This window comes from Hylobates moloch, unplaced genomic scaffold (assembly GCF_009828535.3).
Source record: "Hylobates moloch isolate HMO894 unplaced genomic scaffold, HMol_V3 SCAFFOLD_1, whole genome shotgun sequence".
In the NCBI taxonomy this organism is placed as follows: Eukaryota; Metazoa; Chordata; class Mammalia; order Primates; family Hylobatidae; genus Hylobates; species Hylobates moloch.
In genome coordinates this window covers 101,592,378-101,701,651 of record NW_026652276.1, presented here as the reverse complement: position 1 = coordinate 101,701,651, position 109,274 = coordinate 101,592,378, and the positions used below count along the sequence as shown (strand labels likewise).

Genomic DNA, 109,274 nt, shown 5'->3' with positions numbered 1-109,274 from the left:
CGCTTTTTTTTTTTTTTTTTTTTTTTTTTGAGACAGAGTCTCGCTCTGTTGCCCAGGCTGGAGTGCAGTGCAAGCTCCGCCACCCCGGGTTCACGCCATTCTCCTGCCTCAGCCTCCCGAGTAGCTGGGACTACAGGTGACCACCACCACACCCGGCTAATTTTTTTTTGTATTTTTAGTAGAGACGGGGTTTCACCGTGTTTGCCAGGATGGTCTCAATCTCCTAACCTCGTGATCCGCCCACCTCGGCCTCCCAAAGTGCTGGGATTACAGGTGTGAGCCACCGTGCCCGGCCTAATTTTTGTATTTTCAGTAGAGACAGGGCTTCACCATGTTGGCCAGGCTGGTCTCAAACTCCTGACCTCAAGTGACCTGCCTGCCTCCACCTCCCAGAGTGCTGGGATTACAAACCATGAGCCTTAGACTTTGAAAAAAAAATTTAAGGCAAATTAAACATTTCCACCTTTAAAATCAGAAGACTATCACTTTATAAAACTGTTGTGAAATTAAATGGGAAAAGTATATAAAAATGCTTCCCAAAGTGACAGTAAATGTCAAACTATATTACAATATTTCATCTAAGTGTGCAATTTAAAAAATCTCATCTTCCCGGCCGGGTGCAGTAGCTCATGCCTGTAATCCCAGCACTTTGGGAGGCCAAGGCGGGTGGATCATGAGGTCAGGAGATCGAGACCATCCTGGCTAACATGGTGAAACCCCGTCTCTACTAAATATACAAAAAATTAGCCAGGCGTGGTGGTGGGCGCCTATATTCCCAGCTACTCCGGAGGCTGAGGCAGAATGGTGTGAACCCAGGGGGCAGAGCTTGCAGTGAGCCGAGATCGCGCCACTGCACTCCAGCCTGGGCAACAGAGTGAGACTCCGTCTCAAAAAAAAAAAAAATCTCTTCTTCCCAGTAAGATTTTAGTCAATGCAGAAATTTAGAGACCAGATGTAAAAAATTCATACCAAAAAGTACGGTAAGTTTTCCATTGCGGTCCAGACGCGTTTTGCTCATCATTTATTCACACACACACACACACACACACAATTTATTAATACACACACATTTATTAATACACACACACACACACACAGCCAGATGATGAACAGAGAAAACCAAGATCAAAATGCAACAGGGTACCAAAAAATGAAAGTAAGAGGTAGTTGTAATTCACTCAGCAAGTGTTTTTGAGAATCTACATGCCACAGCTCCAAATAATGTCAGTAGAAATATATTCTATGTAAGTTTTAAAAATTTAATCTGTTAATGATAGCTTTGTAGTTCTGCCATATTGTTTTTCCTTCCTCAATAAACAGATCAAGTTCCAAAAATCTGAAGTCTTTTTCTACATGGCCAGCAAACGATGAAAAACAAAAACATGCCTGCAAGTGGATCACTTGAGGTCAGGAGTTCGAGATCAGCCTGGCTAACATGGTGAAACCTGGTCTCTATTAAAAATGCAAAAATTAACCAGGCGTGGTGGTGGGCACCTGTAATCCCAGCTACCAGGGAGGCTGAGGTAGGAGAATTGCTTGAATCCAGGAGGGGGAGGTTGAAGTGAGTTGAGATTGCACCACTGCACTCCAGCCTGGGCAACAAAACGAGACTGTCTCCAAAAAGCCATCTTCCAAATTGGTAAATAATCCCCGAGGAGGCCAGAAGAGTAAGAAAATACAGACAAATGACCGATGTGCTGAAAAATGGTGAAGCTGGGTGTACGGGGGTTACTGTACTATTTGTCTTTATTTTGTATGTTTGAAAGTTTCCATTAGTCAAAGGGAAAAAAAAGGCAATCACTCCAAAGAAGCATAAGGGAGATGGGCCCTGCCTCAAATAAGCCGGCATCGAGCCTACCCCTGCTTCAACCTCATTTTCCTTCCTAGAGGACAAAGGGCGATGGGTGCCTTTTGAATTCTGAACATGTATACGTAATACCTATTCAAACAAATCTTTCAAAACTTTCAAGAACACCCCGTACTAGTGAGGACCTTAAACATTATTCTTAGCTAGTTTTCCGGCAATTCCCCTCTTGGGTCTGTCTTAACGTACAAATTGTGCCTGAAAGATACCAGATGCTCCTCGACGTACAACTCGTTTATGGGGACATGACCCTCCTAAGCAGAGGAGCTTAATGAATGCCTACTGCTTTTGCACCATCGTAAAGTCGAAAAATCATCAGGTTAAGGTCAGGTGCAGTGGTTCATGCCTATAATCCCAGCACTTCAGGAGGCCAAGGCGGGCAGATCACCTGAGGCCAGGAGTTGGAGACCAGCCTGGCCAACATGGGGAAACCCCATTTCTACTAAAAATACAAAAATTAGCCGGGTGTGGTGGTATGTGCCTGTAATCCCAGCTACTTGGGAAGCTGAGGCAGGAGAATCGCTGGAACTCAGGAGGCAGAGGTGGTAGTAAGCTGAGATTGCGCCACTGCACTCCATCCTGAGCAACAGAGCGAGACTGTCTCAACAAAAAGAGAAAAGGAAAATCATTAAGTTAAACCATCTGAAATCAGGGACCATCTATACCCACATCAATATTATTTACAATATAAATTTGGAAACAGCCTAAATACTAAGTAAAAAAATAATTAAATTATGATATATCCACAGGATTATTCAGCTACTGAAAATAACGACAGAATATCATTGAAATGATGTCAAGTGAAAAAAGCAAGGTGCAAAAGAATATAAACTAGAAAAAGACACGATGGAAATATCCCTGCATGTGAATCATTATGGTGATTCTTCTTGTCATTTTCCCCCGAAATTTCTAGCATCCTGAAAGGCCACCAACATTTTTGTCTTCAGTAGTCAATCCCATTGTTCACGGCCTTCCAAAGACTACAGACTCCCTTAAACAGGCATGGCATTCCAAAATCCAAGCTATTCTAGAATATTCCTTCCCCACTCCCTTGTCCCCACTAGCTTTCCTCGCCTTGGAATGCTCTTTTCTGTTGTTCGTATTCTCCTCTCCTGTTTGTTCTTCTCGCCTTTCTGGGTAGGGTCATTTTTTTTCAACCTAGTAGGAAAAAACTTCCAGTCTTAACCTCTATTACACAGATACAAGACCCAACGTGAAGGTTTGAAAATAATAACTTCTATTCTCTATAGCAGGGGTCCCCAACGGGCCCATGGCCTGTCAGGAACCTGGCTGCAGAGCAGGAAGTCTGTTGCTCCCCACTGCTCGAATTACCACCTGAGCTCCGCCTCCTGTCAAATCAGCGGTGGCATTAGACTCTCAAAGGAGTGCCAACCCTACTGTGAACTGCACACGCAAGGGATGTAGGCTGCACAGTCCTTATGAGAATCTAATGCCTGATCATCTGTCACTGTCTCCCATCAACCCCAGATGGGACCATCTAATTGTAGAATAAGCTCAGGGCTCCCACTGACTCTACATTATAGTGAGTTGTATAATTATTTCATTACATACTACAATGTAGCGATACTAAAGTGCACAATAAATGCAATGTGCTTGATTCATTCCCAAACCATTCCCTTACCCCTCACCCCCACCCAGTCCATGGAAAAACTGTCTTCCATGAAACGGGTCCCTGGTGCCAAAAAGGTTGGGGACCACTGCTCTTTAGCCTACCCAGGCCAAGCAGGCCCTTACATTTAAAACATACTGCCAATGAGTATGGGGTTATCTGCATGGCTACTATGCTGCACCTCCACTGCAAAGACATGCTCACTGCTTCATGTTAGATTGCTACAAAAGCAGTCTGTATAGAAACAGTAAAAAATTCAAGCTGATTTCTACATTCTTAAAGAACCAGCACCATAGGCATTTTGTTTCCCAGATCTGGGTTTTTAAAATATGGTAACTTAAGAGTCGTATGAGTAATTCCTTTCAGACAGCTCAAGAAATGTAAATCATCTCTATGGCTTCAAAAGAAATCTGGCTTTTTAAAGCCTTCCCCTCGCTCCCTTAGCCATTCCTCACTTCCCTGCCCACGGCAGCTGCTCTTCATACTCAGCTTGCGGCAGGTTGGGGGTGGATCAGTGACTCCTCTTCAGCTACTGTCATTACATGTTCAGCTGGCCACTGCTGTCACTGTCATACTCCCAGCTCGGACACTCCTGCTCAGAGGAAAGCTGGGTACGTGGGTCCCACTCACCAAAATGGGCTTTCTCTCTCCAAAGACAGGTACCCTTCCAAAGGTTAAGAAGCCCAAGAGTTTTATTTGGAATAATTTTATCGTTTTAATGTTATGTTAAAAATCTATATTATGTAAGAACACTCTCTTTCCTATTCACAACCAAAGCTTTTTTTTTTTGGAGACAGAGTCTCGCACTGTCACCTAGACTGGAGTGCAGTGGTGTGATCTCGGCTCACTGCAACCTCTGCCTCTTGGGTTCAAGTGATTCTCCTACCTCAGCCTCTCTCTAGTAGCTGGGATTACAGGCACGCGCCATCATGCCCAGCTAATTTTTGTATTTTTAGTACAGATGGGATTTCACCATGTTGACCAGGCTGGTCTTGAACTCCTGACCTCAAGTGATCAACCCACCTCGACCTCCCAAAGTGCTGGGATTACAGGCGTGAGCCACTACACCCGGCCCATAACCAAAACTTAATGCCATGCAGCACATATTAGTAGTATTCAACTCAGGTAAAGAAAAATCTATTTCTGTAGGACACACACTTAACAAGTGAAATGCTGGGAGCGATTTAACTAAGACTTCACTAGTTCTTTAAACAGAAAGAAAAGACTTACACACATGGTCTTTTAAGATTTACAATTTTTATTTTTTCTACAAAACCATGGTAGCAAACCAATTATTTATAACTATTTACCTTAAAATCAAAGCTTTCTTTTGGGAATTTTTTTTCTTTTTTTCAAGATGGAGTCTTGCTCTGTCACCCAGGCTGGAGTGCAGTAGTGCAATCTCAACTCCCTGCAACCTCCGCCTCCCAGGTTCAAGTAATTCTCCAGCCTCAGCCTCCGAAGTGGCTGGGATTACACGTGCGGGCCACCACACCCAGCTATTTTTGTATTTTTAGTAGAGACAAGTTTCACCATGTTAGTCAGGCTGGTCTCCAACTCCTGACCTCATGATCCGCCTGCCTCGGCCTCCCAAAGTGCTGGGATTACAGGCGTGAGCCACCGTGCCCGACTCAGGGAATTTTTTAAATCAGTTTTCGTGTAACTAATTTTCTACCACTCAAATTCATAAATTCCTTTAGCAAAATATCAAAAATTTCAAGATTTCTACAAATGACAATTTTAAGTAAAATAATATGTTTTGGTAGTTAATCAAAATGATAGCTGACACCTAAAATGGAATTTGGGGAAGATACAGAAAAATAATTCTGAGAGGAGAGGCCATAAGGCAGCTGGTATTGGTAGCCTTTGTAGAAAGGCAACATTTAGCTGCATTATAATTATAGACTGGGCTGGGTGTGGTAGCTCACACCTGTAATCCCAGTACTTTGGGAGGCCAAGATGGGCAGATTGCTTGAGTCCAGGAGCTTAAGACCAGCCTGGACAACATGGCAACACCCCGTCCCTACAAAACAAAATACAAAAAATTAGCCGGGTGTGGTGGCATGCTCCTGTAGTCCCAATTACTTGGGTGGCTGAGGCTGGAAGATCGCTTTAGCCTGTGAGGTAGAGGCTGCAGTGAGCCTGGGTGACATGCTCCAGCCTGGGTGACAGAGTGAGACCTTGTCTCAAAAAAAAAAAAAAAAACAAAACCAAGCAATCAAACACACACATAATTATAGACTGGAATATCTGGTAAAACACTAAGCAGCTTTCAAAAGAAGGCAAAGAGAAGACAACGTTTTATATCATTTAAAAGTGGTATTTCCCTTTGACTACTGAACATAGAAAGTGGTCCTTGTGGCTGGGCACAGTGGCTCACGCCTGTAATCCCAGCACTTTGGGAGGCTGAGGTGGGTAGATCACCTGAGGTCAGGAGTTCGAGCCCAGCCTGGCCAACATGGTGAAACTCGTGTCTACTAAAACAACAAAAATTCACTGGGCGTGGTGGTGGGTGCCTGTAATGCCAGCTACTTGGGAGACTGAGGCAAGAGAATCACTTGAACCTGGGAGGCAGAGGTTGCGGTGAGCCGAGGTATCACACCACTGTCCACTGCACTCCAGCCTGGGTGACAGAGCAAGACTCCGTCTCAAAAAAATTAAAATAAAATACAATAAAATAAAATAAGGTTAGGACTGCTGATATTGGGAGTGGGCAAAGAAGGGAAAAGTAACTACTTTTCCCATCCAGCTCCTGACAGCCGCAACGTATTGAATGTCTTGTGCTGGCGTCCCATCAGTTGAGAGCCTCATGCTGCAGGAGCTCCCCAGTCTCAACCCCGCATCCTGCTCATTAGGAAACCACCACCACACAGGCGGCAAATCACTGATAATAAAGGCAGCCTTGGGGCTGAAAACTAGAACACCAGCAAAATTTCCATAATCCCCAAAGAGTTAACGATTTGCTCAGATTTCAAGTAAATTGTTCTTATTTATTTGGGTGAACATTATACAGTGTTCAAGTTCCATAACTTTTTAAGTGGAAATACAGTACAAACGTAGCTAAAGCTAATTCCCTTTTTTCAGTTCAGACGCTTGGAAACGAAGACAAAGGGACAGATAATTATCGCTGGCTGTGAGCTGTTGTGGGCACTCCATTATCGACACATTCCTGAATAGGTAATGGCCTGCTGAATTCCAGCCAGCTGTAGTCCAGACCAGCATCACTTTTTAAAAATAACCACTTTCTCTCTTCTTGAACATAGGTGATGGCTGCGCAACACTGAATGTACCCAATGCCACTCAACTGCACTTGAAATCTGATGTGACTATGTTAAAGTTATGTTACACAACTTTTACCTCGATAAAAACACATCGTTTCCTCCACTCTTTTCAATAATTTAGAGATTGGCTTAATAAATAAGGCTTCCCTGAGTACAAGAGATGAAATCCTACCCAAGGTTTGCGGTTAATCCAGGACTGCAATGAGGATGAACATTTAGCGCCATGTTGAATCTCGGTAGAATTCAAAAGACACATAGATTTCCAAAATAATCAGAAAAAGCACTTAATATCCGCTTCAGTTACTGTGAAGGCTAACACATGAAAGGCAAGCTGTATGATCTGTATTCTTTCCACGCCCAAGAAGAGAACAATTCAACCCACATGACTTAGAATAATGGTTGGCAGAACTCCACCTCTGAAGAGTCTACAGAGGTACCATTACTCCATTAGTGATAATAGCTATTGATCTCCTGGAAGAGCTGGGGGGAAATGGAATATTTAAGATAGAAAGAATTTGAAAGTCTATTGATCCCACTAGGAAGATTTAGAAAAATTACGATAGCCTTTTGCCACCTTTGCCCTCCCACCCCTTGAGTTAAACTGCTTAACTCAGTAACTTCAACAAAATTAGTAATCCTGAACCTTTTCTCCCCCCGAGGCAAGTACCAGTAGCCTACTTAAAATATTAACTTCTCAAGAGACTATTAAAAGTCAAAGGACAAGACAGTATTGTCTAATACGTAGGATACATCTAGGTGTTCACTCTCCTTCAATACAAGACTAAACATCTATCTTAAAAGACCTAACATTCCTCTTTCCTTCTTTTCAAAATACTGCACAATACAGTATTTCTGTCCTGGTTACCCACATAGAACTACCATTCTGCACAGATCCCAATAGTGTTAGCACTAGGATAATTTCAGTAAACTCAAATTTTAATCCCTCTATCAACAGGATGATTTCAGCCTTAAAAGAGAGCTCACGTGAGTGGTAAGACTGGTTTCTTTCTCTGCAGTTTCCAAATTCTCCATGATGACTTTTATAAACAGGAAGAACATTTCTCAGGTAGCTGCCATTGTGGAATACCTACTACATTTCTTACTGAATCCGCACAACTTTTTCAAGTATTGTCCCATTTTACAGATGAGGAAAATGAGGGACAGAGCCTATTTCCTTAAAGTCACGGGAAACAGATTTGAAAAAAAGGTTTTTATTTTACAAACTGTTCTTTCCTCTATACTGTGAAGGAGCAGAAGCACAAATCTAGTAAAAAACAAACTTCCCAAATCTCGACTTAAAAGGCTTTGGAACGGGTTTTCATTCCCTACTAGTAACTGAAAATGACTCAGTAGGAAGTCATCATTTTTTTAAGGTTTTTATTAAAACCTGCCAAATTAATTATCTGCAATAAACACAAGTATACATCCCATCTTTGCACTAGTGTCATAAACTATATTCTTGTTTAAAATTTCTACTTTTATTCCATAAATTATCGTTTAAAATTTCTACTTTTATTCCATCATTGCCCAGTATTTTAAATAAATGAGATGAATGTTTAAAAATACAAAAAAGCACCTTATAAACTTTTGTGAGAAAGCTAGCAATAGGTTGAACAAGGCCTAGCCAGAGGTCACAGATTTGCATGTCTAAGGGTAAATGATATCCTTATTTTTTGGACTAATTCTTATCTGGTGGAATATGAAGTGCTCGATTCCACCTGGCTTATCAGCTAATTTCTGCATTACCTTGGATAAATGCCATTTGCACACTCCCTACCAGCCCTTAGGTGCATTGCAGCCTCTGTGTCATTGTGTGTGACATCACTTGGTTGCTATGGATATAGGTGCGAGGTCACTCGCTTTCCTGTGGAACTAGAAATATGGAAAAATTAGAAGAGTCTAAATAACACGAACTGAAGATATTTCCAATACTGATACCTAGTAGAAGTGCAACTTACATCATTTAAGCATTAAAACCTTGTAAGACAGCGACTGTGGCCGCAGCAGTATTCCGAATTTCAGAATCAGTTCTCTTCTTTAATAAGACAAAAACCTTTCTTTGTTAATATAGCTGGTTTAAATATAAAGGTATCGGCATTGTCATCTTTTGAGAACCAGTAAAGTTATTCAAGAATTGATCTGTAATATCAATAATGCTTCATTTAAAAGATGTAACACGCAAGGTACACTCCAGTATCCACTTCACAATGGAGATGAATTTGAAAACCTTTGTTACATAAGGCAGGAAATTAAATATTAAGACAGTGGGGGCCCGAAATCATTAGATTAATTTTCTACCTTTCATTTCATAATGTTCAATACTTCCCCCTCCTCTAATATCAAACTGGTTGATAGCCCATTAGATAAATGTGGTGTTACTGACAAAATGGTGCAATACAGGGAGGAATCTGCAACCCAGACAAAATGCGACAACTGGAGATCGGTATTCTCTTTTCATCAGCATGAAGATGTACTCGCTTAAAAAAAAAAAAAGCCTCAGATGCATCTAACAACCAAAAATTTTTAAGAAGACTTTTTCCCCTTTAAAATAACTCCTCCCAGCCTCCACCCAGTCTAGGCTCTCTGCAATATGACAAATGCAGAATCTTCTGGAATGACTTGATACTGCCTCTCACCACGGCTTTGTTTGCACTATCAGATCAGACAGAATATTTTTTCCCCCAACTTATAGGAATTTCAACAGACGCGTGCCTGTATTCAAAAAAGAAACGGCATGTCACACGGATCGAACCAGTCAGCTACATTCATCACCTTTTATTTTACAGGCAATACCTACCCTTTTCAATACAAAAACATTAGGGAATAAAATGGAGATGACATGTTGAGAATGATCAATGAAAACGCTAGCGAGACAAACGTTCCCCCTTCCTAAAAGCCGGAGGACTTGCTTTGGGGGAATGGAGAAAGAAGAGCCTTTTGTTAAGAAAAACGTGAGCAAGGTGGTTTTGATTCTGCATCACGGAGCTCAGGTTTTCAAGAGACCCTATACAATGTTTCTGGGAAGATTCTCAGGGATGTGTCGGGACAGAAAGTGGGGAAGATTTGGGGGGGGCTGGAGAGGTGGAAAACCGGGAGACCCACTGAGTGAATGGGAAAGGCGCCGCCCAGACACTAGGGAAGAGAAAGAGGAACCGCATCCATGCGGTCCCCCGCCCCCACGCCCAGGCTGGGAGGAGGGGGGAAGTGGGGCACAAAGGATGCGCACGGCTCCCCGCTCGGGTCCCCTGCACCCCTAGAGCCGCGGGGGCCGGAGACGCCGCTCCCAAGTCCATCCCCGCGGGACCCCGCCCCGGCCCGCGCCCGCGCCGGCCCTGAATGGCAGTGCCGCGGGGCCACGGGGACTCCGAGAAGAGGCCGCGTCACAGCCCGGGTTCCCGTCGCCTCTCGGGACCCTCCCCAGCCCCCCTCAGTGAGCGAGACGGGGCGGTCACCCCGCCATCGCGACAGGGCGACGAAGCCCCGAGCCTTCCAAGCCAAGGACCGCGTCTTCGGAGGGGCAGGGAGCGGCGGGGGGAGGGGAGGAGACACTCACGTTCTTCATGGCCGCGGCCATGTCGTCGTAGCGCTCCGCCTGCTCGGCCAGCCGGGCTTTCTGCACCAGTTGCTCGCGGTCCACCATCTTCGCGGGGCTGGGTCTGGCCAGAGAAGGAGGAGGACACTGGGGCGGCCTGAAGGGCTTGGAGGGCGCGAGTGGAGCCCAAGTGCCGGAGAGGACCGACCCACGGAGCGAGCGGCTGAGGCGGCGGCTGCGCGGAGAAGGCGGCTGGAGCTGCGACCGCGGGACCGGGCGCGAGGCGGCTGCGACTGCTGTGCGTGCCACAGACGGACAACCCCCTGCGGCCCCGCCCACGCCGCATGACGAAGGCAGGCCCCGCCCTCCCGTCCGCAAGCCCCGCCCAGGCCCCGCCCGGGCCCGGCCGCGGCTAGAACTCCCCGCTCCCCAGCTCGGCTCACTGCGCGTGTTCCGGGCACCCAGTCCTTTCCCACTGCGCCCCCACTCTCCTCTTTTTTCACTTCACTCCCCAGTTCCCTCACCCCAGCTTCTCCAGACGCCCCCTTACCCTTCCCCCTTGAGCTTCCCGCCCCACCAGGCCTCGGACGCATGGGCCTCTGGGAGTTGTAGTGTAACCTGCGGTGGACTGAAGCGTTGAGGAGACCAAGGACAAAGGGGCGGTCAAGACTACAACTCCCAGCGGACGTAGCGCGCAGGCGCAGGAGGACGGGGGGGGGGGGGTGTTTCGAATCCCGAGGCCGCTGGGGACCCCTGGCGGGGATCAGGGCTGCATCAGTCGCTGCGAGTGCTGATTCACCGTTCCGCCCCATATTCTCCGGGAAATTACGAGAGGAGGAGGCAGGAGCCTCGGTCCTAGACCCTGTTTGCGAGATCACGTAGCAGGTCGTGGTGGGGGAAGGACAGGAGGCGCGTCCATTGTAGATCCAGACTCTCAGTGTGGTGCCTGCCCGCGGGATGGCTGAATTAAGGGGCCAGACCCTGGGGACTGTAACCTCCTCCCCCTACGAGCTTCCACTAAACCCCCCACCCCACCTTGAGGCTCTTGGGCCTGAATAGGTGAAAACATGGACGAACGACAAATACCGGCTGGCCACAGTGGTTGATTTCCAGAAAGGATGCAGCTGTCTGCTGGCTGACCCTGGAGAACCCCTTCTTCCTCTCCAGGGTGGAATGCTAAAGATTCAGTTCAGCTACCAGGAGCCTACTCCACGTCTAACTGGGCTGCGTCTAGGGCTTGGTTGTCCAGCTCTTCTCTCCCCTCCTAAGACATACATACCCACCGAGGTCACGCTGATATATTCTCGTTCATATTATTCCACATAACTTGCAGATAGCATAGGTGTTTTTGCTTTGTTTTTTTTTTTGTAGAGACGGGGGTCTAGCTTTGTTGCCCATGCTGGTCTCGAACTGCTGGGCTCAAGCGATCCTCATGCCTCGGCCTCCCAAGGTGCTGGGATTACCGACGTGAGCCACCATGCCTGCAAGCCCGATAGTTTTGACTGCACATTTTATTTACTTTATGTATTCAACAATTATCTATGAGAAGCTACTGTGTTCCAAGCCCTATTCTAAGCCACGAGGTACAGTAGTGAACAAAACAGACAAAAATCCCTGCCCAAGAAAATAGATGAGATATGTACAGTGTGCTAGAAGTCAGTAAGGAGTGAGTTTTGAGGTTGCAGTGAGCTGAGATAGCGCCACTGCACTCCAGTCTGGCGACAGAGCGAGACTCCGTTTCAAAAATAAAAAATAAAATAAAAAGTTTTTTAAAGGCTGGGCACGGTGACTCACACCTGTAATCCCAGCACTTTGGGAGACCGAGGCAGGCGGATCACAAGGTCAGGAGATCGAGACCATCCTGGCCAACATGGTGAAACCCATCTCTACAAAAAATACAAACAAACTAGCTGGGCGGTGGTGCCCACCTGTTATCCCAGCTACTCGGGAGGCTGAGGCAGGAGAATCGCTTGAACCCGGGAGTCGGAGGTTGCAGTGAGCTGAGATTGCTCTACTGCACTCCAGCATGGGTGACAGAGTGGGACTCCGTCTCGAAAAAAAAAAAGAAGTGAGTTTTGGCCCGGCACGGTGACTCACACCTGTAATCCCAACACTTTGGGAGGCCGAAGCAGGTGGATCATCTGAGGTCAGGAGGTCGAGACCAGCCTGGCTAACGTGGCGAAACCCCATCTCTACTAAAAATACAAAAATTAGCTGGGCATGGTGGCGGGCGCCTGTAATCCCAGCTACTTGGGAGGCTGAGGCAGGAGAATCACTTGAACCTGGGAGGCAGAGGTTGCAGTGAGCCGAGATTGTGTCATTGCACTTCAGCCTGGGCAACAAGAGCAAAACTTTGCAATCTCCCCATAATACCCTACTACTGGCCATGGTCTCACCTGTTCTTGACTTACTTGTGACCCCGGTGTGTCCCCCAAGGTTAGGGCTGGAAAAAAAAAAAAAAAAGAAAGAAATGACCTCTCATCTAAACTGTAAAGCCATGTTAATATATCGGAGCTGTTAGCAGACAATGTTCTAAAGACAGCAGAGAAGTTTCGTTCTCTGAGCACTGGAGAGAAAGGATTTGGTTATAAGGGTTCCTACTCTCTCTTTTTTTTCTTTTCTTTTTTTTTTTTTTTTTTTTGGAGATGGAGTCTTGCTCTGTAGCCCAGGCTGGAGTGCAGTGATGCAATCTTGGCTCACTGCAAACTCCATCTCCCGGGTTCAAGCGATTCTCCTGCCTCAGCCTCCTAAGTAGCTGGGATTACAGGCGCGCACCACCACACCTGGCTAATTTTTGTATTTTTAGTAGAGACGGTGTTTCAGCATATCGGCCAGGCTGGTCTCGAACTCCTGACCTCGTGATCCATCCGACTCAGCCTCCCAAAGTGCTGGGATTACAGGCGTGAGCCATTACGCCCAGCAAGGGTTCCTACTTTCACAGACTTATTCCAGGGATTATGTGTCAGGGTGGTAACTTCACACATCATAATGGCACTGGTGGCAAGTCCATCTATGGGGAGAAATTCGATGACGAGAACCTCATCCTGAAGCATACAGATCCTGGCATCTTGCCCATGGCAGATGCTGGACCCAACACAAATGCTTCCCAGTTTTTCATCTGCACTGCCAAGACTAAGTGGTTAGATGGCCAGCATGGTGGTCTTTGGCAAGGTGAAAGCAAGCATGAATATTGCGGAGGCCATGGAGCGCTATGGCTCCAGGAATGGCAAGACCAGCAAGAAGATCACCATTGCTATGGCCAGGCACGGTGGCTCACGCCTGTAATCCTAGCACTTTGGGAGGCCAAGGTGGGCAGATCACTTGAGGTCAGGAGTTTGAGACCAGCCTGGCCAACATGGTGAAACCCCCGTCTCTACTAAAAATACAAAAATTAGCTAGGCGTGATGGCAGGTGCCTGTAGTCCCAGCTACTCCAGAGGCTGATGCAGGAGAATCGCTGGAACCTGGGAGGCAGAGGTTGCAGTGAGCTGAGATTGCACCATTGCACTCCAGCTTGGGCAACAAGAGTGAAACTCCATCTAAAAAATAAATAAATAAATGAAATAAAATCACCATTGCTGACTGTGGGCAACTCTAATAAATTTGACTTATGTTTTATCTTAACCACCAGACCATTCCTTCAGTGGCTCAGGAGAGCACCTATCCACCCCATTTGCTCCCAGTATCCTATCATCTTTGTGCTCCTGCTACAGTTCCCTTTGAGTCCCATGATTTTCTTATTCCCTTCCATGTCTGGCTGGATTGCACAGTTAAGTTTGTGACTACGAAATAAAAACTAAATAACAACAAAAAAACAATAAGAAATGAAAAATAAAATAGGAAACATGAAGTGTGGATGAGAATCTGGAATAAAAGAGTTTCCTGGCCGGGCGCGGTGGCTCACGCTTGTAATCCCAGCACTGTGGGAGGCCGAGGCGGGCGGATCACGAGGTCAGGAGATCGAGACCACGGTGAAGCCCCGTCTCTACTAAAAATACAAAAAATTAGCCGGGCGCAGTGGCGGGCGCCTGTAGTCCCAGCTACTCGGAGAGGCTGAGGCAGGAGAATGGCGTGAACCCGGGAGGCGGAGCTTGCAGTGAGCCGAGATTGCGCCACTGCACTCCAGCCTGGGCGACAGAGCGAGACTCTGTCTAAAAAAAAAAAAAAAAAAAAAAAAAAAAGAGTTTCCATGGGGGAATATTGCAGGCTCTATGCCAGATGTTGGAGGACCCTTGTCCTCAAGGAATTCAGAGTGTGTTAAGCACTGTAAATATTTTGTTTAAAAAATAACTTCTTTCAGGCTGCATAGGAAGAGGTTCTGAAAAGCTTCTCCAGGGAGTTTGGTAACATTTCCAACCCATCCTTTAAAGGATTGTAGGATTTGAGCACAGGCAGAGGCACAGGTAGCAAGACTCAAAGGCAAGTTCCTCCCTGATTTATTTATTTATGTACTTATTTTTTAGAGGTGGGGATCTCACTACGTTGCCCAGGCTGGAGTACAGTGGCACGATCATAGCTCACTGCAGCCTCCAATTCCTGGGCTCAAGTGATCCTCCCACCTCAGCCTCCTGAGTAGTGGGGACCACAGGCATGCACCACCACACCCAGCTCCCCTGAAATATTTATTGATAGGCAAAGAATCTGATGTATCTGGTGTCTGAGTGATGGGTAAGGGGCTGGGGATAGAGTCACGGGCCAGAACATGAGGGGCACTGAATGGCAGCCCCAGGAGTTAAATTTTTATTCTGAAATTAATCGGAAGCCTGTGAAGAGATTTTAACAATGGCAGAAAATGATCAGATTTGGGTTTTGTCTTTTTCATCCTCACCTTGGCTGCTCAGTGCTCAGCAGAATACCTGGCACATGATAAGTACATAGAGAGAGAATAGGAAATAAATAAATGAATATGGCCGGGTGCACTGGCTCACGCCGGTAATCCCAGCACTTTGGGAGGCTGAGGTGGGCTCATCACCTGAGATCAGGAGTTTGAGACCAGCCCTGTCTCTACTAAAAATACAAAAATTAGCCAAGCGTGGTGGCACGTGCCTGTAGTTTCAGCTACTCGGGAGGCTGAGGCAGGAGAATCGCTCGAACCCAGGAGGTGGAGGTTGCGGTGAGTCAAGATTGTGCCACTGCACTCCAGCCTGGGTGACAGAGTGAGACTGTGTCTCAAAAAACAAAAAAAAAGGAAAAGAAAAACAAGAAATGAATGTGGCTGTAGTCCTAGCTACTCAGGAGGCCAAGGCAGGAGGATTACTTGAGGCCAAGAGTTCGAGATTAGCCTGGGCAACATAGCAAGACCTCATTTCTACAAAAAAAAATGTAAAAATTAGCTGGGCATGGTCATCACAGCTATTTGGGGGCTGAGGCGGGAAGATTGCTTGAGCCCAGGAGTTGGAGGCTGCAGTGAGCAGTGATCACACCACTGCACTCCAGCCTGGGCAACAGAGCAAGACCCTGTCTCTAAAAAAAAAAAAAGAAAGAAATGAATGAGGGAAGAAAGTGCGCTTTGGGGAGACTGTACTGGCAGGAGGTGGAGGAGATGGACTGAGTGGGGAGAGAGTCTAGAAATAGTTTTCTACCCCTCCTCCAACATAAGATCTGGCCCGGACCCTCTTCTCTTACCACACCACCCAGCAAAATGCGATCCTGCTGGTGAATAAACCCTCCCACTTCCTTCTGTCTCTTGCATGAGTGTTCGCCAAGTCATTCCTCTTCCTTTCTTTTCCTCCCTGCAGGGCAGGCCTGAGCTCCTCTGGCCCCTGCATCACTAGTCCGTGGGAATGAGCCCTGACTGCCAACCTGGGTTGCCCACATGTGGCTTAAACGGGTCCATGATTCAGGACCAGATGTGAAATCTCAGGAACTTCCTGGCCGATTTCAGGCTACCTCTCTGACCTCTCCACCTCAGTTCCTTCCCCCAACAGTCTAATGCAGAAAGGGGAAAAAAAAAAAAAACAGCTCAGGCCAAATCTGTTTGGGAAAAATAAAATAAAGCAGATGCAAAGAAAAGGATGTTTCACAGCCAAACAGAAATGACATCCGCAGCCTCCACACGAAGCCTCCCCTCCAATGGTGCAGGGGAGAGTTGGCCCTGCCTTCCTTTCCCTTCTGATTTTGCAAAGCTCTGTGCTTCCAGCTGCAGCTGCCCACAGGTCCTGGCTGTTTAGAGGGCGGCTTCAGAGGCATGACGACATCACAAAGAGCAAATGGCTTCAGATCCTGGCTTCCTCCTCCACTGCCTGGTGGTACAGAAAGAAACCTGGAGCAAGGACGTTAAGAGCTAGCATTCTGGCTTCTGCCTGGCCCCTAGCTCTGCGGGCAAGACCTGTCCCTTCTCTGGGTCTAATTTCCCCACCTTGAAAATGTGAAATTAAACTGAAGGAGCACTAAGTGCCCCACCCAGCTGTGATGAGTCATAGTTCTAGATTCAGCATGTTCTTCTTCTGAAATGGAAGTTACTGGCATTCTTTTTTTTCCTTCTTTTCTTCTTTTTTTTTCTTTTTCTTTTCTTCCTTTTTTTTTTTTTTTGAGACGGAGTTGTCTTGTTGCCCAGGCTAGAGTGCAATAGCATGATCTCGGCTTACCACAATCTCTGCCTCCCAGGTTCAAGCGATTCTCCTGCCTCAGCCTCCTGAGTAGCTGGGATTACGGGCATGCGCCATCATGCCCAGCTAATTTTTGTATTTTTAGTAGAGACGGGGTTTCTCCATGTTGGTCAGGCTGGTCTCGAACTCCTGATCTCAGGTGATCCACCTGCCTCGGCCTCCCAAAGAGCTAGAGCTGGGATTACAGGCATGAGCCACAGTGCACAGCCGGTTTTTTGTTTGTTTGTTTGTTTGTTTTTTGAGACAGAATCTTGCTCAGTTGCCCAGGCTGGAGTGCAGTGGTGCAATCTCAGGTCACTACAACCTCTGCCTCCCAGGTTCAAGCGATCTCCTGCCTCAGCCTCCTGAGTAGCTGGGATTACAGACATGTGCCACCATGCCTGGCTAATTTTTGTAGTTTTAGTAGAGATGGGGTTTCACCATGTTGGCCAGGCTGATCTCGAACTCCTGACCTCAGGTGATCCACCTGCCTCGGCCTCCCTAAGTGCTGGGATTACAGGTGTGAGCCACCGTGCTGCCCAGCCTCATTCCTGTTTTTTAAGACAAGGAAGCAGAGACACAGAGAGGCTGTGTGATCAGCCAAAAGTCACACAGCCTCTCCGTGTCTCAGCTAACAGAGCCTGAATTCAAACCCAGGCAGACCTCCTAGACTCTTAGCAGCAAAGGCACCGTTTCCTGTCCAGGATCTACCCTCCTTGGCATCTGCTCAGGAAAGGAGTGACCAACCTGACCGAAGGGCACCCTCCAGCCCCTTCTCCAGCACTGGAGGACATGACCTTTTAAATGCATCCTCTCCGGCTGGGTTGGCGGACACGCAGGCCAGCCAGGGACATGATTGTCCTGCTGTTTCTGTGCAGTCATAAATCACCGCAGCCCCATCCCCTGGCTTCTGGCTTCCTCCTGCGGCTGGAAAGCTCCCTGATTAGTGCAGAGGCAGCAGCAGCAGCATCTTCTGAAGCCAAACAGCAATGCTCCCCGCCCTGTCCTCTGGGAACACTTGCCCGTTACTGCCTTAGCAGGCTGTCCTGCAACAGAGACAAAGAATGACAGGAAATCTCTGCAGCCTGCCTCTCCTTCTGAGGCTTTCGGGCCAGTGGAGGAGGCATGAGCCCGGGAGGCAGGACCCACAGGTTGAAGCCCTGGCTTTGCCATTAATCTTCCTGGGTGACCTTGGGCAAATCACTTTGCCTCTCTGGGTCTCTGATTGTGCATCTATAAAATAGAGGAACCAGGTGGATGCTTCTTAAGATCTTCCAGTTTATAGCAACAGCTTTTCAACTGATGTCGCTGTCTCAGTGTCTTTCCATTCTCCCCAGTAAAAGATCCAAAATATCTTTTTTTTTTTTTTTCTGAGAGAGGGTCATGCTCTATCGCCCAGGCTGGACTAGCAGCCTCGACCTCCTAGGCTCAGATGATCCTCCCGTCTTAGCCTTCAGAGCAGCTGGGAATACAGGCTCACACCACCACGCCCAGTAGAAAAAAATTTTCTTTTTTTCTTTTGTAGAGATAGGGTCTATGTTTAGTTGTCCAAGCTGGTCCCAAATTCCTGGGCTTAAGCAATCCTCCTGCCTCGACCTCCCAAAATGCTGGAATTATACATATGAGTCACCACACCTGGGTAGTCTGGGCTTTTTATTTTTTTTTCTTTTCTTTCTTTTTTTTTGAGATGGAGTTTTGCTCTTGTTGCCCAGGCTGGAGTGCAATGGCACAATCTCAGCTCACCATAACCTCTGCCTCCCAGGTTCAAGTGATTCTCTTGCCTCAGTTTCCTGAGTAGAAGAGATTACAGGCATGTGCCACCACGCCCAGGTAATTTTGTATTTTTATTAGAGATGGGGTTTCTCCATGTTGGTCAGGCTGGTCTCGAACTCCCGACCTCAGGTGATCCGCCTGCCTCGGCCTCCTAAAGTTCTGGGATTATTGGTGTGAACTACTGCGCCTGGCCCAGTCCGGGCTTTTTCAAAAGCTGTTCCTTGTGCTGAAAGCTCCTTCTATGCCCACCCCCATTAGACCCAGACCTCCTCATCCTTCAGACTCAGACACTGAGTTGAACTAACCACTCTCTTCTCAGTCCCCGTGGGCTCTCCTGCCATGTTCTCTAGAGAAGAGCCCAGACCACCATATAGCACTCAGATGTATATGAGTCTGTCTTCCCTGGGGTCATATTCCTCAAAGACACAGACTCAGTCTGAGCCATCTCTGATCTCCAAGCCTAGCATGGAGCAGGTGCTCAGCGAAGTTGTGTTCAATGAAGGAGACTCTCTGCTTTAAGAAGGGAATCAGGGCAGGCACTGTGGCTCACACCTGTAACCCCATAACCCCAGCACTTTGGGAGGCTGAGGTGGGAGGATCACATGACCCCAAGAGTTGGAGGCTGCAGTGAGCTATGATGGCGCCACTGCACTCCAGCCTGGGCAACACAGTGAGACGCTATCTCAAAAAATTTAAAGAAAAAATTTTTTTAAAGGAGGCCAAGTGCAGTGCCTCATGCCTGTAATCCCAGCACTTTGGGAGGCCAAGGCGGGTGGATCACTTGAAGTCAAGCATTCAAGACCATCCTGGCTAACATGATGAAACCCTGTCTCTACTAAAAATACAAAAATTAGCCAGGCGTGGTGGTACACGTCTGTAATCCCAGCTACTTGGGGAGGCTGAGGTTGGAGAATTGCTGGAACCCGGGAGGCAAAGGTTGCAGTGAGCCGAGATCACGCCACTGTACTCCAGCCTGGGTGACAGAGCAAGACTCCTTTAAAAAATAAAATAAAATTATCCCACCAAGGGAATGTGTGTCACCATGAAAAAAATGGGCCGCTGTCTCAAAGAGACAAGTATTCTCAGGAGGGAGAAGAGCCTGGGCTGCAATCTTCTCCTGAAACCCAGCTGTGTGAACTTAGGCCAAGTACTTTACCAATCTAGAGCTTGGGTTCCCCAACTGAATCTTAAAGAGAAATCTGTACCATGCCCTTTGAATCGAACTGTGAAATGAACAGCAGTATTCTTCGACTTCGTAGAAGAATCTGGAGTGTTTTGGTACTTGGAATACCAACAGAGGACAAATGACTTGTGGGGCACCCACAGTGGTGGGGATGATGGCAGCCTGTGGTTTTTCTTTGTGTGTGGGTGGGTATGTGGGTGGGTGTGTGTGTGTGCGTGCACACGTGTGTGTGTGTGCATATGTGTGTGTATTGAGACAGGGTCTCCCTTTGTCAGTCAGACTGGAGTGCAATCGTGTGATCATGGCTCACTGCAGCCCTCAACCTCCCAAGCTCAAGCGATCCTCCCACCTCAGCCTCCCAAGTAGCTGGGACTGCAGGTGTGCACCACCACGCCCAACTAATATTTTGATTTTTTTTTTAGAGACAATGTCTCGCTGTGTTGCCTAGGCTGGTCTCAAACTCCTGGTCTCAAGCAATCCTCCCACCCCGGCCTCCCAAAGTACTAGGATTACAGGTGTGAGCCACCACTGATGGCTGTTTTTGTGTTTTTAGAGGACTCTAAGTGGCAGAGAGCCCATCAATTTCAGCTCAGTTCAAGGAAGCGATTTCTCCATAAGCTGAAGCTGTCCAGCAATGGCAGGGGAGTCAGGGGACAGAGACCACTGCTCATGGGTAATGCTGAGCAGTGGTCCTCAGCCTAGCTGTGCGTCACAGTCCCCCAACACTTTGAGGAAGCTGATCTAGAATACGGCCCCAGACTCCACCTAGACATAGTGGGTCAGAGTCTCCAGTGCTGAGAGGTCTGAGGATCTTTATGTTTTCAAATCTCTCTAGAGGGTTTGTGCACCACCAGTGGTCTGAAGGAGGCCAGCCTGGGTTGCCTGAAAAGGAAGGGAAACAGCCAGGAGGGGTCCCGGGAGCCGGCTGGAAGGGGTGCAGGAGCTGGCATTTTCTGATGTTGGCCATTCTGCCGAGTCAGCCCAGCACTAATTCTTCTAGAGTGCAAATCCCACTTGGTCATGTAATAAGAACGCCAGTGCTGACGCAGCAGGCAGACAGGAGCCCAGGCTGCACTGGGGCAGGAGGTAGGTGCAGACATTCAGCCCCAACTCCTTGCTCTGAGCCTGGGGACAGGCAGGGGCAAAAGGTACCATCTCCACCTCCAGCTTCCAGCACAGTCAAGATGACTCAGGGGCATGGACCCTGCAGTGCCTTCTAGGTTTCAGAGCCAGCCAGGTGCCCTTCCTGTCTTCCTGGAGTTTGGGATTGCTAAGTTGGAAAGGACTGCAGAGGGACTCTAGCTTGTCCGGGATGGAAATCCCTTATACAGCTCTCCATCTCCTTGTTCTCAGCCCTTCCTAGCACACCTCCAGCCACAGGCAATTTACCATTCCCCGAAGTCACCTTTCCACTGTGGGACAGCTCTCACATTCCCAGAACCTTCGGCCCGTGCTTTGTTATACTACACTCTGGGGTTAAAAGAAAAAAAATATGGGCCGGGTGCAGTGGCTCACGCCTGTAATCCTAGCAATTTGAGAGGCCAAGGCGGGAGGATTGCTTGAGCTCAGGAGTTCAAGACCAGCCTGGGAAACATGGTGAAACCCCATCTCTACCAAAAATACAAAAAATTAGCGGGGTGTGATGGTGCACGACTGTGGTCTCAGCTACTCGGGAGGCTGGGGTAGGAGGATGGCTTGAGCCTGGGGGAGGCAGAGGTTGCAGTGAGCTGAGATCATGCCACTCCACTCCAGCCTGGGTGACAGAGCGAGACTCCATTTAAAAAAAAAAAAAAAGAAAAGAAAAAGGATAACTTTCCTTCTCCCTAACAGATTTTTAAATTTAAAAAAAATTTTTTAACTTGTAGTAGAGGCGAGATCTGACTACGTTGCCCAGGCTTAAGTGCAGTGGTGGGATCATAGCTCACTGCAGCCTCCAACTCCTGGGCTCAAGTGATCTTCCTACCTCCGCCTCCTGAGTAGCTGGGACTACAGGCACCACCATGACCAGCTAACTTGTTTTGTGTAGGGATGAGGATCTCGCTATGTTGCCCAGACTGGTCTCAAACTTCTGGCCTCAAGTGATCCTCCCCACCTTGGCCTCCCAAAGTGCTGGGATTAAAGGTGTGAGCCTCCACTCCCAGCTTCCAGCAGCTTTTTTTTCTTTTTTTTTTTTGAGACAGAGTTTCACTCTGTTGCCAGGCTGGAGTGCAGTGGTGCAATCTCAGCTCACTGCAAACTCCGCCTCTCAGATTCAAGCGATTCTCCTGCCTCAGCCTCCCGAGTAGCTGGGGACTACAAGCGCACACCACCACGGCCAGGTAATTTTTGTATTTTTAGTAGAGATAGGGTTTCACCATGTTGGCCAGGATAGTCTCGATTTCCCGACCTCATGATCTGCCCGCCTCAGCCTCCCAAAGTACTGGGATTACAGGCATGAGCCACCACGCCCAGCCCAGCAGCTGTTAAAGATGACACCAAACACAAAAATTAGCCAGGTGTGGTGGCACGCACCTGTAGTCCCAGCTACTCGGGAGGCTGAGGCAGGAGAATCTCTTGAACCAGGGAGGCAAATGTTGCAGTGAGCCGAGATCGCACCACTGCACTCCAGCCTGGGCACCAGATCGAGACTCCACATCAATCAATCAATCAATAATGACACCAGAATGTGTGAAGCCCTTTTGTCCCCACATTGGACACTCTCCAGGAGTGGAGAGTAGGTTTTCACCACGTGCTTCTCTCCATCCATAATGCCTGCTGTGCAATGGAAATGGAAAGATGACCAACGACATCAATAGCCACGACACGGGGTGCTAAGCTCTCGACACCACCCCCTTTGAGAAATATGAACCCAGAGCATTACATAAGGCCAAAGAGCACCTTAGGACAAATGAAGGTTTGGCATCCAGCCCCAGGGTAGCACGATCTCGGCTTGCTGCAACCTCCACCTCCCGGGTTCAAGCAATTCTCCTGCCTCAGCCTCCTGAGTAGCTGGGATTACAGGCGCCCACCAACATGCCCGGCTAATTTTGTATTTTTAGTAGAGATGGCATTTCACCATGTTGGTCAGGCTGGTCTTGAACTCTTGACCTCAGGTCATCTGCCCGCCTTGGCCTCCCAAAGTGCTGGGATTACAGGTGTGAGCCACCGTGCTTGGCCAACAGGATTTATGTCTAACCCCGTCTATCGGAGGATGCAGAGGAAGGTAGGTAGGTGAGGGAGGGGACAGAGGGAAGAAGCGAATGACCTGCCCCCTCATGGGAATGAGAAGGAGTGTGGTCTCTGCAAGAGACAGGGTGAGTCAAAGTCAAGACCCCACTGGAGAAGTTGGAGGGAGTACAGTTGCCAGGTGGACTGCCCAAGACTGCGGCCATCCATGCTGGATTCAGGAGCCAGGACAGCAAATAGAACCCTAGAGGCCTGGTTCCAACAATGACTTGCTACATAACCTTAAAGCAATCACTTCTCTTCTGTGGATCTCTGTCTCTCCTTTGCTAAATGAGGAACCAATGATCCATCAGCTCAAAGCAAGACACTTGGGTTAATATGAAAACCTTTAAATTTTCTTGCCTTTGCCAAAGTTATCTGAACTCCAGCTATCCTGTGCAGATCAGAAGTGCTCAATGACGGTGGCTCACACCTGTAATCTCAGCACTTTGGGAGACCAAGTCAGATGGATCACTTGAGGTCAGGAGTTTGAGACCAGCCTGGCCAACATGGTGAAACCCCATCTCTACTAAAAAAAAATTAAAAAAAAAAAATACAAAAATGGGCCAGTCACTGTGGCTCACACCTGTAATCCCAGCATTTTGGGAGGCCAAGGTGGGCGGATTACCTGAGGTTGGGAGTTTGAGACCAGCCTGACTAACATGGAGAAACTCCATCTCTACTAAAAACACAAAATTAGCCAGGTATGGTGGCGCATGCCTATAATCCCAGCTACTCGGGAGGCTCAGGCAGGAGAATCACTTGAACCTGGGAGGCGGAGGTTGCGGTGGGCAGAGATGGCGCCATTGCATTCCAGCCTGGGTAACAAGAGTGAAACTCTGTCTCAGAAAAACAAACAAACAAAAATTATCCAGGCATGCATCTGTAATCCCAGCTACTCGGGAGGCTGAGGCAGGAGAATGGCTTGAACCGAGGAGGCAGAGGTTGCAGTGAGCCGAGATTGTGCCACTGCACTCCAGCCTGGGTGACAGAGCCAGACTCCTTCTCAAAAAAAAAAGTTAAGAAGTGCTCAATGAGCCACGCACGGTGGCATGTGCCTGTAGTGCCAGGTATCTGGGAAGCCGAGGTGGGAGGATCACTTGAGGTTGGGAGTTCAAGACCAGCCTGGGCAACATACTAAGACCCCATTTCATAGAAAGAGAAAATGCATACATACATAAAGAGGGCGCGATGGCATCATGGGGATTTCCTAGGTTCTGGGGCTGCGGGAGGGTAAGATAAACAAAAGGTTCTGAGAAGCAAAACCTGAAGATGAACTAGCTGTTGACCTTCATTTCTTTTTTTTTTGAGACAGAATCTTGCTCTGTCGCCCAGGCTGGAGTGCAGTGGCGCGATCTGGGCTCACTGAAACCTCTGCCTCCGTCTCAAAAAAAAAAAGATTTGGAGCCCCAGCTGGGCACAGCGGCTCACACCCATAACCCCAACGCTACAGGAGGCCAAGATGGGAAGATCTCTTGAGTCCAGGTGTTGGAGACCAGCCTGCGCAACAGAGTGAGACCCCGTGTGTATAAAATAAAAAATTCAAAAAATTAGCCGAGGGTGGTGAGCCACACTTGTAATCCCAGATGCTCAGGAGGCTAAGGCAGGGGGATTGCTTGAGCCTGGGAGTTGGAGGCTGCAGTGAGCTATGATTACACCACTGCACTCCAGCCTGGGTGACAGAGCAAGAACCAATCTCTTAAGGAAAAAAAAGGAAAAAAGATTTAGAAACAACTGTTTTGAACAGTAAATTAATGGTCAGATGAAGGAGGGAGGAGCTGATACTGCTGGTGGCTTCAGGCAATAGGAAGGCTTCATTAGGCTGGGAGATGCCTGGGACGGTTTAATTGCAGGAGCCTAGAGAGAGTGAGGCTGGAGGGTTAGGGGGTGGAGGTGGGAGGGACAGGTGGATAACTGGAAACGGGGAGGTCTGGAGCACTCGGGGAGGTTCCACTGAAGTGGAAGGCGAGTGAATGGACTTCTGAGCAGAGAGCAGACAGGTCCCTGGGAACCTGTTTCTCTGAGAAGTGTTTCTCTAAAGTCATCTGCTGAGTCATGGAGGAGGATGGGAGGAGGCTGGAGAACAGGCTGAAGGTTTCCAGGAGCCTCCGGAGAGGGTGGGGGAGGACGCTGGGGAAGGACTGGCCATTGGAGTACCAGCTGGGCCTGGAGACCAGGCCTTGAGGGCCCCCCATCTGTGGTTTTCTCCAGGGCCCTCAGCAGCCTGGGCCAGGAGCTGAGAAAGCCAAGGTCAGACCACCCACAGCAAGCAGTGGCCCACTGCGGCCATGAGATTGGGGGATGAGGAGTTCAATATACCGAAGAAGTGAGTGCTCAGATTGGCCAAGGTGGAGAAAGGAAAGAAGGAGGCAGTCAGGGGCTGGAGGCCTGGGGCACCCTGAAGAATAGGTAGAGGGGGACAATGGAGTAGAGGTGCCAGAGCATCAAGAGAGTGGAGTGGCTGGGCACGGTGATTCACGCCTATAATTCCAGCACTTTGGGAGGCCAAGGTGGGCGGATCATGAGGTCAAGAGATTGAGACCATCCTGGCCAACATGGTGAAACCCAGTCTATACTAAAAATACAAAAATTAGCTGGGCATGGTGGCACACACCTGTAGTCCCAGCTACTAGGGAGGCTGAGGCTGGGGAGTTGCTTGAACCCAGGAGGCAGAGGTTGCATTGAGCCGAGATCGTGCCACCGCACTCCAGCCTGGCAACAGAGTGAGACTCCGTTTCAAAAAAAAGGAGAGTGGAGTGTCCTGGTTCTGGGAGGTCCCCCAAGATCCACAGAAACCCCTGGGTCATGGGGGGCTGATATGGATGTGGGCTGAAGCCCAGGTTTGAGAAGGTTCACCCTGACGTGCTCTGATGGAAGATGTCGTGTGCTGTCAATGCAGGAATTCCCCAGGATGAGGCAGGGGCTGGAGAAGGAGGAAAACTACAATCAGGGACCAAAGGTTTCAGGAATCCCACCTAGGACCAGGTGGTTTGGGCAAAGGGACAGCTCACGGAGCTGCAGAACCTGAGCTTTGAGGAAAGGGGTTTGCCCAAGGTGTCTGGAAGGGGCAGCATGATGGGTGGGGTAGCCAGGGCCTTGGGCTTCCACACCTTTCCATTCTGCCTGGGACAGAGGCCCTGACATGCTCTAATTTCACTCGGTAAGCCTGATCTCTGGGCAACACATCCACCTCTGTAAGATGGGGATAGGGTGGGATTCTTGGGCTTCATAATGAGGGAAGAGGAAGCCAAAGGCTTGAACAGATTGGAGCATGACAATGGGATCCCCCTCCTTTGTAATTTTTTTTTTGTGTGTGAGACAGTCTCACTCTGTCCTCCAGCCTGGAGTGCAGCGGTACAATTTCGGCTCACTGCAACCTCCACCTCCCGGGTTCAAGCGATTCTCCTGCCTCAGCCTCCCGAGTAGCTGGGACTACAGGTGCCCACCACCATGCCTGGCTAATTTTGGCATTTTTAGTAGAGATGGGGTTTTGCCATGTTGGCCAGGCTGGTCTCAAACTCCTGGCCTCAAGTGATCCCCCCTCCTCAACCTCCCAAAGTGCTGGGATTAAAGGTGTGATCCGCCTGCCTCGACCCCACAAAGTGCTGGGATTAAAGGTGTGAGCCCCAGCGGCTGGCCTGTAATTTTTTTTTTATCCACTGGCTCTTGTAGGCAGCAGAGGAGAGGGACCAGGAAGAGCAGGGGCCACTGTGATTCCTAAGGGGCTGGAAGTCCTGAGGCCATCCCTGAGATAGGAGAAAGATCAGGGAGGAAACCTTGAGGAAGACAAAACAAATAATAATAATAGAGATGAGAAAAGGGTAATGAAAAGTAACAGACACACCGTGGTGGAAACAGCTCCAGAGAGAGATGAGGATCCGACAGAGGGACAGACAGGAAGACAGATTGCCAGAGATGGAGACAGGGAAAGAAGGCGCTGAGCGCCTGGCCAGGTGCCCGAGACTCATCCTGGAAGCTGCTGGGATGGACCCAATCCACGCAAGAGGGACGGCTGCTAGGGGAAGGTGGAGGCCACCAGGCCAGGCAGCTGGGGCGTCTCTTCCATCTGCACAAACTGCTACAGAAAGCCCAGCGGGGTGACCCCGTTTCCCCACACGCAGACTGAGGCAGGCCCCTGAAGGGCTTCCTCCGGGGGAGGATGAGGTTGTAGGATGGGGCTGTGTTGGAAGCATGGACTCCAGTTCTAGCTGTGATGTTTGGCAGCCACTGAGCTCCCTGCAGTCTTTTTCGGTTTTGTTTTTTTGGAGACAGAGTCTTGCTCTGTTGCCTAGGCTGGAGGGCATCATAGCTCACTGCAGCCTCAACCTCCTGGGCTCAAGTGATCCTCCTGCCCCGGCCTCCCTAGTAGCTAGGCCCAGTTATTTTATTTATTTGTTTGTTTATTTATTTTTACTTTCTGGGACAGGAGATGGATGAGGGGCAGGGGTCTCCCTGTGTTGCCCAGGCTGGTCTCAAACTCCTAGGCTCAAGAAATCCTCCCACCTTGGTCTCCCAAAGTACTGCAATTACAGGCATGAGCCATTGCGCCCGGCCCACATCTTGCAGTCGTTATTCTCATCTGTAAAATAGGAAAAACCGGCCGGGTGCAGTGGCTCACGCCTGTAATCCGAGCGCTCTGGGAGGCTGAGGTGGATGGATCACGAGGTCAAGAGATTGAGACCATCCTGGCCAATATGGTGAAACCCCATCTCCACTAAAAATACAAAAATTAGCTAGGCGTGGTGGCGTGCACCTGTAGTTCCAGCTAGTCAGGAGGCTGAGGCAGGAGTCTCACTTAAACCCAGGAGGCAGAGGTTGCAGTGAGCTGAGATGGCGCCACTGTACTCCCGCCTGGCGACAGAGCAAGACTCCGTCTCAAAAAAAAAAAAGAGATCAACCTCCCCAGTCCTCAGTGATTCAGATCAAGTCTTCACCTGCCCCACAGAGATGGGGACCTGGGTGAGACTGGGGTATAAGGGTATCCTTCAGGTCCAGCAAGAACTTAGAGTTAACACATGCCACCTGCACCCAGCATCCTTTGGCGATGGTTTCAAAAGTTTCAAAATCCAGCCAAGCAGTTTGAGCTAAGGGTGGTGAGTGGTGAGAATAGGTTGTGATCCCAGCTCCCAGAGCTGCATAATTTTTTTTTTTTTTTTTTTTTTATGAGACAGAGTCTCGCTCTGTTGCCCAGGCTGGAGTGCAGTGGCACGATCTAGGCTCACTGCAAGCTCCGCCTCCTGGGTTCCAGGTTCATGCCATTCTCCTGCCTCAGCCTCCTAAATACAGGGCTGCATAATTTTTAACGATCCCACCAATTAAGGGCTCCTGTCCATCACCCCCTTGTCCCCATGCCACTGCACTCCAGCCTGGGCAACAGAGCGAGACTCAGTCTCAAAAAAAAAAAAAAAAAAGTTGAGTGCCTAATACGTGCATAAAATAATGACACATTGGGCCAGGTGCGGTGGCTCACACCTATAATCCCAGCACTTTGGGAGGCCGAGGTGGGCAGATCACTTGAAGCGAAGAGTACAAGACCAGCCTGGCCAAAATGGTGAAACCTTGTCTCTACTAAAAACACAAAAATTAGCTGGGCGCAGTGGCGAGCGTCTGTAGTCCCAGCTACTCGGTAGGCTGAGGCAGGAGAATCGCTTGAACCTGGGAGGCGGAGGTTGCAGTGAGCCGAGATAACGCCACTGCAATACAGCGAGACTCCATCTCAAAAAAAAAAAAAAAAAAAAAAAGACCCACCAACGGAAAAAGCCTAGGATGCAGGATGCTGGGAGAAGATATGGAGGGAGCCCATCTCCCTTTCCCCAGCTACCCAAATCCAGGTCCTTCAACCCCAGCTAAATGCTTGCTCTTCCAGAAGGCTTCCCAGAACTTCTACTAGGCAGGACCTTTTCTTCTGCCTCTGATGCCCATAACATTTCTTCTGCAAGGTCCCCCACATGGGGTCTTACACAAGGCCTAGGAATGTATATGCATTATATCCCACTAGGCTGTCTCCTTCAGGGTGCAGAGTCCACATCCTGTTCATTTTGGCATCCCACAGCAGCAGGGGATCCGAATTTGGTGCATATGTATTTGTTGTGTGTCTTTGAACCTCAATGTAATTCAATGAGTGCATACAGTTTTCGAGCCTCAGTTTCCCCACTTGTAAAATGAGGACAGTAATTTTCACTTCCCAGTTGTGGCTGGCCAGGTGGATCAAATGAGATATTGCATGCAAAGTCCCCTGGCTCACTGGAGGCCGTTAAGCACTGCGCAGACGTGGGCTGTTACTAATAATACAGCAATCTCGAGACCGGAGCTGGACTCAGAGAGGCGGGGAGCAAGCGTCCCTCTGTCTGCAGCTTCCCCTCCTGCCTGAGAATGATGGAGGGACTCTCTGAGCATGAAACAAACCAATGTGGGCAGCCAGACTGCAGGGGGAAGAGAAGAGGGTGAGAGCCCAGATACTCAGGTTCCAAGGCTGCCTCTAGCTCAGGGTGGGTGACCTTGAACAGATTGGTCCCTTCTCTGAGCATCCAGTTTCTGCATCTGCCAAGAAAAAATAATAATCTCTGGCTGGCTGGCAGCAAGAAGATGAGGCCAGGCCCCCTAAGACAATGTCCAAATATTGTGCAGTTGTGGGGCTGCTGTGAGGTCTGCAGCAATCCCTTTGCAGACATCACCCTTTGCCTTCCAAGCCCTCAATGGATGCAGCAGCAGACCCTCTCCCTGGCAGACCGGACATAATTTCTGACCCAGAGTGGTGCTCAAATATTTGTTGAATGAATGAGAAAATAATTAGCCGGGCATGGTGATGCATGCCCGTAGTCCCAGCTGTTCAGGAGGCTGATGCAGGAGGACTGCCTGAGCCCAGGAGTTGGAGGCTGCAGTGAGCTATAATTGCGCACTTCACTCCCGCCTGGATGACAGAGCAAGACCCTGTCTCTAAAAAAAAAAAGGAAAAAAAATGAGAGGATAAATGAACAAATAATCAAACGGGGCCTCAGGGAGGGAGCTGTATTCTAATTCTCCTGGGCATGACAGCCCACTTTGGACAGGTCAACAATTCATCCTCTTCTCACTGTCTCTGCCACTCCCATCAGGGTTCAAACTAGCTTCTCTCCATGTACTATTATAGCAGTCTCCAAACTGGATTCCCTGCTCCCTACTATCTCTGGATTCCCTGTTTCCCTACTATCTCTTCTCCGTGGGATACCCAGGGTGATCTTTTAAAAATTCAAATCTGGCTGGGTGCAGTGGCTCACGCCTGTAATCTCAGCACTTTGAGAGGCTGAGGCAGGCGGATCACGAGGTCAGGAGATTGAGACCACCCTGGCTAACATGGTGAAACCCTGTCTCCACTAAAAATACAAAAAATTAGCCGAGTGTGGTGGCACACGCCTGTGGTCCCAGCTACTTGGGAGGCTGAGGCAGGAGAATCACTTGAACCCAAGAGGCAGAGGTTGCAGTGAGCCAAGACCCCGCTATTGCACTCCAGCCCGGGAGACAGAGCAAACCTTTGTCTCAAAAAAAAACCAAAAAGAATTCAAATCTGGCCGGGCAGGGTCACTTGACGCCAGGAGTTCAAGACCAGCCTGGCCAACATGGTGAAACCCCACCTCTACTAGTAATACAAAAAATTACCTGGGTGTAGTGGTGCATGGTTGTAATCCCAGCTACTTGGGAGGCTGAGGGAAAAGAATCACTTGAACCCGGGAGGCAGAGATTGCAGTGAGCCAAGATCGCACCACTACACTCCAGCCTGGGTGACAAAGTGAACTCCATATCAAAAAAAATTGAAAAATCAAAAAGCCCCAGGGCCCACTCTGGAGACCCTGCACTCTCAAGCCTTTGCTGGGGTGCCTCTAGGCAGCTGATCTTGTTAAACCCTCACTCTAGTGCACATGTCTGCAAGTGTACAGGAGCCCCTCCCTTTCCAATCCTGGTTTTATTAAAAATTGGTTTTATTATTATTATTATTTTTTGAGACAGGGTCTCACTCTGTCACCCAGGCTGAAGTGCAGTATTGTCATCATAACTTACTATAGCCTTGAGCTCCAAGGCTTAAGTGATCCTCCCACCTCAGCCTCCAGAGTGGCTGGGACTACAGGCACGTGCGACTAATTTAAGTAATTTTTATGTAGAGATTGGGCGAGGGGTGGGGGTGGGGGGGGGGTCTCACTATATTGCCCAGGTTGGTCTCGAACTCCTGGGCTCAAGTGATCCTCCCGCCTCGGCCTCCCAAAGTGCTGGGGTTACAGGCGTGACCCACTGCACCTAGCCGAGGCTTTACAATTTTCACAGGCCTCTCTGGGTTACAAGGGTAAAGGCCCCTGAAAACAAGAGTAAATACCCAGCCTAGCCTTGGTGGGAGGGGGCGGGGTTGGGGAGAGAGAAATGCTCTTTGTAAGTTGCGAGTGGCTGCATAGACTAATAAGGTCGCCTTCACGCCAGGCTTGTGGAGGCCCTTCCTGTCCCTTCCTTCCTGTCCCCGCGTAGGCCGCAGGGCTCCGTGCCCAGGGCCCAGTCAGCCCCGCCCATCCAGTGGCTGGGCCCGGGATGTCCCCAGAAGCCCTGAGGGGTGCGGCGCGATGGGCGGGTTCTAGGGGAGGAGGAGGGGGTGTGGCCTACGCCCTCGGCCCCGCCTCACCAGCACTCTGCAGCTGGCTGTGATAGGCTGTGCCAGTCGCAGGCTCTCCAATCAGGAGGCTGCCGTGGGGCCAGGGGTGCGGCTCCAGTTCCCACGCGGGGCGCACTCCCTCTCCCCGTCGTCTCCCCAGCCCCGCCCCGCGCGGCTCCCCGCGAAGGCCGTGACTCAGCAGGAAGGCGCGACCAGACTGGGCCGGCCGGCCGGAAAGGCCGAATCACTCCGCGCCCTTCCCTGTCCCCCGTGTCTATGCCATCGGGGCCGGAAGATCTGTGGGCTGGGGTGGGTGTCCCAAGACCTGACTGGTCCCTGGTCTTTGTGTGTGACCCAGAAAACCCTCCCAGGCTTCCCTGGCCTTTAGTTTCTCTTCTGTACAGAGGAGGTAACAATAAACACTTGGAGATTTGGGGATAAAACAGTAAGAGTTACAGGAATAGCATGGAGCTTTGGAATTCCGCCGTTCAGGGTGCAGATCTCAGCTGTGTGATCCCGTGCATCAGCTCATTGCAGCCTAGAACTCCTGGGCTCAAGTGATCCTCCTGTCTCAGCCGCCGCAGTATTTTGGATTATAGGCATGCGCCACCACATCCTTTTTTTTTTTTTTTTTATTTTGTAGTGATGGGGTCTCTTATGTTGCCCAAACTGGTCTCAAACTCCTGGCCTCAAGCCATCCTCCCTCCTCGGCCTCCCAAAGAGTTGGGATTAGTTGGGCGAGGTGGCTCACGCCTGTAATTCCAGCCCTGTGGGAGGCTGAGGCGGGCAGATCATGTGAGGTCAGGAATTCAAGACCAGCCTTGCCAACATGGAGAAACCCTATCTCTACAAAAAATACAAAAATTAGCTGGGCATGGTAGCGCATGCCTGTAATTCTGGCTACTTGAGGCTGAGGCAGGAGAATGGCTTGAACCCGGGAGGCGGAGGTTGCAGTGAGCTGAGATCGCTGCCACTGCACTCCAGCGTGGGCAATAGAGCAAGACTCTGTCTCCAAAAAAAAAAAAAAGAGTTGGGATTACAGGTGTGAGCCACTCTGCCAGGCAGGAGAGACCTAGGAAAACAAAAAGGGCAATTTTCAAAGGCTAGGTCTCATAGCCACTAGACCAGGATAGCTAGACAGTTCTGCATTTTTAAAAAATGAGCAAAAGTCTAATGGAAAATGGGCAAAGGACTGAATAGACGCTTTATCCGAAGAAGATAAGTGGCCAATAAGCAGATGAAAAGATTCTCAACATAATTAGTCATTAAGATGCAACTGAAGGCTGGGCGCAGTGGCTCACACCTGTAATTCCAGCACTTTGGGAGGCTGAAGTGGGCAGATCACCTGAGGTCAAGAGTTTGAAACCAGCCTGGCTAACATGGCAAAACACCATCTCTACTAAAAATATAAAAATTAGCCAGGCGTGGTGGCGTGCGCCTGTGGTCCCAGTTACTCAGGAGGCTGAGGCAGGAGAATTGCTGGAATCAGAATGGTAGAGGTTGCAGTGAACTGAGATCACACCATTGCCCTACAGCCTGGGTGACGGAACAGGACTCTGTCTCAAAAGAAAAAAAAGATGTGAGTGCTAACTAAAACCAGGAGATACCACTTCATACCCACTAGAATAGCTAGAATTTTTTTTTTTTTTTTGAGACGGAGTGTCTCCCTGTCACCCAGGCTGGAGTGCAATGGCGCCATCTTGGCTCACTGCAACCTCCGCCTCCCGGGTTCAAGCGATTCTCCTGCCTCAGCCTTCCAAGTAGCTGGGATTACAGGCGCGTGCCACCATGCCCAGCTAATTTTTCTATCTTTGGTAGAGACAGGGTTTCACCATGTTGGCCAGACTGGTCTCGAACTCGTGAGCTTGTGATCCGCCTGCCTCGGCCTCCCAAAGTGCTCCGATTGCAGGCGTGAGCCACCAGACCCAGCCAATAATTTTTTTTTTTTTTTTTAATGAAAATAACAAGTGTTGGTGAGGATATGGAGAAACTGGAAACCTGGTGCACTGCTGGTGGGAATGTGAAATGATGAAACCACTGGGAAAACTGATAGTTCCTCAAAATGTTAAACAGCATTACTCTGAGGTATACACCAAACAGAACTGAAAACAGGTTATCAAATAGATGCTAGAATACAAATGTTCATAGCAGCATTATTCATAATAGTCAAAAGGTACGAATGGTCCAACGTCCATCAGCAGATGAATGGGTAAACAAAAGGTGGTAAATCCATACAATGGAATATTCTTCCACCATAAAAAGGAGTCAAGTAGGCCAGGTGCGGTGGCTCATGCCTATAATCCCAGCACCTTGGGAGGCCGAAGCGGGAGGATCTTTTGAGGTCGGGAGTTCGAGACCAGCCTGGCCAACATGGTGAAATCCCATCTCTATGAAAAATACAAAAACTAGTTGGGCGTAGTGGCAAGTGCCTGTAATCCCAGCTACTCGGGAGGCTGAAGCAGGAGAATCGCTTGAACCTGGGAGGCGGAGGTTGCAGTGAGCCGAGATCACTCCACTGCACTCCAACTTGGGTGACAGAGTGAGACTCCCTCTCAAAAAAAAAAAAAAAGGAAACGTTCTAAAATTAGACAGTGGTGATGGCTGCACACCCCTGTGAATATGCATTTGGCTTTCTGTATCCATGGGTTCCACATTCATGAATTCAACCACCTGTGGCTGGAAAATATTTTTAAAACAATAAAAAATAACAATATAATAAAAAGTATACAAATATTGGGAGGTCGAGGCAGACAGACCACTTGAGGTCAGGAGCTGGAGACCAGCCTGGCCAACGTGGTGAAACCTCGTCTCTACCAAAAATATAAAAAATTAGCCGGGTATGGTGGCGTGGGCTTGTAATCCCAGCTAATCGGGAGGCTGAGGCAGGAGAATCCCTTGAACCCAGGAGGCGGAGGTTGTAGTGAGGTGAGATCGTGCTACTGCACTCCAGCCTGGGCGACAGAGCAAGACTCCCTCTCAAGAAAACAAACAAACAAAAACAAAACAGTATAATAATTGTTTACCTAGCATTTACATCATATGAGGTATTATAAGCAATCTAGAGATGTTAAAGTATGCAGGAGGATGGTGTGTTAGGTTATATGCAAATACTACGCCATTTTATATAAGGGAGTAGCGCATCTATGGACGTTGGTATGGGAGTGGGGTCCTAGAACCAATTTGACACTCAGGACGCCTCTGTCACTTACTTCCCAATGAATTCTCATCATCTTTAGAATAAAACGCCTCCCTGTGGCCTAAAAAGCCCTCAGTGGCCCAGGCCCTACCGGCTTCTCTGATTCATTAGCACATTCTTCTTTGCTCCAATCACAACGCTCCGTGGTCCTTCTGCAGGCCAGGCTAAGTTTCCACTGAAGGACCTGGAATAGCACTTCCCAAACCGTTTCATAGCCAAAAGGTTCATGGCCATCTCCCTCTTCCTGCTCAGGCTCAGCTCAGACCTCACCTCCTTAGAGGCCTTTCCTGACTACTCAATCCCCACCTTATGACCCTGCTTCATTTTCTTTTCTTTTCTTTTTCTTATTTTTTATTAATTTTTTTTTTTAGACAGACTATCACTCTGTTGCCCAGGCTGGAGTGCAGTGGCACGATCATAGCTCACTGCAGCCTCAACCTCCCAGGGCTCAGGTGAGCCTCCCACTCCAGCTTCCCAAGTAGCTGGGACTACAGGCGTGAGCCAGCACACCCAGCTAATTTTTTCATTGCTTGTAGAGACAGGAGAGTCTTGCTATGTTGCCCAGGCCAGTCTCCAACTCCAGGGTTCAAATGATCGGCCTGCCTTGGCTTCCCAAAGTGCTGGGATTACAGGGGTGAGCTACTGCGCCTGGCCTTCATTTTCTTTCTAGCACTAATCGGTAGGTCAGATGATCTAGTTCATTGATTTGGTCAATGTCTTGTCATTTGTCTTCTCCTTTTTTTTTTTTCTTGAGGTAGAGTCTTGTTCTTTTGCCCAGGCTGGAGTCCAGTGGCGTGATCTTAGCTCCCTGCAACCTCTGCCTCCTGGGTTCAATCGATTCTCCTGCCTCAGCCTCCTGAGTAGCTAGGACTACAGGCACTTGCCACCATACCTGGCTAATTTTTGTATTTTTAGTAGAGACGGGGTTTCACCATGTTGGCCAGGCTGGTCTCGAACTCCTGATCTCAGGTCATTCACCCGCCTCAGCCTCCCAAACTGCTGGGAATACAGACGTGAGCCACCACGTCTGGCTGTCTTCTCTTCTTGAAGGTCATCTCTGTGTCAGGCAAACAGGAACCTGGTCTAGGCCTCTTCTGGCTCTGGAGCTCCAGAGGCCAGCAGGGTACTTGGCCTAATACACAGGGCTTCAGAAATATTTGTGCATGTGCTGTATTCACTTGGCAATTTTTTTTTCTTTTTTCTGAGATGGAGTCTTGCTCTGTCGCCCAGAGCTGGAGTACAATGGTGCGATCTTGGCTCACTGCAACCTCCGCCTCCCGGGTTCAAGCAATTCTCCTGCCTCAGCCTCTGGAGTAGCTGGGATTACAGGCGCGTGCCACCACACCTGGCTAATTTTTGTATTTTTAGTAGAGACAGGGTTTCACCATGTTAGCCAAGCTGGTCTTGAACTCCTGACCTCGTGATCTGCCCACCTTGGCCTCCCAAAGTGCTGGGATTACAAGTGTGAGCCACCATGCCCAGCCTCACTTGGCAAATATTATTTCAGCCTCCACTGTGTGTGATACATGTGCACAAGTTTAGGCACAACAGACACAGCCCTAGCCCTCAGCATTCCACTGGGCTAGTACAGCATACAGTCAAGGCGGTCTTTTTTTTTTTTTTTTAGTTTATTATTTTTTTTTTTTGAGATGGAGTCTCACTCTGTTGCCCAGGCTGCAGTGCAGTGGCACAATCTCAGCTCATTGCAAACTCTGCCTCCCGGGTTCAAGCAATTCTCTTGCCTCAGCCTCCCAAGTAGCTGGGATTATAGGTGCACGCCACTATGCCTGGCTAATTTTTGTATTTTTCATAGAGACAGAGTTTCACCATGTTGGCCAGGCTGGTCTCTAAGTCCCAACCTCAGATGATCTGCCCACCTCAGCCTCCCAAAGTGCTGAGATTACTGGTGTGAGCCACTGCACCCGGCCTAGGCAGCAGTTTCACGAAGTGCAAGGGCGAGCATGGTCACTGGGGAGGTACAGAGTGGGATGAGGGCTCCCAGTTCATACCAACAGAGACTGTCCATGAAGACCATCTGGAGAAAATGAAAGCTGACACTCTAAGTTAAATAACAGTTGGCTTGGCTGGGTATGCTGGTGCTCATCTGTGGTCCCAGCTACTCAGGAGGCTGAGGCAGGAGGATTGCTCGAACCCTGGAGTTCAAGTCCAGCCTGGGCAACATAGCAAGACCCTGCCTGTATTTTTTTTTTTAAACGGCTGGGTTCAGTGGCTTGGCTGATGCCTGTAATCCCAGCACTTTGGGAGGCCGAGGCAGGTGGATCACTTGAGGCCAGGAGTTCGAGACCAGCCTGGCCAACATGGCAAAACCCTGTCTCTACTAAAAATACAAAACATTAGCCAGGTATGGTGGTGCATGCCTGTAGTCCCAGCTACCTGGGAGGCTGAGGCAGGAGAATCGCTTGAACCTGGCAGTCAGAGATTGCAGTGAGTCGAGATCACACTGCTGCACTACAGCCTGGGCAACAGAGTGAGACTCTGTCTCAAAAAAAAAAAAAACGTATATGTGAGGATATACATAGGTTATATACAAATTCTACATAAGTTTATATCAGGGACTTGAACATCCTGGATTTTGGTGTCCTCAGAGGGTCCTAGAATCAATCCCCCTGAGGACACTGAGGCATAATTGTACTTTGCTTAGATAGGAAAGAGATTCCAGGGATGGGAAGCTGTGAAGTTTCTCTGGACAACAGAGAGCACTGAAGTGCATGGTGGCTGGAATGGCTATGACTAGAGCAGAATCCCCGAATGTGGGCTGGGCACAATGGCTCATGCCCATCATCCCAGTATTTTGTTTATTATTATTATTTTTTGAGACAGAGTCTTGCTCTGTTGCCCAGGCTGGAGTGCAGTGGCATGATCTCAGCTCACTGCAACCTCTGCCTCCTGGATTCAAGCAATTTCCTGCCTCAGCCTCCTGAGTAGCTGGGATTACAGGCACTCACCACCATACCCGGTTAATTTTTGTATTTTTAGGAGAGACGGGGTGTCACCATGTTGGCCAAGCTGGACTCGAACTCCTGACCTCAAGTGATCCGCCCACTTCAGCCTCCCAAAGTGCTGGGATTACAGGCGTGAGCCACCGCCCCCGGCCATCATCCCAGTACTTTTGGAGGCAGAGGCAGGAGGATCCGCTTTAGCCCAGGAGTTTGAGACCAGCCTGGACAACATGGTGAGACTCTGATCTCAACTAAAAAAAAAAAAAAAAAAGAATTTCTGAATGTGCTGGAGACCATAAGGCAGCTAGAACATTCCAGTCCCTCTGCCCCAGCTCCTCGAATTCTTAGTATTTTCATCTTTCATCTCTCCAGGCCTTGGCCCAGCCCGGTGGCTCATGCCTGTAATCCCAGCACTTTGGGAGGCCAAGGCAGACAGATCACGAGGTCAAGAAATCGAGACCATCCTGGCCAACATGGTGAAACCCCATCTCTACTAAAAATACAAAAATTAGCTGGGCGTGATGGTGTGCGTCTGTAGTCCCAGCTACTTGGGAGGCTGAGGCAGGAGAATCACTTGAACCCAGGAGGTGGAGGTTGTAGTGAGCTGAGATTGCGCCACTGCACTCCAGCCTGGTGACAAAGTGAGACTCCGTCTCACAAAAAACAAAACAAAAAACATTTCTCCAGGCCTCATCCTCCGATGACACAGCTCAGAGAACTCCCTGACAAATGGAGACAAAGCCATGACTGCCAGGAGCCAATGGAGTTTGGAGCCAAAGTGTCCACCTCACTCCCTGGCTGAGAGCCATAACCCCAATTTGGAGTCTGTTGGAGGCAGAATACTGGCCCCTAAATATTCCCATACCCTAATCCTTGGAGTTTGTGCATATGTTCCTTTACGAAGCTAAAGGGATTTTGCAGATGTGATTAAATTAAGGATCTCGGGATGGAGGATTATCTGGGATTACCCAGGTGGGCCTAATATAATCACAAGAGGACTTAAAAGATGGGGGAGGCAGACATAGAGTCAACAAAGGGAGATGAGAGACCAGGCAAAGTGGCTCACGCCTGCCATCCCAGCACTCTGGGAGGCCGAGGTGGGAGGATTGTTTGAGGCCAGGAATTTGAGACTGGCCTAGGCAACATAGTGAGACACCCCTCTCTGCAAAAAACTTTTAAAAAAATTATCAGGGTGTCATGGCACACACCTATAGTCCCAGCTACTCGGGAGGCTGAAGTGGGAGGCTTACTTGAGCCTGGGAGGTCGAGGCTGCAGTGAATCATGATTGTACCACTGCACTTCAGCCTGGCTGACAGAGCAAGACTGTCTCAAAGAAAAAAAAGGGACTGGGCATGGTGGCTCACACCTGTAATCCCAGCACTTTGGTGGGTCCAGGTCAGTGGATCACTTGAAACTAGGGATTCAAGACCAGCCTGGGAAACATAGTGAGACCGTGTCTCTACCAAAAATGCAAAAATTGGCCGGGCGAGGTGGCTCACGCCTGTAATCCTAGCACTTCGGGAGGCTGAGGTGGGTGAATCACTTGAGGTCAGGAGTTTGAGACCAGCCTGGCCAACATGGTGAAACCCCGTCTCTAATAAAAATACAAAAAATTAGCCGGGCATGGTGGTGGGCGCCTGTAACCCCAGCTACTCAGGAGGCTGAGGCAGGAGAATCACTTTGAACCTGGGAGGCGGAGGTTTCAGTGAGCTGAGATCATGCCATTGCACTCCAGCCTGGGCAACAAGAGCATCTCAAAACAAACAAACAAACAAACAAAAATTAGCAGGGTGTGGTGCCATGCACCTGTAGTCCCAGCTGTTCGGGAGGCTGAGGTGGAAGGATCGCTTCAGCCTGGGCAGAGGTTGTAGTGAACTAACATGGTATCATGTCACTGTACTCCAGCCTAGACAACAAAGTGAGACTCTGTCTTAAAAAAAAAAAAAAAAAGGCCAGGCGCAGTGGCTCAGGCCTGTAATCCTAGCACTTTGGGAGGCCAAGGTGGGCAGATCACCTGAGGTTGGGAGTTCAAAACCAGCCTGACCAACATGGACAAACCTCATCTTTACTAAAAATGCAAAATTAGCCGGGCATGGTGGTGCATGCCTGTAATCCCAGCTACTCAGGCGACTGAGGCAGAAGAATCGCTTGAACCTGGGAGGCAGAGGTTGCGGTGAGGCGAGACTGTGCCATTGCACTCCAGCCTGGGCAACAAGAGTGAACTCTTTCAAAAAACAAAACAAAAAAACAAAACTGAAGAAAAAGAATTTTTTCTCAGCTGGGCACAGTGGCTCACACCTCTAGTCGCAGTACTTTGAAAGGCTGAGGCAGGAGGATCCCTTTAGATCAGAAGTTTGAGACCAGCCTGGGCAACAAAGCAAGATCCCATCTCTACAAGAAAAATTTTAAAACAGCTGGGCATGGTAGCATGCACCTGTGGTCCTAGGTACTTGGGAGCCTGAGGTGGGAGGATTGCTTGTATCCAGGAGTTCGAGGCTGCAGTGAGTTATGATAAGACCACTGCATTCCAGCCTGGGTGACAGAATAAGACTCGGTGTCTTAAAAAAAAATAAAAAAGGCCGGGCGCGGTGGCTCACGCCTGTAATCTCAGCACTTTGGGAGGCCGAGGCAGGCAGATCACCTGAGGTTGGGAGTTCAAAACCAGCCTGGCCAAAATGGTGAAACCCGGTCACTACTAAAAATACAAAAATTAGCCGGGTGTGGTAGTGCATGCCTGTAGTCGCAGCTACTCAGGAGGCTGAGGCAGGAGAATCACTTGAACCCAGGAGGCAAAGGTTGCAGTGAGCCGAGTTTGTGCCACTGCACTTGTTAGGGCAACAGAGTGAGACTCTGTCTTTAAAAAAAAAAAAAAAAAAAATTTCTTCTCTCTTCTAGTGACTCCAACGCCTTGCTATGTGGCCTTGAGCAAGCCCCTTCCTTTTGCTGGACATTGATTTCTATATATGTGAAAGGTGAGAGGAGGTGGGTTAAGGGACTCACTAGGGGCCATGGAGGCCTGACACTGTGACTCAGCATTTCCAGGATGCGATGGACCTGCTGAGAGCTCTTGGATGATGCTTTTGAACCGTCCTCCATTCCGAACGCTGTTTCCTCCCGAGAGCCCTGCCCAGAGTCTCTCCTGCTGCCACAGAGAATGCATTTGTGCTCAAACAGTGACTTCAGTTATAAGAGACAGGGGACAATGCTTTATTGACTTGGCACCTATGAACCGGTGGCTACAGGCCCCCAGGGTTCTTTGCTCCTGCAAAGTGGAGGCTCTGTGGTGGAGACGGCATAAATCAGAGATGCTGGTTCCAGCTGTAGGGAGGGGCCACTGTCCCTGCTTTGGCCCCTCCCCCAGTCCCCTTGTCCAGCCGAGCACCATCTGAGTGAGTCCAGGCCCTCTCAGAGCAGGGCAGGACAGGGACCCAGGTTCCTCTGCAGCCCCTGAGGGCCCAAGGTAGGAGCTGTAGGCCCCTCCTGCCTTCCCTCTTCTTGGGGATCCCAAGATGGGTTGGGGGAAGAGGAGATACCCCATTTAAAGAGCCCCTGAGCCTCCTGGATCTAGGTCAAGGAAGGCAGGGTCTGGTGCTATAAAAAGAGCCCCACCAAAGAGAAGAGTTAGGAATCATTCTCTTCCCCTCGTTTTGGTTTTAGCTGAGCAAAACCACGGGAGCTTTCACTGAATTGGGCTCAGTGTTGAGTCGATGACAGGCTGAGGTCACGCAGTAAGTGGACGGGGGTACAGCCAGGCTCCCCCATGCAGGACTGCACTGTCTAGGTAGGCTCTCTCCCAGGCAAGGGAAGGAGGGGCAAAGTGAACTGTAGTCATCACAAGAGGAGGGCTTCCTGGAGGAGGAAGGGCAGGTCACAGCTCCTGGAAGAACAGGTGGTCTGCAGAGCGGGCTGGGTCATGAAGGCTGGCACAGGACACTGGCATCCTCGCTGTGGTCACAGTTGTGGGCATCCCAGCGGATGTGAGAGCAGAGCAGCAGGGCACTTTCTTCCCCACGGCACTTGACATTGTCCAGGAGAATGGGGCCTCGGCCTGGGCCAAAGTGAGCCTCGCCAGGGGCTGCGAGGGCCTGGCCACAGCCCAGCTGGCGGCACAGGACACCGGCTGCCCGCAGGTCCCAAGCATCATCACAGACAGTGCCCCACCGTTGCCCTAGGTAGAGCTCTACACGCCCCTCGCATCGGTGGGCTCCGTTGACCAGACGTAGATGCCCTGTGGGAGGACAAGGGCTGGGTTGGAAGGGGCTGGTCCATGCCAGGCTACTCCCAAGCTAGGTCAGGTTGGGAGTAAAGAGAGGTCTGAGACACTCTGAGCACTGCCCTAGGAGCCACTAGATGAAGGCAGACACATGAAATTAAAGTAAGATTGGCGCTGGCTGGGCACAGTGGCTCACGCCTGTAATTTCAGCACTTTGGGAGGCCGAGGCGGGCGGATCACGAGGTTAGGAGATCGAGACCATCCTGGCTAACAGAGTGAAACCCCGTCTCTACTAAAAATACAAAAAATTAGCTGGGCGTGGTGGCGGGTGCCTGTAGTCCCAGCTACTTGGGAGGCTGAGGCAGGAGAATGGCGTGAACCCGGGAGGCAGAGCTTGCAGTGAGCCGAGATCATGCCACTGCACTCCAGCCTGGGTGACAGAGCGAGACTCCTTCTCAAAAAAACAAAAAAGAAGATTGGTGCTGGGTGCGGTGGCTCATGCCTACAATCCCAGCACTTTGGGAGGCTGAGAAGGGAGGACTGCTTGTGCCCAGAAGCCAGACAGCAGCCTGGACAACATAGCAAGACCCTGTCTCTAAAAACAAAACAAAACAAAAAAACAAAAATTAGCCGGGTGTGGTGGTGTGTGCCTTGTAGGCTCAGCTACTTGGGAGGCTGAAGCAGGAGGATTGCTTGAGCCCAGGAGGTCAAGGCTTCAGTAGCCATGATTGTGCCACAGCATTCCAGCCCAGATGACAGAGCAAGACTCTGTCTCAAACATAAATAACATGGGGCCAGGCGCAGTGGCTCATGCCTATAATCACACCACTTTGGGAAGCCAAGGCTGGTGGATCACTTGAGGTCAGGGGTTCGAGACCAGCCTGGCCAACATGGTGAAACCCCGTCTCTACTAAAAATACAAACACACAAAATTAGCTGGGTGTGGTGGCACATGCCTATAATCCCACTTACTGGGGAGGCTGAGGCACGAGAATAGCTTGAACCTGGGAGGTGGAGGTTGTGCCATTGCACTCCAGCCTGGGTGACAGAGCAAGACTCTATCTCAAAAAAATAAAATAACAAATAAATAAGATGAGCATCAGTCCAGACCCAGTCTCAGGACTGGGAGAAAGCGTGCAAACGTTTTTGAGTGATCCGCGACGTGTACTGGGTGCTTCATGTCTGCTCTCTCTCTAGTCCTCTGTTCATAATCCCAGTACCCCAGCCCCAGGCCGGCTGTTTGGAGACTCTGTTACATCCTATTATGTCTCCTGAAGGTCATCATGGTCTCCCGCACCCCCCTGGGCTCCCAGAACTACATTCTGAATTTTTTCATTGCTCTGCTCAGGACAGGATCCTTATCCCCTCATTCTGATCTCACCTCTAGAAATCTCCAGATTGCTGTAGTTTAAAGCTCACCTCCTTCTTTCTGGACACCATATTCCTACAAAGGAGGCCTGAGACCAACGAAAAGGACAAGACTTCCAGGTCCCAGTGTGAATCTGCTGAGCTTTATAACCTAGGCTGTGACCTCCCCCAATCCAGGTCCTTCAGACCCTGATGCCTCCACCCACTTTCAGGGGATTAAGGGCACCTACCGTCCCTGGGCCGAGGAGTGGGCACCCGCGTGGTCTCAGAACCATCCTGCTGGACTTGTAATCCCAGCTCCTCTGGGCCTGGTTCAGGAAGGACAGCGATAAAGAGGTGGCTGTCACAATGGGAAGCATGTTCCTTAGGGCCAGGTCCCCTCCTGCTCTCCCCAGGAAAGCCTGTCCTAGGGACAAAAAGGACTTCACAGGTTCCTGAAGAACTGCTCCCTTTGATCAGAAATGGGGGTTGTGTCACTGAGTGGGTGCAGTGGCTCACACCTGTAGTCCCAGCACTTTAAGAGGTCAAGGTAAGGCTGGGCATGGTGGCTCACACCTGTAATCCCAGCACTTTGGGAGGCTGAGGCGGGTGGATCACCTGAGGTCAGGAGCTCGTAGACCAGCCTGGCCAACATGGTGAAACCCCGTCTCTATTAAAAATACAAAAATTAGCCAGGCGTGGTGGCACGCGCCTGTAGTCCCAGCTACTAGGGAGGCTGAGGCAGGAGAATCGCTTGAACCTGGGAGGCGGAGGTTGCAGTGAGCCACTGCACTTCAGCCTGGGTGACAGACTGAGACTCTGTCTCAAAAAAAAAAAAAAGTCATGGTGAGAGGATCGCTTGAGGCCAGGAGTTCGAGAGTAGCCTGGGCAACACAGTGAGACCTCATCGCTAAAAAAAAATTCAAAAATTAGCCAGGCACGGTGGCATGTCCCTTGTAGTCCCAACTACTCTGGAGGTTGAGTGGAGTAGGATTGCTTGTGCCCAGGAGTTTAAGCCTGCAGTGAACTATGATCGTGCCACTGCAGCCCAGTCTGAGTGACAGAGCAAGACTCTGTCTCAAAAGAAAAAAAAAAAAAATAGGTGTTGTGCCTCTCCAAACCTTGGCCCCAAAGCAGAACCCTTTGTGGCCAAAACTATGGGAAGTAGGGCCTACTAGCCCTGGGGCGCTGAATGAGGGTGAAGGTATCAATTCCCACAGCAATCAATGAATTTCACAATGTTCTGCCAAACTGCAAACACCCCTTTCCACTGACTCCGCCCAAAGGTCACACGCTAGCTCTGGTAAGGGTGATCCACTCTCTGCTTAATAGAGTTTTGCTGGGTCTAGATTTAGCCGGGAGCAAACGGCCCCACCCTTTACGGACTTGATGAGTTTCTCGAACTAGAATCGGCCTTAGCCCTGACCTTCGGACACCGCCCCTCACAGCTGCACCACGCGGCCCTCCCCAGGCCCCGCCCCATTTTCCACTGCAGAAGGCTCTCCGTTCCGGCCCCGCCCCGCCGCGCAACCGCAGAGCGCGCGGACGGCGGGGCGGCGCCCCTCTGCGGAGTGCGCATGCTCCCGTGGCGGCAGTGCCGCAGAGAGGCCTCATGCGTGGCGCCGCCCTGCCCCTCCCACGCCGCAGTGCGCGGCCCCGCTGTCAGCCTCACCTGCGCAGAGCGCTCCTGCGTCTTCGTGGTGGCCGCAGTTGTGCTGGCCCCAGCCCAGGTGGAAGCAGTCGCTCAGGCGGGCCTCGGTGCCGGCGCAGCCCACGTTGTCCAGCAGCACGGGGCCGCGGCCGTAGCCGAAGTGGCCCAGGCCCGTGGCGCCCAGCGCAGGCCCGCAGCCCGCCTCGCGGCAGGCCACGCGCGCGTCCGCAAAGTCCCAGTCATCGTCGCACACGGTGCCCCAGGCCCCGGCGTGCAGCACCTCCACGCGGCCGCGGCACGGACCCGGGCCGCCCACCAGCCGCAGCCGCCCACCTGCGGGGCGCACAGGCCCGCGGCCAGAGGGGCTGGGCTGGGGCTGCCGGCTCCCAGGCACAGCCCCAGCCCTACCCTTCCCCACCCCCCGCAGACCCCGGGCACCGCCACTTACTTTTCTTTCCCGCGGCCCAGGCGGCAGTGGTGAGCAGTGCCGTCTCCCGGGAAGGCTGGGGGCCAACTCCTGTAGCTGCGGAGACAGGTCATCTGGAGTGTTCGAAGGGGACGAGGAGGCCTTATGTCCAGCAGGGCATGGGGACGCCTACCAAGACCCCCCAACCCTACCAAACCCGTACCGCCACTCAGCTGCAACCCCAGAGTCACCACGTTGTCTGGCGCGCGTTGGGATCTCCGGGAAAGTTGGTCGAATGAACCGAAAGCTGATTCTAGGTGTTACCCTAACTTGAGGCCCAGGGATAGTTCCTATCCTAATTCCAATTGGCACTGCTAACCTTGATTCAACCTTCATCTCAATCGACCCCCTCATAAGGTCTCTCAATTTCCAGTCTCAGCATCATACCATTGAAAAAAAAATTTTTTTTAACTTCGAGACACGGTCTTGCTCTGTCACCCAGGGTGGAGTACAGTGGTGCGATCATAGCTCACTGCAGCCTAGAACTCCTGGCCTCAAGTGATCCTCCTGCCTTGGTATTCCAAAGTGCTAGGACTGGTGCGACCCACCATGCCCAGCTAATTTTCTTTTTTTTTTTTTGATACAGAGTCTCGTTCTGTCTTGCCCAGACTGGCGCAATCTCAGCTCTTTGCAACCTCTGCCTGCCAGGCTTAAGCGATTCTCCTGCCTCAGCCTTCCAAGTAGCTGGGATTACAGGCGCCCGGCTAATTTTTGTATTTTTATTTATTTATTTTTAATTTTTGTATTTTTAGTAGAGATGGGATTTCACCATGTTGGCCAGGCTGGTCTTGAACTCCCAACATCAAGTGATCCACCTGCCTCAGCCTCCCAAAGTGCTGGGATTACAGGCGTGAGCCACTGTGCCTGGCAATTTAAATATATATAATATATATACTTTATATATTATATATATTATATAATATAATATATAATGTATATATTATATATATTATATAATATATTATATAACATATTATATGTTATATAACGTATTATATATTATATAATATATAATATATAATGTATTATATCATATAATATATAATGTATTATATTATATAATATGTAATGTATTATATAATATATAATGTATTATATATTATGTAATATATAATGTATTATATAATATACAATTATATAATATATAATATATTATATATGTTATATTATATAATATATTGTATTATAATAATATATAATGTAATGTGTATTATATAATATATATAATATAATTATATTGTATATATTTATTTATTTATATTTAGAGACAGGTTCTAGCTAAGTTGCCCAGGATGGTCTTTAACTGACCTCAACAGATCCTCCCGCCTGTTTCCCAAAGTACTGGGATTATAGGAGTGAGCCACCACCCACATTCCAAATTTTACTTCTGTGGTTTGAAGAAATCTCTTACTGCCTCCTCCCACCCCGCTGAAGTTTTCAGAGCTTTGAGTTTCATCATCCTTGCTCCGTCTGCTCATAATTGTCTCACCCACCTCTGCACCATCTGGCCAAAGCCCTGGCCTGTTAGCCAGGGCCCCCGCCTGTGAATCCAGAACATTCTTCCCAGTTCCCAGCCGCACCCACCGTACCCCTAACATTCCCGCCTGGAGGGCTGAGCTCTTTACCGGACGGATCTGTGTGCCAAGCCCAGTCCTCTCTTGTGGCTGAGGATGGCAGTGCTGTGAGCGTTGGGGGACCCAGGCCTAGGGCAGGAGAGAAGGGGGCAGGGTCAAAGGCTGAGATTCTGGTCTCTGGTCAGCCATGGGCTGTCAGGGGAGGATAGGAGGGTCTCCCTGGAGGAGAGAATAGATGTTACTTCCAGGGCTGGTGGCTGCAGCGGGGTTCCAAGGAGGCCTGTCCCCACTTTGATAGTGGTAGTAATTCACTTGTGCTGTGAGGCGTACACTTCAGTTTATACAGGGCTCTCAACAGACATGCTTTCATTTCTCTCCAGTGTCCCATGTTCTCATCAGAAGCCCTCTGTGTCCAACAGACATGGAGTACAGAAGGCCTCGCCCATCAGGGAGGACCATACACAGTCCTGAGTTCTCATTATCCTCTTTTTTTTTTTTTTTGAGATTGAGTTTCGCTCTTGTTACCCAGGCTGGAGTGCAATGGTGCGATCTCCGCTCATTGCAACCTCCACCTCCCAGGTTCAAGTGATTCCCCTGCCTCAGCTTCCCGAGTAGCTGGGATTACAGGCGCCTGCCACCATGCCTGGCTAATTTTTGTGGTTTTTTTTTAGTACAGACGGGGTTTCACCATGCTGGCTAGGCTGGTGTCAAACACCCGACCTCAGGCGATCTGCCCATCTCGGCCTCCCAAAGTGCTGGGATTATAGGTGTGAGCCACCGCACCCAGCCCATTATCCCCCTCTTACAGAGAAAACAGGGCTAGCAGGGCAAGGGCCGTGCCCAGGGTTAGCAGGGGCTCTGTCAGGGCTCACTGAGACAGACTTCTGCTCTCCTAAGGCCCCTCTTAAAGTAAAAAAACAAAAAACAAAAGAACTAATCTCTTGAGTGGGGAATGGGGCAGGAGGGGGGACTCACTCGACTCGGGAGGTGGGGCTCAGACACCGGACCAAATTGAGGACTAGCTAAAACAGGGATGGGGTGGGAGTGCCTCTCCATGAGATACGCCCACCCGTATGCCATGTCAGTTTACCATTGCCGTGGCAACACCTGGAGTTACCTTTCCATGGCAACGCAGACAACCCAAAAATTACCATTCTAGTTCTTAAAATATCTGCATAATCCACCCCCTAATTTGCATATACTTGAAAGTAAATAGAATTACGACTGCAGACCTGCCTCTCAGCTGCTACTCTGGGCACACTGCCTAAGGGGTAGCCCTGCTCAGCAAGGAGCAGGACCTCTGCTGCTGCTGTGCACTGCCGCGTCAATGAAAGCTGCTAATACCAGCTGGCCCTTAAATTCTTTGCTGAGGGAAACCAAAAACCCTCCTGGACTAAGCCTCAATTTGGGGGCTTGCCTGCCTTGCATTAACTGTGTGACCATGGGCAAGGCTCTGACTCTCTGGGCCTCAGCTTTCCCACCTATACACTGGGAATGATAGCCCTTAGTTTGCTATGAGTTATGAGCTGTGGGCAACCACTTTATCTCTTCCAGAGCAGAGTCCATCTGTGAAATAGCATTATTGGCCCTATTATTCCTCTTTGCTGAGAAACCCTCCCAAATAGGTGGGGAGAAAATACTATTATTAGAGCATCAGGATGACAGAGGGGTGTGCTAGGTAATGCTGTGAGCATTAGAGAATTCTGGAATATCTCTGGGGCAATTCTAGAGTGTTACTCTGAGTGTTATTCTAGAGTGTTACTCTAAAGTGGTCCAGGAACAGTACTTGCTGGAACGTTCTGGAGGCATTCTTGGGATATTGCTATAGAATTCTCGAGTATTGGTGAAGCAATAGTACAGGTTTTTTTTGTTTGTTTGTTTTGAGATGGAGTCTCTCTCTGTCACCCAGGCTGGAGTGCAGTGGCGTGAGCTCGGCTCATTGCAACCTCCACCTCCTGGGTTCAAGCGATTCTCCTGCCTCAGCCTCCCAAGTCGCTGGGATTACAAGCATGCACCACCACGCCCGACTAATTTTCGCCATGTTGGCCAGGCTGGATTAGTGCAGTATTGTTCCATAGCCATGGAGTGTACCACAAGGAGTTCTGGGATATTCGGAGGCACTTCTAGAACAGGACTGAGATAGAAGTAATTTTGGATGCTGCCTGGAGAGCTCTGGGGAGCATCAAGACAGCCAAAACACCCTCCCCGTCCACCTCCCCACCGAAGCCATCTCCTCCAGCATTGCCACAGGGCCCCGCCCACCTGCCCCGGCCCCGCCCACCGTCCACCGCCCGTAGAGCCCGCACCTGCGCAGAGCGCGCCCGCGTCCTCGTGGTGGCCGCAGTTGTGCACACCCCAGCCCAGGCTCTGGCAGGCTGCCAGGCGGGGCTCGCCGCCTTCGCAGTGCACGTTGTCCAGCAGGATGTGTCCCGTGCCATAGCCGAAGAAGGCGTTGGTGGTGGCGGCCATGGCCGTCCCGCAGCCCAGCTGACGACAGACCACAGCGGCATCCGGCAGCCCCCAGTCGTCGTCACACACAGTGCCCCACAGGCCATTGTGCAGGATCTCCACTCGGCCCTGACACAGGTTCGCGCCCCCTACCAGGCGCACGCTGCCCTCACCTGGGGACGGGGGGCGGGGGCAGGGCGCATCTCCCACTGGCCTCTGCCCCCGTCCTCACCACAAGGGCAGCCCGGTGTCCCAGGACCTACAACCCATGGGCATCTGCTCACCCCGCTGCCCAGGGTACCACCTCCTTGGTCCAGACTGGGGGTGGCTTGTGGGATCACAGTATCATTTCTGCCTAAAACCAACCCCCCTACCCTGCTCCCTGTCTCCTGGCAGCCTGGGACATGCTGCTTTCTCATCTACTGCAAATGACATCCTCAAGATACAACGCCCTCACCTCTTCCTCCAGGAAGCCCTCCCTGATCTCCTGAGGAATGGGACCTCTTCCATCTCTGGACTTCCTTGCCTCTTTCACTGTCCCTCTTTTAGAGCACTTTTCATTTTCTTGTTCTAGTCATGATCATCATTCTTGGGCTCATCTGACCTTCCTGTGAGATTAAGCTCCAGTCTCACCGCCCACTCATTTTCTTTTTTTTTTTTTTTTTGAGACAGGGTCTCACTGTGTCCCCCAGGCTGGAGTACAGTGGCATGATCTTACTGCAACCTCTGCCTCCTGGGTTCAAGTGATTCTCCTGCCTCAGCCTCCCAAGTAGCTGGGACTACAGGAATGTGCCACCACGCCTGGCTAATTTTTGTATTTTTTGTAGAGACAGGGTTTCACCATGTTGGCCAGGCTGGTCTGGCGCTCCCAACCTCAAGTGATCTGCTGGCCTCTGCCTCCCAAAGTGCTGGGATTACAGGCATGAGCCACCGTGCCCAGCCATTTTCTCTAACTTTACATCTTCAATTTGTAATCCCTGTCTTCCCACTGCCTAGGGTAGGGTGTGAGAGACTCCTCTCCCAAAACCCAGGTGGTGCCCACATTATGCTTACGTACTTTTTCCATTCGGCAGTGTTGTAGGAGGTGCTCTACTGGTTAACATCTTCCTTGTTGGGGGCTGCGTTGGCAAGAATTCTGGAAAGGAAGTGAGGTGGATACAGGGGTCTTTCTGTTCTCCATCCTTACACCACGGGGTGTTTAAGGGGCAGGATGATGGACCCATAAGGTGCTTGCCGCCAGAGCCTCTGGCCACACAAAGAGTCACAGCCAGGAACCCTGGGGTATGAGAGGAGAGGGTCCACACCAGAGTCCTGGACTCCTCTAAAGCACGGTTTTTGTTGTTGTTGTTTTTTATTTTATTTTATTTTTTGAGATGGAGTCTTGCTCTGTCGCTCAGGCTGGAGTGCAATGGCACAATCTCAGCTCGCTGCAACCTCTGCCTCCATGGTTAAAGCAATTCGCCTGCCTCAGCCTCCTGAGTAGCTGGGATTACAGGTGCCTGCCACCATGCCCAGCTAATTTTTTGTATTTTTAGTAGAGACGGGGTTTCACCATGTTGGTCAGGCTGGTCTTGAACTCCAGACCTCAGGTGATCCGCCTGCCTCGGCCTCCCAAAGTGCTGGAATTACAGGCATGAGCCACCGTGCCCAGCCTGAAGCACAGTTCTTAAAGCAGTTCACCGCCCTTGGGAACTGTTAGCGATGCAGATTCTCAGGCCCCATCCAGACCTGCAGAATCAGAAACTCTGGGATTGGGCCTCAATCTGTGTTTTCATGAGACCCCCTGATTTTCTTGAAAACTAGAAGCACTGCTCTCAGTTTCTGCTGCAGCTCTGTGCCACGTGGAGCTCATGGTCAGTGTGACCCCAATAGTCTGTTTTTTCTTTGTTTTTTGAGACAGGATTTTGCTCTGTCACCTAGGCTGGAGTGCAGTGTCACAATCATGGCTCACTGCAACCTTGACCCCCCAGACTCCAGCAATCCTCCCTCCTCTGCCTCCCAAGTAGCTGGGACCCCCCCAAACGCCTCGCTAATTTTTCTGATTTTTCGTAGAGTTAAGATACTATGTTCCCAAGATGGTCTCAAACTCCTGGGCTCAAGCAATCTTGCCACCTCGGCCTCCCAAAATGCTGGAGTTACAGGCATGAGCCCCCATGCCCAGCTGATTGTCTGGTTTTAAAACTGGGAAAGGGGAACCGGCGGGGTGGCTTGCACCTGTAGTCCCAGCTACTGAGGCGGGAGAATCCCTTGAGCCCAGGAATTTGAGGCTGCAGTGAGCTATGATCACACCACTGCACTCTGGTCTGGACCAAAGAGTGGGACCCCATCTCCAAAATCTCTAAAAAAAATGTTTTTAAAGGGAGAGGGGCTCTGCTGGGACAATCAAAGTCTTACATAGAAGCAGTAGTGCTGGTTTTCTTTTGGTCCAAGGTCAGGGTCAGGCAATGACCCAGAAGAATCCCTGGGACCCATGCTGGGGCTCTTCCCCGGCACCAGGCACTGTAGCCTCTGGCCTGATCTGCATGTAACAGCCTTACCTGTGGGAAGTCCCTTCATTTATCTAGCCTACAGCCCTGCTGCCTGCCACAGTCTGTCTGTACCTCCAGGTCCCAGGGCTTCACTCACCATCACACAAGACAGCCACATCCTCGTAGTGAAAGCAATTGTGGACGCCCCAGCCCCGGCTGCCGCACTCGCTCAGCGCAGCTTCCTGCCCGCGGCACTCCACGTTGTCCAGCAGGATGGGGCCTCGGCCTTGGCCAAAGGCGAGGGGCCGTGGCACGGGCAGCGCCAGTCCACAGCCCAGCTGGCGACACACTACGTTGGCGTCCACCACGTCCCAGTCGTCATCACAGACGCTGCCCCAGGAGCCACCGTGCATGACTTCCAGGCGGCCCCGGCAGCGGCTGGGGCCCCCCACCAGCCTCAGCTCTGTGAAGAGGGTGGAGCTGGCACCAGGGGGTCACTGAGTCCAACCTCCAGGATGCCCACTCCAGGATGTCCTTTTTTTTTTTTTTTTTTTTTTTTTTTTTTTTGGTGGAGACAGCGTCTCACTATGTTGCCCAGGCAGGTCTCAAACTCCTGGGCTCAAGTGATCCTCCTGTCTTGGCCTCCCAAAGCGCTAGGATCACAGACGTGCGCTATGGGACCCAGCCAGGTTACCCACTTTGCCATGAAGCCATGGGAACCTTGGGATCAATCCCTTCTGGAAAATGGGGAGACTACAGCTCCCCTGAGATGGGGGCATCTAGAGTCAAGGGGAGCTGGTTAGTCATCACTTCCTGTGGTTCCCTGTCTGAGGCTGGAGTACCTGGGGGACAGGTGAGGGTGAGGAAGGGCAGGGTGGGGCACCTACCTGGAAAGGGCAGTGGAGTGGGCTGTAGGGCGCTGGCTGAAACAGAGTGAGGAAGAGCATTGGCCCCTCTGCCCACACCATGGCTCCCTGGTCCCAGGAACACACCCCCCCAACCCCCATAGTCCTCAACATCACCCCCGTCTTCTTGGACTTCAGTATCCCTGCTTTGCCAAAGCCCCATTGTCTCTTTCTCTGACTGTCCTGATTGGCTTCCCTGCCTCACCCCTCTCCTAGTGGTCTCTGGGCCAACCCAGAGAGATCTGCGGGTGTAAATCTGTAGATCTGCATGTCTCAAACTAATGCTAAATCCCATAATGACCCCTGTTACCTGCAGGAGGCTCAGCTCCTGAGCTTTCACTACAAAACCTTCTAGAATCTTCTAACCATTTTGACCAGCCTCGCCTTTTTTCTTTTCTTTTTTTGAGACAAAGTCTCGCTCTTGTCGCCCAGGCTGGAGTGCAATGGCGCGATTTCAGCTCACTGCAACCTCCGCCTCTGGGATTCAAGCGATTCTTCTGCCTCAGCCTCCCAAGTAGCTGGGATTACAGGTGCGCACCACCACGTCCAGCTAATTTTTGTATTTTTAGTAGAGATGCGGTTTTGCCATGTTGGCCAGGCTGGTCTCAAACTCCTGACCTCAGGTAATCTACCCACATTGGCCTGCTGAAGTGCTGGGATTACAGGTGTGAGCCAACACACCTAGGCAAGAGCTTTTTTCAATTCCCAGCTTGGAGCTCCTTCCTCTGGGAAGCCATCCTGGAGCCCTCAGCTAGAAGTGCTCTCTGTTTCCTCTGAATTCCTGGGCACTACATACCCAGGCCTCTTTCGGGGCCTTCTCTGGTAATGTGGCCATGCCTGTCTCAACTCTGTGTCCCCGGACTCTCCGCTCAGAGCCTGGTACTCAGCAGATGTTCAGTAGCTCCACCTTAAATGTGTAAATTGGCTTTGGGATTCATTATATTTCCCTCCCTAAAGATTTACCTAGATGAGTCCTTCTACTTCATTCTTCTTCTTCTTCTTTTTTTTTTTTTTAAGACAGTGTCTCAGTCTGTCACCCAGCCTGGAGTGCAGTGACATGATCATAGCTCACTGCACCCTCCAATACCTGGGTTCAATCCATCCTCCTGCCTCAGCCTCCAGAATAGCTGGGACTACAAGCTCCTGCCACCCTACCCAGCTATTTTTTTTTTTTTTTTTTTTTTGAGACAAGAGTCTTACTCCATTCAGGCTGGAGCACAGTGGCATGATCTCATCTCACTGCAGCCTCTGCCTCCTGGGTTCAAGTGATTCTCCCACCTCAGCCTCCCGAGTAATTGGGACTGCAGGTGCACACCACCACACCCAGCTAATTTTTATATTTTTAAGGTAGAAATGGGGTCTCACCATGTTGGCCAAGCTAGTCTTGAACCCTTAACCTCAAGTGATCCGCCTGCCTCAGCCTCCCAAAGTGCTAGGATTACAGGCATGAGCCATCGCTCCTGGCCTAATTTTTTAATTTTTTGTAGAGTCAGGGGTCTCACTTTGTTGCCCAGGCTGGTCTCAAACTCCTGGCCTCAAGTGATCCTCCCATCTCAGCCTCCCAAAGTGCTAGAATTACACGTGTGAGCCACCTTGCCTGGACTTGAGTCTTTCTGCTTCAGCTATCATGTATGTCCTCGTTGCTTTCTTTTTTTCTTTTTTGTTTTTTTTGAGACGGAATTTCACTCGTGTTGCCCAGGTTGGAGTGCAATGGCGCCATCTTTGCTCACCGCAACCTCCGCCCCCTGGGTTCAAGTGATTCTCCTGCCTTAGCCTCCAAAGTAGCTGGGATTACAGGCATACCACCATGCCTGGCTAATTTCATATTTTTAGTAGAGATGGGGTTTCTGCATGTTGGTCAGGCTGGTCTCGAACTCATGACCTCAGGTGATCCATCCGCCTCAGCCTCCCAGAGTGCTGGGATCATAGGCGTGAGCCCTGTGCCCGGCCCGCATTGCTTTCTTTAGGCGAACTGAGTTAATCATTAGGAAAATTTATAAGTTAGGCAGGATCTTACAGACAGGGCAACTTCAGGGTTAGTGAGATTAGACAACTTACTCAGGGCCACATAGCAAATCAAGGGTAGAGCTGAGAGACTACCCAGACAGCCATACTCTTCTTCATCATGCAGTTCTGAGCATGATGCTTGAGAGTGGAGGTGGGAGAGGAAACAGGGAAGTGAAATTTGCCTACCAGGCAAAATGGAAAGCCCAAAAATAATTCCTCACTTGTGGCCCGGGTATGACAGTTCTGACACTTTCACGTACATTACCTTGTAGAATCCTTATAACCACCCCCTGCAGCCTGTACTTGTGTACCTATTTTACTGATGAAGAAACTGAGACTCCACTTCTTTTTTTTTTTTTTTTTTTGAGACAGAGTCTCGCCCTGTCACTCAGGCTGGAGTGCAATGGCACGATCTCAGCTCACTGCAACCTCCACCTCCTGGGTTCGAACGATTCTCCTGCCTCAGCCTCCTGAGTAGCTGGGATTACAGGCACCCACCACCATACCCAGCTATTTTTTGTGTTTTTAGTAGAGACGGGGTTTCACCATGTTGGCCAGGCTGGTCCTGAACTCCTGACCTCATGATCTGCCCGCCTCGGCCTCCCAAAGTGCTGGGATTACAGGCGTGAGTCACCGTGCCCGGCTGACTCCACTTCTTATTTATTTATTTATCTTTATTTCTTTTTGAGACAGAGTCTCACTCTGTCACCCAGGCTGGAGTGCAGTGGCGTGATCTTGGCTCACTGCAACCTCCACTTCCCAGGTTCAAGTGATTCTCCTGCCTCAGCCTCCTGAGTAGCTGGGATTACAGGTGCGTGCTGCCATGCCTGGCTAATTTTTGTATTTTTAGTAGAGATGCGGGTTTCACCATGTTGGCCAGGCTGGTCTCAAACTCCTGATCTCAGGTGATCTGCCCGCCTTGGCCTCCCAAAGTACTGGGATTGCAGGTGTGAGTCACCGCGCCTGGCCTTCTTCTTATGTTTGGATAGTCCCTAGGTCATTTGATTTCATCTCTTTTACCAGCTGTCTTTCCAACAGCCATTGGTGAACACACCCTCTTTCTCTCCTTCCCTGCACCCAGTGTCCCCTAACTGCCCATTCCATGGGTGTGTTTACCTGTCACCTCCAGTACTGAGCTCTTCATTCCCCAAACTCAGACTCTTAGCTCTTTTGTCAACCCTGGGCAAAGGTCAGCGTTGGAAAGAACAGCAGGAACGAGCTCATTCACAACCCCCCTCCTACTATAAAGTTACCGCTGGGACAATGAGAGCCAGAAAGAGGAAGTGGCGAGGGCTAACGGGAGGACTCACCCAGTGGCAGGAGGAGAAGGAAAGACAGGGCTTGGGGGAGGAAGGGAGGGGCAGCACTCCCATCTCCCAACCTCCACCCCCAGCCCTTCTCATCCGGCTGGGGACCAATTAGCATCTCTGCTTCTTTGCGCATCTAGATGGTGAAGGGTGTTTCAGATGCTCCCATCAAGGTGCCAGGGAGAAGTCACAGGTGGAACATCTGAAATTAAAGATCCCAAATGTTGCTGGGCCTCCCAGCACTTTGGGAGGCCGAGGTGGGAGGGTTGCTTGCACCCAGGAGTTCAAGATCAGCCTGGGCAACATAGTGAGACCCCATCTCTACAAAAAGTTTTTAAAAATGAGGCCGGGCTTGGTGGCTCATGCCTGTAATCCCAGCACTTTGGGAGGCTGAGGCGGGTGGATCACTTGAACCCAGGAGATCGAGATACAGCCTGGGTAACATGGCGAAAACCTGCTACAAAAAAATACAAAAATTAGGCCGGCCACGGTGGCTCATGCCTGTAATCCCAGCACTTTGGGAGGCTGAGGGAGGCAGATCACTTGAGGTCAGGAGTTCGAGACTAGCCTGGCCAACATGGTGAAACCCCGTCTGTACCAAAAATACAAAAATTAGCCAGGTGTGGTGGAGTACACCTGTAATCCCAGCTACTTGGGAAGCTGAGGCAGCAGAATCTCTTGAACCCGGGAGGTAGAAGTTGCAGTGAGCTGAGATCATGCCACTGCACTCCAGCCTGGGTGACAGAGCAAGACTCTGCCTCAAAAAGAAAAAAAAATTAAATTTTAAAAATACAAAAATTAGTAGAATTTTCTTTGTGGTGATACATTTTTTGAGACAGAGTCTCACTCTGTGGCCAGGCTGGAGTGTAATGGCACAATCTCGGCTCACTGCAACTTCCGTCTCTGAGGTTCAAGTGATTTTCCTGCCTCAGCCTCCTGGGTAGCTGGGATTACAGGCATGTATCACCACACCCAGCTAATTATATATATGTATATATATATTTCTTTTCTTTTCTTTTCTTTCTTTTTTTTTTTTGATAGAGAGGGGGTTTCACCATATTGGCGGGGCTGGTTTTGTACTCCTGACCTTAAGGGATCCACCCACCTTGGCCTCCCAAAGTGCTGGAATTATAGGCGTGAGCCACTGCGCCGGCCCAGAACATTTCTATTTTATGAATCGGGTATGGTGACGCATGTCTGTAGTCGCAACTAATTGGGAGGCTGAGGTAGGAGGATCACTTGCACCAAGGCTGCAGGAAAAAGAAAAAAGTTCCAAGTGTTTACTTCCTAGAGGGGTCAGCTTCAGGGGAAAATGACATTTACACTCGCCTTTGGCATTCTGAGTGGAGATGACGGCAGAGGCAAAAGCTGGGAGGTGAGAAAGATGCTGCTTGGATGGAAACGCATGAGGAGTCGGGCATGGCTGGAGCTGAGGATGTGTGAAGAGGGCAATGGTGGGAGAGGGGGTTGGGAGGGTTGGCTCGGCCCAAACCATGACCAGCCCAAGGGCTCAGAGATTATCCTCCAGGGCTGCACATTTGATTTTTGTTTTCTTTCTTTCTTTCTTTCTTTCTTTCTTTCCTTCCTTCCTTCTTTCCTTCCTTCCTTCCTTCCCGCCCTTCCTCCCTCTCTCCCTCCCTTTCTTTCTTTCTTTTTTTGATGGAGTCTCGCTCTGTCATCCAGGCTGGAGTGCAATGGCGCAATCTCAGTTCACTGCGACCTCCACCTCCTGGGTTCAAGCGATTCTCCTGCCTCAGCCTCCTGAGTAGCTGGGATTACAGGCACCCGCCACCACCCCTGGCTTATTTTTTGTAGAGATGGATTTTCACCATGTTGGCCAGGCTGGTCTTGAACTCCCGACCTCAGGTGATCTGCCCGCCTCAGCCTCCCAAAGTGCTGGGATTACAGGCATGAGCCACCGCACCCGGTCTGTGCATTCAAAATATAGTGTTGGTGCCACGGACCGCAACCCACTTAATTTGGGAGGATATTGATACACATGTATTGTTTTATTTTCATTAATTCTTTTTAAATTGTACAATGCCTTCTAAAAAGGACTCTGGTTTTCCATTTATTAGAACAATATAAAGTTTCCCTTTCAAATTAATTAATTTGTTTTACTTTAAATATTTTTTTATTTTTTTATTTTTTAGAGATAGGCTCTCACTGTGTCACCCAGGCTGCAGTGCAGTGGCATGATCATGACTCACTGCAACCTCCCTATCCTGAGCTCAAAGGATCCTCCTGCCTCAGCCTCCTGAGTAGCTGGAACTGTAGGCTCACACCACCACACCCAGCTAATTATTTTTCTTTTTTCCTTTTTAGTAGAGATGGGCTCTCGTGCTGTGTTACTCAGGCTGGTCTCAAACTCCTGGCCTCAAGTGATCCTCCTGTCTTGCACTTTTTTTGTTTTTAATACCCCAATCCTAAATCAGAAAAAAAAAAGAAAATCTTCAAGGCCTTTCCACCCGAAGTGGGCTGAGCATTGTAAGCAGCATTTACTCTCTCACACCTTCCTTCACTTTTTTTTATGTATTTGTGTGTCATGGTAACTATGATTTCCTTAATATTTTTTCTCATTTTATTGGCTCATTTCTTCTGATTTAAATTATGTATTTTTATTTATTTATTTATTTATTTATTTATTTATTTATTTATTGAGACAGAGCCTCCCTCTGTCACCCAGGCTGTAGTGCAGTGGCCTGATCTCAGCTCACTGCAACCTCTGCCTCCTGGGTTCAAGCAATTCTCCTGCCTCAGCCTCCCAAGTAGCTGGGACTACAGGCATGTGCCACCATACTCAGCTAATTTTTGTATTTTTAGTAGAGATGGGGTTTCCCCATGTTGACCTGGCTGGTCTGGAACTCCTGACCTCAAGTGATATATCAGGCTCGGTCTCCCAAAGTGCTGGAATTACAGATGTAGCCACCACACCCGGCCCTGATTTAAATTAATTCTAGGCCAAGCATGGCGGCTTACTCCTGTGAGCACTTTGGGAAGCGAGGAGGGAGGACCTCTCTTTTTTTTTTTTTTTTTTTTTGAGACGGAGTCTTGCCTTGTCACCCAGGCTGGAGTGCAGTGGCACGATCTTGGCTCACTGCAACCTGTACCTTCCAGGTTCAAGCGATTCTCCTGCCCCAGCCTCCTGAGTAGCTGGGATTACAGGCAGGCATCACCACGCCCAGCTAATTGAGGGAGGATCTCTTGAGCCCAGGATTTCAAGACCAGCCTAGGCAACATAGTGAGACCCCATCTTGGCAAAACTAAAAAACAATTAGCTGGGCATGGTGGTGCATGCCAGTAATCCCAGTGCTTTGGGAGGCTAAGGCAGGAGGATCACTTGAGCCCAGGAGTTCAAGGCTGCAGAAAGCCATGATCGCGCCACTGCACTCCAACCTGAATGACAGAGGGAGACCCTGTCTCTAACTAAAAAGAAAAAAAAAGTGCATAAACCATGAACTTAGAGCTCAAAGAGCACTCACACTGTGTAACCAGCGTCCCAGAAGCCTCTCTCATGTCCCCTTTTCTTGCAGACTTTTAGCAGGGGTCTGATGCATTGTGTGGACTGTGGACTGGTTGGCTGGGGAGAGATGGGAGGCTGGTTTAGAGGCTGATGCAGTTGTCCAGACTCCAGGCCATGGGAGGCAGAGAGGAAGGAGAGATGCGAAGGATACGTGGGAGACTGAACTGGCAGGACTGGGCTTCTCTTGGTGTTGGGGGGCAGGGAGCTAGGAGCATCCATTTGGCTCCCAGCCACACTGATGGAGACTTTGTAGGAGGTGGTGGTGGAGAGGATGGTTCTGTTTGGGCTACATTGAGAGTGGGACTGGGGGACATGGGTGCTCGTCCCAGAAGGAGCTCCCCACCGTCCCCCCAACCCCCTCCTCTCTCTGGCTTTACCTCTGCCCTGGTGTACAAAGTCTGGTTGGGGAGAAGATGAAAGCCTATCTGGATGCGGACACGGGGATTTCAACACCCCATTCATGGGGCCCAGGACAGCCCCCAGTGGAATAATCACCTTTTGTCCTCCTTCTGCCTGGACTGGGGACAGCTGGGAGATGGGAGCTGAGAACCATGAGGAGGGGGAAAGTCACAGTCCAGTCTTTGCTTGTTGTGGGGGGGCACATAGTTATCTTGGCCTCCTTTTGCCTCCTGGCCTCGGTGCCACTCACTTCTCAGGCTGCTGGGATACTGGCCCCCCAGGCCAGATCAGCCCCCACCCTGGGGACAGGCAAATTCCAGAGACCCTGCCAGGAATCCTCAGCTTCCCCACCTCTATCCCCTGCCACCTTGGCCCAGGAATGAGGGAGAAGGACCCCCGATCCTGACCCCCACGAATCTCAAATCCCAGGTGACCCCAGAGCCCTCCTCCAAGCCTGCCTCCTCACCCACCCAGCTCCAAGGTGGGCCCCTCCAGTCTGCTCCTGCTTCACGCCCTGGGGAACACTGGCAAGACGAGGCTTCATCCTTCCCTGTCCTTGGTGATTAGGGCTCTTGAAAGCCCTCCCATCCCTTCATATCCCTTTCCAAGTCCGTCTGTTGCCCGCATTCTCTACAGTACAGCCGGCAGCATAACACAGCGGTTCATATTGCAGCATCAGCTCCACCATCTCCTAGCTGTATGACCTTCACCTTGCAAAGCCTCACTGTTCTCATCTGTAAAATGGCATTTGTGATCCACTTACCCCTTATCATTTTTGCCAAGTTCAATGAGCAAATGTTTTCACAAGGCTTAGCCCAGTGTCTGGCCCACTCTAGGTGTGGTAGCTATTGTTATCATTACTGTTTCTCCATCGAGACTGCAGACCCTCGAGGGCGGAAACCAGATCTTATTCAATGGTTGCATTTGGTACAGGGTGGATACTCAGGAAATGTTTGTTGAGTGACTGAATCAAGGTGATGGCTACAGAATCATAGAAAACAGCAGCCAGAAGGGGCTTGGGAGATTAACAAGGACAATTTCCCATCTGACCTGTGGGAAATGGTTGCCTCTCTCTCTCTCTCTCTGTCTCACTCACACACACACACGCATGCACATGCACACACGCACAAACACCCCAGCAAAAGCAAAGGATTCATACCTGGGGGAATGTTCTGGGCTCTTTCTGTCTCTTCTTCTACAGTCAATCGAAGATCGAATCACTTTGTCTGCCCCTGGAAGTTTAGGAGGAGGAAGGATCTTCCAAATAGAAATCAACACAGGCGTTTCTTCTTTTCTTTCCACAGCTGGAAGGTGAGCAGAGGCAAAGTCCCTGTCCATGGAGCTGGCTGGTGGCCCCAGCCTGTCCCCATCCGACCTTAGGGACAACGAGAAGCAAAGGGGAGTGGAGGTGGCCGGCACCAGCTGGAGTGGCCCCAGAAAAAGGGCACCCAGGTGGAGGTGGAGCTATGTGGTTGGGGGAGGCATGGACTCTCAGGGCCAGGCAGCCCCTCCTCCCCCCACAGCCCCCCCACCCCAGGGTTCATGTTTCAGAAAGGCCTGGATAGGTCTCCACCCCTTTGCAGGGCAGCCAAGCATCCTGATCTTTGGAGGTAACCCTGATCCAGCCCAGGAGTCCCCCTGATGATGTCCAGACCCATATCTCAGCTGAGGTTTTGGAAATGGTCCCAGGAGCCACAGTGTATGGAATGGGTTTCCCACATAGGCAGGACCTCACAACCTCACTCAGGGGCTGCTGATTTTGACTTCTTTTTTTTTCTTTTCTTTTCTTTTTTTTATACATAGTCTTTCTCTGTCACCCAGGCTGCTGGAGTGCAATGGCACAATCTCGGCTCCCTGCATCCTCCGCCTCCCAGGTTCAATCAATTCTCGTGCCTCAGCTCCCGAGTACCTGGGATTACAGGCATGCACCACCATGCCAGGCTAATTTTGTATTTTTAGTAGAGGCTGGGTTTCTCCATGTTGGCCAGGATGGCCTTGAACTCTTGACCTCAAGGGATCTGCCTGCCTCGGCCTCCCGAAGTGCTGGGATTACAGATGTGAGCCACAGCACCTGGCCTAATTTTGCCTTCTTGTGTAGTTCTTTTTTTTGAGACGGAGTTTCGCTCTTGTTGCCCAGGCTGGAGCACAATGGCACAATCTTGGCTCACCGCAACCTCCACCTCCCGGGTTCAAGTGATTCTCCTGCTTCAGCCTCCCGAGTACCTGTGATTACAGGCATACGCCACCAAGCCCGGCTAATTTTGTATTCTTAGTAGAGACGGGGTTTCTCCATGCTTGTTAGGCTAGTCTTGAAATCCTGACCTCAGGTGATCCGCCCGCCTTGACCTCACCAAAGTGTGGGATTACAGGCGTAAGCCACCGCACCCGGCTAGTGTGTAGTGCTTGAGTTTTGGTGCTTTTTGGACTTTTGTAGTTGTGGGTGGCAGGAAATGATGTGTGGCTTATTTTGTAGTTTGTAGCCGCAATAAATGGCTATGCTGGGATCCTGCATCTTTCCCACAGGGGCACAAACTCTCAGAGCTGGAGGGACCCTTAGAGCCCCTGCAAGGCAGTTCCCAAATCTGGTGGAGCATCCCCATCCCCGCCAGGGGCATGTGTTTATTTATTTTTTATTTTATTTATTTATTGAGACAGGATCTTACTCTGTCACCCAGGCTGGAGTGTAGTGGTGATCATAGTTCACTGAAGCCTCCAACTCCTGGGCTTAAGCGATCCTGCCGCCTCAGCCTTTTAGCACGCTGAGACCACAGGTGTGTGCCAGCATGCTTGCCTAATTTTATTATTTATGTATCTATTTATTTGTTTGTTTATTTATTTTTGAGATGGAGTCTTGCTCTTGTTGCCCAGGCTGGAGTGCGATGGTGTGATCTCGGCTCACTGCAACGTCCATCTCCCCGGGTTCAAGGGATTCTCCTGCCTCAGTCTTCCAAAGTGTTGGGATTACAGGCATGAGCCACTGCACCTGGCCAAAAAAAAAAATAAAGATTGAGAAGCTCCTGAGGATCAAACAAATTGGGGACCAGTCCCAGCTTTTTATGGTGAGGCTGGGAAGACTGAGGCCAAGGGAGGAAAACAGGTGGCCTGAGTGTGGGCCCGGCGGGACTTAATTTCCTGACTCCTGGTCATGATGCTGTTTCCTATTTCTTGGAAAAAGGAAGTACTAGATGCACCAGGCGAGGTGGCTCACACCTGTAATCCCAGCACTTTGGGAGGCTGAGGTGGGCAGATCACTTGAGGTCAGGAGTTCGAGACCAGCCTGGCTGACATGGCGAAACCCCGTTTCTACTAAAAATACAAAAATTAGGCGTCGTGGCAGGCGCCTGTAATCCCAGCTACTCAAGAAGCTGAGGTGGGGGAATCACCTGAACCTGGGAGGTGAAGGTTGCAGTGAGCTGAGATCACGCCACTGCACTCCAGCCTGGGCAACAGAGCGAGACTCCATCTCAAAAAAAAAAAGAAAAAAGAAAAAGAAAAGAAAATACTTGATGGAAGGCTGCCATCACCATGCCGCAAAATCTCCACGCCCCTGCTGCTTGCACACGTCCTTCCTCCCTCCCTCCTCCCCTGGCCTGGGGAAGCCCCTTCCCCGAAGTCCAGATTCCATTCCTTCCATCATCTCAGGGACCTCTTTCCCTCCATCTACACATCTATCTGTCTTCCACATTCAGCTGCTCCTTCCCAACCAGATTTTTCAGCTTCTAAGCAAGCTCTTATCTTTCTCATTAAAGCAAACAGTGGCCAGGAGCAGCGGCTCATGCCTGTAATCCCAACACTTCTAGAAGCCAAGGCAGGAGGATCGCTTGAGGCCAAGAGCTCAAGACCAGCCTGGGCAACATAGGGAGACCCCATCTCTATAAAAAATTAGAAAAGTAGCCAGGCATGATGGTGTGCACTGGGCTGTAGTCCCAGCTACTTGGGAGGCTGAGGTGGGAGGATGACTTGAGCCTGGGAGGTTGAGCCTGCAGTGAGCTATGATTGTGCCACTGCACTCCAGCCTGGGCAACAGAGAGAGACCCTGTTTTAGGGGAAAAAAAAGAACTATGATGAGTTATTGCACCCACCTATCAGAATGGCTGAAAAAAAAAATAGTTGGTGATATCAAATGCTAGTGAGGATATGGAGAAACTGGGTTCCTCACACATTGCTGATGGGAATGTAAAATGGTCCAGACACTCTGAAATATAGTCCGACAGTGTCTTAAAAATCTAAATGTACATTCACCATATGAACTAGCAATTGTACTCCTGGGCATTTATCCCAGAGAAACGAAAACTTATATCTTCACAAAAAAACCAATATATGAATGTTCATAGCAGTTTTATTTGTAATAGCCAAAAACTGGAAGCATTCAAAATTTCCTTTAGCTGGGCGAGGTGGTGTGTGCCTGTAGTCTCAGCTACCCGGGAGGCTGTGGCAGGAGGATCGCTTGAGCCCAGGAATTTGAGACCATCCTGGGCAACACAGCGAGACTCCAACTCTACAAAAATAAAATAATTAGCCAGGCATGGTGATTCTTGTGGACCCAGCTACAAGAGAGGCTGAGGTGGGAGGATCACTTGAGCCCAAGAGGTTGAGGCTGCAGTGAGCTGTGCTTGCGTCACTGCACTCCAGGCTGGGGGACAGAGCGAGACTCTGTCTTTAAAAAAAAAAAGAAAGAAAGAAAGAAAAAAGAAAAGAAAAAGATAAAAAAGGAATAACTGTTGATGTATGCAACAATTTGGATGGATCCCAAGGACATTATAATGACTAAAAAAAGCTAGTTTCAAAGCTCACACATTGTATGATTCCGTTGATACAACATCTTCAAAATGATGAAATTGCACAGGTGAAAAACAGATTAGTAAGGTTTAGGTTTAAGGATTGTGGAGGGCAAGAGTGGGTGTGATTACAAAGAGATAGTACAAAGGAGGTATTTGTGATGATGAAATAGTTTTGTATCTTACTTGCATATGATAAAATAACAGAACTATACACACACCTTGTATCAATGTCATGTTCTTGGTTTTGGTATTATAATTTTATGTAAGATGTAAACATTGCTGGGCGCAGTGGCTCATGCCTATAATCCCAGCACTTTGGGAGGTCGAGGCAGGCAGATCACCTGAGGTCGGGAGTTTGAGACCAGCCTGACCAACATGGAGAAACCCCGTCTCTACTAAAAATACAAAATTAGCCAGGGGTGGTGGCGCATGCCTGTAATCCCAGCTACTCGGGAGGCTGACACAGGAGAATCACTTGAACCCGGGAGGCGGAAGTTGCAGTGAGCTGAGATCGCGCCATTGCACTCAAGCCTGGGCAACAAGAGCAAAACTCCGTCTCAGAAAGAAAAAAGAAAGATGCAAACATTGAGGAAACTGGGGTGAAGGGTAACCACACATCGCTATACATTCCTTTCTTTTCTTTCCTTTCTTCTTCTTCTTCTTCTTTTTTTTTTTTTTTGAGACGGAGTCTTTCTCTGTTGCCCAGGCTGGAGTGCAATGATTTGATCTCGGCTCACTGCAACCTCCGCCTCCTGGGTTCAAACGATTCTCCTCCCTCAGCCTCCTGAGTAGCTGGGACTACAGGCGCGTGCCACTGTGCCCAGCTAATTTTTCTATTTTTAGTAGATACAGGGTTTCATCATGTTGGCCAGGCTGGTCTTGAACTCCTGACCTCATGGTCTACCCAACTCGGCCTCCCAAAGTGCTGGGATTACAGGCGTGAGCCACCATGCCTGGCCTCTTCTTTTTTTGAGACAGGGTCTTGCTCTGTTGCCCAGTACGGAGTGAAATGCTGTGATCACAACTTACTGCAGCCTCAACCTCTTGGGCTCAAGCGATCCTCCCACCTCAGCTTCTCAGCTTCCTGAGTAGCAGGGACTACAGGCGCATGCCACCACAACTCGCTAATTTCTGTATTTTTTTTTTAGTACAGTCAGGGTTTTGCCATGTTGGCCAGGCTAGTCTCAAACTCTTCAGTTCAAGCAACCCTCCCACCTCGGCTTCCCAAAGTGCTGGGATTACAGGCTTGAGCCACGATGCCCAGCCACCACTTCTTTGCAACTTCCTGTGAATCTATAATGATTTCAAAATAAAACTTTTTTTTAAAAAAGCCTCGATTTTCAAGAACAAAACAGACTAATATTTTAATTTTATTTATTCATTTATTTTTTGAGACAAAGTCTCCCTGTTGCCCAGGCTGGAGTGCAGTGGCGTAATCACAGCTCATTGCAGTTGCAACCTCCTAGGTTTAAGTAACCCTCCCACCTCAGTCCCCCGAGTAGCCAGGACTACAGGCGTGCGCCACCGTTCCCAGCTAATTATTGTATTTTTTGTAGAGACAAAGTCTCACTATGTTGCTCAGGCTGGCCTCGAACTCTTGGGCTCAAGCAATTCTCCTGCCTCAGCCTCCCAAAGTGCTGGGATTATAGGCATGAGCCACCACACCTGGCCCATACTGATTTTTCTTTCTTTCCTTCTTCTTCTTTTTTTCTTTTTTAATGCAGAGTCTTCCTCTGTCACCCAGGCTGGAGTGCAGTGGCGTGATCTCAGCTCACTGCAACCTCCACCTCCTGGGTTCAAGTGATTCTCATGCCTCAGCCTCCCAAGTAGCTGGGATTACAGGTGTGCCCCACCACACCCGGCTGATTTTTGTATTTTTAGTAGAAATGTGGTTTCGCCATGTTGCCCAGGCTGGTCTTGAACTCCTGGCCTCAAGCAGTCTGCCTGCCTTAGCCTCCCAAAGTGCTGGGATTACAGGTGTGAGCCACTGTACCCAGCCCCATATCAATATTTGTATTTGAAAGCAAAAAATTTTAGTACTTCTCTAAGTCACCACCTCAAGCTGTGATAAATGGATTCTGACAAGTGGTTTTTCCTGACATGAGAAGCTACAGGTGCCTAGGGGGTTGATTCACTGATTTTCCTCCTCAAAGACCCTTTGGGAGCAGCCTGGCATGACCGGAGAGTGGGAAAATCTGCCTGTGGTCTGTAAGTGGATTCTCTCTGACTTTGCCTATTACGGAATGTGGGCTTCTTCAACACTTCTGCTCCTGGGAGGTCAGTAACGCTCAAGTGCTGATGATTCCATTTAGGACAGTTAGGAAAGGATCGTCTCATGCAGAAACAGGCTCTCCTTCTCCGCCTTCCCCTTCCCCTTCCCCTTCCCCTCCTCCTCCTCCACCTCCTTTTCTTTTTTTTTTTTTTTTTTTTTTAAGACGGAGTCTTGCTCTGTCACCCAGGCTGGAGTGCAATGGTGCGATCTCAGCTCACCGCCACCTGTGCTTCCTGAGTTCAAGTGATTCTCCTGCCTCAGCCTCCTGAGTAACTGGGATTACAGGCACCCACCACACCACGCCTGGCTAATTTTTGTATTTTTAGTAGAGATGGGGTTTCACCATGTTGGTCAGGCTGGTCTTGAACTCCTGACCTCGTGATCCATCTGCCTCGGTCTCCCAAAGTGCTGGGATTACAGGCATGAGCCACCATGCCTGGCCAAAAAAGAATTTTATATAAATGTCACCATATAGTGGCCGGGCGTGGTGGCTCACGCCTGTAATCCCAGCACTTTGGGAGGCTGAGGCGGGCGGATCACGAAGTCAGGAGATCGAGACCATCCTGGCTAACACGGTGAAACCCCGTCTCTACTAAAAAATACAAACATTAGCTGGGCGTGGTGGCGGGTGCCTGTAGTGACAGCTACTTGGGAGGCTGAGGCAGGAGAATGGCGTGAACCCAGGGGGCGGAGGTTGCAGCGAGCCAAGATCGCACCATTGCACTCCAGCCTGGGCGACAGAGTGAGACCCTGTCTCAAAACAACAACAACAACAAAAGTCACCATATAGTATGAACACTTTTGAGTCTCCTTTATTTCACTCAGCATAATTATTTTATTTTTTTAGAGGTAGGGTCTCACTCTTTTGCCCAGGCTGGAGTGCAGAGGTGTGATCTTGGCTCACTGCAGCCTCAGACTCCTGGGCTCAAGCAATCCTCCTGCCTCAGCCTCCCAAGTAGCTGGCACTACAGATGCAACATGAGTGTCACAGTAACCAGCACAACTCTGAATCTTACGCAGCCATGGTACATTTGTCAAAACTGAGAAATTAACATTGGCACACTAATATTAACCAAACTACAGATTTTATTTGAACGAATATTACCAGTTTTCTCACTAATGTCCTTTTTCTGTTCCAGGAGCCTATCCAGGATACCACATTGCATTTAGTAAGCATATTTTAAAATTACGATATAGGCATTAAAAGATCTGGAACGAGCCCGGGTGCAGTGGCTCATGCCTGTAATCCCAGCACTTTGGAAGGCTGAGGCAGGCGGATCACTTGAGATCAGGATTTCGAGACCAGCCTGGCCAACATGGTGAAACCCCGTCTCTACTAAAAATACAAAAATTAGCCAGTTGTGGTGTTGCACACCTATAATCTCAGCTACTCAGGAGGCTGAGGCATGAGAATCGCTTGAACCTGGGAGGCAGAGGTTGCAGTGAGCCGAGTGCACTCCAGCCTGGGCAACAAGAGCAAAACATCCGTCTCAAAAAAACAAACAAACAAACAAACAAACAAAAAGCAGACTGGGTGCAGTGGCTCGGCCTGTAATCCCAGCACTTTGGGAGGCTGAGGCAGGAGGATAGCTTGAGCCCAGGAGTTCAAGACCAGCCTGCGCAACATGGTGAAACCCTGGCTCTACAAAAAAATACAAAAATTAACCAGGTATGGTGGCGCACACCTATAGTCCCAGCCACTCAGGGGACTGAGGTGGGGGCATTGCTTGAGCCTGGGAAGTCAAGGCTGCAGTGAGCCATGATTGCCCCACTGCATACCAACCTGGGGGACAGTGAGACCCTGTCTCAACAAAATAAAAAGCCAAAATTTTGTACAAAATATTTATTTTCCCTAGCTGCAGTCAGGGTCACATGTGAAGTGAAATGGGCTATAAATTTTATATATCAGTCGGGCAGGTGGCTCACGTCTGTAATCCTAGCACTTTGGGAGGCTGAGGCAAGAGGATTGCTTGAGCTCAGGAGTTTGAGACCAGCCTGGGCAAGATAGTAAAATTCTGTCTCTACAAAAAAATAGCTGGGTGTGCTGGCATGCACCTGTAGTCCCAACTACTCAAGAGGCTGACATGGGAGAGTCGCCTAAGCCTGCAAGACACAGGCTTCAGTGAGCCAAGATCAGGAAAAGACAGGATGATGTTTCCTCCCCTCATATATATATAATATAAATATTATATATTATATAAAAATATAAATATATTAAATATTAATATAAATATATTATATAAATATAAATATTATATATTATATATAAAAAATATATTATATATTATGTAAAAAATATATATTATATATATATAATATATATGGATTACATCATTAAATCCAAAATATAAATAAATATATATAAAATTATATTTAATGATGAGGTAGTGAAAAGTGTCCACACATACTCCAGAGACCCTTTCCTTTCATATCCTTAACTTTCTGTTTTTTTTGTTGTTGTTGTTGTTTTTTTGAGACGGAGTTTCGCTCTTTTTGCCCAGGCTGGAGTGTAATGGTGCAATCTCGGCTCACCCCAACCTCTGCCTCCCAGGTTCACGCGATTCTCCTGCCGCAGCCTCCCAAGTAGCTAGGATTACAGGCATGCACCACCATGCCCGGCTAATTTTTTGTATTTTCAGTAAAGACAGGGTTTCTCCATGTTGGTCAGGCTGGTCTTGAACTCCCGACCTCAGGCGATCAGCCCACCTCGGCCTCCCAAAGTACTGGGATTACAGGTGTGAGCCACCGTGCCCGGCCTCATATCCCTAACTTTCATTTCATCCCCCACTGTGCAAAAAATGGGCTAAATTTCAACCCACTGAGGTCCTTCCAGCTAAAGTCTGGATACAGAATTAATGAATTCTGGCTGTAGAATTAATGATCATCACTATATATGTCTATGTGTCTGGCACATTCTCAAATTTGTGGTTCCTCTTATTTTCCATCACATGCCAGGTATTTTGTCTTCCCAGGTTGACAAGTAGAAAGAAAAGAACTATTCTTTTATTCTTTTTTTTTTTTTCTGAGACAAGATCTCACTCTGTCTCCCTGGCTAGAGTGCAGTGATGTGATCATAGCTCACTGCAGCCTTGAACTCCTGGACTCAGGTGATCCTCCCACCTCAGCCTCCCTAGTAGCTGGGACTACAGGCACACACCACCATGCCTGGATAATTTTACTTTATTTTTTTGCAGAGATGGGGTCTTGCTATGTTGCCCAGGCTGGGCTGGAACTCCTGGACTCAATTAATCCTCCCAGCTCTACCTCCCAAAGCACTGGGATTACAGGCATGAGCTACCATGTCTGGCCTTTAATAGTGCTTTCTTTCATTTTTTTTTTTTTTTTTTTGAGATGGCATTTCACTCTTGTTGCCCAGGCTGGAGTGCAATGGAGCGATCCCAGCTCACTACAACCTCCGCCTCCCAGATTCAAGCAATTCTCCTGCCTCAGCCTCCTGAGTAGCTGGGATTACAGGCATGAGCAACCACGCCCAGCTAATTTTGTATTTTTAGTAGAGATGGGGTTTCTCCATGTTGGTCAGGCTGATCTTGAACTCCCAGCCTCAGGTGATCCACCCACCTCAGCCTCCCAAAGTGCTGGGATTACAGGCGTGAGCCACTGCACCCGGCCTTTTTTTTTTTTTTTTTTTGAGACACAATCTCACTCTGTTGCCCAGGCTGGAGTACAATGGCACAATCTCAGCTCACTGCAACCTCCGCCTCCAGGGTTCAAGCGATTCTCCTGCCTCAGCCTCCCAAGTATTTGGAACTACAGGCACGTAGCCACCATGCCCAGCTAATTTTTTGTCTTTTTAGTGGAGACAGGATTTCGCCATGTTGGCCAGGCTGGTCTCCAGCTCCTGACCTCAGGTGATCCACCCGCCTTGGCCTCCCAAAGTGCTGGGCTTATAGAGGTGAGCCACTTTGCCTGGCGAATAGTGCTATTTTTTTTAAAACACCTACTGAATATCTGAGTGAGTCCATAACGTCCTTAAGATGGCCAAAATATCACTTTGGGTGGCTGAGGCAGGCAGATCACTTGAGGTCAGGAGTTCGAGACCAGCCTGGCCAACATGATGAAACAACTTCTCTACTAAAAATGCAAAAATTAGCCAGGCATGGTGGCACGCACCTGTAATCCCAGCTACTCGGGAGGCTGAGGCAGGAGAATCGCTTGAACCTGGAAGGCAGAGGTTGCAGTGAGCCAGGATATCACCACTGTACTCCAGCCTGGGACTTTGGGAGGCTGAGGCAGGCAAAATGAGGCAGGAGAACGACGCCCACCAGATAGATCACTCTACGATCCCACACTTTGGATAAAAAATCGGGGTCAAAAATTACCTAGTCCCAGCTACTCGGGAGGCTGAGGCAGGAGAATGGCGTGAACCCAGGAGGCGGAGCTTGCAGTGAGCTGAGATAGCGCCACTGCACTCCAGCCTGGGCGACAGAGCTAGACTTCATCTCAAAAAAAAAAAAGGCCAAAATAATAACACATCTTTGCATTGGAGTTATTTCTTGGATGTATCTCCCCCAATGCACACATTGGGTGTTGTTAACTTAAACAGAAAGTATCAGAGAGACCATTGAATCTTGGTTTGGTTCCTCATTGGCTGTGCAAACTTGAGCAAGTTCCTTAACTTCTCTGAGTGCTTATTCCCTCAGCTGTAAAATGGAGCAAATAGTGCCTTCCTAGGTGAGTGTCAGGATTAAGGGACTCAGTTTAGTCCCTGCCGTTTTGAGAATAAGCAATAAATGGTCATTATTGTTATAACAATTTTGGTCATTATTTATGGAAGTGCTCTAAAAAGTCACTTTTTCTTTATGATTTGTGCATTATTTTTGGAGGGTAGGGTCTTATTTAGCAAATATTTTCCAGCTCACTCTGCTCTGAAGATCATATTTTCTTCTCAAAGTTTTAGTTTTGTTCTTTCCCCTTCAGATCTTTAATCTATCTAGAATTCATTTTTATGTGGGAAGTGAAATCCAGTTTTTCCCCAGATGGATAATAATTGACACAGCTCCTTTTCTTGAAGAGTCCATCTGTTTCCTCCGTCCGGTATCATGTTTCCACATATGCACGTGGCTGTTTCTAGGCTCTCTCATCTATTCCACTGTTTCTTTTCTGTCCTAACAGCAATGTGTCTTAATTACCATGGCTCTATAATATGTTTTTATATCTGTTAGGGTGTGTGTCTCATGATGTTCTTTTTTTCTTTCTTCCTTTCTTCCTTCCTTCCTTCCTTCCTTCCTTCCTTCCTTCCTTCCTTCCTCCCTCTCTCTCCCTTCCTTCCTCCCTCTCTCCCTCTCTCTCTTTCTTTCTTTCTCTTTCTTTTTTCCCCTCCCCTCCTCTTCCTCCTCCTCCTCCTCCTCCTCCTCCTTCTCCCTTCTTTTTTTGAGACAGAGTCTCGCTCTGTCGCCAGGCTGGAGTGCAGTGGCGTGATCTTGACTCACTCACTGCAACTTCCGCCTCCCAGGTTCAAGTGATTCTCCTGCCTCAGCCTCCCCAGTAGCTGGGATTACAGGTGTGCGACACCACGCCCAGCTAATTTTTGTATTTTTCGTAGAGATGGGGTTTCTCCATGTTGGCCAGGCTGGTCTCAAACTCCTGACTTCAAATGATCCTCCTGCCTCACCTCCCAAAGTGCTGGGATTACAGGCATGAGCCACCACACCCAGCCTCTTCTTTCTCTTCCTCCTCCCCCTCCTCCCCTTCCTCTTCTTCCCTCCTCCTCCACCTCCTCCTTCTTCTTCATAAAGTCTCACTGTGTTGCCCAGCTGGTCCCAAACTCCTGGCCTCAAGCAATGCTCCTGCTTCGGCCTCCCAAAATCGTGTGCTGGGATTATAGGTGTGAGCCACCACACTCACACCAGATGTTCTTTTTCTGCAAAAACCTTGGCTTTTTTATCCTTAGCTCTTCCATATAAATTTTAGAATCAGTTTACTAAGCTCTGCCCACATACAGCTAAAACATGTTGGGATCTTGATAGAAATTACAGATTGATTTTGGGAGAATTGAAATAATGATGATACTGCATTTCCCATCCATGAACATAGAATACCTCTGTAAATTTAGGCATTCTTTACTCTGACTGCCAATACAGTTTTGTTAATTTTTCCTCAAAGATCTTACATATCTTTTTTTGTTTTATACCTAGGAACTTCATATTTTGTTTTAGCAATTGCTTTTGGAACTTGGTTAACAGCATCATCTTCTGTCTCACTTGAATCTGACACAGAGAGTTTTTTATGTTTTTGGTTATTTTTTGTTTTACTTTTTATTTTGAAATTAAACTGATGAAAGTTGCACAGATAACACTAAGAACACCTGTTTACCTTTTACCCAGGTTCAGCCAATATGAAGATTGATACACATCCTCCCTCTCTCCCTGTATCTCTTTATATTTATGTCTATATATAACATATATACACATACATATATATTTCCACGTGTGTGTGTGTGTCTCCACTTTTTTTTTTTTTTTAGTGAGACTAAGTCTCACTCTGTCACCCAAGCAGTGGCACGATCTCAGCTCACTGCAACCTCCACCTCCCAGGTTCAAGTGATTCTCCTGCCTCAGCCTCCTGAGTAGCTGGGATTATAGGCATGTGCCACCACGTCAGCTAATTTTTTGTATTTTTAGTAGAGATGGGGTTTCACCATATTGGTCAGGCTGGTCTTAAACTCCTGACCTCGTGATCTGCTTGTCTCAGCCTCCCAAAGTGCTGGGATGACAGGCGTCAGCCACTGTGCCCGGCCATCTCCACATTTTTTTGAGTTGAGGTCTGACTCTATTGCCCAGGCTGGAATGCAGTAGCATGATCATGGCTTACTGAAGCTTAGAACTCCCAGGCTCAAGCAATCCTCCTACCTCAGCTTCCCAAGTAGCTAGGACTACAGGTGTGTGCCAACATGCCTGACTAATTTCTTTGATTTTGTAGAGCTGGGGCCTCACTGTATTGTCCAGGCTGGTCTCGAACTCCTGTGCTCAAGCAATCCTCCCACCTTAGCCTCCCAAAGTGCTGAGATTACAGACATGAGCCACTGTGCCTGGCAAATTTTTAATTTAAAAAAAAATTATATATATATATATATATACACACACACACACATATATATGTATAATTTTTTTTTTTTTTGAGATGGAGTCTCGCCCAGGCTGGAGTGCAGTGGCGCAATCTCGGCAACATCTGCCTCCCGGGTTCAAGCAGTTCTCCCACCTCAGCCTCTTGAGTAGCTGGGACTACAGGCGTGTGCCACCACGCCCGGCTAATGCCATTAGTTTTTGTATTCTTCCTCCTCTGTTGCAGGAATTTCACCCAGGGACAGCATAGAGTAGGCCATTGGTAAATGCTATACCTGTCAGTCCTTCATCATCTCCTGATAGGACCCTTGCAGTAGACTTTTGTTGTTGTTGTTGTTTTGTTTTGTTTTGAGACAGAGTGTTGCTCTGTTGCCCAGGCTGGAGTACAGCGGCATGATCTCTGCTCACTGCAACCTCCACCTCCCGGGTTCAAGCGATTCTCCCGCCTCAGCCTCCCAAGTAGCTGGGATTACAGGCATGTGCCACTACACCGGTCTAATTTTATGTTTTTACTAGAGACGGGGTTTCTCCATATTGGCTAGGCTGGTCTCAATCTCCTGACCTCAGGTGATCCGCCTGCTTCGGCCTCCCAAAATGCTGGGATTACAGATGTGAGCCAGCACGCCCGGCCAATACTGTTCCTTTCATGGCCTATTTTTCCCACAGGGCTAAGTCCAGCACCTCAGCCTGACACCCGCAGGGTTCTGCCCCACCCACCTCCCCAGCCTCCTAAACTGCTACTCTCACTCCCGGGGACCTGAGGCTTCACCAGGTCTTGTTACCTACCCCAACCATGGGTCCTCGGGCTTTCAGTGAAATAGAAATTGACATGAGGTGGCCAGGCGCGGTGGCTCATGCCCGTAATCCCAGCACTTTGGGAGGCCAAGGTAGGCGGGTCACCTGAGGTCAGGAGTTCGAGACCAGCCTGACCAACATGGTGAAACCCTGTCTTTACTAAAAACACAAAAATTAGCTGGGCTTGGTGGCGGGCGCCTGTAATCCCAGCTACTCAGGAGGCTGAGGGAGGAGAATTGCTTGAATCCAGGAGGCAGAGGTTGCAGTGAGCTGAGATCGTGCCACTGCACTCCAGCCTGGGCGACAGAGCAAGATTCTGTCTCAAAAAAAAAAAAAAAAGAAAAAGAAAAAGAAAAAAAGAAAGAAAGAAAAGAAAAGAAATTGACATGAGGGCCAGGCACAGTGGCTCACATTTGTAATCCCAGCACTTTGGGAGGCCGAGGAGGGAGGATCACTTGAGGTCCAGAGTTCGAGACCAGCCTGGCCAACATGGTGAAATCCCGTCTTTAATAAAACTACAAAAATTAGCTGGGCATGGTGATGGGTGCCTGTCATCCCAGCTACTCGGGAGGCTGAGGTGGAGAATCACTTGAACCCAGGAGGCGGAGGTTGCAGTGAGCCGAGATAGCACCACTGCACTCCAGCCTGGGCGACAGAGCGAGACCCTGTCTCAAAAAAAAAAAAAGGAAAGAAAGAAAAGAAATTGGCAGAAGGCTAAACGAGTTTTCCTAGACAAGGCTTCATTGGAGCTTATGCCCAGACATAAAGGAGTCAGCATGAGAGAGAAAGGGAGAGAGAGGGGGAGGGAGAGAGAGAGAGAGAGAGAGAGAGATTGATTGAGATTTTTCTATCTGACTCTCCGAAAAGAGCCAGGAGGGCTTTTTTATTAGGCAAAGCATGGGAATTGACATGGGGGTAGGGCGTGCAGGTTGGCATTATCTGGTTGCCATGGTTATCTTGAGTAATGGGTCACCTGTTAGTCTGGCTGGTGGCAACAAGGCTGTCAATCAGTTCAGCATTCCTTCCTGAGGTGGGACACTCCACAACCTTGGTTTGATATTTGGATCTCCTAAGGTCAGTTCCTGGGATTCTCTTAAGTAATAGGCATGTTTCCACTTGATGACGTCAGTGAAATCGTGGTATGGGTCTGGTGATCACTGGGAATGCAGGGAAGAATGCCGTGGTTGGGCCAGGTGCAGTGGCTCACGCCTGTAATCCCAGCACTTTGGGAGATTGAGGCTGGCGAATCCCTTGTGGGGAGGAGCTGGGCGTGGTGGAACAAGCCTGTAATCCCAGCTACTCGGGAGAGTAAGGCACAAGAATTGCTTGAACCTGGGAGGCGGAAGCTGCAGTGAGCTGAGATTGTGCCACTACACTCCAGCCTGGGCAACAGAGTGAGATTGTCTCAAAAAAAAAAAGAATGCCCTGGTGAAGGTGAGCTGAAGCCAAGCCCCGCTTCTGCTCTGTCTCATTATGAACTCCCGGGGATTCACCCAGGAATGAAGAACGCAGGGCCCCTTCTCCACCTCTCTTCACACAGCTGCCTCTGCCTGAACTGACCTACCCCCCCCCCGGCCTCCCATAAAATAAGGCAGAGACCCATGAAATTCCTCCTGTCTCCTAATTGGTACTGCCTCCTTTTTCTCACACTTGGAATGAGCTCCTTCTGTCTCAGATCTAATCCCCCTGACCCTTCAATCAAGGGCTTTCTCCTGTGTCTTCCACAGACCTGGGACAGCTCCCTTGCCGGGCTGCGAGCGTCCTAAGGGCAGGGCCAGCAGGGGATTGGAGGGAAGCTGTGATACATTGTGGTGCACCAGGCAGCCAGCACACTCTTTGCGAACTTTAACATGAATACACTTGGGGACTTACAAGCTAAAAACTTTCAAGTGAGCCGGGGCAGGCGCGGTGACTCACACCTGTCATCCCAGCACTTTGGGAGGCCGAGGCAGGAGGATCACCTGAGGTCAGGACTTCAAGACCAGCCTGCCCAACATAGTGAAACCCTGTCTCTACCAAAAATACAAAAATTAGCCAGGCGTGGTGGTGCATGCCTTCCTGTAATCCCAGCTATTTGGGAGGCTGAGGCAGGAGAATCACTTGAACCTGGCTGGGAGGTGGAGGATGCAGTGAAACGAGATCGCACCACTGCACTCCAGCCTGGGCAACAGAACAAGACTCTGTCTCAAAACAAAACAAAACACAACAAAAACAAAAAAACCACACACACACACACACACACACACACACACACACACACACACACACACAGAGCAAAAAAACTTGAACGTGGATACACGTGGGGGATTTCCAAGCTAAAAACCAAATTCTGCTGTGGTCAGGCTGGGGTGAGGGCTGAGAGTTTGCAGTTCTAACAAGCTCCCAGGTGTTACTGATGCTGCTGGATGGGGACCACTTTATGCAACAAGGGCCCAGCTGGCCAGGGAAGGGAGGCAGCTGAGAGACCAGGTGGCAGCAGCCAGCATCCCACGGGTATAAGATGGCCAGAGGCGGCTGCCCGCTGCTCTGCAGGCGCCATGGAGCTGAGCTATAGGTTCTTCATCTGCCTCCTGCTCTGGGGTAGTACTGAGCTGTGCTACCCCCAACCCCTCTGGCTCTTGCAGGGTGGAGCCAGCCGTCCTGAGACGTCTGTACAGCCCGTACTGGTGGAGTGTCGGGAGGCCACCCTGATGGTCACGGTCAGCAAAGACCTTTTTGGCACTGGGAAGCTCATAAGGGCTGCTGACCTCACCTTGGGCCCAGAGGCCTGTGAGCCTCTGGTCTCCATGGACACAGAGGATGTGGTCAGGTTTGAGGTTGGACTCCACGAGTGTGGCAACAGCATGCAGGTGAGAGAGGCTGGGGGCCCTGGCTTTGGTGGGAGGATGTTCGAGGCAGCCGGGGATGGGGAGTGTGGCCACAGTCGGTGGGAAGTGGGGTTGGGTAGATCCCTCTCCCTTGTAGGTGGGGAGGTGGCCCAGTTGAAGCCTGAAGTTGGGCGCTGAGGGCACCGAGACTAGGGCGCTCCTGCCTCTGACTGCCGACCTTAGGTAGGTGGGGTGGAGCTAGAGGTGGCCAAGCACTTTGGGCTGGCCCAAGCTACGCCACTCTGACTCAGGTGGGTTTGTGACACACACAGGCATGCGTGATAGGATAGCGCCGTGGGTAGCCTAAGGGGCTGTTTCTAATGCTTGGGGCATTAGGAACTCATTCTGAAGAGACCCAAAGTATTCATTATCTTAAAAACAACAAGTGGGCCGGGTGCAGTGGCTCATGCCTGTAGTCCCAGCACTATGAGAGGCCAAGGCTGGAGGATCACTTGAGGCTAGGAGTTTGAGGCCAGCCTAGGCAACATAGTGAGACTCTATCTCTTAAAAAGCCTGTAAAAAAACTAACTGGGGCCTGGTGTGGTGGCTCACGCCTGTAATTCCAGCACTTTGGGAGGCTAAGGAGTTTGAGACCAGCCTGGCCAACATAGTGAAACCCCATCTCTACTAATAATATAAAAATTAGCCAGGCATGGTGGTGCATGTCTGTAATCCCAGCTACTCAGGAGGCTGAGGCAGGAGAATCGCTTGAACCCAGGAGGCAAAGGTTGCAGTGAGCGGAGATTGTGCCACTGCACTCCAGCCTGGGCAACAGTGCAAGACTCTGGTTAAAAAAAAAAAAAAAAAATCCCACATAGATAAATGGTCTGGGGGCGGGGGCATCATAACCTTGGTATTGAAGACCTTAAAAGCATCAGTGTGTCCCCGGGGGCAGCTCCAAGGGGGAGAGGCTTAACCTGTGGTACATGCAGGAAAAGACCAAGAAATCCAGGCCAGACTTCCCTTCCCCTAGCCGGTGGGGAAAGAGGCTGCAAGGAGAGGCCTTACAGCAGGGCAGGGCTGGGCACACAGCCAGACAGCTCCCCAGCTAAACCCTGATCCCTGGACCAAGTTCCTCCGGCCCTGTCCTCTCCTGCCTCAGGGGAACCTGGCTCCTCCTCACCTGGGCCTAGACCTAGTAGCTTGCCTGGGATGGGGGCAAGTCCAGCCCCTGGAGCCCTCTGGCCAGAGCTCTGGTCTTAAATGTGGTCTCCTGGGCTCTCTTTGAGAACTCGAGGCCCTTGTTTTCCTGGGAAGGGAGGCCAGAGAGCTGCAGGAGTTACTTGAGGAATTATTCTAGTTTAGAGGCTCACAAACATGTCTTAGATTTACTTGGGGAGCCAGGCACCTGGCTCCCCCACCTTCTGTGAAATGGGCTTGAATAGGTTAGAAGCTGATAAGTGGTATTTTTTTGTTTTTTTGAGACAGTTTTGCTCTTATTGCCCAGGCTGGAGTGCAGTGGCGCCTATAATCCCAGCACTTCAGGAGGCTGAGATGGGAGGCTCGCTTGAGCCCAGGAGTTTAAGGCCACCATGGGCAACATAATGAGACCCCTTCTCTACAAAACACACACACACAAAATAGGGTGTGGTGGCGCCTGCCTTTAGTCTCAGCTATTTGGGAGGCTGAAGTGGGAGGATTGCTTAAACCCATAATTTAGAGGCTGCAGTGAGCTACGATTGTACCACTGCATTCCAGCCTGGGAGGCAGGACAAGACCCTCTTTTATTAACCCCACCTGTGGAGCTTCTAAAAATCCTGATGTCCAGGCTGCTAAAATAGAAAGGATGTGGGACCAGCTGTGGGTAATAAGGATCTCAGGTGACTCCAATGAGGAGCAAAGCCTACAAACTCCTTCCTCTTGCGTGGTGTTTCCCAGTTCTGCCCGGTGAGAATCACCTGTGGCTGGCTGGGCGCGGTGGCTCATGCCTGTAATCCCAGCACTTTGGGAGGCCGAGGTAGGTGAATCACGAGGTCAGGAGTTCAAGACTAGCCTGGCCACGATGGTGAAACCCCATCTCTACTAAAAATACAAAAAAGTTAGCCAGGTGTGGTGGTGGGCACCTGTAATCCCAGCTACTCAGGAGTCTGAGGCAGAGAATTGCTTGAACCCGGGAGGCGTAGGTTGCAGTGAGCTGAGATCGTGCCACTGCACTCCAGCCTGGGCAACAGAGTGAGACTCCGTCTCAAAAAAAAAAAAAAAATTACCTATGGCCATGGCCAGTTTCCCAGGTATACAGCCTGTGCAGTTCTGTGGGGCCCAGTGCTTAATGGAATGCCCTCCTGCCCTGAAATGGTAATAACTTTTGAGTAAGGGGCTCCACGAGCTATGCTGGTTCTGTCTGTGCTGGGGCACTTGCTAATAAGGTCTAGGACTGTTCCCTGAGGATCGAGTTTGGTCAGGGCCAGGCAGCCACCTGAGCTCCTGGGCAACCTTGACCTCCTAGGCTCAAGCCATCCTCCTGCCTCAGCCTCCTGAATAGCTGGGATGGACTACAGGCATATGCCACTGTGCCCAGCCAAGTTATCTTTTTGTAGAGATGGGGTCTAGCTCTATTGCCCAGGCTGGTCTTGACTTCCTGGCCTCAAGCAATCCTCCTCCCTCCCAAAGTGCTGGGATTACAGGCGTGAGCCACTGTACTCAGCCCTCAAGTAGTTTTTAAACAAGCTCCCTGAGGTGAGAGGTGGGGATAGTGAGTTTAGAATAGGTGGTTAGGGGTTGAGTCACGGTGGCTCATACCTGTAATCCAGCACTTTGGGAGGCTGAGGCAGGTGGATCACCGAGGCCAGGAGTTTGAGACCAGTCTGGCTAAGGAGGCGAAACCCTGTCTCTATTAAAAAAAAAAAAAAGCATGGTGGCACGTGCCTGTAATTCCAGCTACTCAGAGGCTGAAGCAGGAGAATTGCTTGAACCTGGGAGGCAGAGGTTGCAGTGAGCCGAGTTTATGCCACTGCACTCCAGCCTAGGCGGCAGAGCAAGACTTCATCTCAAAAAAACAAAAGGTGGTTAGGAAGTGACTAAAGTGGGGGTTTCCAGTGCTGGCTCTATGCTAATCACCTGGAAAGGTTGTAAAAATACCGATTCTCAAAGAGAATCTCATACCTTCATTCTATCGGGGTAGGGCCTGGTGTCACATTTTTCTAATATTCTAGCAAAATCTTCAAACATAGGTGTTTGCTACAAAACTCTCTCCCAGGCAGGCCCTGCCTTCTGCAGCCCTATTGGACGATGCAAATTTCCCCAGTAGCACTCACCTGTGCTCTTCCTGCCTCGGGAAACCTCTGAATCAGTCTCCCCCACCTTATGTGAAATGGGTTTGAATAGGTTAGAAGCTGATGTGGGTTTGTGTTTTTTTTTTTTGAGAGTTTTGTTCTTGTTCTTGTTGCCCAGGCTGGAGTGTAATGGCACAATCTTGGCTCACTACAACCTCTGCCTCCCGGTTTCAAGCGATTCTTCTGCCTCAGTCTCCTGAGTAGCTGGGATTACAGGCACAAGCCACCACACCCGGCTAATTTTTGTATTTTTAGTAGAGATGGGGTTTCACCATGTTGGTCAGGCTGGTCTTGAACTCCTGACCTCAGATGATCTGCCTACCTCAGCCTCCCAAAGTGCTGGGATTACGGGCGTGAGCCACAGCGCCCAGCCAGAAGCTGATAAGTGTTAACAGCTGGGCACTTCCTGACTGCTTCCTGGGGGCTATCTTGGCCCTGGGCCTCTCCTGAAAGAGGAAACTGTATGTACTGGGGGGCGTGGAAGGGGAGTGTCGGAAGGGAAGCGTGTATCCTGATGCCTCTATTGCTTGGGTGCTACATGGTATCTGCCATGTGGTTGATCCAGGCTGCCTGTGGTGGTATCAACGTGTGGTGGTGTCAGGTAAAGATTCCAAGGTACAAAGACAGTACCTGTCCTGCCTCTTTACTGACCAGTGGCAGAGCCTGTGTTCTCTTTTGTAGAGATGGGGTCTTGCTGTGTTTCCCAGGCCAGTCTCGAACTCCTGGCCTCAAGCAATCCTTGGCCTCCCAAAGTGCTGGGGTTACAGGCATGAGTCATTGTACCTGGCCTTGACCCTGTGGTCTTTGTCTCCTTGTGGGCTGCCCTCCCTGAGCACTCATGTATGGCTTGGGAGTACCCGGGCAGGTGATGGCCGGCAGCATTAACTTCTCACCTTTCCTCTAGGTAACTGACGATGCCCTGGTGTACAGCACCTTCCTGCTCCACGACCCCCGCCCTGTGGGAAACTTGTCCATCGTGAGGACTAACCGCGCAGAGATTCCCATCGAGTGCCGCTACCCCAGGTCAGTGTGGGACTGACTTATGATCCCTGGTACAATAACCCCTTGGGTATGGCTGCAGGCAAGTGGGCTGGCTATGGCCAGCAGCTTGCAGCATGGCTATTAGAACTACCTACCAAAGCGTTTGCAGCTGTGGTTACTACACTGGGTGGGATTGTGGGGCCTGAGTCTAGTTCGAGTCCCAGAAGAGTAACAGGAGCCCGACTGCCGCTTAGCGGAAGCTGCAGAGCTGCCCAGCCCTAGTGGTGGTACTGTGCCAGCCTCCACCCTCCTTAGGGTTCAGAAATGGCTTTCCAATAGTGCTAGGCTCGGGCCAGGTGCAGTGGCTCAGGCCTGTAATCCCAGCACTTTGGGAGGCTGACACATTTGGATCACTTGAGGTCAGGAGTTCAAGACCAGTCTGGCCAACATGGTGAAAGGTGAAACCCCATCTCTACTAAAAACACAGAAATTAGCCGGGTGCTTATAATCCCAGCTACTTGGGAGGCTGAGGCAGGAGAATTGCTTGACCCCAGGAGGCAGAGGCTGCAGTGAGCTGAGATTGCACCACTGTACTCCATTCTGGGCAACAAAGCGATACTCTATCTCAAAAAATAATAATAATAAAATAGTGCTAGGCTGGGTTCTAGAATCTGACCTGGGCGGTGGCGGCCTACCCTTCTGTGGTCCTCAAGCCCCTGGCATCAAGCACATACCTGTGAACTCAGGCCCTGAAGTGGGAGGAGAAACTATGGCTCCCAAGGACAATGCTGGGTCCTGTGCTGGCCTCAGCATGGGGTGCAGGGGACTTTGTCCCTGCCCTTGAACCAGTCTGGGAGTGGGTATAAGATGATGCGACCAGGTACGGTGGCTCAGGCCTGTAATATACCAGCCCTTTGGGAGGCCAAGGTGGGCAGCTCACAAGGTAAGGAGTTCGGGACCAGCCTGGCCAACATGGTGAAACCCATCTCTACTAAAAATAAAAAAAAATTAGCTGAGTGTGGTAGTGCATGCCTACAATCCCAGCTACTCAGGAGGCTGAGGCAGGAGAATCATTTGAACCCAGGAGGCAGAGGTTGCAGTGAGCTGAGATGGCACCATTGCACTCCAGCCTGGGCAACAGAGCAAGACTCTATCTCAAAAAGAAAATGCTAGTGTGAAGTGAATAGGGAGCTGATACCAGTCAGGACATCGTGAGGGATGAGCCATGCCCCTGGGAGGGGTCATGGTAGGGGTTATCCTAGAACAGGATCCTGGAGTGGGACCTTGAGGCTGAGATGGCCTGGGCAGAGCCACGTGGCCACACATCCCATGGGAGGGCAGTGTGCTTAGTAGGTGCAGCCTGGGGGCTAGAGCCCAGGGACTAGGGTAATGTGGGAGCCAGACAGATGGGCTCACCAGCCTCTACCAGCCTCACCACAGGTGCCCCTTCTGGAATGGGTAAGGACTGAATCTCTGCCCAGGGTCACCTGGTGGTTGGTACAGAAGACTAGAGGGAACTAGTGAGAACCAGCTGGGAGGCTGGAAAACTGGGATTCCATGAGGGCTGACCCGTGGTTGCTGGGACTGTAGAGGCTGACTCGGAGGGGCTAAGAGCAACTGGAGGAGCTTGGTGTCTATGGGGGTAGGGGAGATGGAGGAGGATGGAGGACTCAAGGGCAGGCTGCCCAGCCGGTGGGAGGGACTGAAGCCGTCCTGTGACCATGGAAGTCTGACTTTAGTCTCTGGGCCTGACCCCCGAGGATGGTGGCTCACCTGGTCCATTGGCTACAAGTGGTACTAGAGAGGCTGGTTGTAGGCTGGGATGCTTTAACGTGGCTCCAGATACCTGAGTCTGGTTATCAATAGATGCATCCATCACTTGGAGTAGCTTCTTCCAGCAGATCCTGTGGGGTCAGCAGGGTAGGTATCTGCAGATACCCAGACCTGCTTCCATGGACTTCCCAGTCACTGGTGTGGGTTCAGGCTCTCGGTAGCATCTCAAGACCTAAGGACCTGTCTTTGATCTCTAAAGGATGGCCTTGGCTGAGCACAGTGGCTCACGCCTGTAATCCCAGCACTTTGGGAGGCCGAGGCGGGCGGGTCATGAGGTCAGGAGATCGAGACCATCCTGGCTAATGTGGTGAAACCCCGTCTCTACTAAAAATACAAAAAATTAGCCAGGCATAGTGGCGGGTGCCTGTAGTCCCAGCTATTTGGGAAGCTAAGGCAGGAGAATGGTGTGAACCCGGGAGGTGGAGCTTGCAGTGAGCCGAGATCGCGCCACCACACTCCAGCCTGGGCAACAAAGTGAGACTCCGTCTCAAAAAAAAAAAAAAAAAAAAGATGGCCTTAGCTGATTCACCTCTCAAGCATCCTGTGGAGTACTGTGCAGGGCCTGCTATCAGACCCAAAACTTGAACCTCTAAGGCTAAAATACGTGTGGTGGCTTTTGGTTTTTTGTTTTTTAAAAAAAAGTCTTACTCTGCCACCCAGGCTGGAATGCAGTGGGGTGCCATCATAGTTCACTGCAGCCTTGAACTCCTGGGCTCAAGCAATCCTCCCATCTCAGCCTCCTGAGTAGCTGGGACTACAGGTATGTACTACTACGCCCAGCTATCTTTTTTCTTTCTTTCTTTTTTTTTTTTTCTGGAGACGGAGCAGTGGTGTGATCTCAGCTCACTGCAAGCTCCGCCTCTGGGGTTCACGCCATTCTCCTGCCTCAGCCTCCCGAGTAGCTGGGACTACAGGTGCCTGCCACCATGCCTGGCTAATTTTTTTTATTTTTAGTAGAGACAGGGTTTCACCATGTTAGCCAGGACAGTCTCGATCTCTTGACCTCATGATCCGCCTGCCTCAGCCTCTCAAAGTGCTGGGATTATAGGCTTGAGCCACCGTGCCTGGCCTTTTTTCTTTTTTATAGAGATAGTCTCGCTATGTTGTCCAGGCTGCTCTCAAACTCCTAGCCTCAGGCAATCCTCCTGTCTCCACCTCCCAAAGTGCTGGGATTACAGGCATGAGCCACTGCACTCAGGTCCAGGGCTCAAGAGGGAGCAGCTCTCGGTATAGAAACCAAACTCCTAGGTTCAGCTGTATCTGTCTTCAGCAGCCCAGATAGTATCATAGCATCAGTTAGGATGGCTAGGCAACTCACAGGTGCAGAAATTCAGGAGGGTACAGGGGCAGCCTCAGGCTCAAGGTGTCTGTTCAGCCATCTTGCACCAGCTACCTGGCTGGGCCATAGCTGAGGATCCTGTAGTGGGGTAGCAGTGAGATACTCCCCATCAGTGGGGGCCCAGGTGGGTGTGACCTGAGGCAGGTGTGCACAACTGCTGTTCTCTCAGGCAGGGCAATGTGAGCAGCCAGGCCATCCTGCCCACCTGGTTGCCCTTCAGGACCACGGTGTTCTCGGAGGAGAAGCTGACTTTCTCTTTGCGTCTGATGGAGGGTAAGAGAAGAAGGCTGGGTGGGACAGCTGTACCTGGGCCATCTCAAACCCCTGCCCTTGGCTGTGTCTTTGTTTTTTTTTTTTGTTTTAGGGTTCGGTTTGGTTCGGTAAGAGTCTTGCTCTGACTCCAGGCTGGAGTACAATGGTGCGCTCTCAGCTCACTGCAGTCTCTACCTCCTGGGGTTCAAACGATTCTCCTGCCTCAACCTCCTGAGTAGCTGGGATTACAGGCTTGTGATACCACACCCAGCTAACTTGTATTTTTAGTAGAGATGGGGTTTTGCCACGTTGGCCAGGCTGATCTCGAACTCCTGACCTCAGGTGATCCACCTGCCTCAGCCTCCCAAGGTGCTGGGATTACAGGCGTGAGCCACCATGCCCAGCTGGCTGTGTCTTTCAGAGAACTGGAACGCTGAGAAGAGGTCCCCCACCTTCCACCTGGGAGATGCAGCCCACCTCCAGGCAGAAATCCACACTGGCAGCCACGTGCCACTGCGATTGTTTGTGGACCACTGCGTGGCCACACCGACACCAGACCAGAATGCCTCCCCTTATCACACCATCGTGGACTTCCATGGGTGAGCACTGGGCTCCCTGCCTAGAGAACCTTCCTAGCAAGATGACCCTAAAGCCACCTGTTTGGCTTTTTGAGACAGTCTCACTCTCTAACCCAGGCTAGAATACAGAAGCTTAATCTCTGCCCTCTGCAACCTCTGCCTCCCGGGTTTAAGTGATTCTCCTGCCTCAGCCTCCCAAGTAGCTGGGATTACAGGCACCCATCACCATGCCCAGTTAATTTCTGTATTTTTAGTAGAGACGGGGTTTCACCGTGTTGGCCAGGCTGGTCTCGAACTCCTGACCTCAAGTGATCCTCCTACCTTGGCCTCCCAAAGTGCTGGGATTATGGGCATGAGCCACCATGCCCGGCCCACCTATCTGGTGTTAACACCATTCTGTTCTCTTCCAAGCTGTCTTGTCGACGGTCTCACTGATGCCTCTTCTGCATTCAAAGTTCCTCGACCCAGGCCAGATACACTCCAGTTCACAGTGGATGTCTTCCACTTTGCTAATGACTCCAGAAACATGGTAAGAGCTTTAACAGCCTGGAAGAAGGCTGAACTTGCAACCTTCATATCCTACTGAATGGGGTCACTCACTAGCTGTACCCTTAAGCAAATGACTTAGAGCTCTGTCCCAGTAACTCAAACTTACAAGTAAAGCCATGAGCTTTAGTGAGGCCTTCAAGCAGAAGGATGAACCAATATGAAGCCTTAAGAGGTAGAGGCCGGGCACGGGTGGCTCATGCTTGTAATCCCAATACTTTGGGAGGCCGAGGTTGGGGGTGGATCACTTGAGGTCAGGAGTTCAAGACCAGCCTGGCCAACATGGTGAAACCCCGACTCTACTAAAAATACAAAAAAATTAGCTGAGTGTGGTGGTTGGGTGCCTGTAATCCCAGCTACCTGGGAGGCTGAGGCAGGAGAATAGCTTGAACCTGGGAGGCAGAGGTTGCAGTGAGCAGAGATTGTGCCACTGTACCTCCAGCCTGAGTGACAGTGAGACTATCTCCCTAAAAAAAAAATAAAATAAAATAAAAAAGGCAGGTGTTAGCCTTCCTGGAGGCTTTCCACAGGGGCAAAGAAAGCCAGTGTGAACTCCCTAGCCAGGGTGGCTTCTTGAACTTGGTCATAGGCTAGGCTAGTGATTCTGAAGGCATCATCCTCACCTGGAGGGCTTGTTGAAATTGACTGGGCCCCAACCCAGGGTTTGATTCAGGTGGTCGAGTGAGGCCTAGAATCTGCATTCTTAAGTGTTGGTTCTGCTGGTCTGGGGCCTCCCCTTGAGAACCTAAACTAGACAGCCCAAATTGACACTAAGAGGGAAAAAGAGAAGGAAGGAATGAAGATGGGAACTGCCTCTGATGGCTGAGGTGGGGAGGGATACGGTAGGAAGTGCAGGTGCAAGGACCGACATCTAGCCAGGAAGTACTGGTAAGTGGTTAGAAATAAATCACCTGGCGCAGTGGCTCACACCCGTAATCCCAGCACTTTGGGAGGCCGAGGTGGGCAGATCACGAGGTCAGGAGATTGAGACCATCCTGGTTAACACGGTGAAACCCCCTCTCTACTAAAAATACAAAAAATTAGCTGGGCATGATGGCGGGCACCTGTAGTCCCAACTACTCCAGGTTCCCAGGTTCAAGCGATTCTCCTGCCTCAGTCTCCCAAGTAGCTGGAAGTACAGGTACCCGCCACCATGCCAGGTTAATTTTTTTGTATTTCTAGTAGAGAAGGTTTTACCATGTTGTCCAGGCTGGTCCCAACTCCTGACCTCAGGTGATCCGCCTGCCTCAGTCTCCCAAAGTACTGGAATTAAAGGCGTGAGCCACCATGCCCAGCCTCAAGTAGCTTTTAGTTTTTGAGTTGGAGTCTTGCTCCACAGTCCAGGCTGGAATGCAACAGCACAATCTTGTCTCACTGCAACCTCCACCTCCTGGGTTCAAGCAATTCTCCTGCCTCAGCCTCCTGAGTAGCTGGGAATTACAGGCGTCTGCCATCACACTCGGCTAACTTTTGTATTCTTAGTAGAGATGGGGTTTCACCATGTTGGCCAGGCTCATCTCGAACTCCTGACCTCGTGATCCACCTGCCTCGGCCTCCCAAAGTGCTGAGATTACAGGCATGAGCCACCATGCCCAGCCTCAAGTAGCTTTTAAACAAGCTCACTGAGATGAGAGGTGAGGCTGTGAGCTTAGAAATAGGTGGTTAGGAAGTGATTAAAGTAGGGGTTTCCAATGCTGACTCTGTACTAATCATCTGGAGAGGTTGTAAAAATACTGATTGTAGAGAGTCTCATACCTTCACTCTATTGGGGTAGGGCCTGGTGTCACATTTTGTAACATTAACAAAATCTTCATAGGTGTTTGCTGTAAAACTAAACTTCAGCATGCACACCATCTAGGTTCTACCACCAGCATTTTTTTTTTTTTTTTTTTTTTTTTTTTTTTTTTTTTTTTGAGACAGTCTCACTGTGTCACCCAAGCTGGAATGCAATGGTGCGGTCTTGGCTCACTGCAACCTCTGCCTCAGGGTGCAAGCAATTCTCCTGCCTCAGCCTCCTGAGTAGCTGGGATTATAGGTGCCTGCCACCATGCCCAGCTAATGCTTGTATTTCTTAGTAGAGACAGGGTTTCACCATTTTGGCTAGGCTGGTCTTGAACTCTTGACCTCATTATCCAACCACCTCAGCCTCCCAAAGTGCTGGGATGATAGGCGTGAACCACCACGCCCACTTTTTTTGAGAGGGTCTCACTCTGTCACCCAGGCTGGAGTACAGTGGCACAATCTTAGGTCACTGCAACCTCTGCCTCCCAGGCTCAAGCGATTCTCCTGCCTTAGCCTCCCAAGTAGCTGAGATTATAGGCACATGCCACTACCGCGTGCCTAACTGTTGTATTTTTAGTAGAGATGGTTTCACCATATTGGCCAGGCTGGTCTTGAATTCCCGACTTCAAATGATCCACCCGCCTTGGCCTCCCAAAGTGCTGGGATTACAAGCGTGAGCCACTGCACCCGGCCTACTAGCAGTTTACTATTATCCTCCATCTACGGTGATCTACCTTATTCTACTTGGAAATGCATCAAAAGCCACTTAAGCTCCTAGGTGACTCTAATACGCAGCTAGGCTTGAAAACCTGTGAAGCAGAAGCTCATATGTCAGGGTGGCATTAAGGGACAAAGCAGAAACTTTTCAAAGATCACATCGATGCCACTTCACCTCCTCCAGCAGCTGCCTTGTGGGAAGAGAAAGATCAACACACAGATCAGTAGGGTAGCAAAAGGGAAAAGCATCTAATATTGATGACATGGCCTGAAGCTCTCAGTGGTGGGCCCTGCTTCAATGGGGCTGGGGATAAAGGAGGGCAGATTTGGGAAAAGAGTCCTGGCCCTTGGATCAGTGACAGATAGCTCCTTAGGGGAGAGGATTCCGGTTGTGGGAGGAAGTCAAGATTGACCTCAGGTGTGGCCCATTTGGGAAGAAGATGAGAAGTTTTCACAGAGGTGGTAGTGGTCAGCATGGGTATAGACTGAAGTGGTTTCTCAATCTCTGGGGGTTGAGGGGTGACGAAGACCAGAGAACAGTGCTGTTTAATGGAAGATAGTCTGAGCCCTTGGAGGGCTCCCCTTCAAAGGTAGGATTGATGATGCCTCAGTAGACTATGTCCCATGGCACAAAAAAGGAACAACCCTATTTCACAGCAATAGGGTGGCTGGGCACGGTGGTTCACATCTGTAATCCCAGTACCTTGGGAGGCTAAGGTGGGAGGATCAGAGTTCAGGTGTTTAAGGCTGCAGTGAGCTATGATGGTGCCATTGCTCTCAACAGAGCAACCCTGTGTACTTTTTTTGAGAGTCTCGCCCTGTCACCCAGACTGGAAGGCAATAGCACAATCTTGGTTCACTGCAACCTCCACCTCCCGATTCAAGCCATTCTCCTGCCTCAGCCTCCCTAGTAGTTGGAATTACAGGCACTCATCACCACGCCTGGCTAATTTTTGTATCTTTAGTAGAGATGGAGTTTCACCATGTTGGTCAGGCTGGTCCACCTGCCTCAGCCTCCCCAAGTGCTGGGATTACAGTTTTTTTTCTTTTTTTTTTTTTTTTTTTTTTTTTTTGAGACAGTCTGGTGGTCACCAGGTGAGTGCAGTGGGCAATCTCGATCATGAAGCCACCACGCCCGGCTAATTTTTTGTATTTTTAGTAGAGACGGGGTTTCACCGTGGTCTTGATCTCCTGACCTCGTGATCCGCCCGCCTCGGCCTCCCAAAGTGCTGGGATTACAGGCATGAGCCACTGCGCCCAGCCTAGACCCTGCTTCTAGAAGGCCGCTATAGGGGAACTACCCTGGGATCTTAGACTCCAGTTAGCATTAGAAAAACATACTAGGAAGAAGCTAAGGATGAAAGTACATTTCCTTTGTGGAATAGACTACAGGGCCTTGGAAGCTTCTTACTTGCGGGGCAGGTGGCTGAGATAGGCAGCCGGACAACTGCTAAACTGGCTTGTTTCTAAAAGTCTGAATTTACATGGTTTCAAGTTTCTCTGCTGGTGCACTTGGCCACTAGGTGGTGACTGAGGCTTGTGGCTCTGAGGTTTCTGCTGGAAGGTGGCAGAATTGCCACGCTCTGCCCGAGGTTGAGCAGGGAGGAATTTCAGCCCTGCCTGGAATATGAAGGGAAACTGACCTGGGGACGGGCCAAGGCTAGACTAAGCCCTGGCTCTGTCAAAATGGCCCCTAGCCCCAGTGGCAGGATGGAATGTCAGTCTAAAATGAGAAGGCTTGGCCAGGTATGGTGGCTCACGCCAATAATCCTAGCACTTTGTGAGGCCGAGGCAGGTGGATCACTTGAGGCCAGGAGTTTAAGACAAGCCTGGCCAACATGGGGAAACCCCATCTCTACTACAAATACAAAAACTAGCCTGGTGTGGTGGTGGGTGCCTATAATCCCATCTACTTGGGAGGCTGAGGCAAGAGAATCCCTTAAACCTAGGAGGTAGAGGCTACAGTGAGCTGAGATTGCAGCACTGTACTCCAGCCTTGGCTAGAAAGTGAGACTCCATCTCCAAAAAAAAAAAAAAAAAAAAAAGGGGGGGGGAGTGGCGCTTACAGGGTAGTTGACTATTCCCTGGGTGGGTGGATTGGGGGGGGTCCTTCAGCTCCCAGCAGGAGCTCATATTGGGTTCATTCCCTCGTACTTGTCTAACGAGGGTGGGTAAACATTTCCCAGAGGCCAGGACTGTCAGGGTATCAGCCTGGTGAGTCTTCTGGTCATCATATCCCTTACAGGTGGAAGGAGGCTGACCTAGGCTTGACCAATAGCAGAGGTGTGTGCGAGGAAGAAAAGCCCAGGGAAGCTTGCCCAAGGAGTGAGCCATCAAACTCTTAAGTCTGGCCGGGTGCAATGGCTCACACCTGCAATCCCAGCACTTGGGAGGCTGAGGCAGGTGGATCACGAGGTCAGGGGTTCAAGACCAGCCTGGCCAAGATGGTGAAACCCTCTCTACTAAAAATATAAAAACATTAGCCAGGCATTATGGCAGGCACCTGTAATCCCAGCTACTTGGGAGGCTGAGGCAGGAGAATTGCTTGAACCTAGGAGGCAGAGGTTGCAGTGGGCTGAGATCATGCCATTGCACTCCAGTCTGGGCAACAGCGAAACTCCACCTCAAAAAAAAAAACAAAAAAAAAAAAACAAAAACCCTCCTAAGTCTGAAATGGCAACTCCATAGAAGCAAGTCCAAAAGGCTTCTTTATGTGCCCAAGGACCTCAGGTCACAGAAACAACTTGGTCTTGCCTTAGGTGGCAATACAGTGACTACATCCCTGAAGAAAAGTAGCTTGTCAACTAGTCAAGTGGCAGATGGCAGAGACAGGAGCCCAGCTAAGCTGCTGGCTAGTAAGGTGTCTACCACTCGCCTCGGTCAGCTAGGGATGGGCTCGGGATTTAGCAATGCTGAGTTAAGCCTGGGATTGGCCGGGCACTGATAGCTCGCACCTGTAATCCCAGTACTTTGAGAGGCTGAGGCGGACAGATCACTTGAGCCCAGGAATTTGAGGCCAGCTTCAGCAACATGGCAAAACCTCATCTCTGCAAAAAATCCAAAATTAGCCAGGTGTGGTGGCTTGTACCCATAATTCCAGCTGCTCATGAGGCTGAGGTGGGAGGATCCCTTGAGCCCAGGAGGTCAAGGCTATAGTGAGTCATGATCACACCACTACTCCAGCCTGGGTGACAGACCCTGTCTCCAAAACCCAGGGTCAAGCATGCTCAATGATTGGGTAAGTTTGGAAAAGATCAGGGGAATAAGTGGTAGATTCCAGTCTAAAACTAGTTGCTACTTGCTCTAACGTTGGGTAAGTGAACCCTTAGGCCATCTTAGAGATGAGGCTGTTCCTTCCCCCTCTTTATTTTATGAGACAGAGTCTCTGTCAGCCAGGCTGGAGTGCAGTGGCATGATCTCGGCTCACTGCAACTTCTGCCTCCCAGGTTCCAGCGATTCTCCTGCCTCAGCCTTCCAAGTAGCTGGGACTACAGGTACCCACCACCATGCCCAGCTAACTTTGTATTTTTAGTAGAGATGGAGTTTCACCATGTTGGCCAGGTTGGTCTTGAACTCCTGACCTCAGGTGATCTACCCGCCTTGGCCTCCCAAAGTGCTGGGATTATAGGTGTGTGCCATTGCACCCAGCCCCTTCTCACTCTTTAAAGGGTTAAGGGTTATATGAGAACTGGTGTGTTAAACTCCCAGGCACAGGCTGGAACTCTGCCTGGAAATAGCTGTTATTCCTTGCAGATATACATCACCTGCCACCTGAAGGTCATCCTAGCTGAGCAGGACCCAGATGAACTCAACAAAGCCTGTTCCTTCAGCAAGCCTTCCAACAGGTGAGGAGGACAGGTGCTCCATGACTGGGGTAGAAAGTGAATCAGCGACCCCTTGTCTATTTCCCCCAATATATTAGCAAACTGCTTCCTGCAGAGGCAACAAAAATCTAAGCTGCTTGTCTTTCATCTCAGCTGGTTCCCAGTGGAAGGCCTGGCTGACATCTGTCAATGCTGTAACAAAGGTGACTGTGGCACTCCAAGTCATTCCAGGAGGCAGCCCCATGTCGTGAGCCAGTGGTCCAGGTCTGCTTCCCGTAACCGCAGGCATGGTATGTCACAGGATGGCCAAGAGGCTGTTCACTGTCCCCTACTCAGTTGAGGGTACCTGCTGTCATTTCAGAGTGATGGTCTTTTCCTTTGTCCTCCATTAAAGCTGTTTGTACCTAGGGAAAGGTAGCTGTAGGCCTAACACAAATCTTGGGCTCTCAGCCTTCCACCTTGGTGACAGCCAGGGTAGATCTGCTGTCATCCTAGGCTTCTACTGAGACATAATTTGGCATGTAGGGGAAATATAGCAGCTGTTAAAATAATCTGGCTGGGCATAGTGGCCTATGCCTGTAATCCCAATACTTTGGGAGGCCAAGGCGGACAGGTCACCTGAGGTCAGGAGTTCGAGACCAGCCTGACCAACATAGAGAAACCCCATCTCTACTAAAAATACAAAATTAGCCAGGTGTGGTGGTACATGCCTGTAATCCCAGCTACTTGGGAGGCTGAGGCAGGAGAATCGCTTGAATCTGGGAGGTAGAGGTTGCAGTGAGCCGAGATTGCACCATTGCACTCCAGCCTGGGCAAGAGGAGTAAAATTTTCTCTCAAAAAAAAAATAATAATAATAATCTGGCCAGAACAGTGGGTTATGCCTATAATCCTAGCACTTGGGGAGGCTGAGGCCAGGGAAATCGCTTGAGCCCATGAGTTCTCGACCAGCCTGGGCAACATAGCAAGACCCTGTCTCTACAAAAAAGACGATGTACTAGGGAATCCCTCTTGGGTGACCTGCTTTCTCTGTATGAGAAAGCTGTCTTTTTTTTTTTTTTTTTTTTCCTTCCCCTTCCCCTGCACCAAGATGGTGTCTAGCTCCAGGCTAGAGAGCAATGGCACGATCTCTGCTCACTGAAACCTCTGCCTGCCAGGTTCAAGCTATTCTCCTGCCTCAGCCTTCCAAGTAGCTGAGACTACAGGCATGTGCCACCATGCCTAGCTAACTTTATTTTTAGTAGAGACGGGTCTTGCCATGTTGGCCAAGCTGGTCTCAAACACCTGACCTCAGGTGATCTGCCTGCCTCGGCCCCCCCAAAGTGCTGGGATTACGGGCATGAGCCAGCACACCTTGCCGAGAAAGCTGTCTTTTTTTGTCTAGAAACTGTTTCTTAGCCCACACAAAAAAGACAACATCTTAGTTTAGCCCACTGAGGCAGAATAAAACCTCCAACCAGTTCCCAGTTAGGGACTAAGATGACCCTCGTGTGTGTGTTCTCCTTCCACAGCGACAGAAGAAGCAGATGTCACCGTGGGGCCACTGATCTTCCTGGACAGGAGTGGTGACCATGAAGTAGAGCAGTGGGCCTTGCCTTCTGACACCTCAGTGGTGCTGCTGGGCGTAGGCCTGGCTGTGGTGGTGTCCCTGACTCTGACTGCTGTTATCCTGGTTCTCACCAGGAGGTGTCGCACTGCCTCCCACCCTGTGTCTGCTTCCGAATAAAAGAAGAAAGCAATATCTGGTCATGGTATGGTGGTCAGATGGAAGGTCAGAATTAGTACTGACTGTGTTGGGTGGGGAAGACTGTATACCACCCGCCCTGTGCACTCACATAGCACAGTCCAGCAAGCACTACTGTGTCTCTACTGTAAACAGGGCAGGGTTCATGTCCTTAGACAATTATAATCTATTACCTCCATGGGAACCAACATGGAAACTCTTAGATGAAGGTCAGTCTGGCTGGACTCACCTTACTTCTAGGCTAGCAAAGAATCTTGTATCTCTGGCCCCCATGGATTTGACTCTAGACATGGGAGTGGGGAGGAGAGAGTGTCCAGGGCTGCTTCTCCAAGGCAAGCAGGAAGCCAGCTCTGTCCAGATGCTAGAGGCCAGAAGGCCAGTCGTGATTGGGCCCTCCCAGTGGGACAGTGATCAGAGCACTGCTTCTGCCTGGTCTTAGCTGTCACCTTGGGCTTGAAGCTATTCTTGGGGCATGTTGGTATGAACTTGTCAAAGCTGTAGCAAGGGTGACTGGCACTCCAAGTTATTCCAGGAGGCAGCTCCATGTCATAAGCCGGTGGTCCTGAGGTGGCTCTGAGGTAGATACTTTTGTTTTGGCGGTAGGGGAGGCCTCAGGAGAGCTGAGAACCTGCTTTGGTTTTGGGTTTGTTTTGATCTGTCCCTTTTGAGAGAAGGGTCTGGCTCTGTTGCCCGGGCTGGAGTGCAGTAGTACAGTCATAGCTCACTGCAACCTGGAACTCCTGGTCTCCAGCAATCCTCCTGCCTGAACTTCCTGAGTTGCTGGGACTACAGGCATGAGCCACTGTACCCAATTTATTCTATTTTTGGTAGGAACTGGTTCTTGCTGTGTTCTCCAAGCTGGCCTCAAACTCCTGGCCTCACTTGATCTCTCCCCTTGGCCTCCAAAAGCACTGGGATTATAGACATGAGGCCTCACTGTCACTGAGGGGAGCTGCTTCTCAACCTCCCCCTACCTTTGTTGCTCTCCCTAAATAGGCTGCTTCCCTCCCCCAGGTTTTGGCCATAGTCCCTAGGAGTGAGTAGGGGAATGGTGCCCCAAGGAGGGTACCCAGGGAGCTTATGCCCCCTTCTCTGGGGAAGGTGTTCATGGTACCTCTGTGGGAGGCTTCACATCCCTCAGTAGCTGGCTCCAACCTTGCCCCAAACTTAAGCCATTCTCACTCGGGGAAGTTCACTTTCTTTTTTCTTTTTTCTTTTTTTTTTTTTTTTGTATTTTTAGTAGAGATGGGGTTTCACCATGTTAGCCAGGATGGTTTCGATCTCCTGACCTCATGATCTGCCCGCCTTGGCCTCCCAAAGTGCTGGGATTACAGGCATGAGCCACCGCGCCAGGCCAGGAAGTTCACTTTCACTGCAGCATCCCAGCCTGGCTGGCTACCTGCTGTGAGCCTGCCAGTCCTCGTGGGCAAGATGGGGGTGGTACCTACTGAGCAGGATTAGGCATAAACTGATGAAAGCTGAAAGACGCTCAGGTGCAATTGGCATGGCACTTATCTCTGGCCTGTCTGGCTGAGGGCAGGGGCTCCAGCATGTTGACTCGGGTATAGACATGTCTATAGTGCATTCAGAGCAAGGTTTGGGTAGCTTTGGACCTACTGAGAGCAGGAAGGCCTTTGATACTCTAAGTGTGGTCTGTGAACGTTGGCATCACCTGAGAATTTGTTGGAAATGTATCATTTAAAGCCCCATCCCAGACCTAGAAATTTGCATCTTAAATCCCAGGGTGGGGTGGGCATGGTGGCTCACACCTGTAATCCCAGCACTTTGGGAGGCCAAGGCAGGTGGATCACCTGAGGTCAGGAGTTCAAGACCAGCTTGGCCAATATGGTGAAACCCCGTCTATACTAAAAATACAAAAAATTAGCTGGGCATCGTGGTGGGTGCCTGTAATCCCAGCTAGCTGGGAGGCTGAAGCAGGAGAATTGCCTGAACCTGGGAGAGGCAGAGGTTTCAGGAGGCTGAGATGGCCCACTGCACTCCAGCCTGGGTAACAGCAAGACTCCATCTCTAAACAAACCCGGATGATTTGAGTGATTAAGGGCACTGAGCCAGGGACTTGTGGCACGAAGGGATTGTTCTGGGTGAGCTGCTTGTGGCCTCAGCAAGTTGTGGTGTGATCTGTAGGGGAGTAACAGGCTGGGGTTCAAAAAAGGCCAGATACAGTGGTTCAGGCCTGTAATGCCAGCACTTTGGGAGACCGAAGTGGGAAGATGGCTTGAGCCTAGGAGCTCAAGACCAGCCTGAGCAACGTGGTGAGACCCCATCTCTACAAAAGACAAAAATTAGCCGAGCACAGTGGTACATGCCTGTAGTCCCAACTACTTGGGAAGCTGAGGCTGGAGGATCACTTGAGCCCAGGCATTCAAGGCTGCAGTGAGCTGCACTCACTGCCCAGGTCCCAGCCTTGCTGCCTCCTGCTGCGCTCTAGCCAGAGTGACAGAGCAAGACCCTCTCAAAGAACAAAATTGCCTAGGGGTTGCGGAGGTAGGCTTCCTGGAGGTGGTGATCCAGAAGCAAATCTTCAACCATGGGGAGGTGGGTGTGGTGGCTCACACCTGTAATCTTAGCATTTTGGGAGGCTGAGGCAGGTAGATCACTTAAGACCAGGAGTTCAAGACCAGCCTGGCCAACATAGCAAAACCCCATCTCTACTAAAAATATAAAAACTAGCCAGGTGTGTGGTGGGTGCCTGTAGTCCCAGCCACTGGGGAGGCTGAGGCAGGAGAATCACTTGAACCCAGGAGATGGAGGTTGCAGTGAGCCAAGATCGTGCCACTGCATTCCAGCCTAGGTGTTCGAGTGAGACTATCTCAAAGAGGGGAGAGAAAGGGGAGAATCTGTGCCCTGGGGGCATGGAAGGCCTCAGTGCCTAGTAAAGAGTGGGGCTTGGCCTGGAGAGGGAGGCCTCATGGGCCAGATAAGGGAGATGCTGTCCCATCTAGGCATGCATGTGCCGGTAGACTTTCCATGTCAAGATGATCAACTGGAATGGCAGAGAATGTGGCCTGCAGGCTGGGAGACATCCTTGAAGCCATATCCCCAGGCCCTTGTCCCAACTGCTACTGTTTTTTTTTTTTTTTTTTTGGAAATGAGGTCTTGCTATGTTGCCCAGGCTGGACTCCAACTCCTGGGCTCAAGCATTCCTCCTGCCTCAGCCTCCCAAGCAGCCACAAACCACACCTGCCATTTTCCTGCCACTTCTAGCTTAGCAGGTGACTTCATCTGTAAAAAGGGGATGACGTGATTGCTTGGGGGAATGAGTAGAGCGCTTGGTGGAATCATGGCTCACGCAAGAGGTCTCTGGCAAAATGCTCCAGGCTTGGGGTCCGACGGGCACTTCTACCCCTGACAGTCTGTTTACTTACCACCATCCTCTGTTCAGATGGGGAAGTTCTTTCCATCAGGGTTATAGCAAGGATTGGTCTTCATGGCACACTTGGCATCCAAGCACGTGCTGTTGGAGCTGTTCTATGAGCCAGGAGACACCGGGGAACGGTCCTTGCAATAAACACCCATCTCTTCCTTGTACTCAAGTTCTTAGGGGTTGCAATGTTCTGAGAGCTTGTCCTTCAACTTCTTTCCTCAGCAGAAAGAGGAAGTGGCTGTGTCAGGGGAGGGAAGGAGTTATGACTAAGATGTGACCCTGACTGTCAGCTCCCTGCCAGCTCCAGATGGGCCTCAGCAGGATCGTTTCCCTAGGCCTTTGCCAGGAGAGACAGCCTCCAGCAGCAATATCAGAGGGCTCGGCCTGCCTGCTTCCTAGGGGAACTAGACCGGAAATGAAAGGCAGTGGCAAGCCACTGAGGGTTCTCTTGACTGCATTGCTTAATCCTCCTCTTTTCCTAAAGTTTCCAGAAACTTCCTATTGCATTGGAAAGCCTCTGTAAACCAACACTTTGGGTGTGGGTTTATTTTTTTAGATGGGGTCTCACCGTTGCCCAGACTGGATTGCAGTGGCACCACCATAACTCACGCAACCTCGACTTCTCTGGTTCAAACCATCCTCCCACCTCAGCCTCCCAAGTAGCTGGGATTACAGGGGCACACCACTATGCTCGGCTAATTTTATTTTTTTAGTACAGACAGGGTTTCACCTTGTTGGCCATACTGGTCTTGAACTCCTGACCTCAAGTGCTCCTCCTGCCTTGGCCTACCAAGATGTTGGGATTACAGGCATGAGCCACCGCTCCCAGCCAGTTCTCATTCTTCATTGGAGATTGTAGCCAGACATTAGAGAAAACTAGAAGAATCCAGAATCTAATCCAGTCTACAGGTAAATAACTCAAACAATGAACATTACTATAATAACAGGTAAACTATTGTTTTTCTGTTGAAATATAATTTTTCTCCCTATAGTCACCTCGAACTCTTGACCTCGTGATTCGCCCCCCTTGGCCTCCCAAAGTGCTGGGATTACAAGCGTGAACCACCGTGCCTGGCCCTCCTCTTTTTTTTTTTTTTTTGTGAGACAGAATCTCACTGTCACCCAGGCTAGAATGCAGTGGTGCAATCTCGGCTCACAGCAACCTCCGCCTCCCGGGTTCAAGCGATTCTCCTGCCTCAGCCTCCTGAGTAGCTGGGATTCCAGGCGCATGCCACCACACCTGGCTAATTTTTGTATTTTTAGTAGAGACAGGGTTTCACCATGTTGCCCAGGCTGGTCTCAAACTCCTAATCTCAAGTGATCCGCCTGCCTCGGCCTCCCAAAGTTCTGGGATTACAGGTGTGAGCCACCGTGCCTGGCCAGAGAACAGATTCTTATTGAACCTATGCAAATAACCATGTTGCTGTAAACATAAGAATAATCGTTATGCAGCCAAAAGACACATGAAAAAATGCTCATCATCACTGGCCATCAGAGAAATGCAAATCAAAACCACAATGAGATACCATCTCACACCAGTTAGAATGGCCAGCATTAAAAAGGAAACAACAGGTGCTGGAGAGGATGTGGAGAAATAGGAACACTTTTACACTGTTGGGTGGGACTGTAAACTAGTTCAACCATTGTGGAAGTCAGTGTTGCGATTCCTCAGGGCTCTAGAACTAGAATTACCATTTGACCCAGCCATCCCATTACTGGGTATATACCCAAAGGATTATAAATCATGCTGCTATAAAGACGCACACGTATGTTTATTGCAGCACTATTCACAATAGCAAAGACTTGGAACCAACCCAAATGTCCAACAATGATAGACTGGATTAAGAAAATGTGGCACATATATACCATGGAATACTATGCAGCCATAAAAAATGATGAGTTCATGTCCTTTGTACGGATGTGGATGAAGCTGGAAACCATCATTCTCAGCAAACTATCGCAAGGACAAAAAACCAACACTGCATGTTCTCACTCATAGGTGGGAATTGAACAATGAGAACTCATGGACCCAGGAAGGGGAACATCACACACTAGGGCCTGTTGTGGGGTGGGGGGAGGCGGGAGGCATAGCATTAGGAGATATACCTAATGCTAAATGATGAATTAATGGGTGCAGCACACCAACATGGCACATGTATACATATGTAACCTGTACATTGTGCACATGTACCCTAGAACTTAAAGTATAATAAGAATAATCATAAATTGCTTCTAAATTCTGGAGGGTTCAGGTAGAGAGGAAAAGCAAATGTTTTCATTTTTGTTTTCAAAAGTAGTTTACCAAATTACTATAAATTATACAAAGCTTAAAAGAAAAAAGTTTCCTTAAATCTGGAAAACAATATTGAACCCGCAATGTTTGACGTAAAGCAGCCTTAAAAATCCAAAATTCAGCTGGGTCTAGTGGCTCGCACCTGTAATCACAGCATTTTGGGAGGCTGAGGTGGGAGGATAGATTGAGCTCAGGAATTCAAGGCTGCTGTGAGCCATGATCACACCACTGCACTTCAGCCTGGGTGACAGAGCCAAGACCCTGCCGTAAAAAAAAAAAAAGATTCAGGCCCACTTCGGTGGCTCACACCTGCAATCCCAGCACCTTGGGAGGCCTAGGCAGGTGGATCACCTGAGGTCAGAGTTCAAGACCAGCCTGTCCAACATGGTGAAACCCCATCTCTACTAAAAATACAAAAATGAGGCCAGGCGCAGTGGCTCACACCCATAATCCCAGCATCCCAGCACTTTGGGAGGCCGAGGCGGGCAGATAACCTGAGGTCGGGAGTTCGAGACCAGCCTGACCAACATGGAGAAACCCTGTCTCTACTGAAAATATAAAATTAGCCGTGTGTGGTGGCACATGCCTGTAATCCCAGCTACTAGGGAGGCTGAGGCAGGAGAATCGCTTGAACCTGGGAGGCAGAGGTTGCAGTGAGTCGAGATGGCGCCATTGCACTCCAACCTGGGCAACAAGAATGAAACTCTGTCTCAAAAACAAAAAAAAAACGAACCGGGCATGGTGGCGGGCACCTGTAATCCCAGCTACTTGGGAGGCTGAGGCAAAGGAATCGCTTGAACCTGGAAGGCGGAGGTTGTAGTGAGCCGAGATCGCACCACTGCACTCCAGTCTAGGCAACAGAGTAAGTAAGGTTCTGTCTCAAAAAAAAAAAAAAAAAAAAAGATTAATAATTATTTTTCATCAGTTCATTCAGTCTTGTAATTAATTCTTGCTCTGATCTGTATTAGCAATTTCACAAACCCATCAGTTTCTTCATTCGAGTTTTGGAATTTTTTTTTTTTTTTTTTTTTTTTTTTTTTTTTTTTTTTTAGTAGAGACGGGTTTTCTCCGTGTTGGTCGGGCTGGTCTCGAACTCCCGACCTCAGGTGATCCACCCACCTCGGCCTCCCAGAGTGCTGGGATTACAGGCGTGAGCCACTGTGCCTGGCCAAGTTTTGGAAATTTAGTTCAATAGTGTGAACTCAAAGTTATTAGAAACCCGTACTTGTCAGACTTCATTCTTTCCATGAAGCTCCTTGAAGACATAACTCTCTGGGATTATAATTGCCTGCAAGAAGCTTTCAGAAAGACATTAGACTAAAGCAATTAAGTGTGGACATGAAGACTTCAAGTGACCATGGCCAAAACCTGGTCTGAGTCCATGGTAATGATGACATAATTGACAAAAATGTTATTTCTGAACCAAAATTGACTGATACCACTTATACCAAGACACATCAGATGTTTAGATATGTTATACAATTTTTCACTATATTAATAACATACCCATATAAATATATCTCAAGGTGAAATATTCCTTATTTTGTCAATCCTTCTCTTATAATTTATTTTATGTATTTATTTTATTTTATTTTATTTTTTTTGAGACAGAGTCTTGCTCTGTCACCCAGGCTGGAGTGCAGTGGCGCGATCTCGGCTCACTGCAAGCTCCGCCTCCCGGGTTCATGCCATTCTCCTGCCTCAGCCTCCCGAGTAGCTGGGACTACAGGTGCCTGCCACGACGCCCGACTAATTTTTTGTATTTTTAGTAGAGATGGAGTTTCACCGTGTTAGCCAGGATGGTCTCAAACTCCTGACCTTGTGATCCGCCTGCCTCGGCCTCCCAAAGGGCTAGGATTACAGGCATGAGCCACCATGCCTGGCCTTGTGTTTTATTTTATTTTTAAAATTTTTAAATTTTTTGGCCGGGTGCAGTGGCTCATTCCTGTAATCCCAGCACTTTGGGAGGCCGAGGGGGGTGGATCACCTGAGGTGGGGACTTCAAGACCAGCCTGGCCAACATGGCGAAATCCTGTCTCTACTAAAAGTACAAAAATTAGCCAGTCAGGGTGGTGGGCGCCTGTAATCCCATCTACTCAGGAGGCTGAGGCAGGAGAATCACTTGAACCTGGGAGACGGAGCTTGCAGTGAGCCGAGATGGCGCCACTGCACTCCGTCTCAAAAAAAAAAAAAAAAAATTAAAATTTTTTCGTAGATACGGGAGTCTCTATATTTTGCCCAGCTGGTCTCAAACTCCTGGGCTCAAGCAATCCTCCTGCCTTGGCATCTCTTGGGATTACAGGCATTAGCCACTGTGCCCAGCCTCATATAATTTAATATATCAGATAAGCCCAATTGGTTTAATATTTCTTTTTTTGCAGATCCTTTGAGAGGTTCAGGGGTCCTCTGGAACATCCTAAAGTTAGTTTGAGGTCAAAAATACTTAATTTTGATTTTTTTTTTTTTTTTTTTTGAGATAGGGTCTTACCTTGTCACCCTAGCTGGAGTGCACGGACACAATCATATCTCACTGCAGTCTCGAACTCTTGAAGCAAGTGATTGTCCCATCTTAGCCTCCAGAGTAGCTGGGTCTACAGGCATGTGCCACCATGTCCAGCTAATTTTATTTTTTGTAGAGATAGGATCTTGTCATGTTGCCCAGGTGGGTCTCAAACTCCTGGGCTCAAGCAATCCTCCTGCCTCAGCCTCTCAAAGTATTGGGAGTACAGGTGTGTGCCACTGTGTCTGCCTTAATTTTGATTTTTGAAAAGTTTGTCAAATATCCAAGTTTTAAAACGCTTGATCAAAGTAAGATCGCAAGTCACTGTGAAATAAAACCAAAATGAGAAAAGATTTCAAAGACACAAAACACAATAAATACTCTTTTTTTTTGAGAGGGAGTCTTGCTCTGCTGCCCATGCTGGAGTGCAGTGGTGTGATCTCAGCTCACTGCAACCTCTGCCTCCTGGGTTCAAGCAATTCTCCTGCCTCAGCCTCCCAAGTAGCTGGGATTACAGGTGCTCGCCACCACACTGGCTAATTTTTGTATTTTAAGGAGAAAGAGTTTCACCGTGTTGGCCAGGCTGGTCTTGAACTCTTGACCTCAGGTGATCTGATGGTCTTGGCCTCCCAAAGTGCTGGGATTACAGGCGTGAGCCACTGCGCTTGGCCCTGGCCAATATTCTTGATGAAACAGATTCTCTGTTTCCTAGGCCAGTTACCTAAAAGATAAAGAAAAATCTTTTACAATTTTCTTGTAGAGGGTAGATCAATGGTACACAAAAACTCTGTTGTTGCAACATAGGGGCCCAAATTGCGGCCTTGTATCCATCAGTGTACTTTTGATACTAATGCTCAGTTTTTAGCTTAGGCAACATGAGAAGACCTCACCGCTACTAAAAGTAAAAATTAGCCAGGTGTGGTGGTGCACACCTGTAGTCCTATCTACTTGGGAGGCTGAAGTGGGAGAATCACTTGAGCCCAGGAGATTAAAGCTACAGTGAGTTATGATCATGCCACTGCACTCCAGCCTGGGTGACAGAGTGAGACCCTGCCTCAAAAAAAGCTTCAATTTTAGGCCGGGCGCAGTGGCTCACGCCTGTAATCCCAGCACTTTGGGAGACTCAGGCAGGCAGATCACAAGGTCAGGAGTTCAAGACCAGCCTGACCAACATGGTGAGACCCCCCCCGTCTCTTCTAAAAATACAAAAATTAGCCGGGTGTGGTAGCACACACCTGTGATCCCAGCTACTCAGGAGGCTGAGGCAGGAGAATCGCTTGAACCAGGGAGGTGGAAGTTGCAGTGAGCCGAGATCGTGCCATTTCACTCCAGCCTGGGTGACAGAGTGAAACTGTCTCAAAAAAAGTAAATAAATAAAATAAAGGAGAAGAAAGTTCAATTTTTAGAAAATCTTATAAACATTTACGGCTTTTTTTTTTTTTTTTTTTTTTTGAGATAGAGTTTCCCTCTTATCACCCAGGCTGGTGTGCAGTGGTGTGATCTCGGCTCACTGCAACCTCTACCTTCTGGGTTCAAGCGGTTCTCTTGCCTCAGCCTTGTGAGTAGCTGGGATTACAGGTGCCTGTCACCACACCCGGCTAACTTTTTGTATTTTTAGTAGAGATGCGGTTTCACCATGTTGGGCAGGCTGGTCTCGAACTCCTGACCTCATGTGATCAGCTCGCCTCAGCCTCCCAAAGTGCTGGGATTACAGGCATGAGCCACCACACCCGGCCGAAAATCTTATAAATAATCTCCTTTTAATTTCAGCCAGCTTAATCACACATCAAATTCCTTTCATGAGATTAATCTTCCACAAACCTTCTACAACTTCCTTAAGTCTTTGATTTTGTCCTATACTTCTTTTTTTATATTAGCAATCTACTTTAGGACAGAAATTTACTTTTCTTTCCTCTTGATTTTGACCAAAGTCCTCTCGTACGCAAAATGAAAAATTACTCTCTTTTCAACTTTCTTTACCAAAAATATATCCTCATACTTATAACTTTTTTTCACATCTCTCCTACTTACTGGACTTCTTCCCACCTTGTTTCTATTTCCTTCCTAAATCCATATTTTGAAACAATCTTTAAATAACCCCCAAGTTAAACAAAATTGCTCTTATTTAACAAAAAACTTAGAAAACCTAGCACGGTCACCAAACGTGCTTTGCTTTGCTTTCTTTTTTTTTTTTTTGAGGCAGATTCTCACTCTGTCGGCCATGCCGGAGTGCAAATGGCACGATCTTGGCTCACTGCAACCTCCACCTCCCAGGTTTTGAGCGATTCTCCTGCCTCAGCCTGCCGAGTAGCTGGGATTACAGGTGCGTACCATCACACCCGGCTAATTTTTGTATTTTTAGTAGAGATGGGGGTTTTGCCATGTTGGCCAGGCTGGTCTCAAACTCCTGACCTCAGGTGATCCACCCACCTCAGCCTCCCAAAGTGTTGGGATTACAGGTACAAGCCACTGCACCAGGCCTGATCCCTTTTCTTGAACAACTTATATATCCCAAACCAACACACCAGAATATTCATTTACAATGAGAATGAAACTATCCCCACAGGAATGATAAGAACTGCATGCTGGGTTCTGGACAGAAATAGAGTTATAATTAAGCATTAATCAGGCTGCATTTTGGCCCACTTCCTTGTTGCTAAAATTCAGGTGGCACTAGTTCCTGACCATTGCATACCATTGTTCCTATCGATAGGATTTCTGACATTAGAGTCATAAGACTGTTTTAAGAATTTATTTGGGGATCTCCTGGGGCTGTATCACAGGGGGAAAAGTGAAATAAAAAAAAACAATCAATTTGGGCTGGGCGCAGTGGCTCACACCTGTAATTCCAGCACTTTGGGAGGCTGAGGTGGAGGGATCTCTTGAGCCCAAGAGTTAGAGACCAACCTGGCCAACATAGTGCAACCCCATCTCTACCAAATAAAATATAAAAATTAGCCAGGCATGGTGGTGAGTGCCTGTATTCCCAGCTCCAGAGGCTGAGGCGGGAGGATCACTTGAGCCCAGGAGTTGGAGGCTGCAGTGAGATATGATCCAGCCACTGCATTCCGGCCAGGGCAACAGAGCAAGACCCCAACTCAAAAAGAAAAAAAAAAGGAATTTAAAAAGAAAAAGGGCTTGAGTTTGAATGCATTGGCTCAAGCCTATAATCCCAGCACTCTAAGAGGCTGAGTTAGGAAGATCACTTGAGCTCAGGAGTTCCAGCCTGCAGTGAGCCGTGATCACATCACTGCACTCTAGCCTGGACAACAGAATGAGACCTTGTCTCTAAAACAACAAAACTTGAGAATGATGGTGTTACAGGAAAGGGGTCCCTACCCAGACCCCAAGTGAGGGTTCCTGGATCTCACGCAAGAAAGAATTTAGGGCGAGTCCATGAAGTGAAGGCAAGTTTATTAAGACAGTAGAAGAATAAAAGAATGGCCATTCCATAGACGGAGCAGCCCCGAGGGTGGCTGGTTACCCATTTTTATTATTTCTTGACGATATGCTAAACAAGGGGTGGATTTTTCATGCCTCCCCTTTTTAGACCACATAGGGTAACTTCCTGATGTTGCCATGGTATTTGTAAACTGTCATGACGCTGGTGGGAGTGTAGCAGTGAGGAGGACCAGAGGTCACTCTCATTGCCATCTTGGTCTTGGTTTTAACCAGCTTCTTCACTGCAACCTGTTTTATTTATTTATTTATTTATTTATTTTGAAACGGAGTCTCGCTCTGTCACCTAGGCTGGAGTGCGGTAGCGTGATCTCGGCTCACTGCAAGCTCCGCCTCCCGGGTTCATGCCATTCCCCTGCCTCAGCCTCCCGAGTAGCTGGGACTACAGGCGCCTGCCACCATATCTGGCTAATTTTTTGTATTTTTAGTAGAGACGGGGTTTCACCATGTTAGCCGGGATGGTCTCGATCTCCTGACCTCGTGATCCGCCCGCCTCAGCCTCCCCAAGTGCTGGATTACAGGCGTGAGCTACCGCGCCCGGCCATCACTGCAACCTGTTTTATCAGCGAGGTCTTTATGACCTGTATCTTGTGCCAACCTCCTATCTCATCCTGTGACTTAGAATGCCTTAACCATCCGGGAATGCAGCCCAATAGGTCTCAGCCTCATTTTATCCAGCCCCTATTCAAGATGGAGTTGCTCTGGTTCACCTGCCTCTGACAATAGTAGGAGAAGTTAAAAAAAATTCTTTAACTCCACTCCAGGTGGCATTTCTTAGTGCCTCTGAAGGTTCTGATCCTAGAACCAGCCCCCAGCTCACCCAGAGCAAGGAAAGATCAGGAAAACCCAAGCAGAAGCAAGACACTGGGTTCCAGCATCAATGCTAAGGGCTAGAACATTTTCTGATGTTTTGCTTGGAAAGGCAGAATTTGGTTTCCTAGTACCTCCACTAATTGGCCTCCATCCAACACCCTGGAGGGATGGTCTGATTAGAAGCCACAGCTGCTTTGCTAATTATTTCTGATGAATGGACATCACCTGGTGTCTCCGGTGATGGCACCAGCTCAGGACCCAGGTGTGACCTGCACAACAAAGAAAAGCAAGATGGCTTTGCAGCCATCATGGTGAAACCCCATCTCTATTAAAAATACACACAAAAAAAAAAAAAATTAGCCGGACGTGGTGGCGGGCGCTTGTAATCCCAGCTACTCAGGAGGCTGAGGCTGGAGAATCACTTAAATATAGGAGGCAGACGTTGCAGTGAGCCAAGATCATGCCACTGCACTCCAGCCTTGGCGACACAGAGAAACTCTGTCTCAAAAAAAAAAAAGAGAGAAAGATGGCTTTACAGCCCTGAGGAGTAAACCAGGCTTCCCCAAATAATTATGTAAGTCCCAGCCCCTTGGAACATGTTTTGAAAGGGCTCACCCATCTGGGCACAGTGACTCACGCCTGTAATCCCTGCACTTTGGGAGGCTGAGGCAGGCAGATCACCTGAGGTCAGAAGTTCAAGACCAGCCTGGCCAACATGGCGAAACCCCATCTCTACTAAAAATACAAAAATTAGGCGTGGTGGGACGTGCCTGTAGTCCTAGCTACTTGGGAGGCTGAGGCAGGAGAATCACTTGGAATATGGGAGGTGGAGGTTGCAGTGAGCCGGGATCATACCATTGCACTCTAGCCTGGGCAAGAAGAGTGAAACTCCATCTCAAAAACAAAAGAAAAGGCTCACCCTTTTCACTGGTTCCCTTGTGGCAAATCTAAAATAAGGTACATGTGCTCACCGTTCATTTATCTGAAAAGTTCCAACAGTTCGCAAATACCCTCTACCCATACCCCAACCCCACGTGTTGTCCTTTTTTTTTTTTTTTTTTTTTGAGACAGAGTCTCGCTCTGTCGCCCAGGCTGGAGTGCAGTGGCACAATCTCGGCTCACTGCAAGCTCCGCCTCCCGGGTTCATGCCATTCTCTTGCCTCAGCCTCCCGAGTAGCTGGGACTACAGGCGCCCGCCACCATGCCTGGCTAATTTTATTTTATTTTATTTTTGTATTTTTAGTAGAGATGGGGTTTCTCCATGTTAGCCAGTATGGTCTTGATCTCCTGACCTCGTGATCTGCCCACCTCGGCCTCCCAAAGTGCTGGGATTACAGGCGTGAACCACCGCACCCGGCCCTTTTTTTTTTTTTTTTTTAAGAGACAAGATGTCACCCTGTCACCCAGGCTGGAGTGCAGTGGTGTCGTCATAGCTCACTGCAGCCTGGACCCCCTAGGCTCAAGTGATCCTCCTGCCTCAGTCTCCCAAGTAGCTGGGACCACAGGGGTGTCCCACCACACCCGGCTAGTTTTTTTATTTTTTGTTGAGATGGGGTCTTGCCTTGTCACCCAGGCTGGTTTTAAACTCCTGAGCTCAAGTGATCCTCCCACTTGGACCTCCCCAGGTGCTGGGATTATGGGTATTAGAGTTTAAATTTCTTTGCTCATCACCACTCCCCATTTTGTGGCCAACAGTCACATTCTTTCTTGGGCCACGTCATTCATTTTCAGTTGCTTCAGAGCACTGGTGGCCCCTTGGGTGTGTTGAACAAACCCCAGCCTTTGAGGAGTTTAAAAAAAAAAAAAAAAGACACAATCTGTAGGCAGAAAATTTCAGACAAATAACCCCTGCCAGGAACATTTCCTGCCGCTGCTCCTGCCACTGCCCCTTAGGCTGTGGATATTTATGCAAGAACGCGAGTGGCAAACTGCCCTACTGTGTGTGTTGTGGGGAGTAGGGGTACTGCCAGAGAGGAGAGAGCCCTATTTTATTTTATTTTATTTTATTTTTTATTTTATTTTATTTTATTTT

At 49.5% G+C, this 109,274-nt stretch overlaps 3 protein-coding genes across 4 annotated transcripts in view; 1 reads left to right on the top strand and 2 right to left on the bottom strand.

The window, feature by feature from the left end:
- YWHAG (tyrosine 3-monooxygenase/tryptophan 5-monooxygenase activation protein gamma) overlaps positions 1–10,627 on the bottom strand; it is a 32,227-nt gene extending 21,600 nt beyond the window's left edge. The window contains exon 1 of the mRNA XM_032756244.2: positions 10,329–10,627. Within this exon, the coding sequence (XP_032612135.1) occupies positions 10,329–10,415 (87 nt within the window). The 5' untranslated portion in view covers positions 10,416–10,627. The remainder of the gene's footprint in view (positions 1–10,328) is intronic.
- Positions 10,628–41,007: 30,380 nt separating this feature from the next.
- Positions 41,008–61,572, bottom strand: SSC4D (scavenger receptor cysteine rich family member with 4 domains). The gene is made up of 11 exons (XM_032756229.1): positions 61,289–61,572; positions 56,211–56,409; positions 52,876–52,911; positions 52,146–52,451; positions 50,578–50,655; positions 49,379–49,693; positions 47,124–47,201; positions 45,481–45,555; positions 45,054–45,365; positions 43,633–43,710; positions 41,008–42,049 (listed from the first exon to the last, which is right to left on the bottom strand). Exons 2-11 carry the CDS (start codon positions 56,341–56,343, stop codon positions 41,733–41,735), a joined length of 1,728 nt encoding a protein of 575 aa, XP_032612120.1. The 5' UTR covers positions 56,344–56,409; positions 61,289–61,572; the 3' UTR covers positions 41,008–41,732.
- On the top strand, positions 49,383–94,789 carry ZP3 (zona pellucida glycoprotein 3). Of its 2 annotated transcripts, XM_032756238.2 has the most exons (9): positions 49,383–49,658; positions 77,684–77,908; positions 82,103–82,221; positions 85,521–85,624; positions 86,025–86,202; positions 86,593–86,710; positions 92,980–93,071; positions 93,204–93,340; positions 94,560–94,789. In XM_032756238.2, exons 2-9 carry the CDS (start codon positions 77,750–77,752, stop codon positions 94,772–94,774), a joined length of 1,122 nt encoding a protein of 373 aa, XP_032612129.1. In that variant the 5' UTR covers positions 49,383–49,658; positions 77,684–77,749; the 3' UTR covers positions 94,775–94,789. The 2 variants fall into 2 exon arrangements, with proteins under 2 accessions (XP_032612129.1, XP_032612125.1); XM_032756234.2 differs by lacking the exon at positions 49,383–49,658 and having other exon boundaries at positions 77,582–77,908.
- The last annotated feature ends 14,485 nt before the right edge of the window (positions 94,790–109,274 follow it).

Bases quoted from the DNA above. Each gene is read 5' to 3' on its own strand.
- SSC4D (XM_032756229.1), bottom strand. From the start codon at position 56,343: ATGCGCAAAGAAGCAGAGATGCTAATTGGTCCCCAGCCGGATGAGAAG. The intron at 52,912-56,210 runs GTGAGTCCTCCC...ACTCTGTTTCAG, and splicing joins CCTTCTCCTCCTGCCACTGG to CCAGCGCCCTACAGCCCACT. The intron at 49,694-50,577 runs GTACGTAAGCAT...CCCCGTCCCCAG, and splicing joins AACACTGCCGAATGGAAAAA to GTGAGGGCAGCGTGCGCCTG.
- ZP3 (XM_032756234.2), top strand. From the start codon at position 77,597: ATGGAGCTGAGCTATAGGTTCTTCATCTGCCTCCTGCTCTGGGGTAGT. The intron at 85,625-86,024 runs GTAAGAGAAGAA...TGTGTCTTTCAG, and splicing joins CTCTTTGCGTCTGATGGAGG to AGAACTGGAACGCTGAGAAG. The intron at 86,203-86,592 runs GTGAGCACTGGG...TTCTCTTCCAAG, and splicing joins ACCATCGTGGACTTCCATGG to CTGTCTTGTCGACGGTCTCA.